Here is a 136059-nt window from a genome sequence, read left to right as displayed (position 1 = left end):
GAGGCGGAGGTTGCAGTGAGCTGAGATCATGCCCCTGCACTCCAGCCTGAGTGACAGAGTGAGATTCTGTCTCTAAATAAATAAATAAAGAGATCTTTGGCCGGGCGCGGTGGCTTATGCCTGTAATCCCAGCACTTTGGGAGGCCAAGGCGGGCAGATCACGAGGTCAGGAGATCAAGACCATCCTGGCTAATACAGTGAAACCCCATCTCTACTAAAAATACAAAAAATTAGCCAGGCGTGGTGGTGCGTGCCTGCAGTCCCAGCTACTCAGGAGGCTGAGGCAGGAGACTCACTTGAACCCGGGAGGTGGAGGTTGCAGTGAGCCGAGATCATGCCACTGCACTGCAGCCTGGGGGACAGAGTAAGACTCTGCCTCAAAAAATAATAATAATAAAATAAATAAAGAGATCTTTGGTATGTCACAAAGATTTTTATTTTTTAAACATTAAGCTTAACTTAAATAGCTGGTCATTTTCACATATAAATCTAGTAGTTTTTTCTATAAGGCTTTTACTTGATCTTAGATTAATATTTTAATAATGGATATGTTTAACACAGTAATTTACCCCCAAATAATTAACACCTTAATTAATTAAATGTAGTAATAAATAGACTGGTAAATAGTTAAGCATGTTAAACTATAATAACATAATTTCAGTGTATCTTAAGGCCTTCACACCTAATAGGGTAGACCCAGACATTTGACAAACCAAACTCACCTAAACACTTAAATGGTGCTTACCAACCTGAGAAAGCTGAGCGTAGAGATATAATACATCTGACGCCTTTAAACATTCAAATACTGTTTATAAGCCAAATACTTTTCTCATGAAAATCACAAGACGAATATTAATTAAACATTTCAAATTGAAATCCCAACTACAGAATGTCAGATTATCTTAAATGGATTAGATGTGTTAAATAACATACAGAGGCAGATTTTAATGATGATTTTAAAACTGAACACTAAGTGTACATAGAAGTATTACAATTATTAAGGGGTATTTCTGTCCTAATTTCTGTTATAGTTTCTGAGTCTTTGTGGGATTATATCGTTACTTATAACTAAGGAAAGCAGATTTATAGTTTCAGGGTAGCTGAATCCAGTTGGTGTGAAATCAAGGATGAAAAAGCTGCCGCAGATCTAGGTACAGTCAGAGCTTCTAGCCCTAGACAAGGGGTCTGGGTGCTGGTTCCATTTGATTCTCCCTAAGCCACAGAAGACCTCTCTCTCCCCTTTCCCACAAATTTTTCTTCATAGAGTGATAGGACTTTTGAAGCATGTGCTTTTTCTTGCTACCTGGTCCCCTTACCCAACCTCTTACACCACTGTATTATCTTAGATGGGGTGCATACCTTTCTTACACACACGCACACACACACACACCCCAAACTGAGGTTGCAACTAATCTCTTTCCTGCCTCATTAGAGTTCATTGAATCCTGCAAACACACACACACGTTGTAATTAATCTTTTTTATGCTTTATTTTATTACCTATCTCATCAGCCATTATCTTTTTAAAAACATTATATGGACATTGCTGACTTTTGGCCCTGATTCAAAAAAACCTAAAGAAAATTAAAATTTAGAGAACAATCCTCCTTTAAGAAGAAAAGAAAAACTTCCTTTTTTCCTCCTAGGGAAAAATCATTGCCCCTGAGAGCTTAATAGCTTTGAGCTCATGGGAAATGAAGGGCACTTCCAGGTCTAGAATTTACATCCTACTTCAAAGACATGTTTCCTAGATCAAGAATACTTAGCAGTTTGAGATGTTTTAAAATCATTTCTGAACAAGCCCCTACTGGGACTTTTGCTTTTAAGAGTTTTAGTTAAATTTTGGCAAGCAGATACTTAAGGCTGTTGATTTGTTCTGTCTTTAGCTACTGGAACTTATTACTGAAAGCTGAGATTTCTTGCAGGAATTTCTTCTGTATCCGGAAAACAGTAAGAGAAAGGTCATTTCTAGCAATGCTATGCTTAGCAAATTACTCTTTTTTGAAATACTATTCATAACATGAGTACAATACAAAAACCCAAGCAGTTAAGCCAAAGCTCCTCATTCTTAGAGTTGTGGGCTGAAGTTCGACATTTCTTGACTCACTGCCCATGATTCATTATTTTGAAAAGTTGTGTTTTGGGCTCAGACCTCACCTTTGATAATCACAGCATTAAAATTCAAAAATGATGGTCAAGGTTATTTATGTGGTGACCATACACAAAATTTATTTCTGTATTCCACAATTCTTTATTGATTCTGGCTTATCCTTTTGACTTTGTAGTTTTAAGAAAACATTCCTTTATACGGTCTTTCAACTATAGAGTTTATCAAGCAACTATAATGTGTTTGAATTTTTTAATGTTACTGTGTCCTGACAAAAAACAACCATTCTTTGGGGATAAATGTGTTAGCAGCAGAAAGTATGCATCTGGGTCTGCAGCAACCCTCAATTTTTGCCTCCACAGAAGAAGGAATTTGACCGACGGACATAAGGCAGAAGGAGAGAGCAAGGCAAGTTTTACAGCAGGCATGAAAGTTTATTGAAAAGCTTTAGAACAGGAACAAAAGAAAGGAAAGTATACTTGGAAGACGGCCACCTGGGCGACTTGAAGGCCAAGTGTCCCGTTTGACATTTTGACTTGGGATTTTATAAGTTAGCTTGCTTCTGGGGTCTTGTGTTACTTCTCCCCATGCGCCCAACTCCTGAGATGGGGAAGCGGCTTCTCACCAGTTTCAGGTGTTTCCTATCTATTAGGAGACTGCTGTTCCCTAGTGCCAGCTGTGACCAGTTATTAGAGAGACAGTTAACAACCGCTTGACCATCATCTGATGGTCACCTGACATTCCTGATGTGTACATGGTGTGTGTGGGGCAGGGGGAGCCCTCTCCTTCCCTGCTCGTGCCCAACTAGCTACCTACTGTAACAAAAGGAGTCTAAGGAAGTGATATAATGAAGACATTCTATCCCCCTAAAAAACATTCCTGCTTGAATGAGATGTTTATATCTGGTTTGTCATAGTACCTGAAATTCAACAATTGGAGATTAAGGCTTTGAGTAAATAAAATCTCTTTTAAAATACAAATTTTCTTAGACAAGTTACACCAAAAGTTTAACCAGCATCAGAAGACTGTGTAGAGCAAATCAATGGCATTAACATAATAAATCATCATACAACCGAATGATATACAGTAAAGAAAAAGAAGGAGCTGTGGCTACAAGCATCAATTAAAATAAATCTAAATTGGAGTAAAGCAAAAAAAGACAAAAATATAAAGTGAGTGTGATTCCATTTAAAGTTCAAAAACAAAACTACAAAAATTAATAATACATACTTTTGTAGGTTTGGAAAGCTATAAAGGTACAGAAGGAGCAGGATTGAAAATTTTTTATAGAAAAGCTATAAAGAGTTACCAGTAAAAATTAACACCAAACCTAGGTCAGCAGTTACCTCTACTGGGGAGATCTGTGGGGGGCTTCCAAGGTATTGAAAATGGTGTACTGCTTACACATAAATTACAAGTTCTCTAGTGTGATATAGGTCATGTTTTAAAATATAAAACTAATTTTATTTTTTAAATAAATTATGTATATTTAAGGTATACAACCTGATGTTATGGGATACATACAAATAGTAAAATGGTTACTACAGTGAAGCAAATTAACATATCCATCATCTCACACAGTTTCCCAATTTTTTGTTTTGTGGCAAGAGTAGCTAGAATCTACTCGTTTAGCAGGAATCCCAAATACAGCACAGTTTAATTCCCTATAGACTTCATGTGGGACAGTAGCTCTCCAGACTTATTCATCCCATACATCTGCTACTTTGTAAGCTCTGACTGCATTTCCCCACTTCCTCCTCCTGCCCCAAAACTCATTTAAAAATTAAAGATGGGCTGCCATGATTCCAAAGTGGAGGGGCAGAGCTTGAGGCCCAGCCCCTGCACTTGCCCTCCTGCTGTGTGCCATTAACGAGCCTCTGTTCTAGGTCTGAAACACACAGCCCACCTCCTGGGAGTGTTGGCAGCACCATCTCTCAGCTGAGTGTCTCTCAGGGACTACCTTTTGGCTGAAAAGAGCCACAGCCCAGGGCGGGCGTGGTGGCTCATGCCTGCAATCCCAGCACTTTGGGAGGCCAAGGTGGGTGGATCACCTGAGGTGGGGAGTTTGAGACCAGCCTGACCAACAGTAGAGAAACCGCATGTCTACTAAAAATACAAAATTAGCCAGGTGTGGTGGCAGGCGCCTGTAATCCCAGCTACTTGGGAGTCTGAGGCAGGAGAATTGCTTGAACCTGGGAGGCAGAGGTTGGATCAAGCTGAGATCCCTCCACTGCACTCCAGCCTGGGAGACAGAGCGAGACTCCGTCTCAAAAAAAAAAAAAAAAAAAAAACAAAGCCACAGCCCAAGGGCATGTCCTCTTCCTGGAGAAAGCCCATATACACAGACTGGTGAAAATATAAAGGTTCAGCCCTTGACCCCCAGTAGGATACACATGTGATGACATAAACTTGCAAAATATTAGAATACTTAGGGTTGACTAAATGCCAGCTAGATATCACTGAAAACAGATGCCATTCTATACAGCGTATTCTCAAAAGTGCATACTGTCAAGAACCTCTTGCTGAGATGTTCTTCATCAGCGGTCTCTTATAGTAACAAATATGTTTTAACATTTTAGAATACAAAAATCCATGATGGAATTTTCAGTTTTATTTGTATATGAGGATTTGAGGCATTCTTTCCTAAATGGAATTAAAACAAAATAAAATATACAAGCCTAAAGTTTAGTTTTTAAAGAAATATTACCAATGCAAATGATACAACCTCAGTTTGTTATGACCAGGCTGCTGGTTAAGGGCTGATATTTAGAGGCAAGGAATTAAAAAGTCAAAGGGACAGGACATCTGGAGTCCTGCATTTATCTTTCAGTCTTGTTTGAAAATCAGGTGGGACCTTCCCAACTGTGTTAAATAGAAGATACCACCCTTTGGTCAGTTCTGCTTAACAAGATGAGCTCTGAGGGGGACTCTTAATTTATGCAACAAACGGGGAATTCTGAGAGAGGTGGAAAGCCTCTATTTGGCTGAGAGTGGAAAAGAGTAAGGAAATTATCTGAAGCCTGCTGGGTTTCGAAATGTAAACCCTCACTGTCGTTTTGTCTCCTTCCTTCAATCTTTATGAATAACAATGTTCATTCAGATGTGAACTCTGGAAACCTACCCACCCAGAATTTCTGGAAACTCCATTGACTCGGGAATTTATCTGGCGAAATTTTCCCTCTCTAAAAATGGCCGTAAGGGGCCAGGCACGGTGGCTAACACCTGTAATCCTAGCACTTTAGGAGGCCGAGGCATGTGGATCACCTGGAGGCCAGGAGTTCAAGACTAGCCTGGCCAACATGGTGAAACACCGTCTCTACAAAAAATACAAAAATTAACCACCACCCTCAGTCCACTAACTAGAGCCACATGAACTTGTCACATTTCTCCAGACATTTTATGCAAGTCCTTTCATAATTCTATGTCTTTGCTCATGCAGAACTGTTCACCTGAAATATATTTTCCCCTATTTCTTCACCTGGCAAACTTCCTTTCATCCCTCAAGATGTAAATCAAAAGAAATTTTTGTGATGTCTCGGATACCCCAAGCAGAGTTGGTTGTTCAAATTGTTTTAAAGTTCTAAGGTCCAGCTACTTAACCGTTCACTGTCTGTTTCCCCTGCTGGGCAATAAGTGGATTGAAGTTAGTATTGGTGTCTTGGTGATCTGTGGACACTCAGCTTCTCAAGCAAGGCTGGGCACAGAATAGGCACTCCATAAATGTTAATCATTGAATAGGTGAATCAATGAAGATACAATCCTTGTATTTTGAAATAAATATTTCCTCTGCAATGTATACTGCAATCTACTTTCCTCCTTCTCTTCCTGCCTAGTTATCACTTAAAGATGTATGGAATGTTTAATACCTCAAGCCAGGCCTTGGGAAAACAGTGAGTCCTTTAATCTTTCCTGGTAGCATCCCTTGAGTCGGCTGCTCCATTCAACTTACCTCCTTTACCAATATGATTTCTCATTGTTTCCACACTTTAAAGTGTAACTATTACTTTTGCCCATTGTAAAGCAGTGGTAGTGTTATTTTTAATGTCTTAATTTACTAGAAGTATCCTTTGGCCATTGCTCCCCATGTCTTACCCACATTTTTTTTTTTTTTTTTTTTTTTTTTTTGGTAAGGACTCTCAGGTTGGCCTTTCTGTGCCTTTCTCTGACTCCCAGGACCTTTCTCCTGTGCCAGGGTGCCATGGCACATTGTAAAATTCTACACAGGGGAAAAGCACAAGCATTAAACCAAGTCTCTTAAACATATGTGTATGTCTCTTGCACCAAAACCACCTAAATCCTTTAGGGAATATGGGCAAAGCAATGGGGTAAATGCAGTCACTCATTATAAACAAACACAGCTAAATCAATGCAAGAAAAGACCTCATAGATATACGTATATGAGACAGTACAGAGGCTAAAAACTTAGACTTTGAAGCCAACCAAATCTAGGTTCAGATCCCAGCCCTCCCATGTAACATCTGAGTTGCCTCAACTTCATCATCTGTAAATTGGTACTAAAATTATACCTACATCATAAATACATTATACCTGCCAGTTTCTAGCATCATGGTCTTAGGTCATCACCTATTAAATGAAACATTTTGGCCAGAAGATCAGCACATTCCTTCCAGCTCTAAATTATCCTGTGATTTTGTTACCGTATATGTTCCTCTGTTTCTTCTCTTCATTCCCTCCTTAGATTTATAAAAGAAAGGGAATTAACTATCATTGTTTATGACCAGTCTTTAAGTTTTGCCACTGATTGACAGTTCCCTTTCCTTAAACTCTAAATTCCCACGGGCACGTACACAAGTACTAGTGATAGCCCAACAACATCTCTCAAAGCTGCTAAACTGCTTTCTTTTGGATAGGGGTACTCCTAGATCAAAGATTAGGTTGAATATTGTTTTCAGTATTTCAGAAACACTGGTTTCTGGTCTTCCAGGTGATAAAGCATCAGACAAGAGAATTGTGACTATCTTCAGCAATGGTTTTAACCCCACAAGAAAACTGTGATTACTTCTAGGTTATTCTCCTTAAAAATGTGGATATTTTTGAAGAAAACTCAAAATAGAATCAAACAGTTGGGAAAAACCATGTAAAAACTTTTTTTTTTTTTTTTTTTTTTTTTTTAGACAGAGTCTCATTCTGTCACCAGGCCGGAGTGCAGTGGCACGATCTTGGCTCACTGCAACCTCCACCTCCTGGGTTCAAGCGATTCCCCTGCCTCAGCCTCCCAAGTAGCTGGGACTACAGGTGTGCACCGCCACGCCCAGCTAGTTTTTTTGTATTTTAGTAGAGACAGGGTTTCACCATGTTAGCCAGGATGATCTCGATCTCCTGACCTCGTGATCCACCCGCCTTGGCCTCCCAAAGTGCTGGGATTACAGGCGTGAGCCACCGTGCCCGGCCCATCTAAAAACTTTTTAAAAACTAGGATCAGCCAGGTGCAGTGGCTCATGCCTGTAATCTCAGCACTTTGGGAGGCCAAGGCAGGCAGATCACCTGAGGTCAGGAGTTCAAGACCAGCCTGGCCAACATGATAAAACCCCATCTCTACTAAAAATACAAAACTTAGGCTGGGTGCAGTGGCTCACGCCTGTAATCCCAGCACTTTGGGAGGCCAAGGTGGGCAGATCATGAGGTCAGGAGATTGAGACCATCCTGGCTAACACGGTGAAACTCTGTCTCTATGAAAAATACAAAAAATTAGCCGGGCGTGGTGGCAGGTGCCTGTAGTCACAGCTACTTGAGAGGCTGAGGCAGGAGAATGGCGTGAACCTGGGAGGCAGAGCTTGCAGTGAGCCAAGATTGCGCCACTGCACTCCAGCCTGGGTAACAGAGCGAGACTCCGTCTCAAAAATTAAAAAAAATAAAAAAATAAAAATACAAAACATAGCTAGGCGTGGTGGCGCATGCCTGTAGTCCCAGCTACTCAGGAGGCTGAGGCAGGAGAATCACTTGAGCCCAGGAGGCAGAGGTTGCAGTGAGCCGAGATTGTGCCACTGCACTGCAGCCTGAGTGACGAGAGCAAAACTCCATCTCAAAAAAAAAAAAAACAAACTAGAATTATTAAGCTTAGTAAGAAGAAGCGGCAGAAGGCAAACTTAATAATGGTCTTCAGACCTAAAAGCTTATTGCAAAAGAATAATAACAAACAGTTTTGAATCTCTCCTGGGTGCAGAACAAGAAAATTCCTTTTGTGATTGCTTGACACTGCTTGCAAATGCACTCGTTACTTTTCCTTATGGCCGTTTGCACAAAATAGCCTCATTTCCTTGTATCTAGTTTTCTTGGTCTTTAACTAACATTTATTGGCCTTTTAAATGTAGGTATATTCGTTATGAAAGAGCAGTTTCTAATCTGCTTCCTCTTACACTGCTATAAAATCCAAAGCGAATGATAAGAAATAAAGGTGTGTGAGCTTTTTGCTGGGCTGTCTGCCGAAAGTCTGCATTTTCACAGCCAGCAGGGCCCTAAGTTAAAGGTCATCATTAGGAGGAGAGCTGAGACCAGAACATCCCATAGGAGTCCTTCCCTCTTGTCTACTGAGAGGATTGACTGGGCCATTCCCTAACCAGGAGCTTAAAAACATGTCCACCTTTTTACACAGCATCAGGAAGAGGAAGAGTCCACACACCTCTCATATGGGAAGAGAATAAAAAGGAATGCTTCCCCTTCATCTCTTTGAGGACATACAAGTCATCAAGACCACTACAGTCCTCATTGATTAGAGAAGAAAAGCAGCTCAGGTTAAAAGTGGTTTCAGGACAGAGCTACAATAAATAATAAAGGACAGAAGATGTGTCCGCCTTTGCCAAAAATGTTACACATGATATGTTTCTTGTTGACAACCTCATAAAGTACACATTACTGTCATCATATTTTAGATGATGAAGCTGAAACTCAAAATGGCTAAATAACTTGCAGAAAGTCACAGCCAGAGAAAAATGGAGCTGAGATTCAAGATCACCTCTATTTTACTCCAAAGCCCATTTCTTACCCGCACTATACAGCTCCCCCGATTCAGAGGGGCTCTCATCCGAACCCTCTCAGGCCAGTCAAGCTGCAGAGCAGGACAAGGGCTGCAAGGGTTGGCATGGACCAGCTCTCAGAGAAAGGAGACATGTGGTTAGCAGGACTTTCACCAGCAGCGCAGAGATCAAAATGCAAGTGTTGAGCTGACAGTCACCTGAGAATCCCCACAAAATTCAAACCCTGGGTAAGCAGGTCAGTGTGAAGAATTAAAGCCCCTAGCAACAAGATCTTGGCTAAGAGGTCAGCATGCAATGACCTCAACAGAGGGGAAGCATTAATAGGCAGTACAAGATCCAGGCTGGATTCAAGGCTTACACCAACTATGAAAAACAAGAGTAGAACTGAGTGTAGACCTGTTTGGATTGGGATTAGCATCACAGAATCTTTAAAAGAAAAGGGTATCCACAGAGCAGGAACACAAAATTGGCTCATTATCCCAGGACAGGGCATTGCTGTCCTCTGCTCTTGCTTTAAGTTGCATTTGATATGTGGATGAATACCATCAAGGCAGCGTGTTTAGCTCTCAAAGCAAAGCAAGGCTCTGTGTCGTGTTACAGGACAAAGACTTGGTCCGCTGCAGAGACTTCAGAGTTCTAACAGAACTGATATAACCATAAAGAGAGATGATATTAATAATGATCTGTGCCTTTCCCCAAATGGTTCCTCCATTGGTGTGCTGGCTTTTGGGTATATTTATGCAAATCCCAATTCCAGGCACCAGTGGTCTTGACCAACAGTTGCATCCACTGTCCATTCCTTAGCCTTTGTATGTTTTCAATTCAAACTCTAGGCTTCTTGATGTCATCTTTTCCTGCCAATAGGATTTCATTTATACCCTACATGCTTTCCACCAGAGATAATGCTGAACAATATCCTCTACTCAGTAGACTAACTTCAATTGAGGCATTAACAATAGTATCTTTTTATCCAAAGAAGCACACCTGGAAGAACAAAGCAAGTCTTTTTTGTTGTTGATGGTGTTTTGTTTTGTTTTGTTTTCTGCAAACTTTACCTGCTGTGTTCAAGCGATTCTCATGCCTCAGGCTTCCAAGGCTGAAAAAGCAAGTTTTCTTCCTCATCCGAACAAACAGTTCTGTGAAAATAATTTATTCTTGCTTTTTGGTTTATAAAATATAACATTACTATTCTTGATTCCTTTATCTCCCTCTCTTTCTTCCTTCCTTTCTTTCCTTTCTCTTTCCCTTTCCCCTCCCTCCCTCCCTTCCTCCCTCCTTCCTTCCTTCCTTCTTCCTTCCCTCCTTCCTTCCTCTTTCTAACAGGGTCTTGCTCTATCACCCAGGCTTGAGTGCAGTGACACAACCATAGTTCACTGCAGCCTCAACCTCCTGGGCTCAAGCAGTCCTCCCGCCCCAGACTCAAGAGTAGCTGGGAACACAGGCATAAGCCACCAATGCCACCATGCCCCCCTAATAGAAATGGAGTCTTCAAGGGGGTCAAGATGGCCAAACAGGAACAGCTCCAGTCTACAGCTCCCAGCGTGAGCGACACAGAAGACAGGTGATTTCTGCATTTCCATCTGAGGTACTGGGTTCATCTCACTAGGGAGTGCCAGACAGTGGGCGCAGGACAGTGGGTGCAGTGCACCGTGTGTGAGCCGAAGCAAGGCGAGGCATTGTCTTACTCAGGAAGCACAAGGGGTCAGGGAGTTCCCTTTCCTAGTCAAAGAAAGGGGTGACAGACGGCACCTGGAAAATCGGGTCACTCCCACCCCAATACTGCGTTTTTCCGACAGGCTTTAAAAACGGCGCACCAGGAGATTACATCCCACACCTGGCTTGGAGAGTCCCACACCCACGGAGTCTCGCTGATTGCTAGCACAGCAGTCTGAGATCAAACTGCAAGGCGGCAGCGAGGCTGGGGGAGGGGCGCCCGCCAATGCTCAGGCTCGCTTAGGTAAACAAAGCAGCCAGGAGGCTCGAACTGGGTGGAGCCCACCACAGCTCAAGGAGGCCTGCCTGCCTCTGTAGGCTCCACCTCTGGGGGCAGGGCACAGACAAACAAAAAGACAGCAGTAACCTCTGCAGACTTAAATGTCCCTGTCTGACAGCTTTGAAGAGAGCAGTGGTTCTCCCAGCACGCAGCTGGAGATCTGAGAACGGGCAGACTGCCTTCTCAAGTGGGTCCCTGACACCTGATCCCCGAGCAGCCTAACTGGGAGGCACCCCCCAGTAGGGGCAGACTGACACCTCCAACGGCCGGGTACCCCTCTGAGACAAAACTTCCAGAGGAATGATCAGACAGCAGCATTCGCGGTTCACGAAAATCCACTGTTCTGCAGCCACCACTGCTGGTACCCAGGCAAACAGGGTCTGGAGTGGACCTCTAGCAAACTCCAACAGACCTGCAGCTGAGGGTCCTGTCTGTTAGAAGGAAAACTAACAAACAGAAAGGACATCCACGCCAAAAACCCATCTGTACATCACCATCATCAAAGACCGAAAGTAGATAAAACCACAAACATGGGGAAAAAACAGAGCAGAAAAACTGGAAACTCTAAAAAGCAGAGTGTCTCTCCTCTTCCAAAGGAACGCAGCTCCTCACCAGCAACGGAACAAAGCTGGATGGAGAATGACTTTGACGAGTTGAGAGAAGAAGGCTTCAGATGATCAAATTACTCCAAGCTACAGGAGGAAATTCAAACCAAAGGCAAAGAAGTTGAAAACTTTGAAAAAAATTGAGACGAATGTGTAACTAGAATCACCAATACAGAGAAGTGCTTAAAAGAGCTGATGGAGCTGAAAGCCAAGGCTCGAGAACTACGTGAAGAATGCAGAAGCCTCAGGAGCCGATGCGATCAACTGGAAGAAAGCGTATAAGTGATGGAAGATGAAATGAATGAAATGAAGCAAGAAGGGAAGTTTAGAGAAAAAAGAATAAAAAGAAATGAACAAAGCCTCCAAGAAATATGGGACTATGTGAAAAGACCAAATCTACATCTGATTGGTGTACCTGAAAGTGACGGGGAGAATGGAACCAAGTGGGAAAACACTCTGCAGGATATTATCCAGGAGAACTTCTCCAATCTAGCAAGGCAGGCCAACATTCAGATTCAGGAAATACAGAGAATGCCACAAAGATACTCCTTGAGAAGACCAACTCCAAGACACGTAATTGTCAGATTCACCAAAGTTGAAATGAAGGAAAAAATGTTAAGGGCAGCCAGAGAGAAAGGTCGGGTTACCCATAAAGGGAAGCCCATCAGACTAACAGCAGATCTCTCGGCAGAAACTCTACAAGCCGGAAGAGAGTGGGGGCCAATATTCAACGTTCTTAAAGAAAAGAATTTTCAACCCAGAATTTCATATCCAGCCAAACTAAGCTTCATAAGTGAAAGAGAAATAAAATCCTTGACAGACAAGCAAATGCTGAGAGATTTTGTCACCACCAGGTCTGCCCTAAAAGAGCTCCTGAAGGAAGCACTAAGCATGGAAAGGAACGACCGGTACCAGCCACTGCAAAATCATGCCAAATTGTAAAGACCATCGAGGCTAGGAAGAAACTGCATCAACTAACGAGCAAAATAACCAGCTAACATCATAATGACAGGATCAAATTCACACATAACAATATTAACTTTAAATGCAAATGGACTAAATACTCCAATTAAAAGACACAGACTGGCAAATTGGATAAAGAGTCAAGACCATCAGTGTGCTGCATTCAGGAAACCCATCTCACGTGCAGAGACACACATAGGCTCAAAATAAAAGGATGGAGGAAGATCTACCAAGCCAATGGAAAACAAAAAAAGGCAGGGGTTGCAATCCTAGTCTCTGATAAAACAGACTTTAAGCCAACAAAGATCAAAAGAGACAAAGAAGGCCATTACATAATGGTAAAGGGATTAATTCAACAAGGAGAGCTAACTATCCTAAATATATATGCACCCAACACAGGAGCACCCAGATTCATAAAGCAAGTCCTTAGAGACCTACAAAGAGACTTAGACTCCCACACAATAATAATGGGAGACTTTAACACCCCACTCTCAACATTAGACAGATCAACGAGACAGAAAGTTAAAAAGGATACACAGGAATTGAACTCAGCTCTGCACCAAGCAGACCTAATAGACATCTACAGAACTCTCCACCCCAAATCAACAGAATATACATTCTTTTCAGCACCACACCACACCTATTCCAAAATTGACCACATAATTGGAAGTAAAGCACTCCTCAGCAAATGTAAAAGAACAGAAATTATAACAAACTGTCTCTCAGACCGCAGTGCAATCAAACGAGAACTCAGGATTAAGAAACTCACTCAAAACCGCTCAACTACATGGAAACTGAACAACCTGCTCCTGAATGACTACTGGGTACATAATGAAATGAAGGGAGAAATAAAGATGTTCTTTGAAACCAATGAGAACAAAGACACGGCATAACAGAATCTCTGGGACACATTCAAAGCAGTGTGTAGAGGGAAATTTATAGCACTAAATGCCCACAAGAGAAAGCAGGAAAGATCTAAAATTGACACCCTAACATCACAATGAAAAGAACTAGAGAAGCAAGAGCAAACACATTCAAAAGCTAGCAGAAGGCAAGAAATAACTAAAATCAGAGCAAACTTAAGGAAATAGAGACACAAAAAACCCTTCAAAAAATCAATGAATCCAGGAGCTGGTTTTTTGAAAAGATCAGCAAAATTGATAGACTGCTAACAAGACTAATAAAGAAGAAAAGAGAGAAGAATCAAATAGACGCAACAAAAAATGATAAAGGGGATATCACCACCGATCCCACAGAAATACAAACTACCATCAGAGAATACTACAAACACCTCTACGCAAATAAACTAGAAAATCTGGAAGAAATGGATAAATTCCTCGACACATACACTCTCCCAAGACTAAACCAGGAAGAAGTTGAATCTCTGAATAGACCAATAACAGGCTCTGAAATTGTGGCAATAATCAATAGCTTACCAACCAAAAAGAGTCCAGGACCAGATGGATTCACAGCTGAATTCTACTAGAGGTACAAGGAGGAACTGGTACCATTGCTTCTGAAACTATTCCAATCAATAGAAAAAGAGGGAATCCTCCCTAACTCATTTTATGAGGCCAGCATCATCCTGATACCAAAGCCGAGCAGAGACACAACCAAAAAAGAGAATTTTAGACCAATATCCTTGATGAACATCGCTGAAAAAATCCTCAATAAAATACTGGCAAACTGAATCCAGCAGCACATCAAAAAGCTTATCCACCATGATCAAGTGGGCTTCATCCCTGGGATGCAAGGCTGGTTCAATATCTGCAAATCAATAAATATAATCCAGCATATAAACAGAACCAAAGACAAAAACCACATGATTATCTCAATAGATGCAGAAAAGGCCTTTGACAAAATTCAACAACCCTTCATGCTAAAAACTCTCAATAAATTAGGTATTGATGGGATGTATCTCAAAATAATAAGAGCTATCTATGACAAACCCACAGCCAATATCATACTGAATGGACAAAAACTGGAAGCATTCCCTTTGAAAACTGGCACAAGACAGGGATGCCCTCTCTCACCACTCCTATTCAACAGTGTTGGAAGTTCTGGCCAGGGCGATTAGGCAGGAGAAGGAAATAAAGGATATTCAATTAGGAAAAGAAGAAGTCAAATTGTCCCTGTTTGCAGATGACATATTGTATATCTAGAAAACCCCATTGTCTCAGCCCAAAATCTCCTTAAGCTGATAAGCAACTTTAGCAAAGTCTCAGGATACAAAATCAATGTACAAAAATCACAAGCATTCTTATACACCAATAACAGACAAACAGAGAGCCAAATTATGAGTGAACTCCCATTCACAATTGCCTCAAAGAGAATAAAATACCTAGGAATCCAACTCACAAGGGACATGCAAGACCTCTTCAAGGAGAACTACAAACCACTGCTCAGTGAAATAAAAGAGGATACAAACAAATGGAAGAACATTCCATGCTCATGGGTAGGAAGAATCAATATCATGAAAATGGCCATACTGCCCAAGGTAATTTATAGATTCAGTGCCATCCCCATCAAGCTACCAATGACTTTCTTCACAGAATTGGAAAAAACTACTTTAAAGTTCATATGGAACCAAAAAAAGAGCCTGCATCGCCAAGTCAATCCTAAGCCAAAAGAACAAAGCTGGAGGCATCACGCTACCTGACTTCAAACTAGACTACAAGGCTACAGTAACCAAAACAGCATGGTACTGGTACCAAAACAGAGATATAGATCAATGGAACAGAACAGAGCCCTCAGAAATAACGCCGCATATCTACAACTATCTGATCTTTGACAAACCTGAGAAAAACAAGAAATGGGGAAAGGATTCCCTATTTAATAAATGGTGCTGGGAAAACTGGCTAGCCATGTGTAGAAAGCTGAAACTGGATCCCTTCCTTACACCTTATACAAAAATTAATTCAAGATGGATTAAAGACTTAAACGTTAGACCTAAAACCATAAAACCCCTAGAAGAAAACCTAGGCATTACCATTCAGGACATAGGCATGGGCAAGGACTTCATGTCTAAAACACCAAAAGCAATGGCAACAAAAGCCAAAATTGACAAATGGGATCTAATTAAACTCAAGAGCTTCTGCACAGCAAAAGAAACTACCATCACAGTGAACAGGCAACCTACAAAATGGGAGAAAATTTTCACAACGTACTCATCTGACAAAGGGCTAATATCCAGAATCTACAATGAACTCAAACAAATTTACAAGAAAAAAACAACCCCATCAAAAAGTGGGCAAAGGACATGAACAGACACTTCTCAAAAGAAGACATTTATGCAGCCAAAAAACACATGAAAAAATGCCCACCATCACTGGCCATCAGAGAAATGCAAATCAAAACCACAATGAGATACCATCTCACACCAGTTAGAATGGCAATCATTAAAAAGCCAGGAAACAACAGGTGCTGGAGAGGATGTGGAGAAATAGGAACTCTTTTACACTGTTGGTGGGACTGTAAACTAGTTCAACCATTGTGGAAGTCAGTGTGGCAATTCCTCAGGGATCTAGAACTAGAAATACCATTTGACCCAGCCATCCCATTACTGGGTATATACCCAAAGGACTATAAATCATGCTGCTATAAAGACACATGCACACGTATGTTTATTGCGGCACTATTCACAATAGCAAAGACTTAGAACCAACCCAAATGTCCAACAATGATTGGATTAAGAAAATGTGGCACATATACACCACGGAATACTATGCAGCCATAAAAATGATGAGTTCATGTCCTTTGTAGGCACATGGATGAAACTGGAAATCATCATTCTCAGTAAACTATCGCAAGAACAAAAAACCAAACACCGCATGTTCTCACTCATAGGTGGGAATTGAACAATGAGAACACGTGGACACAGGAAGGGGAACATCACACTCTGGGGACTGTTGTGGGGTGGGGGAGGGGGGAGGGATAGCATTGGGAGATATACCTAATGCTAAATGACGAGTTAATGGGTGCAGCACACCAGCATGGCACATGTATACATATGTAACTAACCTGCACATTGTGCACATGTACCCTAAAACTTAAAGTATAATAATAATAAAATAAAAAAATAAAATAAATTAAAAAATAAAGAAATGGAGTCTTGCCATGTTCTCTAGGCTGGTCTCAAACTCCTTGGCTCAAGTGATCAGCCCGCCTCGACCTCCCAAAATGAAAAAAAGTAAAAAACAAAAAACGTTACCCTTCTTTCCGTAGGCTTTTTTTTTTTTTTCTCAGATGGAGCCTCACTCTGTCACCCAGGCTGGAGTGCAGTGGTGTGATCTTGGCTCACTGCAACCTCAGCCTTCTAGGTTCAGGCAATTCTCCTGCCTCAGCGTCCTGAGTAGCTGGGATCACAGGCCGTACCACCACACCCAGCTAATTTTTTGTATTTTTAGTAGAGATGGGGTTTCACCATATTGGCCAGGCTGGTCTTGAACTCTGGACCTCAAGTGATCCTCCCGCCTTGACCTCCCAAAGTGTTGAGATTACAGGTGTGAGCCACCATGCCCACCCACCCTTGTTTCTTAAACGTTTTTTGAAGTCAGAGCCACTGCAGATGTATGATGCAGAGTTTATAGGCTTAGGGTGGAGTTTAGAAGCAGGGCTTACCTCTGGGTTATCTCTCTGTGCCCAACTCAGAACAAGGAAGTGATAAACCCAGAAACTCATTTATCTAACATGAGTTGCTTTTAAATTTATTATTGAGAATAATCATCATGTTTTGTGTTAAAGATTACATACTAACCATATCTTTCACCTTTCTTCCTATATTTGACTGTTACAACAGTTAATTGGGTCAATATATGAATATGTGAGCTCTCTCTACCAATAAAGCATTATGCCTGGCATTGTAAAGGACACATTACTCAGTCTCATTTATTACTGGCAATAATTGCTATTACCTATTAAAAGTAAAAAATCACATACGCTTTGATCAGCAGTGGAATTTTTAGGAATTAATACTACAGGTGCATTAGCACCTATGTACACTGGAGTACGCAAGAGTATTCAAACAGCATTGTTTGTAACAGCTAAAGACTAGTGCTATTGATTATCAATTGTATTGGTTAAATAAGTAAAGTTACAGCTTTTTATGAGATTATTAAAAAGAATGCGGGTGTTCTTCCTGTACTCGTTGGAAACTTTGCCAAGATATGTTAAATGGAAAAGAGAAAGATGCAGAAGTGTCTATATGGGATGTTATTATTAGTCTTATGTATGATATATTTCAAAAGATGCAAAAGAATTTGGTAACAGTGGTTGTCTTCTGAAAGAAAACTGGACCTGTCTTTAAATGCCTCATATTTGTCTCATAGGCTTTTGATATTAATCCCAGGATATGATGGTCAAATGGCTCTTATTACGTATTAAAGAGTCATTTTTATAATGAAAAGTAGTACAGGTTTTATTTCTATTCACATCTCTTTTATGTATTTTTGCATGTGGGAAATCCCAATTTACTTTCCAGTTTTCCACCCAATTAGCAACTTATCCAGTCTTTGAATAGCTTCCAGGTCCTTTCCATCTTGGGCAGAATCCAAGTGGACTCTGAAAGAAATCACTCACTCCTTGTTTTTTTGTGTATCATTTCAATATTGCCAAGAACACTATCTTGTAAAGTCAGCATGAATGCATCTGTTCTTACACGTTAAACTATCATGGGAAATAGATTGCCTGGGAGAAAACAAGACCACAAATAAGGCAGAGCAAAAGGAAAGAAATATGATGGAAATCCAAAGAGAACAAGAAAAATCAAGGATTAAGTTAGCTGGGGTCTGAAGTAAGAAGGATTATGTGTGGGCATTAAGAAACTAAAAAAGCCATTAAAATCTAGTTTTAAAATATTACCAACAGGGGAGCCAAGGGAGATTTACCACTGCAGGGGGTTGGCTCATTTGCACTTTGTTCTGCATTGCAAGAACATTCATCTTAAAATGGGGTGTGAGCATCCCTTAGAGGGTGCAAATTTATCCACTGGGATACAAGACGGAAAAATTAGAATTTTTAATTTTATATTTTCAGTTCACTTTGTGGATGTTTTATTATGTACATAATACATATTCTTTCAGTAGGATATGTTTAATACATGCGCACATTGAAATATTGGCTTTTCAAACTTTATTGATAAGGGTACATGATGAAAAAAGTTTGGAGGTCACTGGACCAGTGCTCCAGGCTGAGAATTAGCGAAAACAGATGGGAAGACATTTGTTTCTTTGGTGTCCAGGATTAGTGGAATGAAGGCAGAGGACTGTATGAGAATAAGACAACTAGACATTTTAGGAAGCTCAGGACAGACTCTAAGCCAGATAAAATTCTATGGTTTTATTGTAATTTAGTAAACTATACATATTTATGTCCATGTAACAGTAGCTTTTTTTCTACACTAAGCAGCCGAATACCACCCTGGTGGCGATTTGGGATTTAGGCACTGCAGAGAAAAGATCAAAAGGACAGGAGCTGTAATTGAAATTTTAACCCTAAAGGAAAAGTATCTTTAATCTCTAAAAGACCACAAATGAAGTTTGGCAGAAAACAGGGATAAAGTTCTAAGGGTTCTTTGACATTTTATCATTCATTCAACCAAAAATATTTATGGAGACACATTTACTTTCACCAGGATGGAGTCACTGGTTTACTAGACTTGTCTTTCCACTATAAGCAACTGAAAAAATAAGATACATGAAACAACTGTTTTTAGACATTCAATAACAGGCTTTTCAGGACTTTGATCACAGCGAAAAGAGAATAAAATAAGGTTAGCTCATCATCTGAGCTTTCCAGTCTGCAGCATCTGTAAAGGGAATCCAGTCAGTGAACAACAGTTGTAATAACATAAATAACAGACAGCAGCAATCAGGAAGTTTGAGAAAATGTTCTCATTGGTTGAGGCACCTGTAAAATGGTCATATATAAAATGTGTGAATCCTTTGCTTTAATTTAACAAATAACAGCATAAATAACAAAAAATACATAAATACATATACATACCTGAATGTATTGCAATAACAATTTCATTCTTACTCATGTGAATTCTAACACGCTGCTATGGCTTGAACATCACCTCCAAAACCCATGTTGCAATTTAACCCCCAATGTTGCAGTATTGAGAGGTGTGGCCTTTAACAGGTGATTGGATCATGAGGGCTCAGCCTTCATGAATGGATTAGTCATAGATTCATGGGTTATCCTGGGAAGGGAACTGGTGGCTTTATAAGCAGAGGAAGAAAGATCTGAGCTAGCACGTTAGCATACTCAGTCCCCTGGCCACGCAATGCCCTGTGCTGCCTCGGGACTCTGTAGAGAGTCCCCACCAACAAGAAGGCCTTCACTATATGTGGCCTCTTGCCCTTACACATCTCAGTCTCTGCAACTGTAAGAAATAAACTTCTTTTCTTTATAAATTCCTGAGTTTCAAGTATTCTGTTATAACCAACAGAAAGGGACTAAGGCACATGCTTTCTGGAATGGAAGATGAAACCATGGGTTATACCCTTAGTTCATGTGTTTGTCATACATGTAAATGTCATTATATGTGTTGCGAAAAAGGTGTTCTAAAATTTAGATGATTTTTAATTACAATAAGTTATCTTATGAATACATAGTAGCGGTGATGTCTTTGATTAAGTGATAGGGATCTGCCCTCTGCTTTAACTCCAAAGAGCGTGTTAAAGTCAGACACACATTAGTAATAACAATAAGAATAACACAACTGTGATTTATCAATTTCATTATATACCAGGTACTTCTTATATAAGGTAGCATTTAATCTTCACAACAACCCTGTGAAGTGCATTAGAATCACTATTCATGGTTGACTTGCCCATGATCATTGTAGAGGGTTTGATCCCAAATCTGATTCCAAAGCTTATATACTTATCCGTTACACAATATTGCCTTTCAAATCATAATCAGATGGCTATTTGGGGAACATGGAATCAGAACCAGGAGAGTGAAATGAATCAAATGAGAATTGGTAGATCAGTCAAGATTCAGCACAGGAAGAAACAACCCCAGGTATTTAAGGGGCAATCAAGACGGAATCATGATTATTGGAAGGACCAAAGTAGCAAGAGTCAAGGGGCTGCCACTGGACCTACCGTGTCCCAGTGACTAGGAGATCATAAAGCTGGGATAGGAAGTGGTAGCTGCTTCTCCTACTTCCATAACTGCCTCTCAAAACCCATGAAGCCGGACACTAGATGCAAGAACACTGAGTTACCTCTTTCACTTCCTGATACATTCCCACGACTCGCTTCCCAGGAGAAACAATGTCAGAAAGATGGCCTCCGCCTCACCTGTTTCTCATGAGTATATCTAATTCAAGGAACCCATTCATGTTTAGAACCCTACCTGCAAGGGAATCTGGCAAATGGAGCTTTCAGCTTTCTAGGACCTGCAGCACCGAAAAGCATATAGAAGGAGTTAGGAATAAATGTCAATCCAATCTGACTAGCATGAATGGTATCAGACTAAGACAGCCTGATGTGCTCATCTCACAGCAAACCTGAGCAGCAATACCAGTACCATCTGTAAGCTCTTGCTAAGCTATAAGCTCTACAAGGACAAGAGTCATATGTCTTCTTATCAGTGAAATTCCCAGAGCCTAATATAGGTAGCTACTCATGTCTGTGACTCCTAGTCCAGTGGTCTTTGGACCACCACTCAGAAGCACATTTTGTTATGGTTGTGATGATGAAGGAAGTAATATTTGACTTTTCTGCAAACACTATGTAAATACAATGTATTTGTTCCCCTTATGATGTTACAAAACATTAATGAGTGAGATGTTTCCAGACTTGTTTCTCATTTTGGTAACTAACCAGTCAGTGCTTATAACAGAAACACATAAAGTCCATATTGAACACACTGAGAAAAAAAGACAAAAATAGTTTTAATCAAAATAGAATTGCTCTACAAAACATAGACTGATTGCTTATTGTTTTGTTTCTTCTCCAATGGAGATATAAATTCACTTGGCCTTGACGGAGGGACAGTGATGGGTTGATTGATTCACTTGAACTCTCTGTCAGAGAGACCAGAAAATTACTAAGGTAACTTGATAAATAGGAAAATTCCAAAATTATCTTCACTGAAGACATTATCCGTTTGATCTACGCTTTTCAGATGCAATCACAATAGTGTCTCCAAGATCCTCTAAGAGGGAAGCCTGTTTTTCTCATCACATTAGCAAACAGCCGGGCGGATTCGTTGCTTGCCAGTCATGGCTGAATTACAGTCCTGACAACATGGCCTGGGAAAGAACATGCTGGTGGGGGACTGCGGCAGCTGTCACCAAGCTCAGAGCAGAAGGGGTGGATGTTGGGGTAAGGGTTCTGCGAGGAGAAAAATTCACTGCAGCAGGAGTGAAGGGAGACACAGTTACATATTGAAAGGGGAAAAGCTGTTTGAATTCTACTCTACACCTCAATCACCACCCTCCTACAAGGGATGTCTTTCCCTTGGTCATATTCTCAACAAATGTTTCTCTCCCACAGCCCCCTCCTAATCTACATGTTCTTCAACAGCTACCTAGGAGTCACTCTCTCTCTGCTCCAAAAATTGGGCATGGAAAAGGAGCCCAATCAGAAAGAGGAAATGAAGAATGAGGAAGTGAAGAATAAAACTGCTCAGAGAAAAATAACTTCATAAAATGATACTATCTCCATGAGGACAGGAATCTTTCTTTCGTCCATGAATATGTCCTAAGCCATTAGAACAGTGCCTGACTGATCAAATAATTCTAATAAATATCTGTTAAATGAATAAGCAAACATCTATGTCCTTAACCCACTAGAATAGTAGGAAATAGTTTCTCCATCATTATTAGCCTCCTTCCCGCTTCTAGGGTTTTACCAAAATTTGATCAACGTGCCCCAGGAAATAATATCTCTAATTTCCAACTGGTTGTGGTCATTCTAGCCATCCTTGTTGGCCAAGCCTTCAGTGGTTCTCTGAGACCTCCAGCTGGCACTCAGGGGCTCTCCTGCCTCAAATGAAGCAGAGGAACCTTAGGTGAAGCCAGGAGCCCCAGGCCTGCAGTGTAGCAGGAGGTCGTCCCTTTGAGGCCAGGGAGCAATGCACAGCTCCTCTGGCAAACCAGGGCCATAGCCAGGGCTCCCTTGCCCAGGTTTGGGGCAGGGGCACTCTCTTTAAGCTGGAGAATCCTACCTCTTTCTCTTCTCTAAGCTTATTTCCTTTAACTTCATCCCGTCTTAGGCTTTTGACTTTTGGAAACAAAAGATACAAAGAGTTGCAGGATGACTCTGTATTCCTCCCTGACTTGTACCTTCCCCAAGGCACTGACACACAGAACTTGCTACAAATGGATAGTTAAAATGAAAAGTGGAAAATGAAAGATTTTTTTGTTTGTTTTTTTTTTTGAGGCAGAGTCTCACTCTGTCACCCAGGCTGGAGTGCAATGGCGTGGTCTCAGCTCAATGCAACCTCTGCCTCCCAGGTTCAAGCGATTCTCCCGCGTCAGCCTCCCGAGTAGCTGGGACTACAGGCACCTGCCACCACACCCGGCTAATTTTTGTATTTTTAGAAGAGACGGGTTTTCACTATGTTGGCCAGGTTGGTCTCGAACTCCTGACATCGTGATCTGCCCACCTCGGCCTCCCAAAGTGCTGGGATTACAGGCGTGAGCCACCGCACCCGGCCTAGAAAATGAAAGATTTTTAAACCCATAAATATCTCAAAACATTATCCAGCCATATGGTATGGGACCAGGTGCATAAAGTTAAGGCAATGCTGAGACCTCCAGGTTATTCCACTGGCTACAATAGCAGCCTAAAAGAAAGAAAGAAAGAAACTTGGGGTATCCTTCTCTAAACTCTAATGTAGAAAGGAAATGCATATCTAGTAACATGTTTCTTTGTCTAATTATCCTCCTACAATCAGCATCTTAAAATAAACTAATCTCTTATAAAAAATTTTTGGATGTTAATATGACCTTCAGTTCAAAAAGCATTAAAGCCACTTCAATCAAGAGACATAGACTAGGTTTCAAGACACTTAGCTCACATAAATTTCTATAAGTTTTAATAGAACTTAATGGTCTTTCCATTTTTTGTGTGTGGGAAGGGTTAGCATTACTGATTTTACATTTTAATACATTTTAGGGGCATGATGAACCTGGAGAGTAAAAGCATCCTTCCTTTGCCCCACCTAATGCAGAGGAGCTTCCTGAAAGAAATTAGTTTGGAATGAAAGGGGAGCAATTGCCTTGCAGGCAAGGATGGGCAGAGTGGGAGGATCTTTAGGACTTTACATGTAGGTTTCAAGAAAAACAGCAACATGAAAGTTGTGTGAGAAGATGTAATTATGAGGCAGATTGAGTTATAAATTATTATACAAAGACAACAAGGACATGAAACCAATCTTTAGAAATGATTCTTCCCAAGTAATAGGAGATAGGAATGTCATGGAAATACTTCAGCTGGAAGAAAAGCAATGGCCTTTCTGAAGTAACCTACAATTTCTTTTTCTTTTCTTTCTTTTTTTGTTTTTTGTTTTTTTTTTTTTTTCTTTTGAGATGTTGTCTCACTCTGTTGCCCAGGCTGGAGTGCAGTGGTGCTATGTCGGCTCACTGCAACCTCCACCTCCCAGGTTGAAGTGATTCTCCTGCCTTAGCCTCCTGAGTGGCTGGGATTACAGACGCCCGCCACCACGTCTGGCTAATTTTTGTATTTTTAGTTGAGACAGGGGTTTCCCCATGTTGGCCAGGCTGGTTTCAAACTCCTGATCTCAGGTGATCTGCCCGCCTCAGCCTCCCAAAGTGCTGGGATTACAAGCGTGAGCCACCATGCCCAACCATAAACTACAATTTCTGTTTCTTGTTCCTACCCACTCCCTTTTGCATCCTATGTCACCAATAATGTTCTCCAAGGAAAAAAAAAAGAAAACACAAATGAGAATTACATTTTATAGTGATTATAATGATCAGAATTCCTCAGACTTCTTTCTGCTGTCATTTTGCTGTGACCTTCGGACAGCTCATATTTCAGCCCTAGACAGATCTCTGCTGTAATCTGAATATATAATACTATGCTACAGATAGAGAAATGTTTCAAAATTAAGTAGACATCAGTTAAAATACCATTACTGTTTGCTCTGTGTCTTTTGAATTCTATTATATTTATAGCTGTTTACATTTTGAAAACCAAGCTATTTAAATCAGGGATCCCTTCAAAGAGAACATTTATGTGGCATTTTGTTGCAGGAAAAGGTAACTGTAAAACACATGTGCCTCTAATTCAAGGCCAGTTAACCTCAAGTTATTACAGTTGAGATAAATCATATTTTTAAAAATACTTTTTAATCCTTGTTCACTCACGTTTTAAGCCAATAAAAACAGCAAGAATTAACTTGGTCACTTTTTTGTAACCCAAATGCAAACCATGGGTGCAATCCCATAAAATTTTAGCCATGGATATAATTCCAAATGTTTGAAAGTCCCATCTTCTACTATTGCTCCTGTCTTTGGGACAAAGCCCAATTTCCCCTATAATACCAACACAAATTATAAAAAGAGAGTAATTGATCTGACTGTATTTTCCAAACTTGTTGCTTGTTACTGTCATTGAGCTACTGTCAAGTCTCATCTAGCACCTCCTGTGACACCACCTTCTTCTTTTTTTTTTTTTTTTTTTTTTTTGAGACAGAGTTTCGCTTTTGTTGCCCAGGCTAGGAGTGCAATGGCACGATCTCGGCTCACTGCAACCTCCACCTTGTGGCTGCAAGCAATTCTCCTGCCTCAGCCTCCCAAGTAGCTGGGATTACAGGCATCTGCCACCACGCCGGGCTAATTTTGTATTTTTAGTAGAGATGGGGTTTCTCCATGTTGGTCAGGCTGGTCTCGAACTCCCAATCTCAAGTGATCTGCCCACCTCGGCCTCCCAAAGTGCTGGGATTACAGGCGTGAGCCACTGCGCCCGGCCCAACACCACTTTCTATATCAGACTTCGCTACCTCTTCATGAGATGCAACTAAAGACACAAAGCAGAGCTCAAATCTATTTTTAAAAGACTTTATAATAAATTTTAATCCCAGGTAGAAATTTTCTATTTTTCATCATCCACAAAATTCTTCTCCATTATGCACAGATCATCAAGTAACCCTGACATGGGTACATACTGTTGTAACAAGTCGGATTTTCAAATTACTAACACACCTGTAAAAGCCAGAGAGTTATGTGTCACCAGAAACACATGTGTGCCCTACGTATTAAGGTACTAAATAGAAAGCACCATTTGCTGTGTGTGTGACAGTACTGATTCCATGTTAGAGGAAAGCTTGCTTACTTGAATACAATTATTGCTTTGCTTGATTTTGTAGATCATTCACTAAAATCAGCCTCAGAAAAACAGGATCTTGAACAGAGATAAAAGAAAATACCTAGATGAGCCTCCCTGTGAATGGGCTGACCGACCTAGTAAGAATAGGCTGATGGTACCTGCAGAAAGCCACAAAATATTGACCAAGAAAGCAATGATTTACTGCCGACCTGAGACTGCACACGTTTCACAAAAATCTTTTGATCATCCTTTCTCTTAATTGCCCTTAAAAACCAGAGGTGGTCTTTGAACGCTAGCTCACTGCCTCCCCCAGGGTTGCTGGCATCTTGAATAAACTAACTTTACTTTCACTACAGCTCTTTTGAGTTTTTTGGTTTTCAGGTCACAAGTGGCCCAGACGTGAGTTTCCTTACATGTGCTCAGGAGAATTTCCTGCCATACCTACTGAAATCTGTCCCTGATCAAAGTGGTGGACCAAATGACTGCAGATTGGCCTTGCAAAGTAGCTCATGCCTGTAATCCCAACACTTTGGGAGGCAGATGTGGAAAGCTCGTTTGAGGCCAGGAGTTTAGGACCAGCCTGGGCAATACAGTGAGACCCCTGTCTCTACAAAAATAAAAAATAAAAATTAGCCAAGCATGGTAGTCCACCCCTGTAGTGCCAGCTACTTGGGAGGCTGAGGCAGGAAGATCGCTGGAGCCTAGGAGTTCAAGGCTGCAGTGAACCATGATCCTGCCACGGCACTCCAGTGTGGACAACAGAGTGACATTTAGAAAAAAAAAAAAAGACTGCAGATCTACAGGTTATGATTGCAAATTTTAAGATATTTTGAATAATAACATGAAAGAACACACTCTATTTTCTTAAGCAGTTGGGAGTATGTTTAATAGTCTATTGAATGAGTATCTCAAAATCCCATTGAAGTTACTATTTGGCAATGAGAAACTAATACACTGATAATTATACATGCAAAGAGACTAATTATTAAAATAAGTTTTCATTTTGTTAGATGACTTTATAACGTTAAAAAATGAAAAAGTCCTGTAGGGAATGATTTGGAACATGGCCCAGATCCCAGCCCCAGGACCAACGCACTCAATCCCCCAGCTGCTGGAGTGTTGGTTGCTTATTGCTCACAGCTGAGTCCCTTCCTGCACCTCTCACTCTCCAAAAGCCTTACCCAGCGTTTTGCTTCCTCCCCAGAAACATCCCACATTTAATGAGCAGTCAGTAAGAGGGTCTAAAGGTCTGCCCTCTGGTCTCAATTCAGTATGACTCTGAAAGGAAATCCCGGCTCCAGAGCCGTTATTGGATTGCCTGAGGCCTTTATTACAAATTGTTCACAGTTCAACTTCTTTCTCCCTCCGCCCAACCCGGCCTCCCTCACTCCATTATAGGTGTTGTTCTTAAGAGCACACTCCAATTACCCTCCTGCAAACCAGTCTCCCCCCAACTCAGAGTCCAGGGAATTCTACCTAAGATGATTTTGAAAGCGGTCCTAGAAATCAGGCTCTAACATGGGATTTTGAAGCTAGATCACCTGCCAGCCAGCTGCCAATAAGAACCTCATCCCTGGTAAGTATTCAGAGCACCTGTCACGCTGCACGATGTGATTACTAATTTGAATCCACTCATGCTAAGCTGTGTCCCAACCTAGTTAACGGTATTTAAAATAAATAAACAAACCACAGGACTTGATGCATGTACTTTATTGCACTGAGTTTTTCTTGCTATACCTTGGACAAGACTGCCACCTCCTGGAAGAGCTGATGAATACTGGGGACTGAGATGCAATTAGGGAATCGGTACTATGAAATTGCTTGCGTCTCAACAGCAACTCCCTCTCTCTCCTTGAAGTTAAACCAATTCCTAACCTTTCTCAACCTGTGGGCAGCATTTTGCATGGAACCAAGTCTTCAAAGAACTTGCGCATCACAATCCTTTTACGTGAAAATTTAAATACAAGTTAACATTTGTGAAGCGTTATGTGCCAAATGCTTTAAGGCTCACAACAGCCTTATGAGGTAGGAACTATCATAAGCAGATCCACACTGCGTATGGGGAAATTAAGTTTCAGGAAACGTAAGGCCAAGGCTCTGAGGCGGAATCGCCACTTGGAGTCGGGACTCAACTGCTGAGAGCGCAAGTTCCGTAACTACGTAACCGTCTCAGGCATGCGCAGAAAAACACTGAAGCACCTTTCCTAGGAGCTGTAAGTAGGTGGGCGTGGCGGGGCCTCTGCAATCCCAGCATTCCCTTCGTGCCGCCACCAAGATGGCGGCGCCCATCTTGCGGTCCCTTTCCTGGGGCCGTTGGTCTGGTACCCTAAATCTCTCAGTATTCTTGCCCTTGGGGCTGCGTAAGGCCCACTCGGGCGCTCAGGGGTTACTGGCAGCGCAGAAGGCTCGAGGTCTGTTCAAGGACTTCTTCCCGGAGACGGGGACGAAAATAGAGCTCCCAGAGCTCTTCGACCGTGGCACGGCGAGTTTTCCCCAAACCATTTACTGTGGCTTCGACCCCACGGCAGACTCGCTTCATGTGGGTCATCTACTTGCGCTGTTGGGCCTGTTTCATTTGCAGCGAGCGGGCCACAACGTGATCGCGCTGGTGGGAGGCGCCACGGCGCGCCTGGGAGACCCGAGCGGCCGTACCAAGGAACGCGAGGCGCTGGAGACAGAGCGCGTGCGAGCCAATGCGCGCGCCCTGCGCCTAGGGCTTGAGGCCCTGGCGGCTAATCATCAGCAGCTTTTCACTGATGGGCGCTCCTGGGGCAGCTTCACTGTGCTAGACAACTCGGCCTGGTACCAGAAGCAGCACCTGGTGGACTTCCTGGCGGCAGTGGGGGGTCACTTCCGCATGGGGACGCTGCTGAGCCGGCAGAGCGTGCAGCTGCGGCTCAAGAGCCCCGAGGGCATGAGCTTGGCCGAGTTCTTTTACCAGGTGCTCCAGGCCTATGACTTCTATTACCTCTTCCAGCATTATGGATGCAGGGTCCAGCTGGGCGGATCTGATCAACTAGGCAACATCATGTCCGGATATGAGTTCATCAACAAGTAAGTGCCTTTAGACCTTGGGGAAATCCTGGGACCAAATAATTTACACACTAGTAGCCTGTGATTCACTCTTAGGATTGTAGTTGCTGCCCTTCGTTCCAGCTCTTGTTGGTTTTATCCCCATTAAGGCTCTATAATGGCGTTAATAACACTGGCTAATAAGAACTAAAGGGGTGAATTAAGGGTATTAAGATTAAACTGTGTATTCTAAAAATTAGCTGGGCGTGGTGATGCACGCCTGTAATCCCAGCTATTCGGGAGGCCGAGGCAGGAGAATCTCTTGAACCCGGGAGGCGAAGGTTGCAGTGAGCCGAGATCGCGCCACTGCACTCCAGCCTGGGGCAACAGAGGAAGACTCGTCTCAAAAAAAAAAAGAAGGAAACAGACCACTAGTGAAGATTTGGTCGATCTGTTTTGCTTTCCCTAAGTCGTCCTCTCTAATTAGAGAAACAGCTTTTGTGTGTTTATACCAGAACGTGACTGGGTCTCCTTGAGTAGCTAGCCTCTGCTTTAGCTCTGCACCCTCCATGAAACTAGTGTTAGTCCTTGGTTGGTATCTCAAAAAGTTTTTTCAACTCCAAATAATTGACAAGTAATGCGGGTCTAATAGCATTTTCTTGAGAGAGGTGAAGGATAGGGCTAGCTCATGTGCTACAGAGCAAAGCACATGTTTAAAAGGCGTTTAGAACATTTCCTTTAGTGTCTCTTCCTGACACCCCTTCACCCAGTTTTCTCCTTCCCACTCAGCCTTTCAAAATCTCTAGTCCATTGTTATGTAGCACTTCCCCTTGGCCTGCCTAGAACCTGCCTGGAACCACTCATGAGATTCAGAATGAATAGAGTGAGTACTGTAACAGTATGTAAGAGGGACAAGAATTCAGATTTAGGAGGTCAAGGAAGTTTTCCTGGAGCAAGTAACCAGAAAGAAATCTGGAAGGTGAACAGTAGAACCTACCACCACTTGTGCTTGAGGCACATAATGAAATAGTTCTTTATGCATAGGTTGACTGGAGAAGATGTATTTGGAATCACCGTTCCTCTAATTACAAGTACAACTGGAGCAAAGCTGGGAAAGTCTGCTGGCAACGCTGTTTGGCTAAACAGAGATAAGACATCTCCATTTGAATTGTATCAGTTCTTCGTCAGGCAACCAGACGATTCAGTGGAAAGGTGAGTTCTGAATAATGGGCTGAGAAAAATTGACACCATAAACTCATGATGTAATTTTAGCCATTGAATCTATGTACATTTTATAGTTTTTTTGTTTTTAACGTAGTTTGTCTGCACATAAACCATTACATCATAGAAGACTAACTTTTACTGTGTTCTAAAGTTAAACACTTTGTTGGTTAAAGCAGAAAAATCACAGTGGGTGGCTAGAAAATGTAGAGCCAACTTTTTGATCTATAGCAAATTCTTAGGATTTTATCACCTGCATATTCTAGTTTTTTCACTCCTTTCATCTTAAACTTGACTACCCTTATTTTTCCTTTGTCTCTCTTCTCTCACAAATATGATTTTAAAGATCCTCTTAAGAAATGATTTTCTCCTTAAATCAAATTGCCTTAAACTCTTGGAAGATTATGAATTAATGAGAAACAAATATACCTGCAACAAAAAGTGAAAAAAATACTTTGATGCTCTGTAACATGAAAGTAATCTAGGAATAATTCTTTAAGACTTAAAAAGTATATGACTTTCCGGCAAAATATTAAAAGATGCTATTGAGCAAAATAAAGACCTACGTAAATGGAGAGTTAGACCATATTCATAGTACAAAAATAATATCAGTTCTTTTTTGTATTTTTTGAAACAGAATCTCACTCCCATTGCCCAGGCTGGAGTGTAGTGGCACAATCTTGGCTCACTGTAGCCTGAAATTCCCAGGCTCAGGTGCACACCACCATGCCCAGCTAATTTTGTATTTTTTTTAGTAATGGTGGAGTTTCACCATGTTCCCCAGGCTGGTCTCAGACTCCTGGACTCAAGCGATAAACCTGCCTCGGACTCCCAAAGTGCTGGGATTACAGCATGAGCCCCCGCACCCAGCCAAGATACCAGTTCTGGATTTGATCTACATTTAGTACAGCGCCAACCATATCTAAACCGGCTTTTTGTGGAACTTGACAAGCTCATTGTAAGATTGACATAGAAATAAAAAGGGCTAAGATTGGCCAAGATGTTTTTGAAGAACAGAGTGGAAGATTATCATGCCTTATTACAAAATTTCAGTAATTGTGTTTTTTTTCTCTTTAGATTTAGTCCTAGAATGTTTGACGATATAGTCCTGGGGTTTTGATGTATTGAGAATTGATAATCTTTTTTTTTTTTTGAGACAGTGTCTCACTTTGTTGCCCAGGCTAGAGTGTAGTGGCATAATCTTGGCTCATTGCAACCTCCGCTTCCTGGGTTCAAGTGATTCTCCTGAGTAGCTGGGACTACAGGCATGTGCCACCATGCCCAGCTAATTTTTGTATTTTTGTAGAGGCAGGGTTTCGCCATGTTGGCCAGGCTGGTCTCAAACTCCTGACCTCAAGTGATCCATCTTCCTCAGCCTCTCAAAGTGCTGGGATTACAGGCTTGAGCTACCACACCTGGCCTAGAGAATTTAGATAATCTTTTTGAAAATTGCATTTTCTATCTGGTTCTGGTGTATAGAAATACAGTTACTTTATATATATTACCTTTAAATCTAGCAACTCTGCCAAACTCATTATTTCTAATAATGACCTTTAGGTTTAAAGGTACACGTTTAAATGTCAAGTTAAGAGACCAATGGCACAGATTAGAGAATCCAGACACACTCTAGCATATATGGTCTCCTTATCCCTGGCAAAGGTGGCATTGTAGTTTGGGAAGACAGTCTTCAGTGAATATTGCTCCATTAGTTAGATGTCTTTGTGGGTGAAAAAAATGAAACTTAACCTTACATAGTACACAAAAGTCAATTCCAGGTAGATTATAGACCTAAATCTATATTAAAATACAAAACAATAAAGCTTTTAGATAAATAGGAAAATGCCTTTATGACTTTAAGATAAAGATTCTTAAACAGGTCACAAAAGGAAGAGATTGATAAGTTAGACTAAATTAAAAATAAGATCTGTTCATCATAAGTCACTGTTAAGAGTGGGAGAAGATATTTTCAACACATGTATCTAAATGATAAAGGGCTTGTATTCAAATTAATATAAAGAATTTCTTATTTCACATTGCATGCCTGTATCAAAACATCTCATGTACCCCATAAATATATACACCTATATACCCACAAAAAAATTTAAATAATTTTAAAAATTAAAAAATGAAAAAACTGTGTAAATACTATCTTGAACATAGTTATTTTAATGTTAAAAAAGAAATTTCTCTAAGCCAGTGAGAAAAAGACAACCCAGCAGAACAATGGAAAGAGACTTGAACAGGTGCTTCACAAAGATCCTATCCAAAGGCCAAAAACATATAAAAAAGTGCTTGGCCTTCATACTGAGAAGAAAAATACAAGATAAAGGGCATAGTGGATACCATTATGCATCCTCCAGAATGGCTAAACAAAAGAGTTGGCAGAACCAAGTGCTGGCAAGAATGTTCAAGGTGGTGGGAGAATAAACGTATAGAACCACTTTGGGAAAACATTTGGCAGTACCTACTGAAGCTAAATGTGCACATAACCTGTGATCCAGCAGTTCCTCTTCTGGGCATATATCCAACAGAAATTAATGCACGTGTGCACCAACAGAGGTATATGAGGCTATTCAGAGCAGCAGTAATAGCAATTGTCTAAAAGTAGAAACAGCACAAAAGTTCACAGAAAAATAAACACATTGTAGGATAATCATAGCATGGAATGTTGTACATGCAGCATCATGGATGACTCTCCTAAACATATCAATGTGCCAGAAAATAAATTCTGTATGATTCCTTTTATATAAAATCTTAAAGACAGGCAAAATTAAGTGATGCTCTTAAGGGAGGCATGCTGAGATGTTCAAAGTATCAAGAAAGACAAGGAAGTGATTACTATGAAAGGCAAAATAGTGATTAACTTGGAGGGGTGTGTGATATATTTGTGCATTCTTGGGTAGGGGCAATACTGTCTTTTTCTTTTCTTTCTTTTTTTTTTTTTTTAAATTTGAGATGGAGTCTCACTGTGTCACCAGGCTGGAGTGCAATGGCACGATCTCGGCTCACTGCAACCTCCATCTCCCGGGTTCAAGCCTCAGCCTTCTGAGTAGCTGGGACTTTTTTTGTATTTTTTAGTAGAGATGGGGTTTCACCATGCTGGTCAGGCTGGTCTCGATCTCCTGACCTCGTGATCCGCCCGCCTTGGTCTCCCAAAGTGCTGGGATTACAGGCATGAGCCACTGCACCCAGCCCAATACTGTATTTCTTGACCATGGTGATGTTACGTACATGTTTTTTGATTCATTAAGCTATATCTTTGCGAATAATGTACTTTTTTCTGTGTTATATATATTTCATCAAAGAAAAAGAGAGTACATATAGGATGATATTATAGTCATATATCACTTAACAATAGGGATACATTCTGGGAAGTGTGTTGTTAGGTGATTTCATCATTGCAAATATCGTAGAGTGTCCCTACACAAACATAGATAGCATAGCCTACTACACACCTAGGCTATACAGTGTACCCTGTTGCTCCCAGGGTAGAAACGACGTGTACAGCTCATTACTGTACTAAATACTGAAGGCAGTGATAACGTGAGGGTAAGTGTTTGTATATGTAAACATAGAAAAGGTACAGTAAACTATGGTATTATAATGTTATGAACCACTGTTGGACTGTACCAGTCCATGGCCTATTAGGAACAGGGCCACACAACAGGAGCTGAGTGGCAGGCGAGCGAGCATTACCACCTGGGTTCCATCTCCTGTCAGATCCGCGGTGGCATTAGATTCTCATAGGGCACAAACCCTATTGTGAACTGCACATGCAAGAGATCTAGGTTGCGCATTCCTTATGAGGATCCAACAAATGCCTGATGATCTGAAGTGGAAGTTTCATTCTGAAACCACCTCCCCTCCCCGCCGCCTCCTGGTGCCAAAAAGGTTGGGGGCCGCGGTTATATGCAGTCCATCATTGACAGAAACATCATTATGCAGAGCATGATTTATATCAGTTTTTAAAGTTACACAGTACTTTCTTTTATGGCCACATGCACATAAAAGTATAAAAACATGCTTGGGAAGGATGGCAGCACGTAAACTTAGATTTATGGTCATCTCTGGGGGCAAGGAACGGAATGTGATTAGACTGCGGCCTTCACCTATGCCTATTTTGTTCCTTTTAAAAAGGAAATATGAAGCTGGGCGTGGTGGCTCACGCCCATAATCCCAACACTTTGGGAGGCTGAGACAAGAGGATCGCTTGAGCCCAGGAGTTTGAGACCAGCCTGGGCAACACGGGAGACCCTGTCTTTACAAAAAAATTTAAAAATTAGCCAGGTGTGGTGGCACAAGCCTGTGGTCCCCGCTACTTGGGAGGCTGAGTTGGTAGAATTGCTTGAGCCCAGGAGGTTGAGGTTACAGTGAGCCATGATCATGCCACTGCACTCCAGCCTGGGCAACAGCAAGACCCCCATCTCAAAAAAAAAAAAGAAATTGAAAACAAAGATGCCAAAATAGTAACACCTTAAATCTGGGTGATGTGTGCATGGGACCTACTACGTTCAGTACATTTCTGTATGTTTGTTTCATATTTAAAAGTAAGCAGGATAACCTTAAAGGGTAGAGGAGCTGGAGATAAAAATTAGGTATGTGATATAAGTGTAACTATTTTTTGTCTCAAAGGTACCTGAAGCTGTTCACTTTCCTGCCCCTTCCAGAAATTGATCATATCATGCAGCTGCATGTCAAAGAGCCAGAAAGGCGGGGTCCTCAGAAACGACTGGCAGCAGAAGTAACAAAGCTTGTTCATGGACGAGAAGGATTGGATTCTGCTAAAAGGTAGTAGTTTAGTATAATTAACACTTGATAGTTATTCAGTGGATGGACATGAGAAAAGTCGGAGTATGCTGTTTTAGGGTTATCTTGATATTTATCACAAGGACTGTCAGTATTTGACTTAGCAATTTAAAATAGCCCCTGTTTATTGGAAAGAAGGATTATCTTGAATTAAGTTTATGAATTATACCAGATAGATGTTTAAAAAACTTTTAGTCTGTGCCGGGCGCGGTGGCTCACGCCTGTAATCCCAGCACTTTGGGAGGTCGAGGTGGGCGGATCACGAGGTCAGGAGTTCAAGACCAGCCTGACCAACATGGTGAAACCCCATCTCTACTAAAAACACAAAAATTAGCTGGGCGTGGTGGCACACACCTGTAATCCCAGCTACTCAGGAGGCTGAGGCAGGAGAATCGCTTGAACCTGGGAGGCAGAGGTTGCAGTGAGCCAAGATCGCACCATTGCAATCCAGCCAGAGCAACAAAGCAAGACTCCATCTCAAAAAAAAAAAAAAAAAAACTTTTAGTCTAGAACTTGGACATTCTATAATTGGTTAATTGGTATTAGAACATGTATTTGAATAAACATTTATATGATGTGGCTCTTAAAATGTGTTTTTCAGGTGTACACAAGCCCTTTATCACAGTAGCATAGATGCACTGGAGGTCATGTCTGATGAGGAGTTAAAAGAGTTGTTTAAAGAAGCTCCATTTTCTGAATTTTTTCTCGATCCTGGAACAAATGTCCTAGATACCTGCCGCAAAGCAAATGCCATTCCAGATGGCCCCCGAGGGTAAGATTATTTAACTTTTAGATTTACAGTTAATTCACCATTAAATGTTACAGTTCACAAGGCCGGGAGCAGTGGCTCACGCATGTAATCCCAGCACGTTGGGAGGCTGGGGCGGGCAGATCACGAGGTCAGGAGATCGAGACCATCCTGGCTAACACGGTGAAACCCCGTCTCTACTAAAAATACAAAAAATTAGCCAGGCATGGTGGTGGGCGCCTGTAGTCCCAGCTACTCGGGAGGCTGAGGCAGGAGAATGGCGTCAACCCGGGAGGCAGAGCTTACAGTGAGCAGAGATCCCACCACTGCACTCCAGCCTGGGCGACAGAGAGCGAGACTCTGTCTCAAAAAATAAATAAATAAAATGTTACAGTTCACAGCATGTGTTTCCAGAGAGGATGTTTTCCTGATAATGCTTTGGTGGCATCTCTTCCTTAGAAAAGTTAGTTTAGTTCAAGAATAAAGTATAGCCTGAGAGTACTTATTGTTGAAAATACTTTATATTTTCTATAATAGTACAATACTTCTATACTGTCTCTTATTATATCTAACCCAGTCTTTCCTCCAACACTGGAAAAGTGCATTTGAGGGACATGTTCAGTAAATATGCTGGCATCAGTGTATGGCTTAGGGATATGGTCACAATTTTAGAGGGATGCAGAAACAGAGGCCCTATGTAACAGATTAACACAGCCCCTCTCATAGTCTGTATCCTCTTTATATTCGGGGATGGGAAAGGTTACCTAACCTATCTATAGTATTAACTGAATTTCTGAAAATGAAATGAGCATATAATGGCCAAAACCACAAGTACTTTTGCACTAACCTACTGACGTCATAAGACTATTACTGTAAACTATATAATAATCCCCTTGAGAATTGCATTTTCTATTCAGGAATTGTGTAGAATATTTTCGTTAATCAGTTATGAGGTATTAAGGAATAAATAAGGTTTTTCACAAAAAAGAATTCGGCATATAATTGATGCTTATCCATTTTTAAATGAACAGTGAGGTGGAAGGAAGTGTTGGGTAGCCAGAAGACCCCCAGGTGCCTCTTTTACAGGAGTTCACACATAAGTCAAATGGTTATCAGCCATATCATGGCCATGATTATGAATGACATTTGCTATAGTTGCTGTTCTCTTTCAACTGTCTTGGATTGTTTGCCTCTGTCCTAAAGAGTCCTAGACTATTCTGCCTGGAGAAAGCACCCATTGTCTCCCTTATCATCACCTGCCACTCCACCTTAGTGATTCCCTCATCTGCTGGTTTAACACACAGTGAATTTGAGGCTGGTGTCATGTACTTCCCTACAGTACGTCAGTGAGACAAATAATTTTCCTTACTATGGAAGGAGATTTCGTTTTCTTCTGAACTTTACTATAGTGTGTTCGCTAATACTGGAAGCTTTACCACTACTGAAGATGACACCACATCTGATTTAGCCAGGGCTCTAAGTAATACTGATTATTATTATTTTTTATATTATATAAGCTAAATAGGTTTGGTGCATTTAAATTAAACATAGAACATGATCTGGAAACTAGCAGACAGCATAAAATAATACTTCCTAAAAGAAAGGAATCTGGCCTTAAGTAGAAAATCTTTTACTGATGAGTTTTGTAAACCCATGTCCATGGCCAGGTATGGTGGCTCACACTTGTAATCCCAGCACTTTGGGAGGCCGAGGGCGGGAGGATTGCTTGGGTCCAGGAGTTTGAGATTTGTGTGGGCAAGGATGTAGTGAGACTCCGTCGCTACCCAAAAATAAAGGTATAAAAATATCTTTAAAACCATGTCCAGTAGTTGTTTCTTAATTTTATTTGGTAACACATTCAGATGAGAGAAAACCACCATTTATCTTTCTTAAGGACTTCCAAGATCTAGCCATGCTGTAGCCCTGTCTTCTCAGATCTCACCTCTTTCTGGCTGCTCCCATGTTTCCTGCCCTGATTGTCAAGGTAGCTTCACTCCCAGTTTAATTATCTCTTTTTTCAGTGAAATGTTCAGCCCTCACCTACCCAGTGAGCTCCTAGGACAACTTCTCCTAGGTCTTTTTTTTTTCTTGAGACGGAGTCTTTAAAAGAGCAGATGCAAGGCGTAAATTCCAGCCAGGCGCAGTGGTTCACACCTGTAATCCCAGCACTTTGGGAGGCCAAGGCAGGTGGATCACCTGAGGTCGGGAGTTTGAGACCAGCCCGGCCAACATGGCAAAACCCGTCTCTACTGAAAATACAAAATTAGCCAGATGTGGTGGCGTGCACCTGTAATTGCAGCTACTCTGGAGGCTGAGGCAGGAGAATCACTTAGAACACAGGAGGCGGAGGTTGCAGTGAGCTGAGATCATGCCAGCCTGGGCTACAGAGCAAGACTGTCTCAAAAACAAACAACAAAAAACAAAGAGGCAGAATCTATTAATAATAGAGCAAACATGAAGGTAACAGTCCAGTGCCAAATGAAATCTTATCAATTGGAGAGCCTCTAAGTGAAACAGTCTTTTTTGGGGGACAGATCAACAGTGATTGGATCTCTTTACTTACTAAACGTTTCTATTTTTTAGATATCGAATGATAACAGAAGGCGGAGTCAGCATAAATCACCAACAAGTAACAAATCCTGAGAGTGTTTTAATTGTTGGACAACATATTCTCAAGAATGGACTTTCCTTACTTAAAATAGGAAAAAGAAATTTCTACATTATAAAATGGCTTCAGTTATGATGAAAAGTCCTTCTGGTTGTCCAAATAAACTTACCCATCATTCATTCTCAAGACCTCTGAAGGTTGGCTCCAGAACTTAGACCTTTGCTTATGCAAATCAGAAAAACAGAATGGACTAGGACTCAGTGTGAGTAACTTCATTATTTTTATGGACCGGTTAATAAATATTTGTTTAATGATGGGATGTTTTATTTTCTGATGTACAAACCTTGATTACCATAGAAAACCATGATTTTCAGGGTTAATCTCTTTTTAAAATTATACTTCAGAAGAGAAAGAAATGCTGGCTTTCCTATCTTACTCTTCCTGCTCTCCTTTTTGTAGTGATGAGGAACAATGAAAAAGTAGTAGTGTAAGGAATTGTGAGGCTGGGCACGGTGGCTCACACCTGTAATCCCAGCACTTCGGGAGGCCATGCTGGGTAAATCGCTTGAGGCCAGGAGTTTGAGACCAACCTGGCCAACAGGGCGAAACCCCGTCTCTACTGAAAATATAAAAATTAGCCAGATGTGGTTGCAGGCACCTGTAACCCCAGCTACTCGAGAGGCTGAGCTGCGAGAATCACTTGAACCCAGGAGATGGAGGCTGCAGTGAGCTGAGATCACCCCACTGTACTCCAGCCTGGGAGACAGCATGAGTAGTGAGTGACACTCTGTCTCAAAAAAAAAAAAAAAAAAAAAAAAAGGAATTGTAGCTGCTTTTCTATCAGGTATGGTGCACCGATTTCACTAATGTTATATAGTTGTTTATAAAATCAACAAGGCCTCTAGTGTCCACATTAGAAATGGGAAAACTAGTATTAGAAACTTTGAATACAAATTTGATTTTTTTGTAGTTCAGGGAGCAAATGTAGTTCTTAAAAAGGAGAAAAAGATGAGGCCATGGTTGCTTTGAGAAATTACAGTAAGAGGTAGTTTCTTTAGAAAGAATAGTACAAAAATCAGTACGTGACTTTTCAGGAAGTTTCTAACTCAGTTTTCTAGTTCAAGTTAATCCCCCAAAAATAAAGCCAATTATACCAAATATGCAATCATATGAGAATATCAAAAAGTATCCAGGTAAGGAAAGTTTTCAGGTCAAACTTAAAGGATATGAATCAAGACTGAGTTCAGCTCTGCAAACATGAGGCAAATTAATTCTCCAGAACTATTTCCGTATCTGAAAAATCAAGGCAATGGCATCCCTGTTGCCTTGAGGATCAAGTGAATCACATACGAAATGATTAATCAGATTTCTTTTGAAAACCTTACAGGCAGCACAGCATGGCTTTAGTGTTCAAATTCTAGCCATTTACTACCTGGATTACTTGGATCAAGTCACTGTCTTCATATGCAAAAATGGAGATGTTATAATACCTTGGTGAACTGTCAGAATCTGGTAGGAAAAAAGTCATAAAATTTTTCTCTATACGGTTATGTTCCAAAGTAGATTTAGGTATTAAAAAGCTCCTTTTGTCTCCCTTTCTCTGGGAGAAAAGTTAAGAATTCATTTTTTGACAAACTTTAATGTCATTTCATACCAGCAATTTTATTTACACAGCAAGAACATACAGGTATCGTCAGAAATCATCTCTACATTTCAGATCTCGACTCAGTTTAAGGGCCAACAAAGGAAGGCTTTTCTCTTTCCATTAGGTTTCTTGCCTCTGTTTTTTGTTGTACAAAGTGTGTAGTACTAGCAAGTGCATTACCATAGCATGTCTTTAATTTTCAATTTGAAATCTGATGTGCTGGAGAAAAGTGCATCGTAAGTTTTTGTTGTTTTTTTTCCCCTTACAAATTCAAAGGACTAGAATAGTGGTAGTCATCTGGAAAAAGTAAATCACGGATGGCTATAATTTTGAAACTGATGTTTAATGATGGCAGTGATTTTTAAGTGTGGTAACAAACGTTTTGGGAGCATGTATCCTCTGTCAAGATGGTACTAGTAACAGATTCAAAGTAGTACCATATCGTATCAGACTGATGTGGGGGTTTTTATGTTTGACATCAGTTGGTGAGCCTGTTGTTCCTTAGTAAATTGATGCCGTAAGCTAAAGTTAACATATTCATATTTTCCCTGCCAATAGTCCTTCATAAATACCTGGTCATAAACTGAAAAAAAATTAATATCTATCTGCAATATAAATGTGTTGTCTATTAGAGACGGGGCTAGATGTCTTCAGGATTTCTAAGTACATCTTAAAATTTATAATGTAGTAGTTCATACCAAGAATCATCTGGGAAATTTTAACAAAATATGTATATGTTCTAAACCTCATCACTACCCCATAAATGCAGCTTAGGTCTGTAAGTCTGAAGGAGTATGTGTATCTGGGTGGTTTCGTGTTTTTTTTTTTTTTTGAGACGGAGTTTTGCTCTTGTTGCCAAGGCTGGAGTGCAATGGCACGATCTTAGCTCACCACAACCTCCACCTCCTGGGTTCAAGCAATTCTCCTGCCTCACCCTCCCGAGTAGCTGGGATTACAGGCATGCGCCACCACGCCCGGCCAATTTTGTATTTTTAGTAGAGACGGGGTTTCTCCATGTTGGTCAAGCTGGTCTCCAACTCCCGACCTCAGGTGATCCACCTGCCTCGGCCTCCCAAAGTGCTGGGATTACAGGCGTGTGCCACCACGCCCGGCCTTGGGTGTTTTTCTTTCAGCTCCTCCAGTACTTTCATACTATTCTAATATATTTTGTTGGTATGAAGCTATGAAGCAAAAGTAGCTATTACCAATGCATACATACAGTACATTGGTTTTAAGTTAAGTTCCACCTCAAAGTGAGTCTTAGAGCCTGGTGTAAGTGCTCCACTTTAGAGATGTACCTTAATTACTACTGTATTTGCGAATTAAGGGAAATTTAGGTCATCATTTGATTCTCTGAAATCTAAAAGGAACTGGCCATCATTACCAAGTCTTTCTAGATAATCAAGGGTAGATGGCTGTTTTTAATGTAGGAATTAATGCAGGCATTCCTGCTTTCAGGTTTAAGTATGAATCAAAGCATATTTTAATTTGCTAGCGCAAATGGACCCAGAATTGGAAGGGCTATGTAACTACACAGTATGCACACCACAGCCATGTCAGTGTCACAGATCCTCTTGTGCATTCAGCTTTCTTAAAACCACATCAAAGGCTGCAAAGAAGCTCAGAAAAACTAAATTGAAGGACAGGTGGAATACAATGACTCTATGTGAGGAACTTGCCAACTCACATCTTTCAAAGCCAGATCAGCTTATATAGTACATGCATTATAGTCATATGAAATGTCTTGGTGCTTTCTTCTTGGAGGACTATGGCAGCAGCTTTAAGACTACTAACAAAGATTATTACACAGGTCATCTTATCCACAGGCAAACTGCTTTGCACAACTAGAACATTAACAGTTCTTTTTAAGTAAGTTCAGATGAAACTGTCACAAAACAGACTTGATGTATTTTATATATACTGGGAAACTTTAGAAACAGCCATTTATTATTTGGATTAAATGTGTGATTTGTTCTGCAATATGGAATACACTTTTCAGTTTATAGCCAGTCTCCACATGAGCAGATTCATACCATTGCAATACACAGGAGTTCATAAATAAGATTCTACTCAGGTAGGCAGTAACTAGCAAGTTTTGAGTCAACAAAGTCTCAGTATTACATAGTTCTCTTCACCAAAGATGAGTCTCTCGGATTTCAGCAATAATTTGACTGGCTCCTTGTAATGCCTGCATTAAAGGAAAAACAACTTTAAACGCCTATTATAAAGTTATGAAATTAATCCAAATTATGCAGGGTAATTTTTCCAATGTATATGTGGTAGGTTTATAACTAACCACTTTATACTAACCAATATCTTCTCTGGAATTAGAATCTAATCAAGTACCGGCCAGGCACAGTGGCTCACGCCTGTAATCCTAGCACTTTGGGAGGTCGAGGCAGGCAGATCACGAGGTCAGGAGTTAGAGACCATCCTGGCTAACATGGTGAAACCCCGTCTCTACTAAAAATACAAAAAATTAGCCGGGTGTGGTGGTGGGCGCCTGTAGTCCCAGCTACTCGGGAGGCTGAGGCAGGAGAATGGCATGAACCTGGGAGGCGGAGCTTGCAGTGAGCCGAGATTGTGCCACTGCACTCCAGCCTGGGCAACAGAGCCAGACTCCCACTCAAAGAAAAAAAAAAAAAAGATTCTTATCAAGTACCAACAGGAAACAAGCCTAGCTAGAACAGACTATATATATCCAAGAATCAAACTGCATTTAAAACTATTTCTAATGTTTCTATCTACTACACAAGTATAAAGATTCAAAAGGTCCACAATACCTTTAGCATATCAGCTGCTTCTTTCCTGCGCTGTGCCATGTCCTCAGATTCTGTCAGAAGATCATCCAATAAGGATGATTTATACAGCTGGCCTACTAGCTCACTCTGAAGAGTGTCTTTCACATGATTAACCAAAAAATGCATTACTGCCTTTGGCACACTGCAAAACAAAACCAAATTATGGAATTTTAGCCAAAATTCTACTTTTAACAATTTGGGCTTAGATGCTAACCTCATGAAATAAAGTTAAGTAAGAACACTACTACTTTGGATATTTCATTAATGGCATAATCGCCCTTTAGATTTTTGCTTAACTGTAATTAAACATTAAGAAAAGCAGTTCTCAGCCAGGCGCAGTGGCTCATGCCTGTTATCCCAGCACTCTGGGAGGCTGACGCGGGTGGATTGCTTGAGGCCAGGAGTTTGACAGCAGCCTGGCCAACATGGTGAAACCCCGTCTGCACTAAAAATAAAAAAATTAGCTGAGTGTGATGGCACATGCCTGTGATCCCAGCTACTCGGGAGGCTGAGATACGAGAATCACTTGAACCCAGGAGGCGCAGATTGCAGTGAGTCAAGAACACACCACTGCACTCCAGCCTGGGCAACAGAGTGAGACTTGCTCTCAAAAAAAAAAAAAAAAAGCAACAGTTCTCGATACTTTACCTTGTTTTCATCATCCTTATTTCAAAACTCTTCAATAAGCATTTATTCATAATAGCCAACAAGTGAGAAAAACCCAAACATCAGCTGATGAATGATTAAACACAGTATATCTACATAATCTAGTATTATTCACACATAAAAAGATACGTCACTTAATGACAGGGATATGCTCTGAGAAATGCATTATTAAGTGATTTCGTTACATGACCATCACAGAGTGTACTTACACAAACGTAAATGGTATAGCCTACGACACGCCTAAGCTATATGGGATAGCCTATTGCTCCTAGGCTACAAACATGTACAGCATGTTACTGTACTGAATAGGGAACTGTAACACAATGGTAAGTATTTGTGTATCTAAACATAGGAAATGTACAGCAAAAATAATGGTATCATCTAATGGGAACACATTCAAATATGTGGTCTGTTGACTAAAATGTTATGTGATGCGTGACTGTACTGATTCATACTACAATATGGATGAGGCTTAAAAACGTTAAGTGAGCCGGTTGCAGTGGCTCACGCCTGTAATCCCAGCACTTTGGGAGGCCAAGACAGGTGGATCACCTGACATCAGGAGTTCGAGACCAGCCTGGCCAACATGGTGAAACCCATCTCTACTAAAAATACAAAAATTAGCCGGGCATGGTGGTGCACACCTGTTATCCCAGCTACTCAGGAGGCTGAGGCAGGAGAATCGCTTGAACCCAGAAGGCGGAGGTTGAAGTGGGCCAAGACTGTGTCACTGCACCCCAGCCTGGGTGACAAAGCGAGACTCCATCTCAAAACAAAAACACCCTCTGCAGAGGATGGGGGCAATGAAGGAGACAAATGGAATTTTTTTCTTCAGGCCCACAGTGTAAAACACTAGGAACTGTTATTTCTACTACAAGCTACAGGTTTAAAAAGTCTACAAGCAAAAAAGATAAAATGGTTCTACAGACAAAAATCATTTATTTCAATATGAAGTATTAGACTGTTTATTACTCTGTGCAGTAAAATTCATCTTAGCTGCTGACAGATTACCAAAAACTGGATACAGAATATTTTCTGATAGATCACTTCACACAACTAAATGTATATTCTCCCTATTACTACATGAAATGACATACCAGGCAACATGAAGGAGAAGATGCAGCAGGGACTAGACACATGAAAAAACATTCTGAATGAGAAAAAATACACATATTTCCTAGTAAAAGACATTCGTTTTGATACTTTGGAAAACCAAGTTAAATTAAAAAGGCAAGTCAGTGTTACTAGCCAAAATAATTAATGAAACTACTAAATTAAAATTTAGGAAAAAAATTTTCTTAAATGACTCAAAATGTGGCAGCCAGATAGAACAAAAGAATCTCTCATTTTTAATAGCTTTTTCTAGCTGATACATGAGGTCCTAGTCATTCTATGTTAACAAAATGGGTCTTGCTACAAGTTACCCAAGGACTATCAGAAAATCCACTTGATGATTTAGAATAAAAACCTAAAATTTTAAAAATACATGTATTTTTCAAAACAGATCATAGAATCGTCCAGAAGCATTAGAGTCTGTGATTTATATTAAGTAATACTAACCTGTCTTGAATATTCTTTCTGACAATGAGAAAATATGATTTAATGAGTCGTTCAATAACCTCACAATCTCGCTGTTCCCGAGCAGATAGTTTTCGTGCAACAGGAACTGGCTAAATAGGGATGAGGGGGGAAAAATATTACTTTTGTGACACTGAAATGGCAGCATTTAACATCTGAAAGTTATATAAGTTTTTGAGACTTTTAGTTCTTTCTGTCTAATCATTTTCCTACTAACTTGGTCACCGTATTACCTAAACCAAATTGTCGTGGCTCACCACATCTAGCAGATTCACAGCATGACCTTTTTGTGGACTGGCTGGCATAATTGGAATGGGTTTTGATTTTTCTTCTGCTAATAACTCTTCAGCTTTTGAAGTTTTCAGCATTCCTCTCCAGTTGCCTGTGGTTGGTTCTTGAACACCATCTCCAACCCCACCACCTCCAGATGCAACCTGAAAAAACATGTTCCAAAACCTATACCAACCACATCATATCTGACCTTAACTAAAACAAAGTTCATTTTATTTGACAATAGTCAATATACATCCAGTACCCATCTGAAGTTTATTCAGACAGATAATGAGGTCAGAAGGAGACACTAGGTAGCATGTATAACTGGAACCCTGACCTATATAAATAAGAGGTTCTGCTATAAGTTGTTTGCAAGGCATCAACCAATTTATGTTCTATTTAATTCCTTTTTTCTTTATCATTTGCTAACTTTTCAAAATTGTTCCTCTTCTCCCACCCTTCAAACACTAAATTGTAGAAAAAGTATATGCTGCCCTTAAAAACAAAACTACTCGTTAAAAGCACAAAGAACTGCCATTCAGTTTAATTTCTTAAGTAATCATAAACACTGTTAAACTCTAAAAGTTCCATGAACTTATGTCTCTGAACTTAAGGGTTTATATATTTCTCAAGTCAATTTACATTCCTAATAGTCAACAAAAATGCCATAAGGTCTAAGTAAGAACTCTAACAAAAAGCAAGACTACATTTGCTATTCTTAGGCTGACAGTCACTATGAGTTGTTTCAAATGCGGAAGGTGACAAACACAACAGAAGTCCCCTCGACCTCTGTACTCTTAAGGATTTGCTGAAAGAAATCTAGTGCTACCATTAATCACAAGTGCTTTTGTACCTTGTTTTCTAGAAAATGTATTAGTCTTGACTTTTAAAAGTCAAAAATGACTTTATAATGGAAAAACATAATTCATCAACATTTAAGAGGGTTTTTTTTAGGTATTCTTTAAGATCTTACAATCTAAAAATTGATTATATAAGTTTAATAGAGGATTATGGCAGTTAGAAAAATGGTAGTTTGGGGTATCATTCTGAATCAAAATATTTGCTAAAATCTGTCTTTAGTATGTCAGTTAAGGTGAACTACATTTAAATATAAGTAGTATATTTATGTTACGCATTAACTTAAAAATGAGTAATTAGATTTTTAAATGTTTGTTAACTATACATGAATGACATACCAAATGAAATCTTAAGGAGAGAGAGCACATTCAGTGTGATGTCATGAATGAAATAAAACTTGTGCAGTGATTTAGATGGTTTGATTAATATCTGAGCACAGTGGGCTGAGAGAAGATAAGACATTTATAAACCTTTATTTGAAGTTCAGAACTTTAAATCTGGATAATTAAGGAAAGGAGCTAAATGGCAGAAAATCTTGAAGTAGCAATGAGTCTGAATAATTTATACATTATCTAATTTTCCCCTAAAATGGTTATCAAGAATTGAAAACAGTCTCAAACTCTCACAGGCCGACTCCCTGTTTGTTTTTTTAATTTGCTTAAGCTTCTGAAGCATATGTGAAGCTATATATAGGGTAACAAGTGCAAACTGGAAGCATAAGAAAGAAGCATTAGATTAGAGGATTATCTATTAGTACTGAACAGATCTCAAGATCTTTAAAGAGGAAAGGAAATGTCCAAAAATACAATTCCATCTCTGAAATCCAGGAAATCTCTGAATTTCCTACCAAAATACTGAATTTAAAACTATTCTTGAAGGTAACAGAAAACAGTGAGAAAGCCTATTATTGTTACTAATTAAAACAACGTTTAATGCCATCTTCCACAGGTTAGATAAAAGGAACATTAAGAACATAACACAGACAAGAGATAGATACCACTACACAAACAGGTTCTTTAATGGTGGTATAGACAGTGTTTCAATGAGAACCAAAGGTACCAACATTTCCATTCTGAAGCAAGAGACTCACATTTTTAGTTTCTCTTCTGCTGTCCTGAATTAACTGTTAAAAGATATGTTAAAACATGCAATTTAACAAGCAAAATTTAAATACCAATGGGTTGAAATTCAAAAAGTGCAGGATAATTTCCTCTTTAAATTACTTTTTTCTGTGTGCATCTTCTATATTGCAAGCAAAAGCATGTCAACTATATAAACTATGCATTGCATTGTTATATAATTTTAAAATATATATTAGACTAAAGTGATCTGACCTTAGCACAGTATCCCATATTAATATTCTTCTATTCAGTGTATTGTTTCCAGAAGATTATGTTGTACCAGAGAACTAGGCATGCAGGCTTAGATTAAGAATCAGAACAGACCTTGCCATCAGCCTCAGCAGAAGCAGCGGGGGAGGGCTCCTGGGAGGCAGGTGCCAAAGCACTTGGAACTTTAGAAGACTAAAGGCAAAAAATCCAGGGGGGAAAAAAAAATCAAGGATGCAAAAATGCATTCAGGAACATTCTATAAATGTGAATTTTTCCCTTCTGTAACAAAATCGTAAAATAACATGAAAAATGAAAATAATCATGGGCGATAAAATTGTTTATTCTGCCTTATTTCCTTCACCATTGTCACCTTTATTAAAAGTTTCCTTCAGATGAATACGTAAGAAAAATCCAAATCCAAAAGCTTCATTTTTATTTTGGTATTTGGTAAGATTCTTTTCTGGCAAAGAATTCAAGGTAAAAGATTTTTATACACACTTTAGTATTACAACTATTATAAGTATTACTAGTAATTAAAACCTCTGTTCTGTGCATACTGTTTTTTCCAAGAAACCCTCTTATTATAATAAAATCTTTAGTCATTTCAGCTATGTACAAAGTTGATAAAGTCACTGACTGAATTTTTTTAAAAAGCTTGATGCTTAAATGCTTAAACCTACTTTTAAGCATTTATGTCAGTGAATTCAAAATACTATTATCTTTAAATCACTCAAAACCCATTTTAAACTTGTATGCCTTTACTCAATTAGTTCCAATGGAGTGTTAAAGGGAGGAAAAGAAGAAAAAATTACTCCTAGAACTGAATAATATTCTGAGCTCATCAATCTATCTTTAGGTATTGGGAATACGCATTAAAAACATTTTTTACCTTGTCTCGTGATACAGCTGAGGGTAATTCTCTGGCTAGCCTGTTTCTCCTTTGTTCCTAAGAAACACAATCAAGCAAAACAAAAGTGATTATCCAAGTATTGAGATATATGCCTACTAAAAAATGTTCATGTTAATTGAAAAGTGTGGAGTAACTTACAGATACATCCTCTCACTGTTGGGACTCATGCCATAATTATCATATTTTAAAATAAATAAATCATTTAACCCAAAGCTTCTCAATCTTTTTTTTTTCTGCCCACACACCTGAAGGATACAATACAGTGTCAGTAACGTGGCTCCCTGTACTGGGGATTCTCAAATGAGGGGCAACAGACTGCCATCTTCTCCCCCTTTCCCACTAAGAAACAGTGATGTAATCTGTCCTCACATAAATGTGGAACGTAAGCCTTCAACATAACCATGTGAAATTTGAAGTCCGGAGATCACAGAAAACTCTGCAAAGCCTTTAAAAGTCACCCTAACCTGAACACGTTTGTGTTAAATTCAAACAACTCCCCTCATAAAACCGTACCTTGAAGAAGTATCTGTGGTTGAGGTTATCCTATAAAAATGTTCTATTTCTTCCTCTAGGAAATAGTGTTGACAACTGCTAGTCCTTTCTGTAACCTGGCTAATTTAACAGACTGATCAATTGCCCACTGTTCTAATTTGCTAATATTATCAAAGTAACTTGTACAAAACTAAAGAAACTGTTAAATTCAAATTAGAATGTCCCAAGCATCTGCTATATCCAAGCACCAAGATAGGTAAAAGATTATGAAAATATTGGCCGGGCACAGTGCCTCATGCTTGTAATCCCAGCACTTTGGGAGGCCAAGGTGGGCAGATCACTTGAGGTCAGTTCAAGACCAGCCTGGCCAAAATGGTGAAACCCTGTCTCTACTAAAAATATACAAATTAGCCAGGCATGGTGGCACACACCTGTAATCCCAGCTACCCAGGAGGCTGTGGCAGGAGAACTGCTTGAACCCGGGAGGCAGAGGTTGCAGTGAGCAGAGCTCATGCCACTGCACTCCAGCCTGGGCGACAGAATGAGACTCTGTCTTAAAAAAAAAAAAAAAAAAAAGATTATGAAGATATAGAAATCTGTAGATGTTAATTAATGATGGATCTCTCACAGGCAGCATCAGATACAGTAGAAACTATTTAGGTTAAAGTCAAAATTGCTCCTAAGTAGAAAGTATTTCATGAACACAGTCCAACTTGCAAAAAAATATAAGTTAAAGCCTCACAATGATTTTGTTTTTGTTTTTTGTTGAAATGGAGTCTTGCTCTGTCGCCCAGGCTGGAGTGCAGTGGCGTGACCTTGGCTCACTGCAACCTCCACCTCCTAGATTCAATGGATTCTCCCTGCTGCAGCCTCCCTACTAGCTGGGATTACAGGCATCCACCACCCTCGGCTAATTTTTCTATTTTTAGTAGAGACAGTTTCGCCACGTTGGCCAGGCTAGACTTGAACTCCTGACCTCAGGTGATCAGCCTGCCTCAGCCTACCCAAATGCTAGGATTACAGGCATGAGCCACCGCACCCAGCCCACAATGATGTTTCATGTGTAATAATTTTTTTTGACAGAAATTTGACCCAATTTTATTTTTTCATGGGAGGGTATTCAGTAATAAAAAAAACATAATAAAAGTATAGATATTAACAATCTTCAAAATAAAAAATTAGCATGATAAAATGTACGTTTTGAACAGGGATACAAAGCAAAAGGCACGGTATCTAGAATTCTCACCCTAGTCTGTTACTAACCAGTTATGATCTGAGCTGCTCCTGGACCCCAGTAGATCTGGAGTACCTGCTTTGCTAACTGGACAGCTTACCACCTATTTTGAAGCCCTAGTGTCCTAATCTGTTAATGACATGATCTGCCCTCGGGGTATGGTAAAGATTAAATGAAAATATCCACATAAAGTTCTCTGGCACAGTCATTAAAACCAGAAACCTATTCATTTGTAGAAAAATACTAATCTGAAATCATATCACATATGACCTTGTCAGTGTAACAAAACTACCGCAAACAAGTTTTTCATGATGTTAGTTTCAATGTAAAAAGAACTAAATCCTTTAAGTGTCTACATGCTAATTTTTAACATAACTGTTATCTGGCCTACTTTCTGAGTGTTTTGAAGTGCCTACTCATGTATGCACTTTGGAATTTTTTCTGATAACAGGAATCACCCCCAGCTATGTAACCAAAAATTAGTTCCCTATACCTGTGTTAAGAAGGTGCTTGCTTCCTATAATAGTGCCCTGCAAAATAAGCACCAAAGGAATAACTGCTATCTGTAAGCCTCAAGCTCCCCAGTTTTTTTTTTTTAAGACGGAGTTTCGCCGTTGTTGCCCAGGCTGGAGTGCAATGGCGCGATCTCAGCTCACTGCAACCTCCACCTCCTGGGTTCAAGTGATTCTCCTGCCTCAGCCTCCCTAGTAGCTCAGATTACAGGCACCTGCCACCAAGCCCGGCTAATTTTTTGTATTTTTAGTAGAGACGGGGTTTCACCATGTTGGCCAGGCTGGTCTCAAACTCCTGATGTCAGGTGCTGGGATTACAGGCGTGAGCCACCACGCCTGGCCACCCCATCTGTTTTAACCAGAGTTGAAGTCAATAACACAGGATCCCTTCCAGCTTCTGAATTGCATGTTTACAATTTTCTCACCATGCATATGCAGAAGAGGAAATTTGGTATAGCAGGGGACTCAGGTCCTACTGAATTAGGGAGTAGCAGAAAAATGTACTATTTTTGGAGAAAAGTGGCAGAGGAAAAAAATGGCTTCTGGATAAATTGCTCTGTCCACCAGCCTTGGCTCCATCTGAGGTCTTATTCAATTTGTTACATTAAAATCAAAAGGAAAGAAAAGATCCATGAAATGCAGCCATCCCCGTAGTGGTGAAAAAAGCACTCTGCTTTTCCAAATTTATGCTAAGTTGGTTAATTCTTGAGTGTTTCCTTCACAGCTTTCAGAGCCAAATGAAAACAATTTTAAATACTTTGTTGTACACACTTCCCCTGTATAAACTGTAAGTTACCAAAATAGAGCCAGTCACACCAAATCAATGAATTCTCAGATTCTTTCTGAATTTCAATTTCATAAGCAGAAAGTAATAATGCCTGCAGGTGGTTTTGAGAATTAGGAAAACAATGTAATCCCCTCAGCATACTTCCTGACATGCAGCAGGCACTAATGTGGCACGTGTCTATTTTATAGTTACTCCATGCTAAATAAGTTTGATATAACTGAGTTACAACAGATTTTTCTATCTGTGAAAAAGCATTTAAGAATTATATTTACCTCTATATTATTGTTCATTAGCCCACAAGCATCAGCAAAGTCTGGATGTTTTGTGTTGATATAAGCCAGCTCAATTGCCACTAAGTTATGTACCTAGAAAAAAAGTAAGTTAGGCGATATACAAAAATACATCAACCATATTTTACTTTGAGAAATTTATATATAAAACTTATGAAACAGACAATACCAAAAAAGTACAGGAAACTTATGCCTAAATTACTTGATAATTATATTCCAACTGATAAATCTTATGCCAAACAATAATTTACTCTAGCTTTAAAATTATTTACACTTCAGCATCTAAAAACTGCATTTCTAAGAGGGAAAAATAACATTAAAGTAACGACAAGTATTTTACTATTAGGGAAAAATAGTCATCTACCTGATGCAAATCTAAATTCCAACACTTTATGCAACTTTGCTATTAAAACTTCAGATCATCCACTATTCCATGTCACTTTTTTAGTTCATTTTCAACAATAAGAAAATAAGTTCATAACCAGGCATAAGTTAAAGATGTTAACTTATTTGGGTAAAGGATACATCTGAAGACCTGAGGTAGTGACTGATTAGCCTTAACTATAAAGCACCTAGTTAAAATATTATATGCAGTTCAAAATCCTAAGAGGAAAATCAAAAAGAAAAGTTAAAATTAATTTATCCAGCCCTCTACAGAATTGCTAAGTCTTTTTGTTTGTTTGTTTTTTTTGAGACGGAGTTTCGCTCTCGTTGCCCAGGCTGGAGTGCAATGGCGCAATCGCAGCTCACCGCAACCTCCACCTCCCAGGTTCAAGTGATTCTCCTGCCTCAGCCTCCCCAGTAGCTGGGATTACAGGCATGCACCACCACGCCCAACTAATTTTGTATTTTTAGTAGAGAGGGGGTTTCTCCATGTTGGTCAGGCTGGTTTCAAACTCCCGACCTCAGGTGATCCACCGACCTCGACTTCCCAAAATGTTGGGATTACAGGTGTGAGCCACCACACCACTAAGTCTTACAGAGAGAATAAACTTAAGCCCTTTATTATGTGCTGTCCTAACAAATCTCAGGTATCAGAACGGCACTTATCAGTCCAGAACTGGGTAAAAAGGGTCTATTAAAATGAAGGTCCAATGATTCTGGGCTAAATTCAGTCTTAGACATCAGAATCTGAGGGCTATCCTCGCTAAAGAAACAACCAAGCAGCAGCACTTACATTCCAAGGATGGTTTTGTACTCTTAGTAAACCTCCACGGGGCTCACCATCCTGAGCCAAGGACCCAAATGCACTTTTAGTGATCAGAAAGAAAACAAAAAACAAAAAACCCAGCCAACAATTAGAGGCATGAGGGCAATTTTAAATGCTTATCCCATATTTCTGCCAATTTCAGCATTTTTATTTGTGTGGATAGCAGCAACCCACAGAATAGTAGCAAGCAACTACAATATTATAGTTATTAGGTCATAACAAGCAAACTGCAGAAGTGGCCAGATTACTCTGATGTACCTCAAAGTAACAGTGTGCTATAAACGCTCAGTTTACTGAGGCTAAAGATGGAACTAATTTTCTTTTAAGATCAGTGGTACTAAATAATACAGCAAAGCTATTCACACCCCTCAATCATAAATCTATTTTCAAGAAAACCCATGCCTGCAGGCTAACAATGATTAAAATATGAAGAAAAAATGTACTTTATACCAGAATTATTAAAAATTTTCCTTTAAAATGAGACTGAAACTCAACCTGTTTTTCCTCCCAATACACTAGAAAACATTATGCCTAAACTCTAAAGTAACCATATAATGCTTATTAAAAAGCAGCCAAGCAAAAATTTAAACTTTTACTAATAGTAATTACAATGATCTATGCTATAGTAGCTCACCATTTCATTTGTAACAGGCAACCTTTTACGAAGAAGACAAGTCACCACTTCAACTATGGCATCATGAAGTTTAGGAAATCGTAACAATTCCTATAAATGGTAGATGAAAGAAAAATGAAAGCGTTTGTTTTTGTTTTTTTTTTAAAGACATAGTCTCACTAAGCCTTCCTCCCACCTTAGCCTCCCAAGTAGCTGAGACTACATGTATAAGCCACCATGCCAGGCTAACAGTCATTTTCTTTTACTTAATGATCACAGAAATACTGAATTCAATTTGGAGACTACATTTAAGAATTTTAAGAATCCTATTTCAAATCACTTTCAGGTAAGGGAACTACAGATTTTACCTTGTATCCCAGCCTATACATTTCCTTCCACCCAGTGAAACCACCACTTCATGTCCTTTTCTAGTTCATGTGAAACCTGTTACATTTCTCACCGTTACCTGTGTACTGTAATTGCTACAGTGCTGAATGATCCTTTGCATTTCCTCATGAACCAGTTCCACACAGCGGAGGCTGGGCTCTTCTAGACGTTTGATTTGCCGCTTCACCAGTAACTCAAATGAAACCTCAGGCACAAATAAAGCAGGACGAGGACCCTGAGAAAATAAAACTTAGAACTCTTATTATATATGTAATTTCAGTTCTTCCCAAGGGTTAAGAAAGTCACATTTTTGGTATTTTTCATGAAAAATGCTTTTTAATTTCAAATATGAGAGCAAAATAAACTGTATAATTAAATGTAAAAAGACACAGTATATGGGTAAGAAAAACTTTAACCTCATTTTTTTTACAGTCTAAAAAGCTAAGCATACTCACAGTAGCATTTCTAATGGCAGTCAAAATGTCAATAGTGTTAAGGCCACCAAGTGGATCAACAGATTCTAAGGTTCGCCCAAAAGTCTCATGGAAAATATAACAAATTCTAGCACCACCGCATCTGAAAGGCAATGAAGTATATGGTTTCTGGCATTGCGAAAAGGGAAAGAAGATACAAGTTAGAAGTCTTTCTAGAAGCTTTAAGCTCATCTTATTTTCTGAGAAAGCCTCAGATAAACAATTTCATTCATTCCCATTACCATGTGTTCTAACTCAACTCATTACGAACTAGTTTCTCTAATTTTTTTAAATGGGAAAAGGAATCATTAAATGATAGGTATCTATATATATATATGTAAATATAATAAACGTTCTGACATAAAACAACAGTTAACTAAGAATTGCTAAGCACCTTTTCTCTGCCCTAGTTTTCCTCAACTATAATATAAGCTCCTTGAGGACAGGAAACAGTGCCTTATATTTATTTCCATTGACTCACAATCTGAAGTAGAGGTTGGCAAACTTTTTCCATAAAGGGTCACACAGTTAGTATTTTAGGCTTTTCAGGCCATACAGTCTCTGCTGCAACTACTCAACTCTACCATTAGACACATAAGCAGCCATAGACAGTATGTACATAAATAAGCATAGCTTGTTAGCCAGGCTTGTCTCAAACTCCTGACCTTAAGTGATCCGCCTGCCTTGACCTCCCAAAGTGCTGGGATCACAGGCGTGAGCCACCCGTGCCCAGCCCTACTCTTGCTCTAGACAAATTAAATCTCTCTTTTTTTGTTGTTGTTTTTGTTTCTTTTTGAGACACAGTCTCGCTCTGTCGCCCAGGCTGGCATGCAGTGGTGCACTCTTGGCTTACTGCAACCTCCGCCTCCCGGGTTCAAGCGATTCTCCTACCTCAGCCTCCCGAGTAGCTGGGACTATAGGCATGTGCCATCACTCCCAGCTGATTTTTGTATTTTTAGTAGAGATGGGGTTTCACCACATTGGCCAGGATGGTCTCGATCTCTTGACCTCATGATCTGCCCACCTCGGCCTCCCAAAGTGCTGAGATTACAGGCGTGAGCCACTGCGCCTGGCCTTAGACAAATTAAATATCTTGATATAGTTACTGAGCACCTTATGTTTTCTATCTTGTTTAATAACTAGAAACCCTGGTATTATCTTTTTTTAAATTCAAGTCCAATTGAATTCCACAAACACCTTTATAATGCCTCCCCAAATCATCCCTTCCTCTCTATTTTTACAACCACTATTGAGTACTTTTTTATAGTAGCTCAGGCAAAAGGTACTAGTCTAATATTATGCTAACAGAAGTAAGCCAAGCACAAAAGGACAAATACTGAATGATTCAATTTATATGAAATATCTACAATAGGCAAATTCAGAGACAGAAAGTAAATTCGGCCAGGCATGGTGGCTCACACCTGTAATCCCAACACTTTGGGAGGCTGAGGTGGGCAGATCACCTAAGGTCAGGAGTTCAAGACTAGCCTGGCCAACATGGTGAAACCCAGTCTCTACTAAAAATACAAAAAAATACAAAAATTAGCCAGGTGTGGTGGTGGGCACCTGTAGTCCCAGCTACTCAGGAGGCTGAGGCAGGATGATTGCTGGAACCTGGGAGGCAGAGACTGGCCCAGACTGTGCCACTGCTTTCCAGCCTCGGCAATAAAGTGAGGCTCTGTCTCAAAATAAATTAATAAAGTAATTAATTAATTAAATTAGAGATTACCAGGGCTGGAGGAGAGGAGAATGAGTATTGCTTAATAGATAAGAATTTCGGCTGGGAGCGGTGGCTCATGCCTGTAATCCCAGCACTTTGGGAGGCCGAGGCAGGCGGATCACGAGGTCGGGAGTTCGAGAACAGCCTGGCCAGCATGGTGAAACTCCACCTCTACAAAAAATACAAAAAATTAGCCAGGCATAGTAGTGCACGCCTGTAATCCCAGCTACTCGGGAGGCTGAAGCAGGAGAATCACTTGAACCCAGGAGGCAGAGTTTGCAGTGAGCCGAGATCACGCCACTACACTCCAGTTTGGGCAATAGTGAGACTGTCTCAAAAAAAGGGGGGCTGGGCGCGGTGGCTCACGCCTGTAATCCCAGCACTTTGGGAGGCCAGGGCAGGTGGATCACGAGTTCATGAGATCGAGACCATCCTGGCTAACACGGTGAAACCCCATCTCTAATAAAAATAAAAAATAAAAATAATTAGCTGGGCGTGGTGGCACAGGCCTGTAGTCCCAGCTACTCGGGAGGCTGAGGCAGGAGAATCACTTGAACTTGGGAGGCAGAGGTTGCAGTGAGCCAAGATCGCACAACTGCACTCCAGCCTGGGCGACAGAGCAAGACAGAAAAGACTTCGTATCTACAGTCTTGTTCCTAGACACCCTTCCTGCCTTATCTCCTATTATGTCCCATCACTATACTTGCTGTTCTCCAAAAACATTATTCTTGCATTATTCTTTGCTGTTCCCAAGCCTAAAATGCCCTCTCATTACTGCCTTCTCAAATTCTATTCAGAGCCCAATTCAAATGCCTTCTTAAATGTGGAGTTCTCCCAAACCCTGAAATAAATGTAAATGGTCTCTCTTCAGTGTGTGAAACGCTTGATTAGGTGGACACAGATAATTCGTTTATTAACTATTTATAAAGTGTGCATATACACTAAATGTACTTTTCTGAACATGAATTATAGCTAACAGAAGTATTTAAATAAAAGTTATACTTTTGCAGCCTAATCAAGCCCAGTATTACCTTGACTTACTTTCCCCACTAAACTCATTAAAGGCCCATTTGTGGTAATCTTTCTGTTTCTCAATATGCCATACATATAACCAATAATTAGTCTGTGATAAATACTCTCTTTACAGAGTTGACTCATATGAAGACCATCTTGGTCACACTAAAGGATACAGAACTACACACACACACACACACACACACACACACACAAGTTCACGTATAAATCTGAACAAGCTCTGTGGATTGTACCCATGTCCATTTTCTCACTTTGTTATTGTACTATAGTTATGCAAGACGTCCAACAGTGGGGGAGATGGGGGAAAGGGTACACAGTGGAGGGTGCATGGGACCTCCCTGTACATCACCCTGCAACTTCCTGTGAGTCTATAATTATTTCAAAATAAAAAGGTGTTCTAATGAGGGTGTAGAGAAATGGATGTTCTTGCTAGTAGTAAAACAGTACAATTTGCTAACAATATGCAATATGTAATGAAAGATTCTAAGGATGTTATATCCTTTAATCTAATAAACTTACTTCTACAAATTTATCCTCAGTGTTTACTTGGACACAAAGCCCCAAAGACAGATGCAGGTAGTCCATCACAGCTTATATGTGTACATAACAGAAAACAAACTATGCAGTAGTAGGAGGCTGGCCTAACAAATGAGGGTATATCTAAAAAGTAAAATACTATGCAAATCTTCAGACTGAAAATGTAATGTATGAGATAGAAAGTTATTTGTTAACATGATTTACAAAATGATTCCAAGATAGGTATAGCATCTGATTTTTAAAGACATGTAGTATAGGCATCTATGTGTTATAGATGCATACAAAAATGCCTAGGTCAATGCCAAATTTTAGGAATTATCTCAGGTTGGTTAAATTAAGAGTTTGTTTTTTTCATTTTCAGAGATGGGGTCTCTTTTTTTAGTGCCATCTGCTTGCGGCGCTGCCTCTTCCTCCTCCCCACCACCACTGCTGCCCTGAGTCACTGCCTGCACAGCTCCAGCCGCCTGGCTTCCCATACTAGCCACTGATATTTGGAGTTCTTATAACATGGCAGACATTGACAACCTGCCTAGCTAGGGTAGTTAAAAGAGGAGTGAATGCTCTCAAAAACCTGCAAGTTAAAGGTGCACAGATAGAAGCCAAATTCTATGAGGAAGTTCACGATCTTGAAAGGAAGTATGCTGTTCTCTATCAGCCTCTATTTGATAAGCAATCTGAGATTATTAATACAATTTATGAACCTACGGAGGAAGAATGTGAATGGAAACCAGATGAAGAAGATGAGATTTCAGAGGAGTTGAAAGAAAAGGCCAAGACTGAAGATGAGAAAAACGATGAAGAAAAAGAAGACCCCAAAGGAATTCCTGAATTTTGGTTACCTGTTTTTAAGAATGTTGACTTGTTCAGTGATATGCTTCAGGAACATGATGAACCTATTCTGAAGCATGTGAAAGATACTAAAGTGAAGTTCTCAGATGCTGGCCAGCCTATGAGTTTTGTCTTAGAATTTCACTTTGAACCCAGTGAATATTTTACAAATGAAGTGCTGACAAAGACATATAGGATGAGGTTAGAACCAGAACCAGATGATTCTGATCCCTTTTCTTTTGATGGACAAGAAATCATGGGTTGTACAGGGGGCCAGATAGATTGGAAAAAAGGAAAGAATGTCATTTTGAAAACCATTAAGAAGCAGCAGAAACACAAGGGACATGGGACAATTCGTATTGTGACTAAAACAGTTTCCAATAACTCTTTAATTTTCTTGCCCCTCCTGAAGTTCCTGAGAGTGGAGATCTGGATGATGATGCTGAAGCTATCCTTGCTGCAGACTTCAAAATTGGTCACTTTTTACATGAGCATACAATCCCAAGATCAGTGTTATAGTTTACTGGAGAAGCTATTGAAGATGATGATGAAGAGTACGATGAAGAAGGTGAAGAAGCAGATGAAGAAGAGGAAGACAAAGGAGATGAGGAAAATGATCCAGACTATGACCCGAAGAAGGATCAAAACCAAGCAGAGTGCAAGCAGCAGTGAAGCAGGATATATGTGGCCTTGAAGATAACCTGCACTGTACTAGCCTAAACACAACTTTTACTTACTGCCTTATGTTTTTGTATTTTCTTGGTAGACTAGGCAATTTTTGTTTTAAAGGACAGGAAACTGATATTTTAAAGACCAATCTGTTCTACCTAGCATTTTCACTAGTTTTTCTGCCAGATATGTTGAATGCACAAATTCTGTCACATATGTTCATTCACTGCTACATAATTTGGTTCTTCTGGAATATTTTTATATAGCTCTTGCAGTACAGCTATGAAAATTAACAACTGTTAAAGGAAACACCCTTTTTTTGTAATTTTTTCCTTGAAGAACCGAAGTATTTTTTCAGCTGTTTGTTGAATAGGGTTAAGTCTGCTTGGATTAGCTGTGCCTGTCATTACTTTGTCACAGAAATGCAGGGACTTGTACTAAGACAATTCATTGTTTAAAAAAAAAAAAAAAAAAACTGACATGCCAGTCGCAGTGGCTTATGCCTGTAATCCTAACACTTTGGGAGGCTGAGGCAGGCAGATCACCTGAGGTCAGGAGTTCAACACCAGCCTGACCAACATGGTGAAACCCCGTCTCTACTAAAATACAAAAATTAGCCAGGCATGATGGCGGGTGCCTGTAATCCCAGCTACTCAGGAGGCTGAGACAGGAGAATCACTTGAACCCGGGAGATGGTGGTTGCAGTGAGCTGAGATCCTGCCACTGCACTCCAGCCTGGGTGGCTGAGCAAGACTCCGTCTGAAAGAAAAAAAAAATTGGCAAGACAACTATATGGTTAAGAATTTAAGAATTTCCAGTATGACCACACCCAATAACTGTATTAGATTGTTAATGGATTATTGTGTTATAGGTGACATAGTTAAAAGGTTACTGTAAAGTAACCTGACTCAGTATAGTTACTGGTACCACAGTGAGGTGAATAAAACAGGATTTTTCAGAAGTTAGCCTGAATTTCACTGTACTTTTATATTTAACCTCCATTAACTAAGCATCTTTTCTTTGTGGTAGGGTCTACCTTCTGCTTCCCTGGAAAGGATGAACTTACATCATTTGACAAGACCTGTTTTCAAGTTATTTGTTGTTTGTTTGCTTGTTTTTGTAGCCTAAAATAAAAAATTCAAATACAATTTTAGTTCTCACAAGATGTCTTAATTTTGTACCAATTCAGGTAGAAGCAGAGGCCTAGCTTGAATTAAGGGTTATACTCAGTTTTTACCACATTATTGAAAAGGGTACCAGCTCTGGAAAGAGATACTATACTAATAAGCAAGTGTAAAAAAAAAAAAAAGAAGAAGAAGAAAATCTTCAGCGATACGATGCTTTAAAAAAAAAAAATTAAAGTTCATTTTCTTTGGGGTAGAGCTAGAGAGAAGGCCCCAAGCTTCTGTGGTTTCTTCTAATTCTTATTGCTTAAAGTATGAGTATGTCACTTACCCATGCTTCTGTTTACTATGTATTAAAATGTGTAGTACTGTTTACTTAACTACCTCATGGATGTGTTAAGGCATATTGAGTTAAATCTCATAAAATGTTTCTCATTCTCATTAAAAGCTCAAAATTTGGGGCCTATTTGTAACACCAGTGTTGACACTCAGCATTTTGTTCACACCATGCTTTGATAACTAAACTGGAAAACAGTTATCAACTAAACTATCAGTTAGTGATCTTTGTGTGGCTTCTATATATATTATTATATATATTATTTTATATATATATATATTTTTTTTTTTTTCTTTTTTTGGAGATGGAGTCTCTCTCTGTTGCCCAGGCTGGAGTGCAGTGGTGCAATCTCAGCTCACTGCAACCTCCACCACCCGGGTTTAAGCGATTCTCCTGCCTCAGCCTACTGAGAAGCTGGGATTACAGGCACGTGCCACCACGCCCGGCTAATTTTTGTATTTTTAGTAGAGATGGGGGTTTCACCATGTTGGCCGGGATGGTCTCGATCTCTCGACCTCGTAATCTGCCTGCCTCGGCCTCCCAAAGTGCTGGGATTACAGGGTGAGCCACTGCGCCCGGCCAATGTGGCTCCTATTTTTATAGAAGTGGATGGATGCACTATTTCACAAGGTCCAACGATTTTTTTCTGTATGACTGCATAGTAGTAAATACTACAGGGATAGCACTATAGTATTGTAGTCATGAGATTAAAGTGGAGATAAGACTATTTTTGACAAAAGATGCCATTAAATTTCAGACTGTAGTGCCACATTTACAATACCTCAGGCTAATTACTGTTAATTCTGAGGCAACTTTCTTTTGACGATGGCGAGGGTGGACTATTGGATTGTCATTAGAGGAAGGTCTAGATTTCCTGCTCTTAACAAAATTACATTGAATTCATTTTTAGAGGTGATGAAAACTTCCTTTTTGAGAAGTTAGTGTTCAGGTCTTGGAATGTGAACACGTTGTTTGTAATGCTATCCATTCCTCTCCTGAGATTTTAACTTACTACTGGAAATCCTTAACCAATTATAATAGCTTTGTTCTCTTTATTTTCACAATGATTTCCTTTGCTTTGATTAGACACTCTTTTTTTGTTTGTTTTGTTTTGGTAGCCATAGTTCATCTAAATGCAGCTTTTTCTGAACTTTAAAGACAGAATACCAATTTTTTTTTTTTTGAGACAGAGTCTTGCTCTGTTGCCCAGGCTGGAGTGCAGTGGCACAATCTCGGCTCACCACAACCTCCGCCTCACGGGTTCAAGCAATTCTCCTGCCTCAGCCTCCCAAGTAGCTGGGATTACAGCTGCCTGCCACCACACCCAGCTAGTTTTTGTATTTTTAGTAGAGATGGAGTTTCACCATGTTAGCCAGGCTGGTCTCGAACTGACGTCAGGTGATTCGCCCGCCTCAGCCTCCCAAAGTGCTGGGATTACAGGCATGAGCCACTGTGCCTGGCCAGAATCCCATTTTTAATGAACTGAGGTAGCAAAATAATCTTTTTCATTCTTTTAGGAGATAGCTATTGCCAAAGTGAAGGTGTCGATAATACCTAGTCTTGTTATATAATGGGGATGTGGTTTGCAGAAGAATTTTCTTTATAAAATTGAAGTTTCAAGGGATATCAGTGTTTATGCCATTTTTCCAGTTCCAAAATTATTCCATTCCATTCTAGAAATCTGAAGTATGTAACTTGAAATCCTTAATAAAATTTGGATTCAATTAAAAAAAAAAAAAAGATGGAGTTTCAATATGTTGCCCAGGCTGGACTTGAACTCCTGAGCTCAAGGGATTCTCCTACCTCAGCCTTCTGAGTAGCTGGGACTACAGGTGCACACCAACATGTAATTTTGTTTTTATGTTTTATTTTTACTTATCTGCATTTTCTAATTTTTATGAGCAATTATACTGTGTGTACTAAAGAAACAAACACTTTAAAAGCTAAATTAAATATTTTTAAATACTTATTAAAATATTGTTTTAAAAATATGTGACAATTTTACTTTGCTTTACATCATTTACAAAGCATATTTTCACACAACCAGACATCATCCTATTATCTCTACAAAGTCATATTTTTGTTTTATAGAAAATAAATCTTAATCAGATAATCTGAGCTGAAGTCATCTTCACAAAAGGAAAAGTGACCTAGCAATCTAGGTAACCAAATCTACAGAAAAATTTCTTACTTACAGCTCCGAAGTTTCAATATATTTTGCAGTTCCTTCAATAGTGTTACAATATTCTGTGGCAAATTTGGTAATAAGTTGGAGTAAAGTAGCACTTTTATCATCCACAGGTTCACCGTAGCTATTTAGAAGAGACTGATACTGAGCAGCTAGAACATTTATTCTTGTTTTCAACTCTGGTAAACAATCTCTGATGTGATGCATCAGTAACCTAAAAAAGGTTAGAAAGGAAGGATTTAAAAGTAAAATTGTATATTCTAAAGCCCTAAACAAGTCAAATTTTTAAAATGGGGAAAACCTATCAAATAATTTGTCCTGGCAAATGTGATACCGTGAAATATATATTTGGTCTTTGTCTTCATTTCCTGGTAGTCAGCTCCTAAAATCCTTGGACTCTCCAAGAGCATTAAGGGTGTTTAGAGTGTCTTTGCATGCTAATGAGATGACTGGTGGCTGGGGGTCCCTAGATAGCTTCAGGATGGGAGCTGGTCACCAGAACAGCCTCAGAAGAGAGGAGAGAGGCCAAACATTGAGCTGATCACCAATGGCCAATGAAGCTTCCATAAAAACTCAAAAGGACACAGTTCATTGGGTCTTCAGAGAGTTGAACACATGAAGGTTCCTAGAGTGTGGTGTGCCCAGAGAGAGCACGGAAGCTCCACATTCCTTCCCACATGCCCAGCCCTGTGCATCTCTTCATCTGGCTATTTATCTATATCCTTTGTAATATGCTTTACAGTAAGTGGGTATACGCTAAGTAGTGTTTCCCTGACCTCTGTGAGCCACTCTAACAAATTCATCAAACATGAAAAGGGGATCATGGGTACCCTGACTTATAGCCCGTCAGTCAGAAACACAGGCTACAACCTGTGCTTACAACTGGCATCTGACTTGGGGGTTAGTCTTGTGGGACTGAACCCTCAACCTGTGGGAGCTGACGCTATCTCCAGGTAAATAGTGTTAGCACTGAATTAAAGGACATTCAGCTAGAATCCCCTGGAGAATTCCTTGCTTGATGTATGGGGAAAACTCCCCATATATCTGCTCTCAGAAGCATTCTCTGCCATACTGATTAACTGTGTGTGAATAGGAAAAAAACAATTTTGATTGATTTTTCCTAAATAATAAAAGGAAAAAATGCAAATTATTTTCATATTACTGCAATTACCACAGAGAAAATAAGCCACCCAATCAATTCTTCCTATATAATTTTGGTTTCATTGACTTGTCATTTACAATTGGTACCCAGCAAAGTGAAAATCAATCTTATTAAGATCCAAGTCTATCAGTCTTTAGGGAATAAGATAAAAGTAAGAGAAAATGGCTTCCACTTCAGTCATTTATAAATCATCTAGAAAGGTCTTCTAGTCCCACACCATCAGTGGGTATTCAGAATCCAACGTATAGTTATTTCTACAGTGAATAGGAATAAAAGACATGCTATTTCTTTGTTTTTCCATCTCCCTTTCCTGGTAAATAAAACACATTCTAAGTTAAGAATAGATAATGTGAAAATTACAAATTTTAATCAGTTCCTGAAATGCAAAGTGGAAATGAAGTCATCTCTAGTTCTAGCCACAAAACTAAATTAACTGTCAAAATTTTCATAATTAAAACATTTTAAAATCACTTGAACATTCATTCTAGACTACAAGATGATGTAATGTCAACCACCCCAATAAAAACAGAGACACCTACTCTTCAGGAACCTACTATATAAGAAACCATAAGTGAAGCTGTTAGGAATAGTATGAAAATGTAAGGAACTGAAAATGAATGCTCTCAGACACCTGCTGGTAAAAACAAACACATCTCATTTCCAAAAGGTAAAAAAATTACCTGTTTAGAGTCCTAGCAAGATACTTTGTTCCATTTCTATTGGCCAGAGATGGGTATTTCTTTTGAAGAAAAGCATACTCATCACGGATTGAATCAGTTACACTCTTCTTGTTGTTAATATCTAGCTGGCTCCTGAGGTTGAAAAAATAACGAAACTATTCAGCTTAACTGTTGTCCTCTTCCTACCTTAGATGATGACAGCACCAGGCATTGTTCTCTAATACGTGACAGGGACTGTTTTATTTAATTCTCACAATAATTTTATGTGGCAGGTATTATTACCCCATTGTATAGCAAGGAACTGAGGCTCACAAAGACTAACTTACCCCAGGTCACACACTAACTGGCATAGCCAAGACTTGAACTAAGTGAATTATAAGTAACTAGTGCCTAAATAGAGTAGGCCTCATTATTACCATTAACTATAGACAAAAACAATAAGTAACAGGTATAGACAGGTATAAAAATATAAGAGTATCTTAGTCAACTGTATATTTTATCCATGGACAGGGAACTAATTTCTCCCAAAAAATAATTAAGTTAACTTGAAGAACAATCATCCACAAACAACGAACAGTGTCACGCCACCTCCTTGCCTGAAAAAGGAGACAGCTGGAATTGAGAGTGGGGATGGGAGAATGACAGTAGGGATGGAATGGAAGGACATTAAAATAGAAGCAGACAACTGGAATGGATCTTATGTATCAGGCAGTAAAAACATTTTCATTTTCTAAAGGCTTGATTTGAGACCCAAAGACATTAGGTGTCATTTAAACCTACGATGTATCTAGTTTATGGAAGAACTAGGACTATCTCAGATTTCATGATAATTTCAGTGTTTCCTACCATATGAAGGCTTTGGACTAAAAGAGATATTCATCTGAATCCAGCTCTTTCACTACCCACGTGACTTTTGGCTAAATGTATAACCTAAGGTTTCTGATTATAAAATAGACATCAACACCTACCTCAGGGGATGCTGTGAGGATTCCAAGAGATACCATTTGCAAATTGCTCACAGTAGAGTGTCTAAAACGTAATTAGACACTCAATAATAATTTCCTTTTCCCGATTTTTAATATCAACTATTTATAATTAGGATACCTTTAATAAAATTTCTCCAAGTCACATCCTGGAAATTACACAGAATCACTAATGCTAGGGATTAAACCAATCTATTAAAATCTTGCCACCTTTAATTAGACACTCAATACTAGTTTCCTTTTCCCAGTTTTTAATACCAACTATTTATAAATTAGGATACCTTTAATAAAATTTCTCCAAGTCACATTCTGGCAATTACACAGAAGAATCACTAATGCCAGGGATTAAACCAATCTATTAAAATCCTGCCACCTTAAACTCTTTCTCGACTGGGTGCACATTAGATAATTTTTCCCTTACCCAGTACCTCCTCATACATAGCTTAACATGATAGGCAAGAATTCTTAAAGCCTGGCTATTACAACATTTCTTCCATTTTGTGGTATTGTTTACTTTAGAAACATTTTCCAGTAAAAATGTCTATGGGGGCAGGCACGGTGGCTCATGCCTGTAATCCCAGCATCTGGGAAACCAAGGTTGGAGGATTGCTTGAGCCCAGGAAGTCGAGACAAGCCTGGGCAACATGGCAAGACCTCGTCACTACAAAAAAATTAAAAATTAGCCAGGTGTGGTGGTACACACCTGTAGTCTCAGCTACTTGAAAGGCTGAAGTGGAAGGATCACCTGAGCCCAGAGGTTGAGGCTACAATGAGCCACAATCACGTCACTGCATTCCAGCCTAGGCAACAGAGAGAGACCCTATTTCAAAAAAAAAAAAAAAAAATTCTTTCTCTTTTCTCCCTTTAGGGCAACGGATTCTTTAGCAATACCAAGATCATAATAAAAGGGAGAAAAAATATAGTACAGTATCACATTTCAAACAGATTTTAGAAATTCAGACTTGCTCTGAAGTGAGAATGCTACCAATTCTTATCCCATTCTAACTGCTAACCTGTTAACTACTCCAATTATTCCAAGTTTGACTGGAATAACCCTTCCCATCAATACATCCATGGCATCAGTACCCGCATCCATGAGATCAAGTTTAGTGATTACAGCTAGGGTTCTGCGACCTGGTAAATGCAAAAAGAGAAAAGGGCAAAGAAAAGAAAGAAAGAAAACGATCCATTAAATAAAACTATTTAGTATTAATAAAGGAAAACCCTCATCTATAATCCCACTTAGTATTACCTCTGTCATCATTTTGGTAATGCCTTACTTACCAGTGCTTTTTTAAAAATAATGTTAAACATTGTGTACAATTTTTTAAAACATTTTTGCCGGGCACGGTGGCTCACGCCTGTAATTCTAGCAGTTTGGGAGGCCAAGGCGGGCGGATCACCTGAGATCAGAAGTTCAAGACCAGCCTGACTAACATGGTAAAACCCCATCTCTACTAAAAATACAAAAATTAGCCGGGCATAGTGGCAGACACCTGTAATCCCAGCTGCTCGGGAGGCTGAAGCAGAATTGCTTGAACCCGGGAGGCAGAGGTTGCAGTGAGCTGAGATCGTGCCATTGCACTCTGGCCTGGGTGACAGAGCAAGACTCCGTCTAAAATATATATATAGTCTATATATATATAAAGTATACCTAGTATATATATAAAAAATAGATTTTTTTCACATGTAATTTTTTGTTGACTCTTAGGGCTATTTTGTAAGCATTTGAAAAATCTGTATAAAATTTACATCCAGGTGATATGGCCCATGCCTGTAATCCCAACACTTTGGAAGGCCAAGGCGGACAGATTGCTTGAACCCAGGAATTCGAGACCAGTCTGGGCAAAGTGGTGAAACTCTGTCTCTACAAAAAATAGAAAACTTAGCAGGGTGTGGTAGTCCTAGCTACAGGTGAGGCTGAGGTGGGAGAATCACCTGAGCCCAGGTCAAGGTTGCAGTGAGCCGTGACTGCACCACTGCACTCCACCCTGGGCAATGGAATGAGACCCTGTCTCAATAAACAAAAATTAAAATAAAAATATTTACTCTTTTTTGGTGTACAGTTCTAACAGTTTTGACAAATGCCAAGAGATATGTCACAACCAACTCAAGACATTGCCGCCCCCCCCACCAAATTTTCTTATGCTAACCAATCAAACCAGTTTTCCATTCCTAGTTTTGCCTTTTCTAGAATGTGTTATATAAACAAAATCAGATAGTACATAATCTTTTGAGTCTGACTTCTTTCATTTAGCATAATGCATTTGAGATTCATCCGTGTTCTTGTATATTAATAGTCCATTCCTTTTTATTGCAGAGTAGTGTCCCATTGTATGGAATGTACTATACTTTAGTTTCACTCCCCATCTGAGAAATATGTGAGTTATTTCTAGTTTTTGAAAATTATGAATAAAGCTGCTGTAGACATTTGCATATAGTTTTTTATATGAAAACTGGTTCTCACTTAACATGGTTAAACACCTAGGAATGGGACGGCTAATTTAACTTTATAAGAAACTGCCAGACTGTTTCCCAAAATGACTACACCACTCCCACCAGCAACATGTGAGAGTTCCAACTGCTCTGCATAGTGTACAATTTTACCTATGGTATTTTTCAGTTATAAGCATTTTTCTTTTTTTTGAGACATTGTCCTACTCTGTCGTCCAGGCTGAAATGCAGTGGCACAATCTTGGCTCACTGTAACCTTTGCCTCCAGAGTTCAAGTGATTCTCATGTCTCAGCCTCCCCAGTAGCTGGGACTACAGGCATGCACCACCATGCCTGGCTAATTTTTGTATTTTTAGTAGAGATGGGGTTTCACCATGTTGGCCTGGCTGCTCTGGAACTTCTGGCCTCAAGTGATCCGCTCACCTCAGCCTCCCAAAGTGCTGGGATTACAAGTGTGAGCCACCATGCCCAGCCTACAAGCATTTTTCTGTATCGCTACAAATTTACAAAATCATCCTTTTTAATTATTTCATATTTTATTATTGTAATTTACTTAATCCTTCCAACTGCTGGCCATATTGTTTCTAATTTTTTATACTATAAATAATACTGAGCCGGATTATTTCCTTATGATGTATTACTAGATTATGATTAGTAATCAAGCCAGGTGCAGTGGCTCACTCTTGTAATCCCAACACTTTGGGAGACTGAGGTGGGAAGATCACTTGAGCCCAGGAGTGCAAGTTTGCAGTGAGGCATGATTGTGCCACTGCACTCCAGGCCTGTGCAACAGAGTGAGACCCTACGTCCAAAAAAAAAAAAAAAAAAGATTAGATTAAAAATATGACAATATCTATGACTCAAGGGTCAGTTTAGAATAGAGTTTATACATATAAAATGCTTAACAGGTTTTTTGTTTGTTTGTTTGTTTGTTTTTTACAAAGGTCTGGCTCTGAGCCCAGGCAAGAGTGTAATAGCATGATCTCGGCTCACTGCAACCTCTGCCTCCCAGACTCAAGCCATCCTCCCACCCCAGCATTCCAAGTAGCTAGGACCACAGCCCAGTGCCACCATACCCAGCTAATTGTTTTTTGTTTTTTTTTTTAATAGAGATGAGCTCTCACTTTGCTGCCTAGGCTGGTCTCGAACTCCTGAGCTCAAGTGATCCACCCACCTCGGCCTCCCACAAGTGCTTGGTATTATGGGCACGAGCCACTGAGCCCAGTCTACTTTAAATAATAAAAATAAAATATAAATAAACTCTTTGATATACTTTATCTTTTAACTGAAATGAACATTATTTACTCAAGTGGTAAAAACAAGTTTCTTACAAACTTGAAATATAAAATTTTGGGGCCAAGCGCAGTGGCTCACACCTGTAATCCCAGCACTTTGGGAGGCCGAGGTGGGCGGATCACGAGGGCAGGAGATCAAGACCATCCTGGCTAACATGGTGAAACCCCGTCTCTACCAAAACTACAAAAAATTAGCCAGACGTGGTGGCAGGCACCTGTAGTCCCAGCTACTCAGGAGGGTGAGGCAGGAGAATGGCGTGAACCCAGGAGGCAGAGCTTGCAGTGAACCGAGATCGCGCCACTGCACTCCAGCCTGGGAGATAGAGCAAGACTCCATCTCAAAAAAAAAAAAAAATTGTTAAAGTGACCCCGCTTATGGGAATTTTTATTGGCAGTCTTAGCACTATTTCCTATCAAATTTTTATTTGAAATTATTCTTCAAAGCAGGGAAAGAAAAACATGACACAACCTTCAGACCCTCTGAATAGTAAGGTGAAAAAAATGGTTTCTATATGAGGCCATGCATACATTTGTTAGCAACAATAGTAACCACTCTCTTACAAGCTAGCATTTTATATATACTATGAGATGTGCACTACATCATTAGTCAAGCATCAGTGACCCACAGTATGAACTAATCCTTGGGGCTAAAATGCTTCATGAAAGGATTTTACCTTCATTTCTAAAAATCCCCTGTGCCTTGAGCATGTCTAAATATTTTCTACCTCTGCAGAATGTAGATACCATAATTTTCTACTGTACCATAATAATCTACAATGATTATCTACTGTGTTTTTTGTTTTTTTTTAACAGACAGAGTCTATGTTGCCCGGGCTGACTTTGGGCTCCTGGCCTCATGCAATGCTCCCATCTCAGCCTTCTGAGTAGCTGGAACCGCAGGCACATGTGACCACACCTGGCTATGTTATTTATTCTTAAAAGTCAGCCATTCAAATACCTAGGTCGCAAAACAAGAAATCCTTTTTGCAAAGCCACTGTATTATTTTTAAATTATTAGGTAACCATTACAAATAAAGATGTGAAATATTTTCGTCTAGTCTGTATAGCAACTTAATCACCTTATTTTCTGTCAGAATTTCTATTTTTATAAACAAAAATAGGAAAGCATTATCTTTTAAATTTGTATTCACAACTAGAGATACTGTTTTTAAAGAGAAAAATTCCTTTCTCAAGGGTAGATTTACCATTGTAAAATAAGCATCTCATTAAATTAACATCTGTCCTTACCATCTGGATCTACCTCTCTTGAAATTTTAAGTGCCTCTGATGTTGCCATATCTGTATTAGCAGCAGTGACAGCGAGGATAATGGAATTAGGGTTACTGATGAACCGAAGAATGAGCTCTCTGATTTGAAGCTCAATATCCTTAGGTTGATCACCTACAGGCACCTAAACCAAACAGAGATGAGCAAGGAACTAATAATTAAAAATCAACTCAGCTTTTTTACCCACATTTAATCCACAGAATATAGGTATATCCATTTACAAATAGTTAAAATAAAAATAAAGACATTACAAATACTACAATGGTATTTATGAATCTGGTAATGTGTCAAGTCTCAAAGTGTAACTCTTGCGAATATCAAAAGTTGATTTAATACAATCCCATGTTAAGAACTGGTCAATGTTGATTGGCTAGATACAAATTCATTCATTCATTCAATTACCAAGTGTTTACTGGCAGCCTACTCTATTTCAGGCACTTTTCTGAACGTGATTTCAGGTCATGTCAGATTATGTTACAGTAGTGAATTTTAAAAAGACCAAACTTTCTGCCTTCATAGAACTTATGTTTTAGTAATAACAGGCATATAATAAACAAAAACATATATATAGTATCCAGATGGTGGTAAGGGCTGTGGGAAAATAAGGCAGAACAGCAGGCTAGGGAATGATTAGAGAGTTTTTTTTTTTTTTTTTTGGAGACAGGGTCTCACTCTATCACATAGGCTGGAGTGCAGTGGTGCGATCATAGCTCACTGTATCTTCGAACTCCTGGGCTCAAATGATCCTCCTGCCTCAGCCTCCCAAAGTGCTAGAACTACAAGCATAAGCCACTGCACCTGGCCATTAGGATTATGATTTTAATGTTTTAAATTGGATTATCTTTTTAAATAGAGTAATCAGGGAAACTTCACTGAGACAACTGACACTTAAGAGAATGAGCAGAAATTAAGCCAATAAGGGAGAGATAACATACAGACATCTGGGGGAAGAACATTCCAAAGAGAGTGAATAGTAAGGGCAGGAGGCTGAAGCAAGAGGAGTTAGGAGAAGAATAGGGACGTAACAAGTAGATACTTTAGACCTCTGTAGTAACTTGGGCTTTTACTCTTAGTGAAATGGGAGAGGTTTTAAGTCAAGGAATGACAAGGAACCAGAGAGGTTTTGAGCCAAGAAATGACACAATCGAATTTTCACTTTAATCGTATCACTGTCTACTAAGATGAGATCACGAGGACAACCTATTATTTATTATTGTGCAGTAATCCAGGTAGCATGATAATGGCTAGATCAGGACAGTAAATATGAATTTATAAAACACGACTGAGTTCCGGATATACTGTAAAGGTAGGAAGAGCCAAGAGGATTTGCTGGCAGGAAGTGGGATGTGGGATAAATTAGTGTCAAGGATGACTACAAACTCTGGCTAAGCAATTGGTAGAATGAAGTTGCCATTTATTTATTTATTTAGAGACAGGGTCTCACTCTGTTGGCCAGGTTGGAGTGCAGTGATGCAATCATAGCTCACTGTAGCCTCAAATTCCTGGGCTCAAGCAATCCTCTTGCCTCAGCTGGGACTACATGCATGCACCACCATGCCCAACTAATTTTTGTATTTTTTGTAGAGACGTGGTCTCCCTATGTTGCCCAGGCTGGTCTCAAACTCCTGGGCTCAAAGAATTCCTCCCACCTTGATCTCCCAAAGTGCTGGGATTACAGGATAAGCCACCATGCCAAACAGAGATGGGCAAGGAACTAATAATTAAAAATCAACTCAGCTTTTTTATGAGTTGCCAATAAATGGCATGAGTTGCCATTTATTGCGATGGGGGAAGACTATAGAAGGACCAAATCTAGTTGAGGAACAGGTCAGAAATTCGGTATTACAGTGTGAAATGTCTATTAGACATTTAAGTGTATATGTCGAATAGCAACTAGATATACAAGTCTGGAGATATTTGAATGCCGTCAATATACAGAGCCTTACGTAGTTAAAGCCATAAAATCTGATGAAATCATCAAGGGGAAAGTGTACCTAGAGAAAACAAGAGTTCCATAAACTGAGCTCTGGGGCACTTACTGTTTAGACATTGGGGAGATGAGAAGAAACAGCAAAAGAGACTGAAAAGGAGTGGCCAGTGAGACTGGAGATAAACCTGTAGAGTGTGGTATCCTGGAAGCCAAGTAAAGAAAGTGTTTCAAGGAGAAAGGAGGGCTCAACATTATCAAATGCTGCTAACAGATCAAAGTGATTGCAAAAAGAAGCTGATTATTCTCATATGGGATGTCAATGAAGTGAAAGCAACCTGACCAAATCTACAACTATTCCTTCCTTACCTTGGTCATTCCTGGCAAATCCACAAGTGTCAAATTGACAACGTTGGGTGAAAAAATCTTAAGATGAATTGGTTCAGGGCTTACTCCCTAGAAATAAATTTTAAAATATATTAAAATTTCAATGAACTATGAAGTAATAAACTTCATTTCAAGTACATAGACATTAATGCTTTTAAAAATGAATTAAATCATGATCCCTAAAACTTTTTTTTAACAATCAAAACCTGATGAAACACATGGGAAGTCAGGTAGCCAGCCATATTAACAGGTTATAATCCTACCTCTATCCCTGTATCATATTATATGTACATGTATTATATACCATGTATTATTTTACACTCTTTTCTCTTGATTATAAACATAAACTTTTCCTTTGTTTTTTTTTTTTTGAGACAAGGTCTCACTCTGTCACACAGGCTGGAGTGCAGTGGTGCAATCATGGCTCACTGCAGCCTCAAAATCCTGGGCTCAAGCAATCCTCTTGCCTTAGCCTCCTGAGTAGCTGGGACTACAAGGCGTGCGCCACCATGTCCAGATAATTTCTTTTTTATGTTTTGTAGAGACCGGGTATTACAATGTTGCCCAGGCTGGCATATGCCATTCCTTAAATATGTTTAATAGATTTAGTGCTGAATAAAAGAATAATGTATTCCTCACTATCCAAATTTATGAGGTTCCGAGTTCAGAGGATAAGGCATAGATAACAAGTTGTCCAAATCAGCCTGGTTCCTGATCTTTGAATATCAAGTGGCAAGAATGTATACAGTAAGAGATTCCTCAAGAAGTTTATCTAACTCTTTAATCTCTAGTAAGAATTTGGATAGTGAGAAATACATGTATTTTCTCTCCTGCAGACTAAGATTACTGCGTAGGCTCCCTCCTCTTCACCACTGGCCCTCTGCAAGTATTAAGATTGAATCAACCACATGTAAAAAGACACTTATGAGATGTTTATACCCTGTCTTTGTACATGCCCTTCTTTAGCCTTTAATATATCCTCTCATCATCTGTTTAACTACCTTACGTTTTCCCTCATTAACCCACTGAAAATTCTAATTTCCCAGCAAGTTTTTAATATCTTTTACTCCACATTCCCTATACAATTACATTTGCTATTTTAGATTACTCTGTGCTATTTTTCCATTATAAATACTCCAGTGTTCCAAAGCCAACAAATGTCACTATCTGGCATACCTACTTAGGTTGTATATTTCTCAGGATCTTTATTGCCATGGCATTCCCCTATCAGTCCAATACAAAGCTCTGCCCAATGCCTTTGCAACTCCAATCTCACAGACATTTTAAATCCTTCAGGGCTATATGTTAGGCATATGCAGTCATTTACATATTTTGACATAAAAATTATATAAGATCAAAATATCATTTACTTCATTACATACGTGATTTGGGAAAGAAGAGATGTTTCATAGATTTGGGGTTGGGGGACTTTTCATCTTTTAGACACTGTGGATGAAAAGCTGCTAGGTAAGTAAATTATATCCTCAACATAAATTAAACATCTTGTAGGTATATAGACTCAATCTTTAATGACATTCAGTTTAGTGTAACTAAAAACATTTCTGAATCACCACAACACTCTAAATTCTGGTACTGTGTAAAATTACCACCAATTGCTGAGTTCAGTAAGTAAATGGGGACTGTAGGAGAGAGAATTCAGACTGATGTTATGATCAATAACATTCCAAAAGCCGAAAATATCCCTGATATAATTAGAGGAATGACGATAAGCTAATCTAGTTTCTGGCCACTTTTTCAACCCCTTCTACACAACATGGTTGCTAGAAATTCAGGGAAGTATGGCAACAGTAGCAGTAGCTCAAAGGTAACCAGCCTAGAGTTCAACAATGAACAAAGCTCAGTCAGTCACTGTAACAGCAACAAATATCCTGAACAGTCATAAAGGTTAACATGACTCTAAAAATGCCTTTCTGTCAGGAAATAATCTTTTGGCATAGTAACTGGCAGATACAAGGATTCAATATTTGTTGAATATTAGTACTAGGCTAGGGCCCACTTGTGGGATTAAATGTGCCTCTGGATAATATAAGAATGGAGCTAAGAACAAAAAAGGAAGGGAAATAAAAATTTCAAGAGATATATATAAAAAATATAAAGAGAAAAATAACAGGAATAAAGAAGAGAGAAGACAGAAGACAGCAGGATTCAGGCAAGGCAGTGATAGTACCTAGTGTCAAGATTAACAGTATCTTAAGACACATAACTTACTTTACATTCTCACAATCTCAGAAAATAAGAAAACCAGTTGCTAATGTATTATTTTCATTTTCACTAAAAAAAAGAAAAAAAAAATCCCACTTTGTCTCTCTTTGCTTTCATAAGCAAATCTAGCCATACACAGGTAAGAAAAAGAACTCCTCAAAAGATACATATATAAGTGATACAATGCTTCCTGAGTTAGAGTACAATCAATCCATCAGAAAAAGATAACTTACTGTAGCAATACTAAGTAGAATTATATAATAATGTGGCATGTACATGACAGGAACAAGAATAAACATCTAAATAAAATATTTGATTTATATGAAAGCTTTAAGAAAGAAAAGGGATTTTAAGCAAAGTTCTATATATCTGTGAAAATACTCCATTTGTTTCAAAGTCCATTATGAATTTACAATGTCCATCGCTTCTCGGCCTTTTGGCTAAGATCAAGAGTATGAATTTACAATGCCCTTCACATATTATGTACAGAATACCTCAATTATATATTTACTGATGCTTATGCCTTCTAGCTCTAAAAAGATGCCTACCTTATTATTTCCTGAAATTCTTTCTGTTTCATTTTCAATTTCTTGTCGAATTTCATCAAAATCCGTGTAAAGCTAAAAATTTTTGAAATAAAAAAGCATAATATTCAAAATAAGATCAAAAGTTCTTAAGTTGGAGGGGGTGTCCACATACCTCAAGGATGTCTATGTATCTGCTTCAGAGAATAAATAAAATTCTAATGTATACATATTTTCTGAGCTAAGGATTCAGTTTTTGTATGAGTTTTTTTCTGTTTGGCTTTGTTTTTTCTTTGAGACAGAGTCTGACTCTGTCACCCAGACTGGAGTGCAGTGGCACAATCATGGCTCACTGCAGCCTCAACCGCAGATCCTCAAGCCATCCTCCCGCCTCAGTCTTCCAAGTAGCTAGGACTACAGGTGCATGCCACCATGCAGGGCTAATTTTTTTTAGTTTTTTATAGAGACAGGGTCCCCCTATATTGCCCAGGCTGGACTCGAACTCCTGGGCTCAAGTGATCCACCCATTTTAGCCTCCCTAAGTACTGGGATTACTTGCATGAGCCACTATGCCTGGCCATTATGAACTTTTCAAAGCTTCCTGATCCCACAACAATTAAGAATCACCAAATCACAGGAAAAATTGGCCTTAATTTCAAGTGTTTTCCAATAAACAATTGTGGTTAGAAATGTTACTAAGATTTATTTTATAAGGAATAGTTATAGTTACTTTAAAATAACATAATTGCCAATGATTAGAAACTAAATTATCAAGTATTCATACAAAATATTATTTTCAACATTATTTCTTCATTATATGCATGTGTGATTACCTTATTTTTGGTGTGAAGAAATTTACCCCATTCTTCTGCTTCCACCCCTGGAAAAAGAAAAACTCATTTATTGGCAACTACGGCAACTACTTTTTATCTTTAGGAATTCAAAAAGGCAACATAATAAAACACTTGTTAACTTGTATTTAATTTTGCCATTAAGTACAAGTTAACAAGTATTTTAAGGTCTGCTAAATTATATTTTTCTAAAATTGTATTTTCTGCTAAATTATATTTTAAAAATTGTATGGTGTATTTCAAAAACATGACCAACTTCAGGCAGAGCTGCTCACAGGTCTTCCCACTAGTTGAAATCTAGATTTTGCAAATAAAATTGTTTATTTCTCTTCATATTTTTTTGTGTAGTTATATTACAGTAAAAGGAATATTCTTTAGTTTTGAACATCTTACATATAAAAGCAGTTTTCTGACGAAAGTAAAGTTAGTAGCTAAGAAGAAAAATTAAGAATCCCACTGAGTAGTGCGAAAAACGTATGTAACAGATTTACACATATGACTCAAGGAAAAATATTACAATGTGTCAATGAAACAGCTAATTCTTCAGTTCTTTTTAAAAATGTGGTTTCCTGTTGGTTACCTGTAGAGCCACAACTTGCTGTTCCTTTAAAGAGCTCTCTCATTATTATAGAGCTAGCTGCTTTGTAATTTATACACACTTTCAAGATGATTTTCCCCCAGGGTCAAGACTGTTTTCCCTTGGAACTGGAGGCAGGAAAGAAATAAAATGGAAGAAAAGGAAAAACAAGAACCCTGGTATATGCAGCGTAAGGAGTTGCCACTCTCCATTAGTTTCCAGTCATAGATCTGTTCCTCTTGTACTTGCTGAAAGAAGGAAAATAGATTCACTGTTGCACTGTGTGAAGTAGTCTAAAACTTGGAGAGCAAGATATAGTCTGTTTTTCCCAGAAAAACTAGAACTGTTTAATTGTGGAAAGATAATCTAACTTTATCTCCTCCAAACACAGCTGTTTTGCTTTTGTCAAATTTAGAGAAGGTTAAAATATCTTAATAAGTGTATTGAATAATGCATATCAGCCTCCTGAAGTCTAAATAAAAATGATTATAAGATATTCAGACAAACAGAAGAGTGAGTCGGTCCTTTGGTGGAATAAAGGTAAATAAAACCGGATGCTTTTTGCAGATAAAATGCTCACCTACTTGTAGCTTAGTACCTTCTTCCAAGAAGTCTCATTGGAGGACTGGAGTAATCTAGGTGAACAGAACTCACAAAATGCAAGTACTACATACCAAAGAGCTGTTTCTAATTTATCTTATTATATTTAAAAAGGCTTGGCTTCACAAGCATGTCTTCAAAAATAAAAATAAAATAAATTACATTCACCACCAAAAAAGCTTGCATTTTGATGCAATGCCAAAAAAATAACAAGAACCACTAAAACCTGCAATCAATGTGGATGGGCAAATAAAAATGGAAGAAAAAAAAATGCACACAGCCTGTAATAGTACATAAGCACACATGCAGGCATAAGAGAAAAAAAGGGTCAAAAGCAAATGGATAAAGGAAACCTTTAGAAAGGTGTCTTGAGTTTTTCCATGTAGCAGGGTCTGTAGTTAAAGAGAAACAGCACAGAATAAGTTTAGTGCTTATCCCTAAAATTTTAAACCTTATTAAAAATTCAAATGTGCAGAAACCTGATCACATTTCAAATGCACATAGCATTCAATCATTCAAAATTTACTGACGAAAGTAAAGTTAGTGGCTAAGAAGAAAAATTAAGAATCCCACTGAGCAGTGCAAAATACAATTAGAATTAGAGGGATGTATATAATATTTTTAAGTCATAGAAACAAAGCATATTGCTTGCCATAACTTATTTTTAACATTTTTAGGAAACAACCTTTCCAATATAATTAGTTATATCTGGTTTGTCTGAAGGTAGTTATCTCAATTGATTGTTCAGTCAGTTACAGATGGAACTCCTTGTTCTACTCTTTCCCGCCTTCTCACTACTGCACTTGACTAGTGTAAAAATTAAAATTAAATTTTTAAAATTAATAAAAAAGTTATGTGACCATTATTTCTAATTCTGACACAAATGAGGCACAATTAATTCACTATTCAAAAATTTGGGCCGGGTGTGGGGCTCACACTTCTAATCCCAGCACTTTGAGAAGCCGAGGCAGACGGATCACCTGAGGTCAGGAGTTCGAGACCAGCCTGGCCAACATGGCAAAACCCCGTCTCTACTAAAAATACAAAAATTAGCTGGGCATAGTGGCACACGCCTGTAATCCCAGCTACTCAGGAGGCTGAGGCAGGAGAATTGCTTGAACCCAGGAGGTTTCAATGAGCTGAGATCATTGCGCCACTGCACACCAGCCTGGGCAACAGAGCAAGACTCTGCCTTAAAAAAAAAAAAAAAAAAAAAAAAAAAAAAAAAAAAAACAACTTTGCCTGAGATATCTGATAACCTACTACGGGAAAAGATAAATTGCCTCATTTTTAAAAATCTACAAAATATGCTAAATATATCTTTCAAAACCTTAAAAGTTGGTAAGTATGTGCAAGTATTTGCCCCATTAGCTAAGACTGGACTGTATAAGGGTACTTTATTTGAAACATATATTGGATTTAATAGAACACTGCAGAAAGTTAACTCTTCACCTTCGTGGACTCAATCCAAAGGGAGACTACTACGTGTATCACAGCACCCTATGCAGAAAAATTAATCCTATCTTTTTCCTTTAATTCTAATGTGTAATTTTACTGCTTTTTGGGGGGCAACTGATTGCTGTTACAAATAGGTTACTTAATGAAATGGGGGTAAAATTTCAAATTATACCAAGATTTTAAGCATTATTCTACAAAACATGTATGTTTGCATTTTTTTTTTTTTTTTTGAGACGGGGTCTTGTTTTGTCGCCCAGGCTGGAGTGCAATGACTCGGTCTCGGCTCACTGCAACCTCTGCCTCCCGGGTTCAAGTGATTCTCCTGCCTCAGCCTCCCGATTAGCTGGGATTACGGGCACCCGCCACCACGCCTAGCTTATTTTTGTATTTTTAGTAGAGACGACGTTTCACCATGTTGGCCAGACTGGTCTCGAACTCCTGACCTCAGGTGATCCACTCGCCTCAGCCTCCCAAAATGCTAGGATTACAGGCGTGAGCCACCGCGCCCAGCCTATGTTTGCATTTTTTAAAAAGAAAACAAAAAACTTTTGCTTTAGTTCAACAACTTTTCTCCCCAAAATAAATTCTTTTTTTCACATTTTTTTTCAAATTTCTACGGACACTGTTCAGAAGTATCATATATAGCACAATTTTGGCCTTTAATCAGCATGTTACTTTTGGATTTTGTCTCAAAGGAAAGCTGAGGAAAGCTTGATTTATTTCTTACAAATATATGAAAGATAACCATGGAGTTCTGTTCAAACTGAACCACCACTCTACTCTAAAACATAGTTTAGTATTGTTTTTAATAAAAATTTAACAGTAAATTCTTTTACATTGGCAGAAGTAGGGGGCAAGTTGAGATGACCATAAATCTACATATTGACACCTCAGTTATCCCACAGTTGACAGAATGAAGAATCCTATGCTAAATAAATTTCCTGATGATTGAATTATACATATTAAACACTAAAATATTTTACTTTAGCCAGTTTTGATGAAGCTACATCTAAAATGGATTATACTTCTCCATGTCATCTTAGAATGTACTACTCTGAATCTACTATTAGTAACCTAGTTCTTTGTCATGTAACTAAGCCTTCACTGGCTAAAATCCCTACACAAAATGTTAGTAACTGATTTCTTTTTTTTTTTTGAAAGTTTATGTTTTCCTCCCTTTCTCCTCTCTTATTATCAGGCTATCAGGTAGTTCACACTCTTCTAGCTAACTATATTGTTTATCTGCTTCATGGTTTCTAATTTTCTCTGGGTTAGAATGACTTATGATATGCTAGAATTGTTTATTCCAAGGATAAAGAAGCTTTGATGAAAAACTAACGAACTGTCTATGCTAGAATAAAACACGTGAAATCTAGTACTCAAATTTACATAATCTATATTGTGTTTGGGGTAGTTGAGTTGTCATTTTAAGCAAATATATATACAAAATCAGCACTAAGCTTGGAAAAAAACAGTAGGTAGGCAGATTTACTGATCAACCACTAAGAGGAGACATCAACAAAACATAGTGGACATAAAAACAAAAGAGCTGACACTACAATAGCTGAAATGTACACCCTTTTCTAACAAGCACAATTTTATCTAAGGAAATACTGCCCACAATTCAAATAGTTTCTGAGAGACAGGGTATCATGGGCCCTTTCAAGGTGACAGAAGAAAATGAAAAGTTAAAAAAAAAAAAAAAAAAAAAAGAGAGAGAGAGACCTAATATCATATAGTGTCTTAAGGTCTTAGTTTCAGGTGTTTGGTAAATTTGATGAAATCAGTTAGTGGGGATGAAATTTTATAAGTGTTATTCTGTACATTTGAAGGTGAACCCCAGATTAATCCAACATGATTAAATTCAAGGTTCAGAACTTCAATAAGTATTAGAGAAATGCAAAGTGATGAATAACATACCCAGAAGCTACCTAATGTAATTAAAAGGCTCCCACATATCCACTGGCAGTCTATCTAAAAATATTACTTGCAACATCTACAACTACACTAACTTGCTTCAGTGACTAACATTCGAGAGTCATAGCAGATGCTCATGAGGTTTTTTTTCCCCATTAAAAAAAAATTCAAGTCATCACCACCAACAGCTCCTACAGTAAATGAAAAAATCAGACACAGAAATTAAAATAAGTTCAATTTTGTCAAAACTATCATCCCATCTTAAATCAGAATAAGAAGTAGAATAAAACTGCATTGAAAACAGATCTCTGCAGATAAGTAACAGATAAGGTACTCTGCTGCAAAAGTAATTTAATAATTAGAGCTATGTTACAGAGTTCTATAAATAAGAAAGTCTGAGCCAAATACTGAACTAAATAGGAAGATTAAATACATCACTCTCATTCAACATTTCAAACCTCATTAATATATGTATAATTAACATAGGATACATATTTGATAAGCAACTTAAAATCTGCTGATAGACACAGCATTCCCTAATATATTTTCAATTTAATCAAAAAAGAACGGTTACAAAGGACAATGCCTATTTTCTTCTTCTTTTTTTTTGAGACGGAGTCTCACTCTGTCGCCTAGGCTGGAGTGCAGTGGCGTGATCTCAGTTCACTGCAACCTCCACCTCCTGGGTTCAAGTAATTCTTCTGCCTCAGCCTCCCGAGTAGCTGGGACTACAGGACTACAGGCATGTGCCACCAAATCTGGCTAATTTTTGTATTTTTAGCAGAGACGGAGTTTCACCATATTCACCAGGCTGGTCTCGAAGTTCTGACCTCGTGATCTGCCCGCCTCGTGATCAGCACTTTGGGAGGCCAAGGCGGGCGGACGACTTGAGGTCAGGATTTCGAGACCAGCCTGGCCAACAAAGTGAAACCCTGTCTCTACTAAAAATACAAAAATTAGCTGGGCGTGGTGGTGGGCGCCTGTAATCCCAGCTACTTGGCAGGCTGAGGCAGGAGAATTGCTTGAGCCCAGGAGGTGGAGGTTGCAGTGAGCCAAGATCGCACCACTGCACTCCAGCCTGGGCAACAGAGTAAGACTCCCGTTTCAAAAACAAAACAAAACAAAACAAAACAAAAACTACTCTTTTTTTACATTAAGAAAGATGCATACTACTTCTCACAGGACTTTTAATTATGCTACAGTCACTAATTTCTAATTATCTAATCAATTCATATCTTTTTAAGAATAGATCAAAAATGAAAAGCTGTAAAATAATTCTTATCTCAAATCTGAAATTTACCATTTTCTTCTCCTGTTGTTTTTCGTTTATCTTCTTGTGAAACATGGACCAGTTGCAGAATGAGAGGTCTCCGGGTGACAATTCCAGTACCTCTGGGAAGCAGGTCCCTCCCCACCAGGCTTTCTAGCACTGAGCTCTTTCCGCTGCTCTGAGAACAGAATATATACAAGAGCAAAATGAGTTTAACACATTTTTTGTTAATTCAATAAACTATATTAACAAACCAGCATACAGAATTATTTTAAAGGAAAAATTAGTGCAGAGACTATTTCTTTTTTTTTTTTTTTTTTTTTTTTTTTTGAGACGGAGTTTCACTCTTGTTGGCTAGGCTGGAGTGCAATGGCACGATCTCGGCTCACCGCAACCTCCGCCTCCCGGGTTCAAGCGATTCTCCCGCCTCAGCCTCCCGAGTAGCTGGGATTACAGGCATGCGCCACCACGCCCGGCTAATTTTTTGTATTTTTAGTAGACATGGGGTTTCTCCATGTTGCTCAGGCTGGTCTCGAATTCCCGACCTCAGGTGATCCGCCTGCCTCAGCCTCCCAAAGTGCTGGGATTACAGGTGTGAGCCAGCATGCCCGGCCACAGACTTTTTAAATGAAAGATAATTTTATTTCCTATTACATGATCTATTTGTTTTTAAGCCAAAACCAGAAAATAAAAGCCCTGTTTTCCCATAATTATCCCACCTGTTTTGATACTCCACCAACCAGGTTTCAAAACCTACATAATACTGGTATATATAAAATCATGCCTATAATATGTAGTTATTTTACTGTAAATGGGACCATAATGCATATCTTTTTCTCTAACCTATTTTTATTAATGATTATTATTATTATAGTGTGTCACTCTATTACCCAGGCTAGAGTGCAGTGGTGTGATCACAGCTCATTGCAGCCTTGACCTCCCCAGGATCCGGTGATCCTCTCACATCAGCCTTCCCAGTAGCTAAGACTACAGACACGCACTACTATACCTGGCTAATTTTTGTATTTTGTAAAGGTGGGGCTTTGCCATGTTGCCCAGGCTTGTCTCAAACTCCTGGGCTCAAGCAATCCTCCCACCTCAGTCTCCCAAGTGCTGGGATTACAGGCATGAACCACTGCTCTTGGCCTAACCTGCTTTTATTTTTAATGTAATAATCAGGGATATTGTTCCATATCAATACGTTAACTACTTCTGTGTTAATCCCAGCACTTTGGGAGGCTGAGGCGGGCAGATCACCTGAGGTCAGGAGTTTGAGACCAGCCTGGCCAACATGGCAAAACCCTGTCTCTACTAAAAATACAAAAATTAGCTGGGTGTGGTGGTGCACGCCTGTAATCCCAGCTACTCGGGAGGCTGAGGCAGGAGAATTGCTTGAACCCGGGAGGTGGAGGTTGCAGTGAGCCGAGGTCGCACCACTGCACTCCAGCCTGGGCATAGAGCGAGACTCCGTCTCAAACAAAAGAAATAGCTAAAACAGTATTCTACTATGTATAAAACCAAACCCAAACTGATGAGCATTTAGATGGTTTTTGGTTTTTGCTGTTTTTAACAATGCTGCAACGAATGTGCTTATACATATAACCTTACTTATCTTATTACCTCACTAGATTTAGTTCATTTAAGTTAAATTGCCATTATTAACGAGCATACTGATTTTAAGCATTCATAGATACTGCCAGACTGCAAAGAAGAGGGCATCAAGCTATACTTCCAAGAGTTACCAGTTCGTTCAATTTGCTACAGCTCCATCAGTATTAAGCATCATTGCTTTTTTTTTTTTTTTTTTTTTTTTTGAGATGGAGTCTTGCTCTGTTGCCCAGGCTGCTATAGTGCAGTGGCATGATCTTGGCTCTCTGCAACCTCTACCTCCCAGGTTAAAGCAGTTCTCCTGCCTCAGCCTCCCAAGTAGCTGGGATTACAGGCGTGTGACACCACACCCAGCGGTTTTGTATTTTTAGTAGAGACAGGGTTTCACCATGTGGGCCAGGCTGGTTTCAAACTCCTGACCTCAAGTGATCCACCAGCCTCAGCCTCCCAAAGCATTGTTTTTTGAATCTTTGCTACTTTGATAGATGGATACCGACAGCTCATTTAAATTTACATTCCTTTATTATTAAGGTCAAGCATCCTTTTGTTTAATGGCTTTCTGTATTTCTCCTTTAGTGATTTGCTTATTCAAATGCTAGCATTTTATATATTTATTATCAGCTTATAATAAAGTTCTTTATCCATAAGTATTTCATTTTTCGTTGTTTTAAATATTTTCCAACTTTTTATTTTGAAATTTTCAATGCCACAAAAAAAGTTGCAAGAATGGTAACAGTGAATACTCATATATCTTAACATAATTCACCACTTATTAACATTTTGACACGTTTACTTTATGTCTCTCTCTCCTTACATGTACACACAAAGACTTTTTTTCCTTTTGCTGTCCCATTTCAGAGTTAGTTACAGAAATCATGATACTCCACTCTAAACATTGTGGCATGCATCTCCTAAGAACAAGCGCATTCTTCTATAGAACCACAATACAATGATCACATTCAGGTTTTTTTTTTTTTTTTTTTAAGAGATGGGGGTCTCATTCTGTCACTCAGGCTGGAGTGCAATGGCGTGATCATAGCTCACTGCAGCCTCTAACTTCTGGCCTCAAGAGATCCTCAGGCCACCTCAGCCTCCCGAGTAGCTGCGATTCCAGGAGCCAGCCACCACACCACTTACATTCAGGAAATTTAACATACATACAATACCAATATCCAATTACTAAATAATCAAAAATATCAATACTAACAGCTAATGGGATAAATAATCAAGTAATACATAAACCTCTATTATACATTTTAAAAATTTCTAAATTTGCCTTTTTTCTTAAGTTTGCAATAAACTTATTTTTCTGTACAGTATATTCTGTACTGTTTTTTTCTTAGTCAAAACTTGTACTTTAAAAATTTATTTTCTACAAATGCAAAAGTCCTAATTTCATCTATTATGTCAGACAGGGTCTGCAGGAAGCAGATGGCCCACTCAAATTAGATTAATTTAAAGAGGGTTTATTTACAAAGGGACTATTTACAAAGCTGTGGGTGAGGCTTATAGGAAATCACAAGGGATATTGCAGTAACCCAGGCTAGTAACAAGAGCAGCTCTCATCACCCTGAAGCCTAAAAGGAAGGACTAGGAAGACTAAGAGTGACACAGCCAGCCAGCCCAAGGCTCCTACATACAGAATGTATGAGATGGGGGAATCAAGACTGGGACTTTTTTTCTCCTCCTTCCTCCAACTCCCTGCCAGGGCTCCTCATTTCCACACCCAAATCAGAAGACAGAGGACATAGGGACTCATTCATGTTGTCCAGAAAGGTCCCCTATGATGGAAAACACAAATGCTGAATGGATCTGGAGAGTTAAATTGAAGAATATAAGATATGTCTGCGAAATTGTAGTTGTGATATCCAGGGTAGCCCCTCTCATTAAATAAAACGGGGTGCTTTCCATCATTTCATTCCTGTACTCTGATACTGTACTCTGAAATAATTTTAACAACATATAGACATTTCCTGTTCTTTATATGTCTGACAAAATGTGTCCATAAAAAAAAATCAAATTCTCTGATTTTCAAATTTATAGGCATAACTACTCATAATACTCTTAGAATTTGTTCAGAACACTTTTCTTATTTCGAATATTTTACGTTCTTTTTTTATGAGACTTTCTAAATGACCATTAAATTGATTTTATTGGCCAAATATTTTGCTGATTTTGCTTTGTAATTGATTTTAATATTGCTAATTTCTTCTTCCTGGGATTTTTTTTTTTTTCTCCTGGTGAAAGGAGGGTTTATTGTTCTTTAAAAAAGCTCCTTGAGTTGAAACATTAGCTTTTTTCTCTATTTCAGCTACCAACACTTGCAACCCTCACCCACCCCTGACATAAACATACATTCCTCTAATCAGTCATCTCTATCTTCTTTCTTCCACACCAAGAGCTGTGGTTCTCAATGACACAGTTTGTGACAGAATTAGAATAACACAATTACTTGTTTGCTTTTTATTTCATGTTACACACAGATTCTCAAAATAATAACACCAATACTATCACCACCAACATTATTACTGAAAGTAGTTTTTTTAAATGTTTTGCATACAATCCCTCCATTCTCCTTCCCACCCTTTACAGACCATATCTTCTTTCAAACCCTCATTTGGTCTTAGTTACATGTAATACAAATCACCAGTCTTTAATGTGTCTCTAAACATTCTGATTCTCACACCCATTCTCTAGTAGATTCCCCAGGAAGGGCTAATGGGAACAATATTCCTCAAATTCTAGCATAATGTTTGTGACTTTTATTTTTTATTTTTAGAAAGTCTCACTCTATCACCTAGGCATAGTACAGTGGCATAATCATGGCTCACTGCAGCCTCCATCTCACTGGTTCAAGCGACTCTCTTGCCTCAGCCTCCCAAGTAGCTGGGATTACAGGTACATGCCACCACACCTGGCTAATTTTTGTATTTTTAGTAGAGACGGGGTTTCATCATGTTGGCCAGGCTGGTCTCAAACTCCTGACCTCAAGTGATCCGCCCACCTTGGCCTCCCTACTGTCATAGGAGAACAGAGACAATGAAATTCCATATTTAAGATAAGAAAGTATACACCAGCCCAGGTGCGGTGGCTCACGCCTGTAATCCCAACACTTTGGGAGGCCGAGGTGGGCGGATCACTTGAGGTAAGGAGTTTGAGACCAGCCTGGCCAACATGGTGAAACCCCATCTCTGCTAAAAATACAAAAATTAGCCAGGCGTGGTGGCAGATGCCTGTAAGCCCAGCTACTCAGGAGGCTGAGGTAGGATAATCACTTGAACCCGGGAGGCGGAGGTGGCAGTGAGCTGAGATCGCGCCATTGCACTCCAACCTGGGCGACAAGAACAAAACTCTGTCTCAAAAAAAAAAAAAAAAAAAAAGACAGTAATCTGATTATTTTTTTCTTTTTTTTTTTTTAGAGACACTGTCCAGCTCTGTTGCCCAGGCTGGAGTAAAGTGGTGCAATCACAGCTCACTGCAGCCTCCAATTCCTGGGCTCAATAGATCCTCCTGTCAGCCTTCCAAGTAACTTGGACTACAAGCTCACACCACCACACCCAGCGTATGCATGCATGCGTGTGTAGACAGGGTCTCACTATATTGTGTGTGTGTGTGCGTGTGTGTGTTTGTGTGTGTGTAGACAGGGTCTCACTGTATTGCCCAGGCTGGTCTCAAACTCCTGGGCTCAAGCGATACCCCCACCTCGGCCTCCCAAAAGTGTTGGGACTACAGGTATGAGCTACCACACCTGGCCCTGATTTTCCTTTACTTATAAAGGTAAGAGACTTTGTGACTTCTGCCTGTATGTCTGAGGATTTTTATTTTTCCTTTAAAGTCCAATAATTTTTATAGACTATGTTTCAGTGTTGGTCTACCGTGTCACTCTTCTTAGGTATGTGCTGTACTCTTCCAAAATTTAGTTCCCCATCTACTTTTATTTCATTAAAATTGTCTTGTATTGTAATTTTTAGTACCCATTCTGTTCCCTTGCTATAGTTTTCTTCTTTGGGGACACCTAATATACATATGTTGGATTTTCTTTACTTGTTTCCAACGTGTCAATTTCTACAAAATTCTTTTTACATTTCTTTATTTTTAATGTCTTTCTCCTTTTCAGCTTCTTTCCCTCATAAGGTATATCTGTTATGTTTACTTGCTCTTGTGTTCCTTCTAATTTGTCTCCATTTCTAAAATAAATTTTGTTTCATTTCATTCATTCATTCATTTAATTTATCCAAGACAAGGTCTCACTCTGTTGCCCAGGCTGGTGTGCAGTGGCACCAGCACACTTCACTGCAGCCTCAACCTTCCCAGGCTCAGGTGATCCTCCCACCTCACCCTCCCGAGTAGCTGGGACTACAGGCATACACCATCACATCCAGCTAATTTTTCTATTTTTTGTAGAGACAGGTTTCATCATGTTGCCCAGGCTGGTCTCAAATTCCTGGACTCAAGCGATCCTCCTGCCTCAACCTCCTAAAGTGCTGGGATTACAGGTGTGAGCCACCATGTCCAGCCATTTTCTTTTATTTATAATACTTCACTATCATTTTTTAATTTTTCTTATGCAAATTAATTTTTGAAATGTCTTATCATTGTAGTGTCTTCTGTCTTGCCTTTTGTCTTAATATCTCACAGTTTTTGTTTGTTTTCTAAGTATATCTTTCTGGTGTGCTTTCATTTCCTTCTCTAAGGGGTCTTGTTTATCTTCAAAAATTTGCATGAGATTTGACAACAATCATTTCATACTGTTGACTTTTGAAAGAGGCTTGGCTCTGAATAGCTATTCTGCCCTTATACTCTAAAACTCCCTCTTGTTGTTTTCATATAGTATTCAAAAATATAGTTTCTTGCTTTCTATCTTGGCCCTGTTTACCTCCCCTGCTTTTATCTGGACCTTCTCTTTCCTTGGTCTGTATTCTTCAGAGGATACTCAATTGTATCCTCAGTTCCTTCTTCTTGTGAGGAGTGGGCCTGGAAGGGAGCCTTGGTTAGTTTTTAAAGTTTCATGAAGGAGCACTAGTCCCTTGAGACTTTACAACTGATCCCTTTCACTCACCCATTATCAATGTGTGCAATACCCTTCCCAAAGTCCTGTTTCAGCTGGTATTCTAAAATCGGCCCTTTAAAAAGCTTTCTAGTGATTGCCTTTGGGTTATTTACAATTCTCCGCTCCATCAGATGTTCCACTGCTTCCTTCTGCTTCTTCCAGTATGGATAACAATGGTTTGTTCCCAATCTCCTGGTATTTGAGCGTTTGTAGAGAAACAGTCAACTAATTTTCTTGTACACGTTTTCTATGTGTTTTTGGCTTTCCTATCCTATTTGTTCTGTTTTAGGGGAAAGTCATATAAATATTTAGGAAACTATTCTACCACTGCTGTTATCTTCCCAGGATCCCTAATATTGATATTTAATCCACTAGAAGTATCAAGACTAATGTTTAGTCTTATAAAAGTTATTTTATACTTCAGTCACAAAAAGGAATAAGGTACTGATGCATGCTCCAACATGGATGAACCTAAAAACATTATTCTGCTAAGTTAAAGTCAGTCAGTCACAAAAGACCACATATTATTTGACCCTGTTTATATGAAATGTCCAAAATATGGCCGGGCACGGTGGCTCACGCCTGTAATCCCAGCACTTTGGGAGGCCAAGGCGGGCGGATCACAAGGTCAGGAGTTCGAGACCAACCTGGCCGACATGGTGAAACCCCATCTCAACCAAAAATACAAAAATTACACGGGCAAGGTGGCACGCGCCTGTAGTCCCAGCTACTCAGGAGAGGCTGAGGCAGCAGAATTGCTTGAACCCAGGAGGCGGAGGTTGTAGTCAGCCAAGATTGCGCCACTGCACTCCAGCCTGGGCAACAGGGCGAGACTCCATCTCAAAAAACGAGAAATGCCCAAAATAGGCAAATCTATAGCTAGAAAGTAGATTGTGTGGCTGTTTAGGGATAGAGTGAAGAAGAATGGGGAGTGACTACTAACGGATATGAGGTTTCTTTCTGGAATGATGGTATATTCTAAAATTAGTTTAAAGGTGATGGAAAGGCCAGGCAAGGTGGCACATGCCTGTAACCCCAGCAATGTGGGAGGCCGAGGTAGGCAGATCACTTGAGGCCAAGGAGTTCAAGACCATACTGGGCAACATGGTGAAACCTCATCTTTACAAAAAATAAAAAAATTAGCCAGGCAAGGTTGCACTTGCCTGTAGTCCCAGCTGCTCGGGAAGCTTAGACAGATGGATCACTTGAGCCCAGGGGATTGAGGCTGCAGTGAGCCGTGGTCATGCCACTGCACTCCAGCCTGGGCAAGAGAGTGAGACCCTGTCTCAAAAAGAAAAGAAAAAAGAAAAGTTTAAGGTGATGGCTGTGTGATTCTATAAACATGCTTAAAAAAACACTGAATTACACATTGTAAATGGGTGAATGTTATGGTATATAGAGTGCATCTCAATAAAGCTGTTAAAAAACAAAATAAAGGTGAATGACTTCTTAAACAATATACAAAATGTACAAAACCATAGAAGAAAAGATAATTCAACCACAATAAAATTAAAACTTATTTTCCTCATAGAAAAAATTCAGGGAAAACATTTGTGATCCATGAGCAACTGGTAACCAAAATGTATAAATAACTCCCACAAATCAAATTTTTAAAAATACCTAACAGAAAATAATGTGCAGAGATACGAACAAAAACTCACAAAACAAAACCTCAAAGAGCCAAGAAACATGATAAGATGCTCACACTCACTAGTAATCAGGAGGATGCAATAGAAACCACAATGAGGTACCATAAATTTAAAATGTGACTATAGAAAGTACAGATATAAATAAACAAACTTCACTCTGTTGATGGGAATGTAAATTACAGCCATCCTGAGGAGCACTAGCAATATCCAATAAATATACCCTACGGTCTGGCAATTCCACTCCTTGATTCGTTAGAGAAATTCTCAAACATGAGACATTTATATGAATATCCGCAGTACCACTGTTTACAAAAACAGCTGTAGCAAACACTGGGAAACACACAAATTTCAACAGGATATATTCCTATAAAGGACCATTATATAGCAGTATAAGTGAACAAACTGGGATTATATGTGTGTATATAAATAAATTTCACATGACTGTGTAAAAAAATAAACACAGATTACAGCTACTTCATGACTAATAGTGAGTGGAACTTCCACCTGATATATGTCCCTATTACACTGTGAAAATGTACACATACCTGAAATGTAAAAATGAGCCTAATGTTAAGATGGATGGGAAGAACACTGTGACTAGTTCTGTGTGGACTTTGGTAGCACTGTGATTCATTTGATGCTTCTAGAAACCACAAAAAACTATACATTGGAGAAATTATGGACTCTGTGTTCTTATGATGACTAGTTAGTTCTGAAGCACCTGGACATTATCTGAAGACTTCATTCTTGGAATAGAAGATGACATTTCATCCCTGACTCCAGTGGAGTTCAAATGTGAATAAAATGATATGAACTGCTTTGGTCATTTCAGAATTAGACTGAGTCACTTCTTGGAAAATATAGCTCCTAAACCCCAGTTTAGGTGCCGTTAAAATAAGTATCATCTGCCTAACGGGTACTCATGGTGACTGACTCTTGGAGAATCTAGAATGCACCAAAACAAACAAACAAACAAACAAACAAATTCCATACATTCAAACTAAAACTTTTAACATGCTTTCTCTATTCCTGAGATCCCAGCAAGACTTCCTGGAGCCTGTGCTTAACTTGATCTCTCTGCTTAGATTTTAATTAATTTCGCTTAAATGTAAATCTTATTCTATAGAATGCAATGAGCAAAATTTAAAAAATTAAAATATATATCACCACCCAAAAAGAAAAAAAGAGAAAATGGTTATAGTATGAATGAATACAGAATTTTATAATCACAATTTCCCTAAGAACTCTAAATTTTAAACATTTCTCCATGCAATAACATTTACTGTGACAGGCTGGAAGTCTAATGCCAGTCTGATTCTCTTTCCCTTTTAAGAAAGCTTTTTTTTTCCTCCCTCCTATTTCAATTTAGAAGCTTGTAGTATTCGTTTTAATTTCAGAAATTTAACCAGGGTATGTCTCTTCTCTCAATATTTATGTGCAGCAATTGAGACGTGAAGATGTCGTACTTCAGCTCTGGGGAACTTTTGTCTTTTATCTCTTAGGATTATTGTTTCTCTCCTCATCTGCTCCAAGTGCTCTTAACCAATCATCTATGATCAGGCTTTTGGCTCTCTTAGCTCTCACCTTCAATCTCTTATCTCTAATAAATTCCATAACATATGTTTTTGATCTGCCTTTTTAGGACAGGTTGTAACAGACTTAATTGTGTCTTCCCAAAATTTATATGTTGAAGCCCTAACACCCAGTACCTCGGAATGCGACTATATTTGCAGACAGGGCCTTTAAAGAGGCGATTAAGTTAAAACAAGTCCGGCCAGGCACGGTGGCTCATGCCTGTAATCCCAGCACTTCGGGAGGCCAAGGCGGGTGGATCACGAGGTCAAGAGATTGAGACCATCCTGGCCAACATGGTGAAACCCCAATCCCGTCTCTACTAAAAATACAAAAATTAGCTGGGCGTGGTGGCACATGCCTATAGTCCGAGCTATTTGGGAGGCTGAGGCAGGAGAATCGCTTGAACCAGGGAGGCAGAGGTTACAGTGAGCCGAGATCGCGCCTCTGCACTCTAGCCTGGCGACAGAGCGAGACTCCATCTAAAAAAAACAAGGCTATTGACTCCATCTAAAAAAAACAAGAGCAAGACTCCATCTAAAAAAAACAAGGTGGGCCCATAATCCGAACTGACTGACATTCTTACAAGAAGAGGAAATTTAGACACAGAGACACCACGGACACAGCAAGAAGGCAGCCATCTACGAGCCAAGGAAAAAGGCCTCAAATGAAACCAAACCTGCTGACACTTTGATCTTGGACTTCTAGCCTCCAGAACTGTGAGAAAATAAACTTCTGCTTTTTAAGCTACCCAGTCTGTGGCATTTTGTTATGGCAGCCCTAGCAAACTAATACAGAAGTTACAAACTCAACTGCCCACACATGCAATGAATAAATCAATCCAGACTTTGGTCAAAATGACATCAGAGTGTCAACCATACTTCAGTAAAGTGATTTTTTAAATGCCATCAGATTGTATTCTCCTGACATTTTGTACATGAAAAATAAGAATATTTCTAACATCTGCCCCAAAATGCTCATTTTTCTTAAAATGTACAGCCATTTTAATCAGTAGTAATGGCTAACATTAATCAAACATACTACATTGCTACTACCATTCCAAGTGATTTACCTCATTTAAGTCTAACAATTCTATGAGATGGTTACTATTTCTCACTTTATATATGAGTTAGCTGAGTTTTAGAAAAATTATGTAACTTGCCCAGATATACTTAGGTAACAAGTAACAGGGATGAATTATAACCCAGTAGTCTTCAACTTGCCCACTTTTGATGCAAATGTAGAAGTAGGAAATATTTCATTGCTTATTTTACACTATAAAGAAAGAACAGCACATATATGATGATAACTGGCAACCAGGGAAGGCAACTGGGAGCAATAGGAGCTGTGGCTAACTAGATATTAACTGACCCACCTAAAGCAGGCATTATTCAAATCCACTGGGAATATGGGTGAAGGGTTATCAGATTTTCTGATTTTTTTAAGGCAAAACCAGAAATCTGGGCCTTTCAACTAAATCCACCTATTTTTAAACATTGGCAACTAATTCATTTATTTTTAATACTGTATGTGTCAACACACACAGACTAGATGAAACACATCTGTGGGCTCCCAGTGTTTTACCTCTCATCTAGATTCACTACTATAAATGGTACTGGCTTCTTCAACAATTGGTTCTATCAGTGCTTTTTCCCCCACCTGGTGATTTAAACATCCCATGTCTGGGTTCTTCATAGGAAGTCGTGTAGCTACAAGAGTTCTAAAGTGGCAAAAATCACAGCCAGCTTGCTCTGAAAATCGGGCTCCACTGGCACTACAAGGCCTTCAGATTTTTTTCTCCACAAACTCCTAAAGCTGATTCAATATCCTGTATTATATTTAGGAGCTAAAGATTTGTGTGCCTGGTCTCAGTGTCATCTTTTAGTTTCTTCCAAACTGCACTGTATTGGGATTTTTCGTGTTTTGAATTTATATTTTGAGATGTGGCCTTTCACACTGAAAAGGTTTTGTTGTATTTTCAGCTCTTCCCTAATAATCAGCATCAGTTGCGGCTGAGGAGTTAATAATGTTCATTCATACCACATTAACCAAAGCTGATCCCTTATTTAACTTCTAAGTTTTAATTTTTCATTGTGTAAGGCAGACCTCTCAATTCTTTATTTTGATATTAATATAGTAAAGACATACTTCTCTTAATATTTTACTTTTTATTTTGAAATAATTTTAGATTTACAAGTTTCCTTAATATTTGCTTCACTTATTTAAATAAAATATTTCTAAGAGTGTCCTTAGAAATGTTAATCTTACGGTATTTAAAACAGCTAAACTACGCCGGGCGCAGTGGCTCATGCCTGTAATTCCAGCACTTTGGGAGGGTGAGGCAGGCAGATCACCTGAGGTTAAGACCAGACTGACTAACATGAAGAAATCCCGTCTCTACTAAAAATACAAAATTAGCCAGGCATGGTGGCGCACGCCTGTAATCCCAGCTACTCGGGAAGCTGAGACAGGAGAATCGCTTGAACTTGGAAGGTGGAGGTTGCAGTGAGCCAAGATCGCGCCATTGCAATCCAGCCTGGGCAACAAGAGCGAAACTCTGTCTCAAAAAAAAATAAAATAAAATAGCTAAACTGTTTCTACCATATAGCTCAAACCCTCTACCTAATGACAAAATATAAATATGAAGTTTAAACCACTTCATAATTTGCAGTTAATATGTGAGGTGTTTTTTGTTTTTAAGAGAGCAGGTCTCACTATGTTGCTTAGGCTGGAGTGCAGCAGCTATTCACAGGCACAATCACAGTGAACTACAGCCCTCAACCTCCTGGGTTCAAGCAGTCTTGCCACCAGGTCTCCCAAAGGGGCTACAGGCACAGGCCACCACACTTGGCTTAAAAGGTTGTTCTTCAATGAGAACACATGGACACAGGAAGGGGAACATCACACTCTGGGGACTGCTGTGGGGTGGGGGCAGGGGGAGGGATAGCATTAGGAGATACACCTAATGCTGAATGACGAGTTAACGGGTGCAGCACACCAACATGGCACATGTATACATATGTAACAAACCTGCACGTTGTGCACATGTACCCTAAAACTTAAAGTATAATAATAATAAAATAAAAAAATAAAATAAACAGCAATCTGACCACAAAAAAAAAAAAAAAGGCTGTTCTTATACGAACTTAATACCCAAAATCCAAACTTTCTAAAATACTGCAGACCTAACAGTCCTTAGGAAAGAATTTTTTCTTGGTTATAAAACTATAGGTCCAGTGCTTTCTAGATCACTAAGAGTGACAGATTCAGATATCTGACAAGGCAGAAGTATCATCCGTGAAAATCCCCACTTCTTCCATAAAAGCATGAAAAAGTGATATGAATCTACACATTCAAGAAGCTCGATGAACTCAAAGCAGGATAAACACAAAGAAATACACACATTGAGATAAATTATAATCAAACTGTTGAAAGACAAAGACAAATGTTAAAAGCAGCAAGAGAGAAGCTAAGAGTCATGAACAAGGGATCCTCAATAAGACTAACAACAGATACAACAGATTTCTCATCAGAAACCATAGGGGCCACAGCGGCTCTGCCTATGGAGTAGCCAGCCTTTAATTCCTTTACTTTAATAAACTTGTTTTCAAAGAAAGAAAAGAGAAAAGAAACCATAGGAGCCAGAGGCAGTAAGATAAAGTGCTGAAAGAAAAAACCTCCCAATCAAAAATTCTAACTTAAAATGGTTAAGATGCCAATAAAACCTGAAGCAACCTATAGAGGAAACACAATCCCCATCAAAATCCCCACTGTCTTGTTTACAGAAATGGAGAAACCAAATCTAAAATTCATATGGGGCCCGCACAGTGGCTCATGCCTGTAATCCCAGCATTTTGGGAGGCCGAGGCGGGCAGATCACCTGAGGTTAGGAGTTTGAGACCAATCTTGCCAACATGGTGAAACCCCATCTCTACTGAAAAAACAAATATTAGCCAGGCATGGTGGTGGGCACCTGTAATCTCAGCTACTTGGAGCCTGAGGTGGTTGGATCGCTTGAACCCAGGAGGCAGAGGCTGCAAGTGAGCCGAGATCACGCCACTGCACTCCAGCCTGGGCGACAGAGCAAGACTACCTCTCAAAATAAAATAATATAAAATAAAATTCATATTGAATGACAAGGGACCCCAAACAACCAAAACAATTTTGAAAAAGAAAAACAATGCTGGTAAAGTTACACTTCTCAAATTTAAAATATACTCCAAAGCTACAGTAATCAAAGCAGAATAGAACTGAGAATCCAGAAATAAACCCATATAATAAATCTTTGGCTGGCAGGGCACAGCGGCTCATGCCTGTATTCCCAGCACTTTGGGAGGCCGAGGTGGGTGGATCACCTGAGGTCAGGAGTTCAAGACCAGCCTGGCCAACATGGCAAAACCCCGTAGCTACTAAAAAAAATACCAAAAAAAAAATAGCCTGGTGTGATGGCAGGTGCCTGTAGTCTCAGCTACTTGGGAGGATGAGGCAGAAGAATTGCTTGAACCCAGGAGGTGGAGGCTGTAGTGACCCAAGACTGCGCCATTGCACTCCAGCCTGGGTGACAGAGTGAAACCCTGTCTCAACAACAACAAAAAAATCTTTGCTCAACTGCTTTTCAACAATGCCAAGACTATTCAATGGGGAAAGAACAGTCTCTCCAACAAATGGTACTGGGTCAACTGGAGAAGCATATGCAAAAAAAATGAAATGAACCCCTACCTCATACCATACGAAGATGTACTCCAAATGGATCAAAAGCCTAAATATACAAGCCAAAACTATAAAATAATTAGGGAAAAAAACATTAAAAAATAAAAAAAAAATCTTCACGGCTTTGGATTTGTCAATGCCTTAGATATGACACCATAATCACAAGCAATAAAAGGAAAAAAAAAGATAAATTAGCCTTAACCAAAAGTAAAACCTTTTGTGTACTGAAGGACACTAACAAGGAAGCAAAAAGACAAGGCCGGGTATGGTGGCTCATGCCTGTAATGCCAGCACTTTGGGAGGCCAAGGCGGGCGGATCACCTGAGGTCAGGAGTTCAAGACCAGCCTGGCCACCTGGGCAACAGAGCGAGACTCCATCTCAAAAAAAAAAAAAAAAGAACTCTTGCAACTCAACAATAAGACAACCCCAAAAAGCACACAAAAAGACGTTCAACACCATTAGTCATTAGGGAAATGCAAAACAAAACTACAATGAAATACCACTTCACACCCATTAGGATGACTATAATCAAAAACAGATTAATAACAAATGTTGACAAAGATACAGAAAAACTGCACCCTTCATACATTGCTGGTGAGAATTTTAAAATGGTGTAGCTGCTGTGGAAAACAGTTTGGTGGTTGCTCAAAAAGTTAAACAAAATTACCACAGAACCCAGTAATTTTACTCCTAGGTATAATCCAAAATAACTGATAACAGGTACTCAAATACTTGTACACCAATGTTCACAGCAGCACTATTCACAACAGCTAAAAGGTAGAAACAACCCAATTGCTCATCAATAGGTGATTGAATAAACCAAATGTGGTTTATACATATAACAGAATATTACTCAGACATTAAATGGAAAAGAAAGAAGAGGGAGTGACAGCTCAATAGTACAGTTTTCTTTCGTGATGAAATTGTTTTGGACCTAGACAGAGATGTCATTATGAATGCACTAAATGCCACTGAATTAGACATTTTATAAAAGGGCTAATTTTGGCTGGGTGCAGTGGCTCACACCTATAATCCCAGCACTTTGGGAGGTCAAGGTGGACGGATCACCTGAGGTCGGGAGTTTGAGACCAGCCTGACCAACATGGAGAAACCCTGTCTCTACTAAAAATACAAAATTAGCCAGGCATGGCACATGCTTATAATCCCAGCTACTTGACAGGCTGAGGCAGGAAAATCACTTGAACCCGGGAGATGGAGGTTGCTGTGAGCTGAGATCGCGCCATTGCACTCCAGCATGGGCAACAAGAGCAAAACTCCATCTCAAAAAAAAAAAAAAAAAAAAAAAAAAAAAAGGCTAATTTTATGTTCTGCAAATTTCACCTCAATTTTGTTAAGTTAAAAAAAAGCAGCAACTCATAATCTATACAAAAAAAGGGAAAAACATAAATTTATCTAAGAACACAAGAAAACAATGCATCAGAAGGAATTAAACTACAGTCAATAAATGCTAAAATGTAGAAAGCAGTGCTCATGGAGAAAAAAAAAAGAGAGAGGGACATCAAACTATGAAAAGAGTTGTCCGTAAGAGAAGGAAATGGCATAGGGGTCAAAAAGTGCTATTTTCAAATAAAGAATTCCAGAATGATTTAGCACTTAAAAAAAAAAAAAAAAAGATAATAACAAGTGTTGATAGGGATGTGCAGAAACCTGAACCCTGGAGGGGATGTGAAATGGTGCAGCCACGGCTGGGCGCAGCAGCTCACGCCTGTAATCCCAGCACTTTGGGAGGCCAAGGCCGGTGGATCACGAGGTCAGGAGATCGAGACCATCCTGGCTAACACGGTGAAACTGTGTCTCTACTAAAAAACAAAAAATTAGCTGGGCATGGTGGCGGGCACCTGCAGTCCCAGCTACTCGGGAGGCTGAGGCAGGAGAATGGCGTGAACCCGGGAGGCGGAGCTTGCAGTGAGCTGAGAGCAGGCCACTTGCACTCCAGCCTGGGTGACAGAGTGAGACTCCGTCTCAAAAAAAAAAAAAAACACATTCACATAAAAACTTGTAAATGAATGTTCACAGCAGCATTATTTATTCATAATAGCCAAAAAATAGAAACAACCCAAAATTTCATCAATTGAATAAACTGTGCTGTATCTATACAATGGAATATTTATTATTCTGCCATGCTACATAATGGATGAACCTAAAAAACATTATGTTAGTGGCTCATGCCTATAATCCCAGCACTTTGGGAAGCTGAGGCAGGCAGATCACTTGAGGTCAGGAGTTCGAGACCAGTCTGGCCAACATGGCAAAACCTCATCTCTACTAAAAATACAAAAAAATTAGCTGGGTGTGGTAGCACACGCCTGTAATCCGGGCTGAGGCAGAAGAATCACTTGAACCTGGGAGGTGGAGGTTGCAGTGAGCTGAGATTGTGCCATTGCACTCCAGCCTAAGCAACAGAGCAAAACTCTGTCTCAAAAAAAAAAGAATTATGTTGAGCAACAGATGCCTGGCACAAAAGATCAAATCACATATTATAGGATTCCTCTAATGTGAAATATCCCAAATAGGCAAATCCATAGAGACAGAAAGTAGATTAGTGGTTGCCAGTGATTCCTGCTTTTTCTAGTATCATGCATTTTAAAATCCAATGATTCACTAATATATTTTTCAAATTAGGATCTAGGAACCATCTGTATCAGAGTCACCGATGGTCCCTCACCCACGTGGGGCTTATAAAATCAAAACCTGTCAGAAGCTGGGGGAGGACAAAACAGGGGGGTGACTGCTTATGGGCAGGAGTTTTCTTTTTCAGGTAATGAAAATATTTTGGAATTACACTATGGTGGTACAACTTTGTGAACATACTAAACACTGCTGAGTTGTGTATACTTTATAATGGTGAATTTTGTGTTACATGAATATTTCAGTATTTTTAATGTTAAATTTTTAAAAGTTGATTTGGAAATTAGAAATTAAAATGCAAATTTCTGGCCGGGCATGGTGGCTCATACCTGTTATCCCAGCAGGAGGCTGAGGCAGGCAGGTCATTTGAGGTCAGGAGTTTGAAACCAGTCTGGCCAACATGGTAAAACGCTGTCTCTACTAAAAATACAAAAATTAGGCCGAGCACAGTGGCTCACGTCTGTAATCCCAGTACTTTGGGAGGCCAAGGCAAGTGGATCATGAGGTCAGGAGTTCGAGACCAGCCTGACCAACACAGTGAAACCCCGTCTCTACTAAAAATACAAAAATTAGCCAGGCATGGTGGCATGCACCTGTAATCCCAGCTATTCAGGAGGCTGAGGCAGGAGAATCACTTGAACTCGGGAAGCAGAGGTTGCAGTGAGCCGAGATCGCACCACTGCACTCCAGCCTGGGCAATGGAGCAAGACTCCATCTCTAAAAAAATAAACAATAAAATAAAATCCAAATTATTTTTAGGCTAGGTGCAGTGGCTCACACCTATAATCCTAGCACTTTGGGAGGCCAAGGCAAGAGGATCATTTGAGCCCAGGAGTTTGAGACCAGCCTTGGCAACATAGTAAGGCAGCAATTTTAAATTTAAAAAAAAAAATTAGCCAGATGCGTGCCTGTAGTCCCAGCTACTCAGGAGGCTGAGGCGAGAGGACTGCTCAAGCCCAGGAATTTGAGGTTACAGTGAGCTATGGATTATGCCACTGCACTCTAGCCTGGGTGAAAGAGCCAGACCCTAAAAAAATAAAAATAAAAAATCCAAATTGTTTTTCCTTTTACATTTGTCTGAATTACTGAAGATGGAATGCTGAAATCTCTGAAATAAAAGGAAAAGTGTGAAGTACATTACTAGGAACACTAAGCCAGAGTCTCAGGTTAATGTCTTCTGTATTTGGATACCTATATTGGGTGGTAGTTTAGATTACATACCTGGAGGGCTCCCCTTTCCAATTCTTAATTTAAGAAATAGGATTAAATTTCCCAAGTTGAGTCACAAAAGCTGTTTTAAGTCTTATCTCCTCTACTTGCAAAGTACACCATGGTCTAAAAGTATCCTCAGCCTTCTCTCTCTCCCCACTGTGTCTGTTCATTTCACACAGATGGTCTCTACTAGAAAAAAATAAAAGCAATTTATTTAGCTAACACATAAAACCTGTGAATGATTGATGGCTGTAAACATGATTCCCTCACCTCCACTCCTCCAAGTCCCTAGCCCCCAAATGAGTGTTACTTGAGCATTTCATAAAACCAAAGTTTAAAACATTTAGGGGTCAGCAATGGTTGCCTGGGAAGTGATATATTAGAGCAAGAATGCCACCAAAGTCAGCATGATACTGGATGGTAGTATGCCATAGATTCAACCTCCCCTAATTTTCCTGCTTTTTCCAGTATCATACATTTTAAAATCCAATGATTCACTAATATATTTTTCAAATTAGGATCTAGGAACCATCTGTATCAGAATCACCTATGGTCCCTCACCCACCCCAGGCTTATAAAATCAAAATCTCTGGGGATAGGATCCAGGAAACTTATTTTCAAAGTGATTCTTAGGCCAGGCGGGGTGGCTCACACCTGTAATCCCAGCACTTTGGGAGGCTGAGACGGGTGGATCACCTGAGGTCGGGAGTTCGATACCAGCCTGACCAACATGGAGAAACTCTGTCTCTACTAAAAATACAAAATTAGCCGGGCGTGGTGGTACATGCCTGTAATCCCAGCTATGCAGGAGGCTGAGGCAGGAGAATCACTTGAAGCGGGAGGCGGAGGTTGCAGTGAGCCAAGATCATGGCATTGCACTCTAGCCTGGGCAACAAGAGCGAAACTCCGTCTCAAAAAAAAAAAAAATACCAAAGTGATTCTTAATACACACTCAAGTCTGAGAATCACTGTTCCAAAAAGTTCAACAAGATAGAAACTGAAGCCATTTAAGGTATGGATAATATGTAGGATAGAGACTACACTTGAAGTTGTTTTTTAATTTTTTTTTTAAGAGACAGGGTCTCACTCTGTCGCCCAGGCTGGAGTGCCATCGCAGAATCATAGCTCACTGCAGCCTCAAACTCCTAGACTCAGGTAATCTTCCCAAGTAGCTGGGACTACCAGCACACACTACACACCATAGCACCTGGCTAATTTATACCTGTATTCTGAAGACACAATTACTGCCGATAGGTTTACTAGGCAGAACTAAGTACAGAACACTTATATGTCTGGAACTCACTCACTACAACTACTTCATTAAATATAAATGTGAGGTATACATATACGTTACACAACACCAAAGAGTAAAAATGGCAGACATCACAAAGTAATGGTATACTAGTATTCAAACCAAGAAGAGATTCTTGTTTCCCCAACACACTACAGAAAAGGCGGGGGCAGGGGGGGCGTTGTGGGGAGAAAATAGTTTCTATTCTCTCTCGCTCTTTCTGCTGGGGTGCAGTGACACGCACTCCTGCATGCACCACAGCCTCAACCTCCCAGGCTCAGGTGATCCTCCCACCTCAGCCTGCAGAGTAACTGAGACTACAGGTTTGCGCCACCACGCCCAGCTAATTTTCGTATTTTTTGTAGAGATGGAGTTTCCCCACGTTGCCCAGGCTGGTCTTGAACTCCTGGACTTAAGTGATCTGCCTACCTCGGATAATTTCTATTCTGTATTTCTTCTGTACTTGAGTAAAAGACTGATTATCAGCTAATAAGAACTTAGATGGAAATAACCCTCATTAAATCAAGTAGAAAAACTGACCCCTTGAGAAATTTCAAACATCCACATGCAAATATAGCATATAACTGCCAGTACTAGGATGGTTTTTGCACATGTTAATGGCTTTCAGAAGGATGGGATCTTTACTTTTCTCTCCTGCTACTCTGTATTTTGCCAACAGGTTTACTGACCAAAATAAACTCTATTTTGTGTAAAAAGAAAAAAACAACTTATTGATTTTAAACTGTTTATGCTGACACACTATTTCCCTAATTCTTTTACTTCCTCATGCTTAAAAAGCACTGAGACTCTCTTTTAAAAGTATATGGAAAGTTTCTAGTGTGCAGCTAGGAGACACTTCTGAATCACTTACTATCAAAGACTTAATTTATATTACCTCTAACTTTTTACAAAAACAGGTTAGTTTTGATGATAAAGGTCCCAGTGTTTTAAAACATTGTGGTTAGAGTGAGCAATATTTATTCAAAATATTTACAGAGCACTTACTATATGTCCCAGACTGAACAAAATTATGTTCAATAAAAAATAATCCTTGTAATTTGTTTGATGCTTCTGAGTCTCCAAACATTACAAATATTGTTACAAATACTAGAATACGTAGGCAAGATTGAGCAGAATCTTTCCCAATCCTATCGCAGACCAAGGAAATGTGTTTCTAAAACAATTTCTATTGCTTCAACTATTTAAAAGCCAAAAAAAAAAACAAAACAAACGAGTACAGGGTGTCTATAGTTTCCAGTGCTTGGATAGCCACTAATACTTTGAACATTAAGTTCCTTCTCATAGTACTTATACCCTATACTATGTACCTCATGGAAAATGATGGGGAAACCGTTACCTTCTCAATAGAAAAGATACTATTAAGAAATGAAGGCACTTAAAATCAATATACTAATTTCTAAAATCCGTTTCTCTGAACTCTAATAGAAGTCCTATGATTCCTAGGTCAATAAAAGCAGCAGGCACAGAAAAGGAAAATTATACTTCTCCTCTGTCACTCTAGAAATAACATTTATTTCCTCAACATTTCTGCTTCAAAAAAAATGAGTTAGCTATGAGAAGACCGGAGAAACTGATGCCCAATTTAGGTCACGATCACAAAACTGTGGAAGACAAAAACCACAGCCTACGCAGAAAAATCGGACATTTCTTCCCAACACCCGCAGAACTCTAGATACACGTTTTGTTTTTGTTTTTTTTAAATGCTGCTTCGGCGTTCTCGAAACCCAGTGGAATTACACTGCAGGAAAACACTGGCGCTCACGCACCGTAGCGTCTCTCAGCCTCAACAGCGCGATTCCAAAACTAACTCCGCAGTCCCTGGGCAAGGCAAGGAGGGAAATAAAACACCCGTCTCACGAAAGCCAACCGTGATGGGAACAGCCAGCCCACCGAGCTCAGCGAGACCCGAGTGCCCCGCGCGTCCCCCAGGTGCCCTTGGAGGCAGCGGCACGCGGACGAGGCCGCGCCCGGTCCCAGCGGACTCTAGTTCCGCCCGCCGGCCCCATCCTTCCCTCTCCTGTCCCCGGGACCCGCCGGGCTAGCCAGGCCCGCCGCCGCGCCGGCTCCGCCCCTGGCCGGGCCCCGGATTCTCCGCCTTGATGCAACGCTGCCCCGGGAGGGCGGGTGCGGCAGAGCCCGGAGAGCCCTGGAGACCCCAGCAAGGCCCTCCTCCCACAGGCCCCAAAGGCTGGCGCGGGAGTGGGCACTGCCGCAGCACCAACCAGGCCTGCGGCTGGGGTCTGGCCCGAGCGAACGCCGCCTGCTGCTCTCACCTGCGTTCCCACTACGACGATTTGAGGCAGCTGGATGATGTCGGCGCCCACCGTGTTGAAGACGTCCTGGAGCTTGTTAATGACAGGAATTAGCGCCTCCATGACTCTGAAAACACGGGGCCCCAGTGCCCGCCGGCCACGGCAATGAATGGGGCCAGGGCCCAGAGTTCGCCTCCTTCCTCCTCTCCTCCGCCCTCTCCTCGGAAGCCGGCACCCATTGGACCGGGCCCGCCGGCTACCTGCCCCCTCCCGGCAGGCCATGCGCTGCGAGGGAGGTGGAGAGGAGCAAGGCCTGCTGGGAGTTGTAGTTCTGGCGCGGAGGAACGCTAGTGCCCACAGCTTCCAGGAGGCTGCGCGGCACCGGCGGGCCCTTTCCTGGGACTGGGATGCTGCGCGGGCTCTGGTCAAAGGCTAGGAGCAGGCCGGGAGCGCAGGAGGAAAGCCATAAATTTATGCCTGTCCTCAAGGCACGATGGATGTGACAGTGCCGGGTGTGAATATGTGTTAAGCACAATGATGTGTCTCTTAATTATCCAGTGTCACTTCCTTTTATTTATTTTTAATTTATTTTTTATTTTTTTATTTTTTTGAGACGGAGTCTCGCTCTGTCGCCCAGGCTGGAGTGCAGTGGCGCGATCTCGGCTCACTGCAACCTCCGCCTCCCAGGTTCACGCCATTCTCCTGCCTCAGCCTCCGGAGTAGCTGGGACTACAGGCACCCACCACCACACCCGGCTAATTTTTTGTATTTTTAGTAGAGACGGGGTTTCACTGTGTTTTTTCCAGGATGGTCTCGATCTCCTGACCTAGTGATCCACCCGCCTCGGCCTCCCAAAGTGTTGGGATTACAGGCGTGAGCAGTGTCACTTCCTTATGAAGACACTTTCTCTAGAAGGACGGGTTGGAAAGGCTTAAAGAAGAGCTTATGGCCGCAGACAACCAAACTGGGTGCAAAAAAATCTGTACACTTATAGGAGAATGTGTGGGGTGTTATTTTGCAAAAATACAAAAACCAGCCCAGGTTAGACTACGCGGGTTCTCCAGGGGTTTTGTAAAAAAACAAACAAACAAAACGTGTGTTCAGGACAGAGCGCGGTGTAATCCCAGCACTTTAGGAAGCGGAAGCAGGAGGATCGCTTGAGCCGGGAGTTCAAGACCAGCCTGGTCAACATAGTGAGACCTCATCTCTACCAAAAAAAATAAATAAATAAATAAAAAAGCAGGGGTCGGAGCAGCGGGGGACGGTGTTCATGAAAAAATCTTAGCGTATTGGAGTTTTACAGGGGAAGAGCTGGGCATTTATTATCGATATTATGTATAAACATTTATTTGCTGTAGCCTGATTCCTGGCAAAGTAGACATCTGATAATTGCCTTACTCGCTCTTTGCTCATACTGTTCTTTTTTTTTTTTTTTTTTGAGACAGAGTCTGACTCTGTCGCCCAGGCTGGAATGCAGTGGCGCAATCTTGGCTCACTGCAGCCTCCTCCTCCCAGGTTGAAGCGATTCTCCTGCCTCAGCCCCCCGAGTAGCTGGTATTACAGTCACCCGCCACCACCCTGGGAAAATTTTTGTATTTTTAGTAGAGATGAGTGGGGGCGGGATTTCACCATGTTAGCCAGGCTGGTCTCGAACTCCTGACCTCAAGTGATCCATCCGTCTTGGCCTCCCACAGTCCTGGGATTACAGGCCTGAGCCACCATGCCCGGCCCATACTGTTATATTTCTAAATGTTGTTTTTCTTTTTAGACAGATAGTATCCCTCCTCTACTCCAAACCTCCAAAGGTAAAAGTAAACCTCAAAGTAAAAAGGTGACATTTGAGTAAACAATTAAAACAGGTGAGGAGAGGCCAGGCACAGTGGCTCACGCCTGTAATCCCAGCACTTTGGGAGGCCAAGGTAGGCGGATCACTTGAGGTCAGGAGTTCAAGACCAGCCTGACCAACATGGAGAAACCCTGTCTCTACTAAAAATACAAAAATTAGCCGGGCGTGGTGGTGCATGCCTGTAATCCCAGCTACTCAGGAGGCTGAGGCAGGAGACAGGCAGATCACTTGAGGTCAGGAGTTCGAGGCCAGCCTGGGCAACATGGCAAAACCCAGTCTCTACAAAAAATACAAAAAAATTAGATTGCCTGTCATGGTGGCGCATACCTGTGGCCCCAACTACTTGGGAGGCTGCAGTAGGAGGATCACCTGAGCCTGGGAGGTGGGGACTGCAGTGAACTGTGGAGCCACCACACTCCAGCCTAGGTGACAGAGTGAGGCCCTGTGTCAAAAAAAAAAAAAAAAAGAAAGAAAAGAAAAGAAAACATAATAAGAGCACTTTTTCCAGTCTGAGCGAGAGGATAGAGGTTCGAGAAAGACTTCCTAGAAGTTACTAAATTTAATCTCCATGATTAACTCCACCAGCAGTAGTGGAAGTTGTGCACTACACAACTCCAGTGGGTGCCATTCACCTGCTTAGCTGTACACAATGGCTGAGGGGAACATGCTTGATTTGTTCAGCAGGACAAATGGCAGGTGCTTAATAAATATTTGTGAACAAATGGATGAAGTAAGCCAAGACCTAAAGATCCATTAGTGGTGTTTTGGCATCTTGACAGGTTTTGTGAACATCTTCTCTTTGATTATTTAAAAAAAAAAATTTCAGAGATAAAATAAGACAAAAATTTCAGAACTCCAAAAAACAGTTTTATTCCAAGTCTCGACTTTCTACCAAAGATAATATTACATAATAGTCAGATATTACCCACTTTGCTTCTCACCCCTCTGTTGATGGAGCTTTTGTTTTCTCCTAAAGAAAACAGAAGGCCAGGCACAGTGGCTCATGCCTGTAATCCCAGCACTTCAGGAGGCCAAGGTGGGCGGATCACCTGAGGTCGGGAGTTCAAGACCAGCCTGACCAACATGGAGAAACCCCATCTCTACTAAAAATACAAAAATTAGCTGGGCGTGATGGTGCATGCCTGTAATCCCAGCTACTCAGGAGGCTGAGGCAGGAGAATTGCTTGAACCCAGGAGGCAGAGGTTGCAGTGAGCCCAGATCGCACCATTGCATTCCAGCCTTGGCAACAAGAGCAAAACTCCGTCTCAAAAAAAAAAAAAAAAAGAGCCGGGTGCAGTGGCTCACGCCTGTAATCCCAGCACTTTGGAAGGCCGAGGCGGGCGGATCACCTGAGGTCAGGAGTTCAAGACCAGCCTGACCAACATGGTGAAACCCCATCTCTACTTAAAATACAAAAAAAAAAAAATTAGCCTGGTGTTGTGCGCGTGCCTGTAATCCCAGCTACTCGGGAGGCTGAGGCAGGAGAATCGCTTGAACCCGGGAGGCAGAGGTTATAGTGAGCCGAGATCACGCCACTGCACTCCAGCCTAGGCAACAAGAGCAAAACTCCGTCTCAAAAAAAAAAAAAAAGAAAAGAAAAAGAAAAGAGAAAATTGCGAGCAGTCTCTACTCCTTCTAACAAGAAAAGACAGACAAAAAAATATGGAGTAGGCTCGTGGTAAAACTTCATGGGCATAATCAGTAACTGCTTTAAAGGACTGAGGTGCCTTGGGGCAAAAGTGATAGAACTATAACTGTTTTTTATAGTTTTTATAGTCTTTTCCTATTTGCTAATGACCAAATTAGAAGAGCAAGCTTACATATATTCCAGAAAGTAAAATATAATGGATGCTGCATGCCACTATATGTTTTCATTTAAATTATAAATTACCTCTTGGGATGGAACATCCAGAGTCTTTTATTAACATACATCTTTTTCTAGAAGGAAAAATGATCATGTGACCAGTGCTCAGAAGTCTTCCTATCACTACCACCACCAATCAGGCTTAAGTAGGATTGTCCAGTGGCTGTCTAGACTCTAGAACACTGAGTTAATCTGGCACAGAGGCAAAGAAACAGGAAATGATAAAGACTTGAAAGTGGCCCCAATGTGGTAACTTAAAAAAAAAAAAAAAGCATAAGGCAGGATACTCTGTGCACAGTGTTTCACCAGAGGGAAAAGAAAAACCAGTTTGGGGCTGGGCACATTGGCTCACACCTGTAATCCCAGCATTTTGGGAGGCCAAGGTGGGTGGATCACTTGAGGTCAGGAGTTCGAGACCAGCTTGGCCAAAATGGCAAAACCCCGTGTCTACTAAAAATACAAAAATTAGCCGGGCATGGTGGCATGTGTCTGTAGTCCCAGCTACTCGGAAGGCTGAGGCAGAAGAATCGCTTGAACCCGGGAGGCGGAGGTTGCAGTGAACCAAGATCGAACCACTGCAGCCTGGACAACAAAACCAAAACTCCAACTAAAAAAAAAAAAAAAAAGAAGAAGAAGAAAACAAAACCAATTTGGGTTTTCATGTTTTAAGTTCAGAACACTCTTGTTTGTGGGAAATCAATTTAACCAGTAAGTGGCTAAATGGATTTCCCACAAAAAAGAGTCTTTGCGCATCTAAGAATAATGTGTTCTTCAGTGGCTTCCTGTGGGAATCACATTAAACCATTATCGGATATTGTCTCAAAAGGTCTTTAAAAAAACCTCTTCTCGGCCAGGTGCGGTGCCTCACACCTGTAATCCCAGCACTTTGGGAGGCCGAGGTGGGTGGATCGCAAGGTCAGGAGATGGAGATCATCCTGGCTAACACGGTGAAACCCCATCTCTACTAAAAATAAAAAAATTAGTCAGGCGTGGTGGCACACGCCTGTAGTCCTAGGTACTGGGGAGGCTGAGGCAGAAGAATTGCTTGAACCTGGGAGGCGGAGGTTGCAGCAAGTCAAGATCGCGCCACTGCACTACAGCCTGGGCGACAGAGTGAGACTCCATCTCAAAAAAAAAAAAACAAAAAAAAAACACCTCTTCTCCTGCAACCATCCCTCTCTCACCATAGCTTTATGATTTAGGCGGGATAGCTTAATTGCAAGTGACAGAAATTTAACTCTGAACTAACTTGCCTCAAAAATGACTGGAACGGCTGGGCGCAGTGGCTCTAGCCTGTAATCCAAGCACTTTGGGAGACCGAGATGGGCGGATCACTTGGGGTCAGGAGTTCAAGACCAGCCTGGCCAACATGGTGAAACCTCGTCTCTACTAAAAACACAAAAATTAGCTGGGGGTGGTGGTGAGAGCCTGTAATCCCAGCTACTTGGGAGGCTGAGGCAGGAGAATTGCTTGAACCCGGGAGGCGGAGGTTTCAGTGAGCCCAAATCACATCACCGCACTCCAGCCTGGGTGACAGAGCGACACTCCTCCTCAAAAAAAAAAATGACTGGAACTAGGAGCTTAGGCAGAATCAGAGCTCTACGTCTTATCACTACATCATCTATTTCATTCTCTCATGCCGTTTACTCCTGTGGAATGAGGTGAGTGTGCTGTTGGGGAGGCTGTAGGGGATCTCATTCAGCAAGCTGTCTCACGGCAGATGGGGCAGAGAGAACTGGGGAGGAACTGAAACCTGGGACCCTGGTTTCTGCCTTGCTTCTCTAGCATATTAGTTCCCTATTGCTGCCTTAACAAATTACCACAAATTTAGTGGCTTAAAACAACAAAAATGTGGCCGGGCACGTTGGCTCATGCCTGTAATCCCAGCACTTTGGGAGGCCAAGGCGGGCGGATCATGAGTTCAGGAGATTGAGACCATCCTGGCTAACATGGTGAAACGCTGTCTCTAGTAAAAATACAAAAAATTAACTGGGCGTGGTGGCAGGCGCCTGTAGTCCCAGCTACTCGGGAAGCCGAGGCAGGAGAATGGCATGAACCCGGGAGGCAGAGTTTGCAGTGAGCCAAGATCACGCCACTGCACTCCAGCCTGGGTGACAGAGCGAGACTCCATCTCAAAAAAAAAAAAAAAAAAGTATTGTTTTACAGTTCTATAGTTCAGTAGTCTCACACAGGTCTCACTGGACTAAAATCAAGGTGTCACCAGGGCTGCAAACCCTCCTAAAGCCTCTAGCAGGGAATCCACCTCCTTGCCTTTTCTAGGGGCCTCCTGCATTCCTTGCTGGTTACCTCCTTCCAACCTCTTCAAAGCCAGCAATGTTGTATCTCTTTAACTCTTCTGCTGTCATCAGGCCTCTGACCCCCAGAAAAGCTTCTCTGTGTTTAAGAGCCCATCATTAGATTGACCAACCGGGACAACCCAGGATAATATCCCTGTCTCAAGGCCTGTACCCTTAATCACATCTACAGAGTTTCTCCTGAGACATAAAGTTCACAGGCTCCAGGGATTAGGACATGGACTTATTGGAAGGGCCTACTGCACCTGGTTAAGATGATTGGTCTAGGGATGGACCTGCAGGATCATTTAGAATCCTTCTCTGAGAATTTCCTAACCTGAATTTGAACAAAAATATTTTCTCTCTCTGGTTATAGAACTGTAAGCATGTGAGTCAGTGTCTCCAGAGATCATGTTTCCTATCTCATGGAATAAATTGGTTTGCAAGAATAAACTTCTTTATTCACCTTGAAGAACTTCCCCAAATTCAGTAACTTCCCCATATATATATACACACACATATATATACACATATATATACACATACATATACACATATATACACACACACACACACACACACACACACACATATATATATATATATATTTGAGACGGAGTCTTGCTCTATCGCCCAGGCTGGAGTGCAGTGGCGCAATCTCGGCTCACTGCAAGCTCCGCCTCCTGGGTTCACGCCATTCTCCTACCTCAGCCTCCTGAGTAGCTGGGACTACAGGCGCCCACCACCACACCCGGCTAATTTTTTGTATTTTTAGTAGAGATGGGGTTTCACCGTGTTAGCCAGGATGGTCTCAATTTATTGACCTTGTGATCTGCCCGCCTCGGCCTCCCAAAGTGCTGGGATTACAGGTATGAGCAACTGCGCCTAGCCAACTTCCCCATATTTTTAAATGTACATGTGCTGTACAGCACATAATATCAGAATTCTAATACCCATAGTTAACCATACGAATTTCTCCATTTTTCCTTGTTGCCCTTTTCACACAATACTATTGAACTATTATTTAAGTGCTTATTGTATGTGAGGCACTATACTAAGCATTTTATCAGAGCCTCATGAAGTAGGTTTAGAGATTAGAAACGGAGGCTCCAGGGATTGAAGTGAAGTGGTAAATTTACACAGCTAGTATGTGGCAGAGATGGGATGAAAAAGGGCTTTTTGGCAAACCCCCCCTTTTTTTTTCTTTTTTTTTGAAACAGAGTCTCACTCTGTCGCCCAGGCTGGAGCTCAGTGGCGCGATCTCAGCTCACTGCAACCTCTGCCTCCCAGGTTCAAGCAAATCTCCTGTCTCAGCCTCCCCATTAGCTGGGACTACAAGTGCACACCACCTTGCCAGGCTAATTTTTGTATTTTTAGTACAGACTGGGTTTCACCATATTGGTCAGGTTGGTCTCGAACTCCTGACCTCAGGTGATCCACTCGCCTCGGCCTCCCAAAGTGCTGGGATTACAGGTGTGAGCCACCATGCCCGGCGGCAAACTCTCAACCTCTACACATTCTGCCTCGTGTATTCATTCCTTTCTTCATTAATTCAACACATATTGATGAAGTACTTGTTAGGCATATTGATCTTAGCCAGGCAGTATATTTTGCTGGAGAGTAGGGAGGAACTGTGGATATGGTGCTAACATGCCCTCCCCCTTCACCAATAGTGAGCTCACGAAGGGCAGGAGTGATTATCTTATTTAGCTGGGTTCCCCTACCTACTACCTGGTATGAAGCTTGTTACATAATATTAGTCTACTGGATATGGGGTTTTCTTTTCTTTTTTATTTGGAAAATCTGGACTAACAAGGATTTAAGCAGCTCTGAATTGATATAATTGCAACCAGGATTGGCAATCAAATCTCGCCAACACATATGAGTCTGGCTTGGCATAGGACTCCTCATTAGAATAGATGCCAAGTTACTTAGCTAGGGAGTAGCCTGGCTTTGTTCTAACTTAAAATCCCGAATTAGAGGAAGTTTATTTTGGATTAAATTAATAACTGGAAATTAATCGACCTTGGAAAAGGTCAGACTATTTTTATCGCATGTGTCCAATATCATTTTATGCCAACATTTTGATCATCAATCACAGCCAAGCTGCCAGTATCTGCACCTTCAAATCATAGCAGTTAGTGGGGATCTAATGTTAATATAAAATATACAGCTCTGTTGGGGAAGCCTCTTTGTCATATTTTGGAAACTGCCCGTGTTTTGCAAAGATGATAAAGTAAACAGCTTTAATCAATTTGCTACTCCCTAGGCCTCAAGCTTAACACCTACTTTGTTAGCAGGTGCAGGAAATTGTTTGCAGATGGTGGAATTGGCCAGATGGCTCAGAAGCCAGAAATTGAATCTGGTGAGATACTGATGGACCATGAGAGGGCAGTGTGACAACACAATTAAGAGCAGTTAACGACAAAATAACTTGGGAGTTGAGATACGGTCCTGATTTCTTCCCTTTGCTCCACACCCACACCCCACTAGAACGTAGCCCTTCTTTTTATCCTCCTACCATCAAAACGTGTGGCATATTTTAGAAACGATTTGAGATAATAGAGTTATTTTATTTATATTTATGTATTTATTTTTGAGATCAAGTCTCGCTCTGTAGCCCAGGCTGGAGTGCAGTGGCACGATCTCAGCTCACTGCAACCTCTGCCTCCTGGGTTCAAGAGATTCTCCCACCTCAGCCTCCCAAGTAGCTGGGATTACAATAGGCGTGGGCCACTACGCCAGCTAATTTTTGTATTTTGTTTATTTATTTTTTTGAGAGACAGAGTTTCGCTCTCGTTGCCCAGGCTAGAGTGCAATGGCGCGATCTCAGCTCACCGCAACCTCTGCCTCCTGGGTTCAAGTGATTCTCCTGCCTCAGCCTCCCGAGTAGTTGGGATTACGGGTATGCACCACCACGCCCGACTAATTCTGGATTTTTTTTAGTAGAGACGGGGTTTCTCCATGTTGGTTAGGCTGGTCTCGAACTCCTGACCTCAGGTGATCCACCCTGAGGTGTTAGCTAGACATCCAAAGTGCTGGGATTACAGGTGTGAGCCACTGCGCCCGGCTGTATTTTCAGTAGAGACAGGGTTTCGCCATGTTGGCCAGGCTGGTCTCAAACTCCTGACCTCAGGTGATCCACCCATCTTGGCCTCTGAAAGTGCTGGGATTACAGGCATGAGCCACCACGCCCAGCAATAGTTATTTTACATTACAGCAGTGACAACTGAAAATTATGTTAGACGTTCCTGCATTTAAACTACTTCACCTGCCCCATTTCTCAAGCCTTCTCGTTAGCCTCTTTTCTTTATAACTCTACTCCAGGTTCTCAAATGTTGTTTGACATTCTTAGAAGCTTTTCATATCTCCCTTCTCTGTTTTTCTGTTTTTTGTCTCCCTCACACAAACTCAATTTGCTCATATTTTATGGTGAAGAGAAATTTCGCTTTTAGCCCTTGGTTAGCTACTACCTTTGCAGATCTAAAGGCTCCCTAGTACACTATGACAAACAAAAGGGACATCTACTCTGGGTTGCAAGATCATGGGAAGCATGACGTGGTTCTGGACTTAATGGTTCTGATGATATTTTCCTGATTCTCAGATAACAGTCGAGAAAAAGAGATCCCGAGAGCCAGCTGTCGCTTATGATAAATATACAGTAACTTCTGGTGTACTGATTTTGTGACATTGTTCGAGAAGTAATTCCTGGATGTCTAACTAACACCTGTTTTTCCCAGGCACTCTAACAGATTTATAAGCATCTAATTTCCCATATTAAATATCTTTTGGGCCAGGTGTGTTGGCTCACGCCTGTAATCCCAGCACTTTGGGAGGCCGAAGCAGGCAGATCACTTGAGGCCAGGAGTTCAAGACCAGCCTGGCAACATGGCAACACCCCGTGCCTACTAAAAATACAAAAATTAGTTGGGCATAATGCTGCACGGCTGTAGCTCCAGCTACTCGAGAGGCTGAGGTGGGACAATCGCTTGAACCCAGGAGGCAGAGGTTGCAGTGAGCCGAGATCACGCCACTGCACTGCAGCCTGAGCAACCAAGCAAGACTGTCAAATGAATGAATGAATGAATGAATGAATGAATCTCTTTCTGCATAAACTTAGGGGTGGAATATATTTGTTTCCTGGGGCTGCTGTAACAAAGTACCACAGACTGGTTGGTTTAGAACAGCAGATATGTATTGTCTCACAGTTCTGGAAGCTAGAAGTCCAAGACCAAGGTTCCCAAGGATTGGTTCCTACTGTAAGACACAATGAATTTCTCTGAGTTTCTCTTCAAAAATTTAGACTACTAACTTCCTTGTCTTTCGTTCTCAAACTCAACTTTCCTGTTCCTCCTTGCCCCAGTTACTGTAAAACAGCCTACCCCCTTCCTATCAGCTCTAATCGATAACTCACATCTGTTCCCTTGGTTACCTGCACCCATCTAATGTTCCCCCAAAACTGCGCGTCTCATGCACTCCACCTCTGTACCTCACGTCCCCCTCCCCTTCTATATTTAAAAATATATATACAAGTAGCCAATCAAGTCAGCTCAGATTGTGCAGTCCAACCCCAGCCCATGGGGTAGGGACACAGAAGTAAAGATTGCATTAAAGATAGAAAAAAACCCTGGTCCCCTTTGTTCTCTGTACCCTTACGATCTTGATTGACGCAGGTAGCACCCTTCTGCAGAAGTAAATTGCCTTGCTGAGATAATTAAACTTTTGCCTAAGTGCTAGTTTTACTTCACTGCACCAAGCATTTATTCCTAGAACATTTTTACATCCAACACTACTGAGGGCTGTAAGGGAGAATCTGTCATGCCTCTCTTCTAGCAGTTAGCACTTGGTGACTCCAAGCATTTAATGGCTTGTAGCAGCATAACTCCAGTCTCTGCCTCTATCTTCACATGGCATCTTCTTTGTGTGTTTGTGTGTGTGTGTGTGTGTGTGTGTTTGAGACGGAGTTTCACTCTTGTCACCCAGGCTGGAGTGCTATGGCGTGATCTCGGCTCACTGCAACCTCCACCTCCCAGGTTCAAACAATTCTCCTGCCTCAGCCTCCTGAGTAGCTGGAATTACAGGCACCTGCCACCAAGTCCAGCTAATTTTTGTATTTTTTTAGTAGAGACGGGGTTTCACCATGTTGGCCAAGATGGTCTCAAACTCCTGACCTCCTGATCTGCCTGCCTTGGCCTCCCAAAGTACTGGAATTACAGACATGAGCCACCGTGTCCGGCCTCTTCTTCCTGTGTGTGTTCACATCATCTCCATATCCAGATTTCCTTCTTTTTTTTTTTTTGAGACGGAGTCTCACTCTGTTGCCCAGGCTGGAATGCAGTGGCGTGATCTCAGCTCACTGCAAGCTCCACCTCCCGGGTTCACGCCATTCTCCTGCCTCAGCCTCCCAAGTAGCTGGGACTACAGGTGCCTGCCACCACACCCAGCTAATTTTTTTGTATTTTTTTAGTAGAGACGGGGTTTCACCATGTTAGCCAGGATGATCTCAATCTCCTGACCTCGTGATCCACCCGCCTCATCCTCCCAAAGTGCTGGGATTACAGGCGTGAGCCACCACGCCCAGCCTCTTCCGCTTCTTATAAGGACACCAGTTCTATCAGATCAGGACCCCACCCTTATGACTTCGTTAACCTTAATTAAGTCTATAAAAGCCATGTCTCCAAATACAGTCACTTTGGGAGTTAGGGCTTCTTCTGCATATGAATTTTGCAGGGGTAGGGTAGGGAAGATACAACTCAGTCCCTAGCAATATCATTAAATGAGTAATGTAACCTATAAAAAGTGCCTCACCTTTGATCATGCTCCCCAGATGGGAACCACTGTTAACATCTTTCTGTTCTTCATACTATTCACTGGTTTGGACAAACATATAAATTAGAGCATACACACACATAGTTCTCTTTAACTTTTAGTGAAAAAAATCTCCTTCTACCATAAGCTTTTTCCCTGCTACTTATCACTACATTATTGATAGCTTCTATATCAGTACATAAAAATCCCAAAATATTCTTTGCAAGAGCTGCCTAGTATTCTCTTGTAAGGATTATAATAATTTCACAGTTTTTCTCTTGGTAGATTATAGATAGCTTTGAATTTTTATTATGGAAAATGTTGCAGAAAATATCCTTGTAGATGTATATTTTCATACTTAATGTTAGTATTTCAGTAGGGTAGATTCCTAGAAGTGAAATTGCTGAGTCAAAAGGTATGCATCTTTAAAATCTGAATAGGTATTGCCAGTTTACCCTCCAAAAAATTGTGCCAGTTTACATTATAGCAAAATATACAGGAGTTTATGTTTCCCCACACTCACCCTAGAGTAGTTTCACTATTTTTAGTTTTGCTAATTTATAGCTTAAAAAGTTAAAGAAATGTTTTAGGCCAGGCACGATGGCTCACGCCTGTAATCCCAGCACTTTGGGAGGCTGAGGCGGGCGGATCACGAGGTCAGGAGATCGAGACCATCCTGGCTAACATGGTGAAACCCCGTCTCTACTAAAAATACAAAAAAATTAGCCGGGCATGGGGGTGGGCACCTGCAGTCCCAGCTACTCGGGAAGCTCAGGCAGGAGAATGGCATGAACCCGGGAGGCGGAGCTTGTAGCAAGCCGAGATGGCACCACTGCACTCCAGCTTGGGCTATGGAGCGAGACTGTCTCAAAAAAAAAAAAAAAAAAAGTTTTAAAAAGCAATTATTTTCCCAAAAACAGGAATCATTGTTCTTATTTGTATTTCATGATAGGAGAATTCTTTAGTATATTTAGTATATTTTTTAGTATATTTGTATTTTGTATTTCATGATTGGAGAATTCTTTTAGTATATTTAGTATATTTTTTAGTATTTTTCTTTCTTTTTTTTTTTTTTTTTGACAGGGTCTTAGTGTGTCCAGGCTGGAGTGCAGTGGCACAATCTCGGCTCACTGCGTTCACTGCAGCCTCACCCTCCTGGGCTCAAGTGATCCTCCCACCTCAGCTGACTGAGTAGCTGGGACTACAGGTGTGTGCCACCATGCTCAGCTAATTTTTTTTTTGGTAGAGATAGGGCTTCACCATGTTGCCCAGGCTGGTCTTGAACTCCTGGCCTCATGTGATCCACCCACCTTGGCCTCCTAAAGTGCTGGGATTATAGGCATTAGCCACCACACCTGGCCCAGTATTTATTTTTCTATGAATTGCCTATTTATATTCTTCGCCCACTTTTTTCCATTAAAATGATATTTCAAAACACTCATTTGTATGAGTTTCTTGTATTTATTGTGGCAAATATGCTTTGTTATATAGGTTGCAAATATTTTCTCTCAATATCCCTTTTGTCCTTTAATTTTGATAATATTATTCCTAGCTGTATGGAAGTGAAGTTATAGGACCAAATCTGGTACATAATACAGGGCATGTGCGTTGGGGGTTAGAAATCAGTCTCCAAGAGTGAACATTGGACCAGGGCAGACACAAACCCTACAAATGCCTTCTCAGTGCCTAAGTGCAATGCTTAGAAGACCTTATCTGAAATCAGCCAACCTATTTGCCTGAATAAAAACTTTGAATCTTAGAAGAGGAGATTTTAATATGTTTATTAGTGAGACAGGAGAATAGGGTCTGGAAGCAGGGGACCTAAGGCCAATTCACACTGACTTCCTAGAACTAAATCAAAAGGAAAAAGCCAACTTTCCACACCTAAGTAACAAAAGGACCAGAGGCTACTCCCTTTGCAACCTCTCTCCCCCTTTTTTCTGCTCTCCCTTTACAACTGCCTTCCCCTTTTTTTCTGCGTGGCAGATGGAAAATTGAAAGTATGGTTTCAATTGAAAGTATGGTTTTAAATTTGTTGCTTTCTGCAACCAATCAGAAGTTTGCATAGGAGTGTAACTTTGTAACTTCAGCCTCTGATTGGTTTTGGAAAGCAACCAGTCAGACTTATTGCAGGCCACTACTTCATTTACTTTATTTTTATTTTATTTTTTGGAGACTGAGTCTCGCTCTGTCGCCCAGGCTGGAGTGCAGTGGCGTAATTTCGGCTCACGGCAACCTCTGCCTCCCGGATTCAAGCAGTTCTTCTGCCTCAGGTCCCCCTTCCCCCCTCACTGCCCCGGGTCCCCCCTCGCCCCGCCGCGGAGTAGCTGAGACCACAGGCACACTCTGCCACGCCCGGCTAATTTTTTTTTTATTTTAGTAGAGACGGGGTTTCATTGTGTTTCCCAGGATGGTCTTCTGAGCTCAGGCAATCTGCCTGCCTCGGCCTCCCAAAGTGCTAGGATTACAGGTGTAAGCCACCGCGCCCAGCCCACCACTTCATTTACATAGGGTGTATACCAAGTAACCAATGGGAAACCTCTAGAAGGTATTTAAACGCCAGAAAATTCTGTAAGGGGGCTCTTGAGCCCCTATACTCTGGCGGCTTCCACTATGTGGAGTATACTTTCGTTTTCAATAAATCTCTGCTTTTGTTGCTTCATTCTTTCCTTCCTTTGTGTGTTTTGTCTAATTCTTTGTTCAAGACGCCAAAAACCTGGACACCCTTCATCAGTAACATTAGTACTTGTGCTGAACCCTCTAGCTACCTTATTTATGCACATGGGATCCACTAATGCCCAGGAGCTTTGGCTGAGACATCAGGACCTCCTGATGAACAGGAATTAAAAGAAGACTTGGTCTGCAGCATCAATCTTAAGCAAACAGTTGAAGGAAATTTAGAAAAATTTAGAAAAATCTAAGTGACTATGATTATTTATACATACAATCAATTATACTCATATGTATATATACACACACACATATATACACATACTCACATATACCAAATATAGGCTTTCCAAAGGCAAAGAGAGTCAGGGGAACCATGAATAAGAAAACAAGAACACTAGGAATTGCATGGTATTAGAGCCTAAAGGAACATTAGTAATTTTCATCATCTTAAATTTTAGTCCAACTGTAGTATTTTACAAATGAGGAAACCACGGCTCAGAGAGGTTAAATGTTGGGCTCAACTTCTCAGCTCCAGTTACTAGCAGAGAGAGAACCAGAACTCAGTTCAGTTCATGCTCAATGTGACAAAACCTCCCTGATTTAGGAGTTCCTTGCATCTCTGGATTGAAAAAAAAAAAAAAAAAAACAGGGCGGGCACAGTGGCTCACACCTATAATCCCAGCACTTTGGGAGGCCAAGACAGGTGGATTACCTGAGTTCAGGAGTTCAAGACCAGCCTGGCCAAAATGGTGAAACACCAACTCTACTAAAAAGAAAATACAAAAATTAGCTGGGTGTAGTGGTGGGCGCCTGTAATCCCAGATACTTGGGAGTCTGAGGCAGGGGAATTGCTTGAACCCAGGAGATGGAGGTTGCAGTGAACAGAGATCGTGCCATTGCACTCCAGCCTGGGCAACAAGTGTGAAACTCCGTCTCAAAACAACAACAGCAACAAAACAACAACAATAACAAAACCACTGGGCTCAGTGGCTCACACCTGTAATCTCAGCACTTATGGGCAGATCACTTGAGGAGTGCTCACACCTGTAATCTCAGCACTTATGGGCAGATCACTTGAGGCCAGGAATTCGAGACCAGCCTAGCCAACATGGCAAAACCCCAACTCTACCAAAAATCCAAAAATTAGCCGGGTGCAATGGTGCACACCTGTAGTCCCAGCTATGCGGGAGGCTGAGGCATGCGAATCACTTGAACCCAGGAGGCGGAGGTTGCAGTGAGCAGAGATCGTGCCACTGCACTCCAGCATGATGGGCGACAGCAAGACTCCGTCTCAAAAAAAAAAAAAACAAAAAAACACCAACAAAACAAGAAACAAAACCAACTCATACATTTTAAAATGTGACTTTTAGCAGAATTTGTTTAAATTTGGTAAGTTACTAATTAGGCTTTCAAAATTATTTTCTGTCATGTCTGAGACCTAGCTCCACTCTTTGATAGGTCAATCCAAGCTCTGACATCGACCCAAAGACCCTAGAAGCATTTTTGAGTTTCACCCACAGATTCCGACTTCCCCAGGCCTCCCCTTACTCAGATTATCAGCTCCCAGGATTAGCAATTCAGAGCTGCCTGAGGCATACATCTCTGGCCTGCTAAACTATTCAGGTTCTCTAAAAGCCACTTTCCTGCCCTTCGTCCCACCCACCTTGCCAACGGTGTGTTGTGGATTTCACATCTCACTTTCCAAGTCTCATTATAAAACATTAGCATGTTGACAACGCAGTTACCTTTAGATGACCTTTAGAACACACCCAAGCGAGAATGTGTCATCAAGCTGGAAGCTTCTCTGCAGCCTGTTTGTAGACTTTTTTCACTTCAAAGAAACGCTGGAAATGAATTTAAAAATTAAAATGTATCGTATAGGGCCGGGCGCGGTGGCTCACGCCTGTAATCCCAGCACTTTGGGAGGCCAAGGCGGGCGGATCACCTGAGTTCAGGAGCTCGAGACCAGCCTGACCAACATGGCGAAACCTGGTCTCTACTAAAAATACAAAATTAGCCAGGCGTGGTGGTGCATGCCTGTAATTCCAGCTACTCAGGAGGCTGAGGCAGGAGAATCGCTTGAACCAGGGAGGCAGAGGTTGCAGTGAGTCGAGATCACGCCACTGCACTCCAGCCTGGGCGATAGAGACTCTGCCTCAAAAACAAACAAGCAACCAAAATGAATCGTATAAAGGTAAATTATAAAATGAAGGGGAGATAAAAGTCACCTGGCTGGGCACAGTGGCTTACACCTGTAATCTCAGCACTTTGGGAGGTGGAGGTGGGAGGATTGCTTGAGCCCAGGAGTTAAAGACCAGTCTGGGAAACATAATGGTACCCCATCTCTATAAATAATTTAAAAATTAACTGGGCATGGTGGTACATGCCTGTAATCCCAGCTACTCAAGAGGCTGAGGTGGAAGAATCACCTGAGCCCAGGAGGTTGAGGCTGCAGTGAGCTGTGATTATGCCACTGCACTCGAGCTTGGGCAACAGAGCGAAATCCTGTTTCAAAAAAAATATATATATATATAATATATTATATATATATAATATATTATATATATATAATATATTATAAAAGTCACCTAAACTCTTCTGACACCTCATCAAACCTTTTTTCCCTAGAGGTAACTACCATTAACTTAGGTGTGGCCGGGCACGGTGACTCACGCCTGTAATCCCAGGCCGACGTGGGCAGATCACAAGGTCAAGAGATCGAGACCATCCTGGCCAACATGGTGAAACCCCATCTCTACCAAAAACACAAAAATTAGCTGGGCGTGGTGATGCATGCCTGTAGTCCCAGCTACTTGGGAGGCTGAGGCAAGAGAATCACTTGAACCCGGGAGGTGGAGATTGCAGTGAGCTGAGATAGCGCCACTGCACTCCAGCCTGGTGACAGAGCGGGACTCCGTCTCAAAATAAAATAAAATAAAATAAAATAAAAATAAATGAATAAAAGGCTTGACAGAGTGCCAATATAATGAAATGTGCCCAATAATAGTAGCTGTTACTATCCAGTGTGGGCCTTGAAGCTAAGGTACATCTGGGCTTAAAATCTGCCTCTGCCACCCCTTACTTAATATGTCCCTGAGGAATTTCTAAGTTTCTGAGCCTAAATTTCCTCATCCTACCTTACTAGATTGTGAGGAGTAAACAGATGCTTAGCATAGTTCCCAAAACATGGTAGATACAAGCAGTTAGCACCTTGTTTGGGTCTTTGAATGGAGCACGCATCAGCTTCTTCCCTCTTTCCTTCCCAACTCCACTGCACAGATGAGGTGTGTTTAAACTGCAGTATAGGAGTATTGAAGAGTGGTTTTAAAGTCAGAACACTTGTGTCCTTTTTTCACTGTTAAATCTTTTAAAGTCCTTTCTACAGGGTCAGCCTTACCCAACAGCTCACAAAGAATATGAGATGTAATGAAATAGTGATAAAATATATTCAGATTTGAATGTTAATCACTCAATAGTTTAAACCAAACCAAACCAAAACACCCCACAGGGGACTACTTTCTTTAAGGCACACATTTTCTTAGTTTCTTTAGTTGCCAAATAGCAACTAACATCACTTATATTTCCCTGTTGTATTTACAAGTTCAATAAGAACACTAATCATAATCACATGTTGTGGGGATGGGGAGTGGTTATTGGAGGCTCTTTTTATTTTTACTTTTTTTGAGACAGAATCTCGCTCTGTCACCCAGGCTAGAGTGCAGTGGTGCCATCTTGGCTCACTGCAACCTCCGCCTCCCAGGTTCAAGTGATTCTCCTGCCTCAGCCTCCTGAGTAGCTGGGATTACAGGCATGTGCCACCACGCCCGGCTAAGTTTTGTATTTTTAGTAGAGACGGGGTTTCACCATGTTGGTCAGGCTGGTCTCGAATTCCTGACTTCATGATCCGCCCGCCTCAGCCTCCCAAAGTGCTGAGATTACAGGCGTGAGCCACTGCGCCTGGCCTGGAGGCTCTTAATCATGGCCCAAGGGAATGGCAAAGCTGAGGAAATACCTTAAGGAGTTGTTAGCGAAGGGAGGAGGAGCAGCATGATGGCATCAGGAGCTGGTCCCTCCTGATGCTAACAGAGGAAAGGCTCCATTTGCTCAGTGCATTGACCCGACTCAGGGCAAACTGACTCTGCACAATTGCAATTCATGTGGCAGGTGCAGCTTGCCCAGTGACCGAGGTCACTCCTACAGTGGCCCAGGCATCAGGCCCTGGTGTTAGCTATTTATAGTTACGTGGTGTCCCAGGAGCATTTCCTAGATGAGCTGGAAGATGAGGCCAAAGCTGTCTGAACCCAAGCTCTGGCAAGGGCGTCAGGACCTCAATCTGGATGGGCATTGCACATCTCTGACCTGCTGCAGCCCCTTCATATGGTGGATGATGCCCCACAACCCTGTAGAAATTGAAGCCTGCTCATAACATCACTGGCCTTCTTACCAACCTTGGGCCATGACAGAGCCCAGGAAGCCAGGAACTCACACATCTGGCCACTATCAAGGGAACATTGCCCTCCTCACACTCACTGTGTGCAGTGATTGAGCCCTTCTTGTTGAAGGATGTACAACCTAATCTTAGCTTTTCCCAAAGTTTGTGACTTTGTGATATACCCTCTTCACCTCCCAGTGGCACAACTGTTATGGGGGTAGGTGTGGCAGCTCTGAGCAGTGTTGGAGTCAAAAGTGGGAAAGATAGGGTCAAGTTAAGAATAATAAACTTGACTGGGCGCGGTGGCTCATGCCTGTAATCCCAGCACTTTGGGAAGCCGAGGCAGGTGGATCACCTGAGGTCAGGAGTTTGAGACCAGCCTGGCCAACGTGGCGAAACCGGTCTCTACTAAAAATAAAAAAATTAGCTGGGCACGATGGTGGGTGCCTATAGTCCCAGCTACTCAGGAGGCTGAGGCTGGAGAATCTCTTGAACCTGGGAGACGGAGGTTGCAGTGAGCCGAGATTGCGCCACTGCACTCCAGCCTGGGAGACAGAGTGAGACTCCGTCTTGGAAAAAAAAAAAAAAAAAAAGAATAAACTTGACTCACCCCCGCCCCCCGCAAAAAAAGATGTTAAATTAAGCTAGAGAAATAGAGATGGCTCTGGAAAAGTTTAGCAATCATGGTGCAAGGCCACTTAAGGACAGGGATTTTCAAACTGCAGATCACGCACCATGTTCCCAGTCCACTGGTATTGAGGCTATTTTTATCTCTCCATGAGTTCCCAGATTTCATACTAGAGATAAGGCATCACTTTGCTCAAGGGACCTTATTACTAAAGATTCACCCACTACATACTAAGAATCTAAGGCAGCTACTCAGGGCCCAGAAAACTTTCTGGTCAGATGCCATCATCGTTCCACTTGGACCCGAGGGAAGCAGAGCACTGGACAGGGGAACAGGAGAAAAGAAGACAGGGTTGCAGAGAAAGTCGCAGCTGACAATCTTGGCTGTCCTCCATCCCTGTCTGAGGAGTGGCGGGAGTGGGGCAATGGGTAGCCGGAGAAGTGGAGGCTCTGGAGCGGGGCTTCCCAACCTCGGCACCATTGACATTTTGGGCCAGATCATTGTTTGGGGGGCTGTACCGTGCCTCCTGGGACGTTTAGCAACTTCCCTGGCCTCTACCCACAAGATGCTAGTAACACTACCTCCCCATCACCACTCCGTTTGTGACAAACAAAAATGTCTCCAGACTTTGCCAAATGTCCCCAGGTGGGGAAGAAAGGGGAGGTAGGAAACCAGGTTGGGAACCACACTGCTCTGTCGTGTGAGAAGGCAAAGAATGGGAATACGCCCTAGCCAGCTCCCAATTTCCTTTCTCCTTTATAAACATTTGGCTGTTTTAGAAAGGCTTTTTATGGATCTCTTAATTCCTTTCTCTTTTCCAGCCAGATAGCTATCTCTGCTTTCAGTCTAGACAGCCCACAACAGGCTGAGGCTTACCTGAGAGCCTCTCAGTGAAGCCTGTGGAGCTGGGTGGACAGCGGGAGGGTGTGTGGTCACAGGGAGTGGGGCAGAGCACTGACGTCTTGGCTGCACAGGGCTGTGGTACTGGGCCTGAGTGCGACCCTTCAGACTAACGGCCTTTCCTCAACTTTATCACAATGGTTCATAAAAACGGGGACCAGGGGCCGGGCGTGACGGCTCACACCTGTAATCCCAGCACTTTGGGAGGCCGAGGTGGGTGGATCACCTGAGGTCAGTAGTTCGAGACCAGCCTGGCTAACATGGCGAATCCCTGTCTCTACTAAAAATACAAAAATTAGCAGGGCATGGTGGCGCAGCCCTGTAGTTGCAGCTACTTGGGAGGCTGAGGCAGGAGAATTGCTTGAATCCGGGAGACAGAGGTTGCAGTGAGCCAAGATCATGCCACTGCACTCCAGCCTGGGCGACACAGTGAGACTCATCTCAATAATAAATAAATAAATAAATAGATAATTTTAAAAAATGGGGATGAGGGACAGGCAAAAAAATGGAATGAGTGAGAATCACTTGGGAGAAAATTATACACCCAAGCCCACCTGCCAGCATGCAGCCTCAGGCACATCAAATCCACAGGGCAGCACGATGTGGGACAGATGTGTGTATTTCCGAAACACAGCCCACATGATTCTCAGATGTTGCTTCCTCCCACCCTCTCCTTCGAGTTGAATCACCTGCCAAAGGGGTTTTCTATGACATCTGCCCTTTATCACAGATGGAACTCTCAGTAACAAGTCAAAGATGTTTCTTGATGCATTATTTACAATGCTTACACTGAAAAACTGTGATGGAATATGAATGAAATTATTTCTATAAAGTTCCTAGGATAGTGGCTAGTACATACTAAACCCTCAGGTTTTGGCTATTGCTGTGAAAACTGTTTTGGAAGGAGGGGAAGTGCTTAGGGTACAATTTAAATAAAACTAATAGGACCTCAGACTACAAATAGTAGATCTCTATTTTATTTTATTATTATTATTATTTGAGAGGGAGACTCTCTTTGTCGCCCAGGCAGGGCAGTGGCACAATCTTGGTTCACTGCAGCTTCTGCCTCCCGGGTTCAAGCGATTCTTGTGCCTCAGCCTCTGGAGTAGCTGGGATTACAGGCGCCCACCACCATGCCTGGCTAATTTTTATATTTTTAGTAGAGACAGAGTTTCACCTTGTTGGCCAGGCTGGTCTTGAACTCCTGACCTCAGGTGATCCACCTGCCTCGGCATCCCAAAGTGCTGGGATTACAGGCGTGAGCTATGGCGCCCGGCCTGGATCTCTATTTTATTTTATTTTTTTGAGACGGAGTCTCGCTTTGTCGTCCAGGCGGGAGTGCAATGGTGCGATCTCAGCTCACTGTCACCTCCACCCCTCCAGGTTTAAGCAATTCTCTGCCTCAGCCTCCCGAGTAGCTGGGATTACAGGCGCCCTCCACCAAGCCCGGCTAATTTTTTGTATTTTTAGTAGAGATGGGGTTTCACCATCTTGGCCAGGCTGGTCTTGAACTCTTGACCTCATGACCCACATGCTTTGGGCCTCCCAAAGTGCTGGGATTACAGGCGTGAGCCACCGCGCCCGGCTGGATCTCTATTTTATAAAGAGACACCTAGCCGGGCGCGGTGGCTCACGCCTGTAATCCCAGCACTTTGGGAGGCCGAGGCAGGCAGATCACGAGATCAGATCGAGACCATCCTGGCTAAAATGGTGAAACCCCGTCTCTACTAAAAATACAAAAATTAGCCGGGTGTGGTGGCGGGTGCCTGTAGTCCCAGCTACTCAGGAGGCTGAGGCAGGAGAATCGCTTGAACCCGGGAGGCAGAGCTTACAGTGGGCCGAGATCGCGCCACTGCACTCCAGCCTGGGCGACAGAGCCAGACTCTGTCTCAAAGAGGGAAAAAAAAAAAAAAAAAAGAGAGAGAGACACCTATATATGGGGGATCCCAGCTCAAGATTGAGCTGTGACAGTCTATCCCTTGGATTTGGTCATGAGTTCTATTGTGGATAAGGTTGGAGAAATTTGCTTTTATTTTATTTTATTTATTTATTTATTTAAGAAAAGGAGAATAAGTTAACAGAATCAAGGAGCAAGGGCAACTTAACCATAGGGCGGCTGCATGGTAGACTGTTCTTTCCAGCAGAGCAGGATAAGGGGGGCTGGCCAGGGAGCTGCTGGTGTTGCCATCCTGTAAGGGATGCTAAAATATCAATGAGCACTTAGGCATCTCTGAAACCATAGTGATACGGAGAAAGTTGTGTTTGCCGGAACTCCTGCAGACCACAGAATGTGGTTAGTCACTTATCATAGTTTGAAACCCTTAGAGGGCACTCTTGAGCAACAATAAGTGATCCCTAAACAGCTTTCTAGTGAAACCAGTTCCAGCTGATTCCACGGCCTTTTACTTGATGAGTAGTAAATATACACAACTCTCTCCCCAAAACTGAAGAGCGCGGATACAATGGAAAGGTTGCCAGCTCTCTCCCAGAAGTCTGACTATTTTGTTCATCCCTCCGTGTTCTAAATACATGTTGAGGCCAGGTGCAGTGGCTCATGCCTGTAATCCCAGCACTTTGGGAGGCCAAGATAGGAGGATCACTTGAGCCCAGAAGGTTGAGGCTGCAGTGAGCCATTTGTGCCACTGGGTGACAGAGACCCTGTCTCAAAAACAAACAAAAAACCCAATAAAATAAATACATGTTGAGCAACTATTTCAAGAATATTGATTTTAAAGGGTGCCTAGTTGTTACTTTACCTGGGAGCCTGCATGTCCCATCCGTTCCTGATCTCAGGCTGGCCCCATGGCCCACGTCACAGCCCCATAAACAGTGAGTTGTTGACAGAAGCTGAAGGAATTATGTGTTGTGTTTGGTTGTTATGTTGTCCAAGGAATCTGTTGAACCCAAAGACCTAAGCAACACACACAGTATAATTGGGGCTCCGGTAACAAATAGTAATGCGAAGCGTGGGAGCTGGGGATTATCTCTTCTGTGTGGAGCCCAGCTCCACTGCCAGATAATACACCAAAGCTGAGAGGAAGGGTGGACCTGGCCCTTGGTTACCACTACTGGCAAACTATCCTAGGTGGCCAACTGCTACTAGTGGGCTGGTGCTATCATTTTGTTAGATGGATAAAGTGGATATTGGTGGTTCCTTAATAACAATGTATTTCTTCTTAAACTTTAAATTTTTAGATGGAAAAAATGGAAAACACAGAGAAGAAAAATTAAGAAAAAAACCCAGCTAGGCTTTTATTTTATTTTATTTTTTTGAGACAGAGTCTTGCTCTGTTGCCCAGGCTGGAGTGTAGTGGAGTGATCTCAGCTCACTGAAGCCTCAGCCTCCCGGGTTCAAGCGATTCTCCTGCCTCAGCCTCCCGAGTAGCTGGGATTACAGGTGCCCACCACCATTCCCGGCTAATTTTTGTATTTTCAGTAGAGACGGGTTTCACCATATTGGCCAGGCTGGTCTTTAACTCCTGACCTCGTGATCCTCCCGCCTCGGCCTCCCAAAGTGCTGGGATTACAGGCATAAGCCACCGTGCCCGGCTTTTTTTTTTTTTTTTTTTTTTAATTTAATCGACATTAATCTTTGGCTGTTTGAAGCAAGAGTTTGAGAAACTGCTCCTCTCTGGACTTTGGGCTCTAATCTCATACATGGGTTTTGTTTTGTTTTGTTTTGTTTTGTTTTTCTTTTCTTTTTTTCTTTTTTTTTTTTTCCTCTTTTTTTTGAGACAGAGTCTCATTCTGTCACCCAGGATAGAGTGCAGTGGTGTGATCTCCTCTCACCGAAACCTCCGCCTCCAGGGTTCAAGTGATTCCCGTACCTCAGCATCCTGAGTAGCTGGGACTACATGCCACCATGCCTGGCTAATTTTGTATCTTTTGTAGAGACAGGGTCTCACTATGTTGCCCAGACTGGTCTCAAACTCCTGGGTTCAAGTGATCTGCCCACCTTGGCCTCCCAAAGTGCTGGGATTACAAGTGTGAGCCACCACACCTGGCCACCACTGATCTTTTTAATGTGTCAAAGTTTTACCTTTTTCAGAATGTCATATACATAGTTGGAATCATATGATATGTAGTTTTTTTTGTTTGTTTGTTTTGTTTTTGTTTTTAGAGATGGGGTATCACTATGTTGCCCAGACTGGTCTCAAACTCTTAGGCTCAAGTGACATGTCAGAAGAACCAGGAGGCAGCTTGAAGAGTCTCCCACTGGCAAAATCTGGGACAGTTAAACATAAAAATTAACATAAAATTTAAAATGATGGCAATGGATTATAAAATCCATTGAATAAAATAGGAACACAGGAATCCAAACATATGAATGAATGAATAAATAAATAAATGATAAGAAAAAATGCTTATAGTAGGATGCCAACAAATAAGTGTAGAAGAAATGATGAAAACATCAGCAATTGACAAAACAAAGGAATCATTCAGAATCGTCAATGGACATTGATGGGTAAAAAATTCTTGACTAGGATATCTACATAATCTCAAAATACATCTCCATATATATATGTGTGTATATATATATATATATATATTTTTTTTTTTTTTTTCTTTTTGAGATGGAGTCTTGCTCTGTCCCCAGGCTGGAGTGCAGTGGGACGATCTCGGCTCAATGCAACCTCCACCTCCCAAGTTCAGGCGATTCTCATGCCTCAGCCTCCCCAATAGCTGGGACTACAGGCATGCGTCACCACGCCTGGCTAATTTTTGTGTTTGAAGTAGAAACGGGGTTTTACCATGTTGGCCAGGTTGGTCTCGAACTCCTGGCCTCAAGTGATCTGCCTGCGTTTGCCTCCAAAAGTGCTTGGATTACAGGCATAAGAGCCACTGCACCCAGCCAATATGTAGCCTTTTTAGTCGACTTCTTTCATTTGGTAAATGCCCTTAAGGTCCCTCTGTGTCTTTTCATAGCCTGATAGCTAATTTCTTTTTAGTGCTGCATAATACTCCACTGTCTGGATTTGTCACATTTGTCAATCTGTTCACCTACTGAAGGACGTCTTGGTTGTTTCCAAGTGTTGGCAATTGTGAATAAAGCTGGTCTATAGCAGGTTTGTGTGTGAACATAAGTTTTCAACTCATTTACGTAAATACCAAGGAGTGTGCGGCTGGTTCATATAAGTTTAGTTTTGCAAGAAAAACTGTCAGACTATAAAGTGGCTGTACCCTTTTGCCTTCCCACCTACCATGAGTGAGAGTTCCAGTTGCTCCACATCCTTGTCAGCATTTGTGGTCAGTGTCTCGATGTTGACCATTCTAACAGGTGTGTAGTAATATCTCATTTTAATTTACATTTCTTCAAAAACTTCAATTTATTTGAAATATATTCAGACTTACAGAAAAGTTATAAGTATTTTAAAAGAACTGTAGTTTACCCTTCACCTAGATTCTTTTAACATTTTTATCACATTGCTTCTGCTCTATCATTCTTTCTCCCTCTCTCTCATCTCTGAACCATTTGAGTATAAGTTACAGACACGATGTGTCTTTATCCTCAAATACTTCAGTGTATATTTTCAAGGACATGGATATTTTCTTACATAACCACAGTGCAATTATCAAAACAGAAAAATTAGCAGCTACAGTATGGTGATCTAATCTACAGATGTTATTCATTTAACAGTTGTCTCAATAATATCCTTTATAGCCAAAAAAGAAGAAAGAAGAAATTGTGGCCTAAGTCCAGTACACATTGCATTTACTTATCATGTCTTTTTATCCTTTAACCTGGAACAGTTCTTTAGTCTGTCTTTGTCTTTCATGAGCTTAACTTTTTTTTTTTTTGAGACGGAGTCTCACTCTGTCACCCAGGCTGGAGCGCAATGGCATGATCTTGGCTCACTGCAACCTCCGCTTTCCAGGTTCAAGCGATTTTCATGCTTCAGCTCCCAAGTAGCTGGGACTACAGGTGCCCGCCACCAAGCCCAGCTAATTTTTGTATTTTTAGTGGAGATGGGCTTTCACCATATTGGCCAGGCTGGTCTCGAACTCCTGACCTTGTGATCCACCCGTCTCGGCCTCTCAAAGTGCTGGGATTACAGGCGTGCGCCACTGTGCCCAGCTGAATTTAACATTTTTGAAGAATATAGGCCAGGTATTCTTTTTTTTTTTTTTTTTTTTTTTTTTTTGAGACAGACTCTCGCTCTGTCGCCCAGGCTAGAGTGCAGTGGCGCAATCTTGGCTCACTGCCAGCTCCGCCTCCCGGGTTCACGCCATTTTGCCTCAGCCTCCCGAGTAGCTGGGACTACAGGTGCCCGCCACCACGCCTGGCTAATTTTTTGTATTTTTAGTAGAAACGGGGTTTCACCGTGTTGGCCAGGATAATCTTGATCTCCTGAGCTCGTGATCCGCCCACCTCGGCCACCTGAAGTACTGGGATTAAGCCACCACACCCGGCCAAATATAGGCCAGGTATTATATAGAATGTTCCTGAGTTTGGTTTTGTCTGTTATTTCCTCATGATTAGATTACACTTTTAAAAATTTATTTATTTTGTCATGTAGCCCCAAATACTTAGATTTCACTTTAAGCAGAAAAACAACAGATGTGATGTGTCCTTTCAGTGCTTCATATCAACAGATACATGAGACCAGTTTGTCCTTACTGGTAATGTTAACTTGGTTAAGATGCTGTCCACCAAGTTTTTCTACTGCAAAGTTACTATTTTTATTTTTGTAATTAATAAGAATTTTATGGGCCAGGCGTGGTGGCTCAGCGTGTAATCCCAGCACTTTGGGAGGCTGAGGTGGCGGATCACTTGAGGCCAGGAGTTCCAGAACGATCTGGCCAAGATGGTGAAACTACGTCTCTACTAAAAACACAAAAATTAGCTGGACGTGGTGGCTCACGCCTGTAGTCCCAACTACTTGGGAGGCTGAGACACAAGAATTGCTTGAACTCCGGAGGTGGAGGTGGCAGTGAGCTGAGATCCTGCCACTGCACTCCAGCCTGGGGACGGAGAAAGACTCCATCTCAAAACAAAACAAAAAAGCAATTTTATGGAGACATATTTTGAGATTATATAGATATCCCGGTCAAGAATTTTTTACCCATCAATGTCCATTGAGGATTCTGAATGATTCCTTTGTTTTGTCAGTTGCTAATGTTTTCATTTTAACATTTCTTCTACACTTATTTGTTGACATCCTACTATAAGCACTTTTTCTTATCATTTATTTATTTATTCATTCTTTCATATGTTTGGATTCCTGGATTCCTTTATTCAATGGATTTTATAATCCATTGCCATCATTTTAAATTTTTTTTGTTAATTTTTATGTTTAACTGTCCCAGATTTTGCCAGTGGGAGACCCTTCGAGCTGTCTTCTAGTTCTTCTGACATGTCCCCATCATTCTTTGGGCCTTTCTTACTTTCTGGCACAATATAATATTCCAGGCTTATTGTGAATTTTTCCTGCCCAAGCCCTTGAATCAACCATTTCTTCAAGGAATGCGGTTCTTTTTAGTGGAAAATGGTGTTTAGAAAACAAAATACAAAAACAAAATTGGGGTATTACTTCTAGACCCTCACAGCAGACAGCTAGAAAATATGTGTAAATGTACATTTATATAACCCCCCACATAGGTATTATATGTACTATATCTATATTTATACTTATCTAAACTATTAATACCTATTTTCCATTCCAATAACATAGGATTTATTATGTCCCCCCTTCCACATCTATATCTGCTTTCTCTGACAGTAGGAAACTTGGCTCGCATTATCCTCAGCATATTTATTTACTGGATTAGTCAGGGTCCTCTACAGGGACAGAGCTAATAGGATAGATGTATATATGAAGGGGAGTTTATTAAGGAGTACTGATGCACACGATCACAAGGTGAGGTCCCACAATAGGCCGTCTGCAAGCTGAGAGGCAAGGAAGCCAGTCTGAGTCCCAAAACCTCAGAAATAGGGAAGCCAACAGTGCAGCCTTCAGTCTGTGGCCAAAGGCCTGAGAACCCCTGGCAAACCACTGGTGTAGTCCAAGAGTCCAAAAGCTGAAAAACTTGGAGTCTGTTGTTCAAGGGCAGGAAGCATCTAGCACGGGAGAAAGACAAAGGCCAGAAGACTCAGCAAGTCTGCTCTTCCATCTTCTGCCTGCTTTATTCTAGCTGTGCTGGCAGCTGATTAGATGGTGCCCACCCAGATTGAGGATGGGTCTGCCTCTCCCAGTCCACTGGCTCAAATGTTACTCTCCTTTTGCAACACCCTCACAGACACACCCAGGAACAATACTTTGCATCCTTCAATCCAATCAAGTTGACACTCAATATGAACTATCACATTTACTGAGTTCTAGAACTCAGCAAAACAAATAAACACGTTAGAAATACTAAGCTCTACCACTGGGAAAAACAAGCCAGTGATCTAGATCTCAATATTTGTTTGCATTCTGAGTCCACATACTGTATTCAAAAGTTTGAGTTAGTTATTTTTTCTCTTCAGTGTGGTTATGTTTTTCATTTGGTACCATTTGAAATATGGATATGTTCACTTGTTTATATTTGTACTCCATAGGGGAGGGGAGTGTTCACCATTAGGGGTGTGTGTGTGTGTGTCTATTTATAAAACACTGAGATGGTTCAAAAGTCAAAACTCTGCAAAAAGGTATACTCAGGAAAGCATCATGGACTTTTTTTAGCAAATAATTTTTCATTTCTTTCTTTCTTTCTTTTTTTTTCTTTGAGACAGGGTTTCACTCTGTCACCCAGGCTGGAATACAATGGTGGAGTCATAGCTCACTGCAGCCTCAAACTCCTCGGCTCAAGCGATCCTCCTGCCTCAGCCTTCTCAGTAGCTGGGACTACAGGCACATGCCACCATGCCCACCTAATTATTACTATTTTTTTTAAAGATGGGAGGTCCTCACTATCTTGCCCAGTCTGGTCTCTAACTCCTGGCCTCAAGTGATTCTCCCACCTTGTCCTCTCAAAGTGGCAAATAATTCTTTTTTATTGAGTTCTTCCTCCTATTTTTTTTGGTAACTGTGGGCCTGGACGCTTTGGTTCATTTACCCTGTATTCATTCTATGCCTTCCTGTTCTCCAGTCTTCAAGCACATACATAGACATACACACGAATTCAGCAGATGGTGAAAAAACCACAAGATGATCTTTCAGATGACATACATTTTTCCCACTTTTAAACATAACATGATTCTATGTGGAAACAATTTTTTAATTTTTTCACAGTAATTATTTTTGTTCAGTGTATGATAATGACATATTTAAGTGATCATCTAAAAATAGCAATTTTTGTGAAAATGCCACAGTGGGCTATGAGGCCCTAATCTTATTCTATAAAAGCAGAGCGTTTCCTTTACTAAGAGAGTAAGCAAACTGGTTTTCTGTTTTTACTTACCTGCAGGACAAAACAGTGCATGAATCACTTCCTCTATAAGAAAGTGACGGTAGACTAGGCACTCATTATCCAAACCATTTGCCAGGTCCACGCTGCCAGCCCCATTTCCTCAGGATGTCTGTCCTTCAGCACTTCCGGCTCCTTCAGGGACAGTCATCAGCTGCCTCTAATCTCCTCACAGTCCAGGTGCTGTGATAATGGTGGTGGTAGTGGGCTGAGACTGTATGTCTCTCTCTCTCTCTATTTTTCTTTAAAAAATTTTTTTTCTTTTAAAATTATTATTATTATTATTTTTGAGATGGAGTCTTGCTCTGTCACCCAGGCTGGAGTGCAGTGGCGTGATCGTGGCTTACTGCAAGCTCCACCTCCCAGGTTCACGCCATTCTCCTGCCTCAGCCGCCTGAGTAGCTGGGACTACAGGCACCCGCCACCACACCCGGCTAATTTTTTTGTATTTTTAGTAGAGACGGGGTTTCACCGTGTTAGCCAGGATGGTTTCTATCTCCTGACCTCATGATTCGCCTGCCTCGGCCTCCCAAAGTGCTGGGATTACAGGCGTGAGCCACCACACCCAGCCTAATTTTATTTTTTTTAAGCTGCAGGTCTTGCTATGTTGCCCAAGCTGGTCTCGAACTCTGGGTTCAAGTGATCTTCCTGCCTCAGCCTCCCAGGTGAATTACAGGCATGATGCCTAGCTCTGAGACTGATTTTTTAAAAACAAGAATCCACTGTGCAAAGGTTGACTAAGATTTTCACCATTATATTTTGAAGTCCTGTTTTTTCTTTTTCCTTTTTTTTTTTTTTCTTTTTTCTTTTCTTTTTGACACAGGGTCTTGCTCTGTCACTCAGGCTGGAGTGGAGGAGGATTGCTTGAGCCTGGGAGGCAGAGGTTGCAGTGAGCTGTGATCATGCCACTGATTCTAGCCTGAGCGACAAAGCAAGGCTCTGTCTCAAAAATAAATAAGTAAAAATGAAATTGGGGCCAGGAGTGGTGGCTCACGCCTGTAATCTCAGCACTTTGGGAGGCCGAGGCGGGTGGATCATGAGGTCAAGAGATCGAGACCATCCTGGCCAACATGGTGAAACCCTGTTTCTACTAAAAATGCCCAAATTAGCTGGGCTTGGTGGCATGTGCCTGTGGTCCTAGCTACTCAGGAGGCTGAGTCAGGAGAACCGCTTGAACCTGGGAGACAGAGGTTGCAGTGAGCCAAGATCACACTACTGTACTCCACCCTGACGTCAGAGTGAGACTCCGTCTCAAAAAATAAATTAAAAAGTTCGGAGTTGACAGCATGAAAGTATGAAAGTATGTGTGATTACTAGTGGAATGAGTGCAGATAAAGGAGATAGTTCACAACATACTTATGCCTGAGACACCCCTGAGAAGTGTGAAAAACAGCAAAGAAGACCAAGAAAGGGTTCAAGAGAAGAAAATCAGGGGTTTGGGGCTGGGCGCTATGGCTCACACCTGTAATCCCAGCACTTTGGGAGGCTGAGATGGGAGGATCGCTTGAGTCCAGGAGTTCAAGACCAGTCTGGTCTACATCGAGAGAACTCCCCATCTCTAAAGTAAATACATAAATAGAAAAAAAAAATCCAAGGGTTTGGGGTTCTACAAGCCAAAGGAAGAAAATGAATTAAGGAGAGCATGATCAAGTAAGTCAAATGCTACTAAGATGAGGACTGAGAACTTGACTATTGAATTTAGCAACATACAAGTTAATTGGTAACCTTGATGTAAGAGCAGTTTCAGTGAA

At 40.7% G+C, this 136059-nt stretch overlaps 2 protein-coding genes and 1 pseudogene across 13 annotated transcripts; 2 read left to right on the top strand and 1 right to left on the bottom strand.

Moving 5' to 3' along the window:
* Positions 1-27669: 27669 nt before the first annotated feature.
* Positions 27670-38681, top strand: YARS2 (tyrosyl-tRNA synthetase 2). The gene is made up of 5 exons (XM_002823091.5): positions 27670-29026; positions 30029-30196; positions 34838-34993; positions 35613-35783; positions 38343-38681. Exons 1-5 carry the CDS (start codon positions 28248-28250, stop codon positions 38500-38502), a joined length of 1434 nt encoding a protein of 477 aa, XP_002823137.2. The 5' UTR covers positions 27670-28247; the 3' UTR covers positions 38503-38681.
* Positions 38682-40008: 1327 nt separating this feature from the next.
* DNM1L (dynamin 1 like) lies at positions 40009-104767 on the bottom strand. 12 transcript variants are annotated; one of them, XM_054527091.2, is made up of 21 exons: positions 104497-104720; positions 82491-82638; positions 78169-78207; positions 76621-76667; positions 75812-75883; positions 73023-73109; positions 70688-70850; positions 66704-66824; positions 64708-64839; positions 62873-63079; positions 54410-54530; positions 54034-54189; positions 53589-53678; positions 51727-51819; positions 48409-48465; positions 47634-47711; positions 47279-47311; positions 45315-45491; positions 45040-45149; positions 42796-42955; positions 40009-42200 (listed from the first exon to the last, which is right to left on the bottom strand). In XM_054527091.2, the coding sequence occupies exons 1-21, from the start codon at positions 104596-104598 to the stop codon at positions 42144-42146; spliced, it is 2250 nt and encodes a 749-aa protein (XP_054383066.1). In that variant the 5' UTR covers positions 104599-104720; the 3' UTR covers positions 40009-42143. The 12 variants fall into 12 exon arrangements, with proteins under 12 accessions (XP_054383066.1, XP_024113214.2, XP_054383065.1 ...); XM_024257446.3 differs by lacking the exon at positions 78169-78207 and having other exon boundaries at positions 104497-104767; XM_054527090.2 differs by lacking the exon at positions 47279-47311 and having other exon boundaries at positions 104497-104742.
* LOC129049099 (nucleosome assembly protein 1-like 1) lies at positions 56780-60360 on the top strand (annotated as a pseudogene).
* Positions 104768-136059: the final 31292 nt, after the last annotated feature.

Source organism: Pongo abelii, chromosome 10 (assembly GCF_028885655.2).
Source record: "Pongo abelii isolate AG06213 chromosome 10, NHGRI_mPonAbe1-v2.0_pri, whole genome shotgun sequence".
In the NCBI taxonomy this organism is placed as follows: domain Eukaryota; kingdom Metazoa; phylum Chordata; class Mammalia; order Primates; family Hominidae; genus Pongo; species Pongo abelii.
The sequence above is the reverse complement of the archived record's forward strand: the minus strand, read 5'-3'. Positions and strand labels throughout refer to the sequence as shown.

What these genes read in the sequence shown, in the direction of transcription:
- DNM1L (XM_024257446.3), bottom strand. Translation starts at nt 104,757, where the DNA reads ATGGCCTGCCGGGAGGGGGCAGGTAGCCGGCGGGCCCGGTCCAATGGG. An exon ending in AACAACAGGAGAAGAAAATG is followed by an intron (nt 76,668 to 82,490) that starts GTAAATTTCAGA and finishes TTCTTTTTCCAG; the next exon opens with GGGTGGAAGCAGAAGAATGG. An exon ending in TATATTGAAACTTCGGAGCT is followed by an intron (nt 54,531 to 62,872) that starts GTAAGTAAGAAA and finishes ATTGCCTTTCAG; the next exon opens with ATGCGGTGGTGCTAGAATTT.
- YARS2 (XM_002823091.5), top strand. Translation starts at nt 28,248, where the DNA reads ATGGCGGCGCCCATCTTGCGGTCCCTTTCCTGGGGCCGTTGGTCTGGT. An exon ending in CCAGACGATTCAGTGGAAAG is followed by an intron (nt 30,197 to 34,837) that starts GTGAGTTCTGAA and finishes TTTGTCTCAAAG; the next exon opens with GTACCTGAAGCTGTTCACTT. An exon ending in ATTCCAGATGGCCCCCGAGG is followed by an intron (nt 35,784 to 38,342) that starts GTAAGATTATTT and finishes TCTATTTTTTAG; the next exon opens with ATATCGAATGATAACAGAAG.